Source organism: Trachurus trachurus, assembly GCF_905171665.1.
Source record: "Trachurus trachurus genome assembly, chromosome: 13".
Classification (NCBI taxonomy): domain Eukaryota; kingdom Metazoa; phylum Chordata; class Actinopteri; order Carangiformes; family Carangidae; genus Trachurus; species Trachurus trachurus.
The window spans coordinates 13,280,371-13,391,886 of record NC_139892.1 but is presented as its reverse complement, the minus strand read 5'-3'; the positions used below and the strand labels follow the sequence as shown (position 1 = coordinate 13,391,886).

Here is a 111,516-nt window from a genome sequence, read left to right as displayed (position 1 = left end):
TTGCGCTTAGAGTGGGCCACAAACAAAAATCTTGTTTAGGGGGCCACCAAAATCCTAGGGCCGGCCCTGCCAGCGGTGGTGATGTCACATGTTGTTTCTGCTCTGCGTCAGGTTTCAGGCTCGGAGAGAAATCAGGGAACACCAGGAGGAGGTGGAGAAGCTCCAGAGACTCCTGACGTCTTCTCGCTGCAGCAACAACAGAGCTGTGAGGAAAACACACTGTTTCTACTCACACACACACACAGGGTTTTTATACTGTGTTTGAATGAAGCCACTGTCAGACTCATCTCACCCATTATCATATTATTATTATAATAATTATCAGTATTCAGTTGATGATAAGATGGACAAGAATATGTTTTATTAAATAACAATGGAAAAATTTTAATTTATTACAAATCACAAATCACTATGTTTACTACTACTGTAATTTTTATTATTTGTTATTGAATTTAAACTTACATACATCTAATATATAGTATGGACATATATTGACTGACTTTGTGATGGATATAAATGTACGTAACATATTTGGACAATATAAGCATATATGCATAAAGTTTCATGTTGGTATAATAATAATACTAATGATGATAATGATAATGTTATCCTTTATTTTTAATAGCACCTTTTACACATTAAAATCAATCAAGTGCTTTACATTAAAGAGCACTAAAGAGAAGGAGTGAATACATACAGAAGCAATAACAGGTTGTGATAAAAAAATAATAACACAGGATAATTATAATGAGACAAGATAAAAATAAATAAATACAGGGTATAATTAATGAAAGGAGATAGAATAAAAGTCTTGAGCTGCTTTTTAAACTATCCAGAGTGGTAACTTTTCTCATTAGTCAAGATAAAACATCAACATGTGAAATTGTTCCATAATGTAATTTTTACAAACATAGTTTAGATACATGTATATTATTCTTACTTCATATGTAGCCTACTTATATATTCATACATCATATATGGAAAGTCAATACATGAACATACAGTATATAACATGTTTACATTACATGTTCCTGTGGTTTTTAGCTCATAGTCACAACAAGAAAGTTCCCACAGGACGAGTTCTGAGTTATGAGCTAATGTTGTTGAACATCAACACAAATCTATTGTTTGTACCCGTTTCATTTCAGTTGATTGTGTTTTTATTCCCAGATCAATTCCTGATTAATTAAAACACAACAACCCCGGGAAAAAAAATTAATAAAGCTGTTGTGTGTGTGGGAACTTATGGGAACACACACAATGTAAAGGCGTTGTGGCTCCAGTTGTGTGTTTGTCCAGTTATGTTGACCACATTTAGTATGATTGTGTGTGTGTGTGTGTGTGTGTGTGTGTGTGTGTGTGTGTGTGTGTGTGTGTGTGTGTGTGTGTGTGTGTGTGTGTGTGTGTGTGTGTGTGTGTGTGTGTGTGTGTGTGTGTGTGTGTGTGTGTGGTGTGACCCGTCCAGCTGGAGTCCTTGCAGCGGGCCTTGGACACGGTCACCGTTGACAACAGGAAGCTGGCCCACCGGCTGCAGCAGGCCGTCCACACCAACAGCAGCTTACACAGCAGACTGGAGCAGAGCAGAGACCGGTACCAGGCCACCATCGGCCTGAGGTGGGCCGTCTGAACACACACACACACACACACTGCAAGTGCACAGTTACAGTGTGTTTATGGACGTGTGTGTGTGTGTGTGTGTCATTGCAGAGAAAAGGAGCTGCGTGAGGCTCAGACGCAGATGAATCGACTGTGCGAGGAGCTGGGGGCTGCAAAACTGCAACATACGGACGACCATGAACGCAGCATGAAGACGCTGCTCAGAGAAATCTCCCAGGTAGTGCACTCACTTTTTTTAATTTCTTGTTTAAAGACGTTTCCACTGATTTCAGGTTGTAAATCCTGATTAAACAGCGTCTCAATGTCAAAGTCGTGAGGGAAAGACGTCCAAAAACAAGGACTAAAGTACGAGGAGCCGGAGGCTGCAGCCACGGGAAAAAAAAGCAGAGAGAGATTTAGTGAAGTGTGTAAATATGTATGGATATACATAATCCCTATTGACAATCCTTACCTCCGACTGTGCTCTTCTGCTTTGATGCAGTTGCACAAAACAGCGGCGGCTGCCAGACTCCTCATCACAAGTTGTGTTTGTTTACTGCATCTATACTTTGCTCTGAATTAATTAGCCAGTGATTCATCCATGTGAAATTAATTTAAAAGGCACACCAGCTCTCCTCTTCTCCTCTCCTCAGGTTTATCTTTATTCTTTATTTATTTTTTTTACTTTTTTTATTAATATGTTTATTTACGTAATGAATTCCCTGTTTTTCTTTTGAAGCTCAAAGTGACGGTTGAGGATTCGTCCTTCAGGTCGGAGGCCAACGGGAGGCTGCAGCAGAGGGTGTGTGATCTGGAGAGGGTGGTGTCCACACAGAGAGGCCGGAGCAGAGGGTCACAGGGGGAGGAGGAGGAGGAGGAGGAGGAGGAGGAGGAGGAGGAGGAGGAGGAGGAGGTAGCTGAGACCATGTTTACACTTGGCAAAAATGGTGATATTTCCATGAGTTTTGGTCTTTTGTTTATTTAATTTCATTTAATTTCTTTATTTATTGAATTGGGACAGTGCATATTCATCAACACTGACACATTAAGCATCAGTTTAAATGTGTCGCAGTCCCAAGGCAGGTTTCTAGAAAACATAAACACAGAACACACGCGTTCACATTACACGAGGTGGAGGTGACAGGCGACCACGCCCACTTAGGAGACAGGAAGTGAACCATTTCATATCATTGTGATCATGAGCCATCTTGTCAGAGCAGTAGATCTGTGGTTTGGATGCTGTGACAACTCATGCCATCCCAGAAGGAACAGAAAGTAACTCGTATCATTCTTCGTTGTTGTTGTTGTTGTGTTTTTTTCCATGAATCTGATTGGCTGTCGTGGCTTTATGCTTCTCGTTACACCGCCACCTACAGGTTTGCTTTGCTCGTAGCAGCTCTGTTAACGGTGTCTTTGTGCAGTTCTGTGTACTCATTTGTACTTATTTTTGAGAACATCGAGGGGGAAATCTCTGTTTTTGTAAATACTTGTCCTCATGTAGCTGTTGGAGAAGCAGGTGAATAATTACACTTCATTACTTTGTGTCGTTGTGTCACTGAAAGCTATTTACAGTAGCTCAGTAAAGAACTTTCACTTTCCACTAATAGGCATGAAGTTACAGTTTTCTCACAGTTCTGCAGGAGACTCTGACTTTTGTTTTAATTATCTTTTAATTATCCTCCAGTTCAGTTCAGAGACTGTTGATGTAACAGCTCTTTTTGTGGCATTACATTAATTTAAAACACTGAGGATTTTATTGCCCTTTAGAAAGTGTTTCTTATTAAAACACAGAGCACAGAGATGTGAGAGGAGGTTTGAGCTGCTGGGAACATCTGGGCAGATGTTGTGATTTCAGAGTGAATGAATTAAAATATGATGTACTGTCCCGTGCACAGTGTCGTAACATGTTTTTACCTTTATCGAACAAAACAATGCAGCTGTTGGGTGATTTGGATGTTGCACTTGGCTTCATTATGATCGTGTTTACATTGTGGTTTATTGTGCAGCTTTAGTTGGGACTTTATTTACAGCTACAGACTCTTAAACTTGAGATAATTTCTGGCCTTGTTTTTATTTTTCTGCACTAAGAAGATGAATGTTTCTGTCACTGTGAACAGAGGACGAAGAACAACGTGAGGATCCAGGATCAGAACAAGCTGACTGACTCCAAACAGGTGAGTTACTCAAACTTTACCTCTCATTTCCACTTATTTATTCATCTTGAATAAGTTTATGTTTATATCAACTCTGCTTTTTAGAATAGAAACCTTAAAGCCTGTTTTGCCGTCTCTATTAACAACATTTAAATCCCCCTGAGACGTTCACATGCTCCTGACTAAGACTGTTTACTTCACAGTCACTGGTTTAAAATGGTCAAATGTGGCTTTTGATGAAGGATTTTGTTACAGTCACTTAATTTAGAGACAAATGATTTCTGGATTTAAAAAAGCAGCATAAATAAGATTTCTGAAAAGTCAAGTTTTTACAACAGAGAGAAAAGATAAACTGAGGAAAAAAACTAAATATTGTTTATAAAAGAAAATGAGTCTTTGAAGAACAGAAAACAAACCTTAGTTGAAATATTAAAGCAGAAGTAAGCAATATTTTTGTGTTAATATAAGTCTTAAATAGTTATATCTTCCGACAGCAATCACTTACATAGAGTGTTTGGTCTGAAACACGGGTCTGTCAGTCACTCTGCTCTGCTGTAAGCCGAGGAGAAAACTTTTCTCGTATCCTACAAGTTTTATCCAATGAGGAGAGAGAACGGCATGAAGGGCTGTGTGTGCAGCCAAGGGATGCGCGTGAATGTGGTGACGTAGGGACGAGGACCAATAGATCCATGACGAGGGCGGGGGCTGCTAACTCCATCGGCTGACAAGACGTTATGGTGCGTTCGAGGCAACCCGTAACTCGTGTTTTTCCGACCTGTGAAGTCGTACCAGTTCGATCTGGTATGAGTTCACGGGTCGGAAGTTACGAGTGGCCGTTATAGTGACTTTCACAGGTAAAACAGGTCGGAAAAACACGAGTGGGTTGCCTGGAACGCTACAAAGTCGTAAGTTGTGACTTGAAGCTGTAATTTACGGTTTCAAAAGCCTGCCTGGAACGCAGCATTAGCCAAAACGACCGGATCGCTTACTTCTGCTTTAAGTGATGAATCTGCAGCTGGGATAAAGTCGCATCACTTGATAAGTTTATTAAAGCAGGATTTCAGTGTTTGTGGTGAGAGTATAAGTGGACTGTGTTTATATTTTTATTCTGCACCTGGTTCAGACTGTGTGACAAATGACTGACTTTGAGGAATTGGATCAGAGGAGGCTCTTATTGTGAAAAACCATACATTAAAGAGTCTGAATGAACCGAACCAGGACGAAGCTGCTTCATAAACTCATCGATTTCCAACTACTGGACAAAATAACTGCCTTTTAAAAAAGCAGAGGAACATCTGGCCAGCTGTGAACTCGTCCTGTTGATCAGTTGTTTGTGGATAAACAAGCTCTGTGTTTGTGTCTGAATAAACAACAAACAACCAGGTTCTGTGTTTCAAGGAAAAGGAAATAACGACCAGTCTCCTCAAAACATTAAAGGGATAGTTCAACATTTTGTCAAATTCTCCTATCACCATAATCCCTATAGTCATAGCAGTAGGTTCATCACCTTTAATTATCGGTGCATGTTGTTTTGAGATCGGCGGGGCAGAGACGTGAGCTGCTCAGTGAACACAATGGAGGTGAACGGTACAGGTCCCCTGTCCCTCATCAAACTCATCAAATACACAATCCAACAACTCCAAAACGCTCTGGTGGACAAGTTGTGACCTGCACATTCACCACGCTATGAGATAATAACGTATAATTATATGTAACATTACGACACATGAAGCAGATACTCAGAACTACTTTCTCTTTTGAAATCCCGCCGCCCAGCAGCCGTGTCTGGAAAGTAGTTCCGGCTGCATTTGCCTCTAAAACAACTCTGTCTCGTAATGCTACATTATTATCTCATAGCGTGGTGAATGTGCAGGTCACAACTTGTCCACCAGAGCGTTTTGGAGTTGTTGGATTGTGTATTTGATGAGTTTGATGAGGGACAGGGGACTGGTACCGGTCACCTCCACTGTGTTCACTGAGCAGCTCACGTCTTTTTGCCAAAATGTTGAACTAACCCTTTAACTAGATCATCGCTGACACTCTGTAGATTTTAACTGGTTTTAACCGGTTCCTGCTGCAGATCTCAGACCAGCGGGAGGCGGAGTGGGAGCGATGGACGTCGACCATCCAGCGCTGGGAGGCGACCAGAGACCTGGCTGAGGGACACGCGACACAGCTGGAAACACATCCACACTGATAACGACCAACACACACACACACATACACACACACCTGAGCACAGTGATCCTTTTGTATTTATTCAAACATTAAACAGTGACCAACAGAGAGGAAGAGATAGCAGCCACATGTGAACCAGCAGCTGTAGCGTCAGACATGTGTATGTGTTTCTGTGTGTGTGTGTGTGTTATCCTCCATACACAGCGATCAGTTGGCCCGGAGAGGAAACATGCACTCTCATCGAAAAACAAACTGTACAACCATAACACCTTGTTTTAGACTTCTTCACTGTACAAAGACTCGTTTTTCTTTTTCTTTTTTATATATATCAACAGATTCTTTATACAAAAGTAATTTTTTTTGTTCGTTCGTTTTGTTTGTTTGTATAGAAATGTTATGATTCTTCATTCATGTGACCGCAGTTTGCACTTTTAATCATGGCGTCGTTGGTTAGTAGTGAATGTGTGTGTGGCGTTCACGTGTCGTCAAGAAAAACACGAGAGCAGAGCTTCATCTAGTCCCAGCAGACTTTGCTACGAATCCTGAGAAGAAACATCCACCGGGGAGTCCGACACTCCTCCTCCTTTTCCTCTTCCTCCTCAGTCTTATTCTTTTTTTGTTTTGTTCTTCTTTAAAAAAAGTTGACAAATCTTAAAAACCGTACAAACACTCACAGCAACGAGAGAGAGAGACCAGTGCAGGCAAACGATACAACAGTCATGACTGACGGCCATCGCTCTCTGCGGCCACACGAGGGCGCCACTGTGACACAAATTAAACTCCCAATACCCAAAGTGAAAGAACACCAAGGTTTTTTTTTTTTTTTTTAGGGGGGGGGGGGGGGGGGGGGGGGGGGGGGGCAGGCACGAGGATGCTGCTGCTGCTGATCTCAGTTCAGTTCAAACTTGATCCTCCTTGATCCAGGACTGAAGTCACTTTGTTGTTGCTGCTGAAGTTTTTTCTAGTTGATGCTACACAGAGCAGAAATGAGTCGCTTGATTATAAAAAGAAAAAGAAAAAAAGAAAAACACAAACAGATAATGTGTGTGATAATATACGCTAAGATACAAAAATAGATGATCTGAAAATAAGTCTAAACATAGAAAAATATATGTTACCAAATAATATTTATGTACATGGCGGCGTGGTCGATGGTCATGTGACCCATGCTGTCGTTTGGATTATTATTATTATAATGGACGCTTGTTGTTGTAAACTGAAGACGTCGGTTGAGAAACGTTTCCACCGCCCGTGTCCGACAGGAGTCTCAACGTAGCGTCTGGTCTGATGAGAGCGTGATGTAGTACAGCGTGTGTGTGTGTGTGTGTTGTGATGGAGATGAAGGTCGTCCTAAAGGTCAGAGGTCACCACACGGAGCATTTCTCCACCGGGTTCATGGGCGTTCCCCTCGGACAGTGGAACACGCGGGCGAACTCGTCGAACTGGGAGACGCTGCCGATCACTCTGCACCGAGGAAACACACAGAGAATATACGTGATGATTCAGATGTGTGTTTAAATAAATGTAATATATATATTGTTGATATTGATTGATTGATTGATTGATTGGTTATTGGTTGGTTCCCTGTACCTGTAGTGCTCTGGAGCGTGTTTGTCCGTCAGCAGCTGCAGGTAGATGGACTGAGATCTTCTCTTCATGCACCAGTTCTGCTCAGACACAACAAATACACAACATAAACACAACGTAAACACAGGAAACGCTGAGTCATCTCATTACTAAACAGCAACTTTTACTTTTATACAAAACACTTTGACATCAGTTTAACTTTAACTTCTTCATTTTATGACGTTACTGTTGAAAACTGAACGTCCGTTTGACAAAACAAGACATTTGTCTCTATTATTGTTCTACTATTACTATTACTATACTGCTACTACTTCTATTATTACTATTTCTCTTACTTCTACTATTACTACATCTATAACTACTCTTACTTCTATTTCTATTACAACTACTACTACTTCTACTTCCATTACTTCTACTACTACTACTTTTGCTACTATTACTACTACTATAACTACTTTTACTATCACTCTTACCACTACTTATACTATTACTATGACTTCTACAGTACTTCTACTATTACTGCTACTACTACTATTGCTATTACTTTTACAACTACCATTACTTCTACTACTACTTTTACAACAACTACTACTATTAGTTACTATTAAACTACTACTATACTACTGTTACTATTACTTCCAGCCCACTACTTCTACTATTACTATAACTACAGCTATTACTGCTACTACTATTACTATTATTACTCCTACTATAACAATGACTACAACTGTTTCATTTATAAAGCACTAAAAAGTTACATAAAGCATTAAAAACTCTGTTGGCCATTTCCTTAACAGTTGTTGAGAAAACCCTGAGAGGATAAATAATCAATAATTATAATAATCCGCAGCTGCAGCTCTTAAGTTGTTTCTAGTTGGATAATTATTATTTCTGTGACAATAGACGTTAATGTTGGAGCCACAGTTGCATTAAAACACAGTGAGTTTCTCCACTGCTGCTCATTTAGAGTCAACCACCAGGAAACGTTTCAATATGAGTCGATGAATCATTTTGTTTATTAGTGTCAACAGTGTTATTAGAGTTAAAGTCGGCTGCTCTGGTGGTAACCCTGGGAAACAGGCAACAGCTTCTGTTACTGATCCAGGAGAAATAACAAGTCAAGAGTTGGCGTTTGTTGGAGCTTCCTCCATCATCAGACCGTCCACAGGGAGACGTCAGGGACAACAGAGCCGGGTCCGACCATCATCCTCTCCATCAACCGAAAACCTGTCTAAGCTTCACTCTTGTTTTACCTCCGTGTCCGTCACTCTCCATCTTCACCTTCACTTCCACCAACATCCACCTGAACTACGTGTAGAAACCTGCAGAGACCTTCTTCTCTATCTATCTTCTATTCTGTTCTTCCTTTACAGCAGCAACAGAGTCAAAGTGAAGCTCACAGGAACAAACCTGAACACTCAAGCTTTTATTATCCTACGGATCAAATCTACATCAACATTTACTCTATGTTAAAAAACAACAGTCTATGTCAGTGTTTTTAAACCTTGGGGTCAGGACCCGATGTGGGGTCGTCTAGTCTAGACGAGTAATTAATTAAAAAAAATACTGATACTGATTTAAACTAACTATTATTATTTTTTGTCTTAAACAACTGTATTCTATACTTTCACTTTCTCAAATATAAATCGAGTTCAAATAAAATGCAACATATAAAAATATCTGAGCTGGCGCATTTTGATCGACGGCAGATCAGATATCAAATTTCTTCTATCAAAATGGGATCACGAGCCAAAAAAGGTTGGGAACCACTGGTCTACTGTCACTTCAATTTGAATACTTCCATGAGTACACTGTCATGTAGTATAGTAAGTACACTTATTTCTGTAGTGAGCACATTTTTGGACCGCTAATTGTCGCCTGTCAACACGTCTACCGGGTTGTTTTGTTTGTAATACAACTAGTAACAATGAACGCCTTATTTGTACTTTTATCTGCTTGTGTGGACTGTGAGGTGGAGATTATGCTGCTGCTGCTCTGCTGCCTCTTACGGGTGGAAAACATTTGCCTACCAGTATGTAGTTGATTTACATATATAATATTCTGCTACGTAGCCAAGACAGCGATCATTGAGTGTGGGAAGTTTGCATCGTTCCACACTCCACTTTTTGACCGTTATGAGTGCTACTGTACTTACAGTAGCCTACACTGTATTTTGACATACTTGTCAGTGTGAACGCACTTACATAAGAAAAATAGTGTAAGTATGGGAGTGTTTGACTTGAGACAGCAGCGTTTTGTGTCTGCTGGGTTTTATATGTGAACACAAAGGTGTCTGAATGTTTTCAGCTTTTTTCCTCACAGTCACTGTGGTGGTTTCACAGACGTCCACCTGCTGCACTTCCTGCAGAAACCTGCAGAGACCTCCTTCTCTATCTATCTTCTGTTCTTCCTTTACAGCAGCAGCAGAGTCAACGTGAAGCTTACAGGAACAAACCTGAACATGTTGATGATGGTTTTATCATCCAATGTATCAACATTTACCTCACAGTGAAACGTTAAAAAACAACAGTCTATACTGTCACTTTGTGTCTGCACAAAGGTGTTTGGATGTTTCCAGTGTTTTTTCCCCACAGTCACTGTGGTAGACATCCTCCTATCTATCTTCTGTTCTTCCTTTACAGCAGCATCAGAGTCAAAGTGAAGCTTATAGGGAACAAACCTGAACACTGAAGTGTCTATCATCCTACATATCATATCTACATCAACATTTACCTCACAATGTAACGTTAAAAAACTATCTATTGTCACTTTGTGTCTGCTGCCTGCTGGGTTTTATATGTAAAACACAAAGGTGTTTTGAACGTCTTCAACGTGGAGACACGAGCTGTGATAAACCAACGTGAACTCATGTATGTGATTCTCAGATCAGCTCCCTGTGACAAAAGTTTTTTTTTTTTTTTTCTTAAAAGAACAGGATGTAAAAAAAAAAAACATTAAAAAGGTCTGTCTGGATTTCACCACTGTTACATTAAGCCATGAATTTCAATGACACCGTTGAATTTCAATGATGAGTGGTAATAGTTAGAAGGAGAAGTAGCAGGGGTGGTCTGGTGCTTAGAGACGCTGCACTGTCATCAACGCTCCCTCCAGCGGCTGCTGCATCCATCAGCCGCCGATGATGCTGCTGGGATTATATATAACTCCTACCTGCTCTCTGCGACTGAGAGCGCTCAAATGACTCGACATATGATAAATATAATGACAAGACAGCGAATCAATCAATCACTCAGGAGCAGGAAGAGGAGGAGGAGGAGGAGGAGGAGGTGTCTGTACCTGTGCAAAGGCGATGAAGAGCAGCTGTTCGTGGGTGTACTTGAGCCCAGGCAGCGGCTGCTCCGGACCGTTTTCCCTCACCCACTTCTGATAGGCCTGGACACACACACACACACACACACACACACACACACACACACACACACACACACACACACACACACACACACACACACACACACACACACAGACACACACATGTTTGAACTAACTACCATCCATTGTGACTGCTGCATTTTGATGCTATCACTTATTTAAAAGCATTCATCTATTCCCTTTGTACTTTTGTCTCCCCAGCTCCTTTCTTCAACAAACACAAGTCGACCACTGACGATCAATATGCAACTGAATTATGCAGCAGCCCAGATGTTCTGCTGTCCAGACACACTCAAACAGAGAGAGGGGGAGGATGAGGAGGAGGGGGGAGCTCAGTTAAATGTTTATCTTTTATCTTTTGTACCTCTCACACAGATCACAACACGGAGGATAATATTTAGGTTGTGTGAAGCTGCACAGCCACAGTGCTTAGTGTTTTTAAACAATGGCGTTACTCACATAGTAGGACAGCTTCAGTCCTCCCATGTCCGCTATGTTCTCCCCCAGCGTCAGTCGACCGTTCACCTAAACACACAGACAGAAAAACCTTCAGAGACTCTGTTGGAAGGCAGGTGGTCTACTTTAGCTTAGCATAACAGACAGAAAACAGAGCAGTCCTCTGAATCCTCCTCCACATCTGACCATTTAAGTACAAAGAACATTATGAATATTAGTTATAAATGACCTGCCAAGACGCCACCGGACCATAAACTCTGCTATAAATCTATCAGAAATGTTCTGTAGTGATTTATTCTTTCTTTCTTTAAAGGGATAGTTGATCACTTTGGCATATTGGCCCATTGCCATAATTCCTATAGTCATAGCAGTAGGTTTGTTACCTTTAATTGTCGGTGCAAGATATTTTTAGAACGGCGGAGCAGAGCCGCGAGCTGCTGAGAACTACGCTACAGAGGCTCATGGGATTTCTTGGTTTCCCTCATCAAACTCAAATTCAACGATCAACAACAAATTCTAAATAGTCTTTAAAGGAATAGTTCAACATTTTGGCAAATTGGCCCATTCCCATAATCCCTGTAGTCATAGCGGTAGCAGCAGTTTCTTAGTTTCCCTCATCAAACTCATCAAACACACAATCCAACAACTTCAAAACACTCTGGTGGACAAGTTGTGACCTGCACATTCACCACGCTATGAAATAATAACAGAACGTTACCAGACAGAGTTGTTTTAGAGGTAAATTCATGCAAAACCGCGGATGCACGTTCCTGTCGGGGGCAGTTTTTCAGCAAACAGTCTCTGCATTTACCTCTAAAACAACTCGTTCTGTTATTATCTCATAGCGTGGTGAATGTGCAGGTCACAACTTGTCCACCAGAGCGTTTTGGAGTTGTTGGATTGTGTATTTGATGGGTTTGATGAGGGAAACCAAGAAATCCCATGAGCCTCCGTAGCGTAGCTCTGAGCAGCTCACGGCTCTGCTCTGCCGTTCTAAAAATAGCTTGCACCATCAATTAAAGGTAACACTGCTATGGCAATGGGCCAATTTGCCAAAATGTTGAACTATCCCTTTAAGACAGCTTAGCCTTTTTTTGTAGGCTGTTGTTTAACAAAACCAACGAAATAAAATAACATGCTACAATGTGATCTCTATTGGTTGGTGAATCCTGTTACCTTTGGGCAAAGCTGAGCAATTTAAGATGAGCTAATTAGCTACAGGCTGTAGCTTCGTATTTCACAGACATAACTCATATGGCAATGGGCCAAAATGTTGAACTATCCCTTTAAGGCTGAAGATTAAAAACACTGAAGCTGCAGCGACTGAGATATTTTGACTTTCATGCATCCTGCTGCATTTCTCATGCAACAATACAACAATTTGTGAACTATATTCTGTATTCAAATTCAAATGCATTTGAGAAAGTGTATGTAAATTTGTAATCTGTATGTGATGCTATCGTACGGATTATGTGTGTGTGTGTGTGTGTGTGTGTGTGTGTGTGTGTGTGTGTGTGTGTGTGTGTGTGTGTGTGTGTGTGTGTGCAAACCCACTCTCTGGTTATAAACAGTGAAGTTATCGTAGAGGTTGACGATACACTCGGCTTTCTTTTGAAACTTCCTGTAGGACTCCTCCGTCCACCACTGTTTGAGGTTGCCGTGGCGGTCGTACTGGCCCCCTATGGACATGAACCATTGCATCACTAAGATGAGGAGCAAAAGGGGGCAGCGGTGTTAGCATGGAGACTACACAACCTGCAACTTCTCTTCACAGTCCAAAGAGCTGCCCAGAACGTCGCCTTTATTTAATCTGTGCGAAAAAAAAAGTTTGGAAATCCAGATTTGATCTTGGCCTCGTGAGCCAATCAATCAACATTTTTTTTTTTTAAACTTAATTTGTATAATTAGAATAAACGGCTGGTGCACAAACCAACCAGTCACGTACAAAGTTACTTCAGTTGGTGACTGGCAGGTATTTCACACTTTGGTTTTAAATGCCATTGGTGCAGATTAAAGAGCAGCACTTTTGACTGGAAATGAAAAGTTAGAGATTGTGGCTTCCTACAAATGTCATAAAATTACACAAATCATCAGGGAGCCCCTGCTCTTTCTGTGAAATAGGATGGTTTAAAGCAATTACAGGGGGGTGCACAACTCAAAATGAATGGTGAAAGCTGAATATGCAGCCTGTGTTAGTTAGTTGTGATGCATACGATGGACAAATAGTGGTAAAGGATGAGTGGTGGTCATCCTTCTCTTACCCCAGTCATCATATCCATGTGTGAGCTCGTGGCCGATGATGGCTCCGATTCCTCCGTAGTTCAGAGACCTGGAAAACAAGAAGGAGGAAAAATGGGCTGACATTTTCCTGGTATCTGCAGTACAGGAGTTTTAAAACATTGACGTTGATTAGTTAACTCAAAACAGAACTGTGACATTTGGGAAGAAGACAGCTAATTCATCTAATTCATTATGAAAAGCTGAATTCATATGCGACAAAACGACACCCTGCATCAATTTAACACTCAGGAATTTTGTTGCTGCGGATTTATAGAGAGGCAAAGTCCCTTCAACTGGACCCCCATGGGACCTTTTGGAGCGTGAAAAATGAATGGACAGAAAATAGTTAATTTCTGATCCTCCAGTCGTTATGCCTTGGATTACACAAATGTTGTTTATAGGCTTAAAAGGATAGTTCAACGTTTTGGCAAATTGGGCCATTGCCATATAGTCATAGCAGTAGGTTCGTTACCTTTAATTGTTGGTGCAAGATATTTTTAGAACGGCGGAGCAGAGCCGTGAGCTGCTCAGAGCTACACTACGGAGGCTCATGGGTTTTCTTGGTTTCCCTCATCAAAGTCATCAAAGACACAATCCAACAACTCCAAAACGCTCTGGTGGACAAGTTGTGACCTGCACATTCACCACACTATGAGATAATAATGGAGACGGAGTTGTTTTAGAAGTTGATGCAGAGACTGCTTGCTGAAAAACTGTCCCTGAAGGCGATGTGCAGCGGTTTTGCATGAATTTACCTCTAAAACAACTCTGTCTGGTAATGTTCTGTTATTATCTCATAGCGTGGTGAATGTGCAGGTCACAACTTGTCCACCAGAGCGTTTTGGAGTTGTTGGATTGTGTATTTGATGACTTTGATGAGGGAAACCAAGAAATCCCATGAGCCTCCGTCCTCACGGCTCTGCTCCACCGTTCTAAAAACAGCTTGCACCGACTATTAAAGGTAACGAACCTACTGCTATGACTATAGAGATTGTGGCAATGGGCCCATTTGCCAAAATGTTGAACTATCCCTTTAAGCTGAGGTAATTAGCTGCAGGCTGTAGCTTCATATTTCACAAACATAACTCATTAAGAACGTGCTAAAAAAAATAATTTGCCCAAAAACATCAAATTACGCCTCAGTTTTCTCAAGCATGTGGTAAACAGCTCTGCGTTCATTATTTAAGTCGCGTGTTTAGAGGTTTTTTAAGTTGTAATCTCTCCAAAAAGAAAGTAAATATATTACAGATGTGTGACTTCAGCCCTCCTTTCCTGACTGATACAGCTGCTGTATCTCGTCACATTACTTTCCTCCTCTCTCTTGTTGTATATTGTCCTGGTGTCCTCATTGCTAATGCTGCTCAGCGAATCCTGATAAAACACAAGTGGCACTTGGGATCTAATTTCAGATCTGTGCAAGTTCAGATTGGTATCGAATAAAAAAAAAAAAGCGAAGCTGTGCGATACCTCGTTCGTTTTCTCGTTCACACTGATGAAAAAACATCAGATATCGCTACAACATGCATGTATCCACCTCCATAATCCCCCTCCACACACACACTTCCTACAATAAAAAGAGAAAAGACAGCGTGTCGTCGCTCCTATCCACCTCTCCTTGACCGACGCTGTCTTTGGTGCACATGCAGATATAGAGAGCGATGCGAGGGCATGCAGGCTCGGGGCTGTTCACATGGCTACGTCTGAAAATGACTTTCTGACAGCTAGTCGATACGCTGCTTCACACTGGGCCCGACTCCCTCGCTAAACTAACTGGCTGATTGAAGCTTCATTATACTCAACGTGATAGTGGAGGTGTGTGTGTGTGTGTGTGTGTGTGTGTAGGAGAGAGAGAGAGCGAGGGGCAGCAGGAGAGTGGGGGTTTATGGGAGGTTAGGGCTACTGCAGTAATAACTTCAAGGGGACAGGTACACACACACACTTCCTTTAATCCAATGCAATCGTTAATTATTATAGATTAACATGCATGGCAGCAGCAAGTACTGTAGTGTAGTGGCAGTGGTGGTGATCACCTCTAATGAAGACACAGAAGTGGTGGCTAATGTTGAATACACAAGCTGCTAAAGTCTAATTAACGCATATTTGTGAGGAGGTGTGAGTGTGTGTGTGTGTGCTGAGGGGAGTTGTGTATGAATGCAGCAGGTGCAGCCTGTTGGACTGTATTGTGAGTATTGATCTGAGATAATACTCAGTAGAGTTGCTCCTCAGCGAACAGCAGCTTAACAAAGACTGTGTTGACTTGTTTACCTCCATATTTCTCTCTTCCGCTCCGTTTTCTTTCCACAAACTTACTCACGACAGGTTTTCCATTGTGGTTAATAATTATTTTTCTTTATTCTAAAAGTTTTTCTATTTTACTTTTGCATAATTCAGATGTTTAAATGTTGTCTTCTAATCTGAAACAGCCTGAGCTCTGATGCGTTACCTTGTGTATCGGTATACGTTTTGATCTATTACCTTTCTGCATCAAGTCTCAGGTGGATTTTTTTGACTGAATAAAGAGAGCGGATCTATAAATGTATGGACGGACTATGATGATAAACAGCCTGGAGTGATATGAATTATGCACAGCAGCTGTTAAAAACATAAATTCAAAGTCGGTTTTCTAATTAATGGGCTAAAAAACTGCACTGAAGTGAGACAATGCGTGAAGTGGTAATTACACGATTATGGTTCATTTCTTTTCCCTTGCGTATTCTCCTGAGTGAGGAGCTTTGAAGTTGAGACAACACAACACAACACGTCTCCTGCCGCGACGTACGATGAGATTTTATTCTCCTTAAACCGCTGAAATGTTGAGAAGTAACGGGATGAAGAGTCGTGTGACAGCAGCAGGAGTCAGAGGAGATGTCAACTCAACAGACTGACGAACACGAGCCGCTATAATCTGTTTAACGTTAATTTAATGTTCAATTTGTAAGAAAAATGTATGAATATGTTTTTAAATCGACCTTTTACTAATCAATCACACTCAGTTTTCTCCATTTTAGCATCATGGTTTATCATTTGTTTACCTACTTAATGTTTTAATATAACGTTACAGTGTTGATTTGTCTACAAAAGGCTTGAGACCTCAGTGTTTTAAGATGTCAGTCTTAATTTAAATTTGTTTTAATCTAATTGATTATATTATATTATTATTTTTCATACTATTTATTCTGTTTTTTGTTTTTATTTGAAAGAAGCCACACCAAATTTCATTGTACAGTGTGCTTAGTGATGTAAAAGTAAAGTTCAAAGTTCGACTTCTGGTCATTTTATAACTATATAAATATATAATCTGTGTTTTTAGATTGTTTTGAAACGTTTTCTTATTGCGATTTTACTTCTACTTTTATGTTTCTGTTATTTCTGTAAAGTATATTGAACGAGGTCTGTGTACCCATTGTGTGCAAATCTGCTGCACAAAGCAGTTCAGGAGTGGTTCTATATCTATCTATATCTATATCTATATCTATATAAAGATATAAAGATGTCTTTTTGTGTCTGATCAGTGATGTGTGTAAACAATGAGCGCTGATATTTCACACCAGTTTATTCTGTTGTTGTTTTCATTGCTTCTTTCAACACAACATTTTGCTTTTCTGAAGTTTTGCCTGTTTTGAAAAACAAAAACGTTTATTTTGATAAACACATTATTATTATTATTTTGATATTTGTATCAAAGCTGTTTACTTCTTTTCTCCTGCTCAGCTCAGAAATTTTAAATACTTTTTGATTATATTGATTATTTTCAGTTCACTGGCTGAATGTTAATTAAAACATTTTTTTTCCACAGAGGAAAATCTGTGAGTGACTTTATTAGGTTCACATATACAAACTAATGTTCCTTACAAAGTCTCTAATGATCTGTTTGTGTTCAAACTTCCTGAGGTTAATTCAACCTGATGGTTTTTACTGCATTATATCTGAATGTGTTTCTAATGGGGTGAAACATGAGAAAGTTACAGGCCAAAATGACAGATGGATATCAAACTGTGACATACCAAAATACTTGTGGGTGTGTTCACAAAAGTACTATCGTTAGGTAGAGTTTCACTTGACCATTGTTGGAAACTCTCCTGGACGACAGTCGTTATGGTCCTACTTTGGTAAACGCCCCCTTAGAGGTTAAATACTTGGGTCTTTCTCCACTATTTTGTCAGACTAGTGAGGACTAGTCAGGCCAATGCGTTATGAACTGATGAAGCCCCTTGGATTCCTAGACAAATACAAGTGCAGTTGCCTCTGATTTAATTTGTTGCCCAGAGATAACGATGACCTGGATGAATGAGAATTTCCACAGACAGACCTCCAACATCCACTCATTCATCCTTGAATCTGAGGGAATGACTGAAAACATGATGTGAACCTGAGGCCTCGTCTGCACGAACACGGGTATTTTTAAAACCAAAGTTTTGTTAAATAAGATTCCACGTCCACACGGGTGATGTAATAAAAATACTCCGTACACACACAACCGTAAACTCCGCTACCAAGTGATGTAATGTAGCTACATGTAATACATATGCCACAGCAATAGGTGGCGATGTAAGGTAAAATGAGATGTAGTATTCATCAGCATGAGGGTGAGTCACTAATGACGGAATTTCATTTCTTGGTGAACTATTCCTTTAAAGGCCTCATGCTGTGCACTTTTATCTGGGTTTATTTACCTGCTGATATCTCTAACAAGATGTATCATTAGTTTTGAGTACCTGTGATCTGCTTAATAGCCTATCGTTTATACTGCCCCTTTCTGTTGCCTCTTTCTGGAGCTCTAGCAGGCACAGGTCATTTGGCCAATCAGAAGAGAGAATGAGAACCTCTCCTCTGATTGGCTCACTGTTTTTGAGTGGCATGTGGTCGGGCCAATCACAGGCAAGTAACTGAAACCTAAGCTGCATTCATAAAAATTGGGGAAAAAAAAAACAACTGGTCACGGTGGGCGGAGTTACCTTGTGTGTGACATCACAGAAAGGAGGAAGTGCTATCTGCTCGTCTTAAAGAGACAGTTCCTACAAATGGGCGGTGTGCATTTCTCCGTTTATGACCAGTTTGATGCATGGGGCAGTATATACGTGGCCCAGAAACCTCCCTAAGCACGAAAAAATAACTAAAAATCAAAATGTTCATGCCATGGGGCCTTTAAATCTGACCAGACTGGTCTCGTGGGTGTTGAAGCCTGGACTCGACGCATCTCACTAGCATTAATTCAATCACTCTGTATTGTTGTAAAACGGCTGTAAAACGGGTTCATGTAAACGCCAGATAGGATTAGATCATATCACATGTAAACAGTTAAAACCTGAAAGACTCATTGGGAATTAATTCACTCAGAAAGAGGAAGAAGTCTCCATGTGAACCCACCTATAGAGAAGATGTATTTTTTAAGATCCTCTCCTCTGCCATAAATAAAAAAGAGTAAACATCAGCAGAAACTTTACCACTGGCGATGAATGAACTGTGTGTGAAAAAGACACAACTGGAAGATAAAGTATTTATATTTATATTCAGATTTCATATAAATATTTCAAGTTCTTTTGTCTTATTTTCAGATCAACAGACGCTGCAGGCGGGCAGAGACAGGGCGGCGGCCATCTTTGTTTCACGCATCATCAGACGAGTCGATGGAGTGAAATTTCGGGCGGCGACCTCTCAATGACACCTGCTCCATTAGCAGGACCTTGTTGGGTAATTGAGCTCTTGGTGGGTAGTTAAATTGGTTTAATCAGGTGTGTGGGGACCTGAGGGGAGCCGGGGCCTTGTCGGGCCGACGCCGCCTTTAATGACTTTTGTTTCAGTCGCCGTGGAGACGTCGTTACCTCCAGACACACACACACACACACACAGAGCGAAGATACTTACTGTGGAAACTCAGGGTTGTAGAGAGTGGGCTGAAGGATGCCGGCGGGAAAAACTGGAAGAGAGACACAGAAACAACATGAGGGGATACTCTCTCTCTCTCTCTCTCTCTCTCTCGAATGAATCACAGTCTTTTTTATGTAAAATAAAAACTGTACATCCAGAAGATGATACATCAGTCAAGGCCTCGTTTAACCCTGACAAACCTGTGACGGTATCTAGTTTATTAAAATAATTATGAAGTGTTTTAAAAATAAACTGGAACTGAATCTGATCTGTTTTTATATTCTGTGTTTTTTTTTGTTTAGTTTATTTCAGCTATCAAGCTTCCCTGTCATTATAATCTATTGAATAAGTTAATTTATAAGTTTATTTAGCTGGATTTATTCTAATATATCATCACTAATCTTTGTCTTTCTAATTTAAAGGCATTTACATACTGTATATGGATTTATTCTAATATATTATCACTAAACTTTATATAGGCATATACATATATAAAGACATATACAAACACATATATGAAGACAAACTGAAGGTAACAAATAAAACTAAGTTGGTAAATACCCAAATAAATAATAATAAACACCTTGTGGTTGTCAAACACCCTCATTCCTGTACATATTGAAAATAATTTCTTTGTACTTCTTTGTTAACTGGATTATGTTACACAAAAGCTCCTTCTTGTTGTGCGTATATTCTGGATTTTGTTATAGTTAAGTTATAACCCCCTCCCCTTTCAATTAATAATTCTTGGATATTTCCAGGCATACAGTTCATACAGTTGTATAGCCTACAGTTTTCTTACTGAGCTTTTATTTCTATCTTTAATGCTCCTTGTATTTCTGTTCAGCACATTGAACTACCTCTGTGTATGAGATAAATACATCTTCCCAAAATGTGAAAAAAATGAAATAGATAAATAAATAACTAAAACTCAGACTATCATCTGGTGTTTGCTCCTGACAGGATGTCAGCACACTCAGAAAATCTCAGCACAAATATTTGACTCAGACTCTGATCAGAGCTGTTGAGTTGTTGTTTGTTATTTTTTTATAGTGAGAGTTAGAAAACATGTTGAACACAGAGAGAAACTGAGGCTGTGGCTTAAATATAACAAGTAGTCAAACTAACAAACAGAACAAGTTCAAGTTCTCGACTTTCCTAAGATGAACTGTGCTACAAGGAATTCTGGGTAAATTAAAGACTTGGGGAAAAAAAAAAAAACTAAGTCCAACTTCTCGGCTCCATTCAGGAAAAAAATATGTTGAATATTTGTCTTCAACTGTTTCAAGCAAACTCAACAGAGAGTGAACAAAATAAAAAATAAAATCTGATTTCCAACAAATAAAAAAACAAACCATCGCTCCACAAAATCTCTCGCTCTCTCCATAACAACATTAGCCACAAACTGTGAGCCGTGTTTTCCTGTTTTATGTTCTTGTCGGACCCATTGTTACCACAGCAACACTGGTTTTAAGTGTACGTCGGTGACTCAGGTGTTTGAATGACAATGACAATACGTCTTTATGATCTGATGTCCGTTAGAAAAAGCTTTAAACTGAACCGACACCACCACCTCAGTCCTCTGACCCCGTGTGAACGTCTCTGTTATTGAACCAGACGAAGTTTCAGGCCTGAGGCTTCGTTCAGGATCGTCCGCTGTCAGACGCTGTTATCTGGGACACGCCCCACTGAGCCGCTCTCATTACTGAAGAGGCCTGAAGGTCTGAACTTCATCTGTCTGAGTAACGACAGGGAAATACACATGGACTCAGAGCAGGCGACACTTTACTGTCTGTATCAGTGATCAATATCACTGATTGGCTGCTCACAACAACCCTGGATCTGCAGTCGATCAGTGCTGATGAAGCAGCAGAGTCTGATTGTTCTTTATATAGCTACTCTCAAACAGCCTGAATTTGGAAACTGACCCTTAGAGGGATAGTTCAACATTTTGGCAAATTGGCCCATTGCCATAATCCCTATAGTCATAGCAGTAGGTGCAAGATATTTTTAGAGCGGCGGAGCAGAGCCGTGAGCTGCTCAGAGCTACACTGTGGAGGCTCATGGGATTTCTTGGTTTCCCACAACAAACTCAAAACGCTCTGGTGGACAAGTTGTGACCTGCGCATTCACCACGCTATAAGCTAATAACAGAACGTTACGAGACGGAGTTGTTTTAGAGGTAAATTCAGAGACTGCTTGCTGGAAAACTGCCCTCGACAGGAACGTGCATCAGCGGTTTTGCATAAATTTGCCTCTAAAACAACTCTGTCTGGTAACGTTCTGTTATTATCTCATAGCGTGGTGAATGTGCAGGTCACAACTTGTCCACCAGAGCGTTTTTTAGTTGTTGGATTGCGTATATGATGAGTTTGATGAGGGAAACCAAGAAATCCCATCAGCCTATGTGGCGTAGCTTTGAGCAGCTTGCGCTTCTGCTCCGCCTTTCTAAAAATAGCTTGCACCGACAATTAAAGGTAACAAACCTACTCCTAACACTATAGGGATTATGGAAATGGGCCAATTTGCCAAAATGTTGAACTATCCCTTTAAAACCAGCCGCCAGGACTTCCTGTGACTTTGTGATGTCACAACAAAGCAGTCACCAAGCCCCGCCCACCTGGACCCACCATCCATCCAACACATTGCAGGGTTTGGTTTCTCTGAGTGTCTTCAAGGTGAAGTTCAAGTTTCTTTTTTAAACTTAAATTTTATTTGTTATTTATTTTATCATAAATATTTGATCTCATCATGAAAAAACCTTGACTTTAAGTTCTGAAGTGAGTTCAGTGAAGTGGAAAAGTAAAAAAGTCTGTTAATTTCCACCTCTAAACTATTTTTCAATGCTGCACATTGTTTCCATTTAAATATCTTTGAGTCTCTGTTTCTGTGATTTAAACACATATTTACCAGGTTAAATACTTTTTATTTGTCCAATATTTTTGCTTTATGACCAAATAACTTGAAAAGTTAATGATGCTCCCACAAGTCTCAGCTTTACTCGGCTTATAATCAGCAAATGTTTGTATTTATCACAATAAACTAAGACGGCTCACAGTTTAAACGCCCTCTGATAATCAATAGCACATTTGTGATGTAATTGTCAGTCACACAGATGCAAACATAGTGAGTCTCCACACCAGATAGTTGGACCAGTCCCAGCCTGGTCAGCTGCGTACATGAACTGATGAAGCCTCTTGGATGAGAGGTGAAACGTCTTCCTAGACAAATAACTAAGTCCAGTTGCTTTCGATTTAACCTCCTTTGAATAGGTGTTTATAATTTTCATATATGTGCACAAATCTAAAAAAAAATAACTCACAGATGAAACCAACTGATAATTGTGAACATGTTTCACTGTAGAAATGTGAAGATTTTACATTTTCTGACTTATGACGGGAGAAAAAATTCAGTCTGGGAGCTGTAAGTTGTAATTAAACTTCTGTCCTCGTCTCTTTTTCTTCAAAACCAAACCTGAATCTCTATGTGAAATACAGGAGATGGGGTCGCAGCTTAATGTTAATTTGATTAAAAAGAGAGAGAGAGAAAAAAGGAGAGTAAAGAAATGGAAAAACGAGGTGAGAGCTGAAACGGCCGGAGCCGAGACAGAGAAATGATGAGTGTGGATGGTTTTGATGCGAGGGGAACTGATGACTGTGTTTGTCCGACTCCCTCCGTCCTCCAGCAGCAGTTCACAAACACACCATCGATTTTTTCAGTGAGAGATTTAATCCAGCGGCCGAGAGGAGGAGGAGGAGGAGGAAGGAGGAGGAGGAGGAGGAGGAGGAGGAGGAGGAGGAGGATGAGGAGGCGACATTGCAGGACTGGATTTGTTAAAACTCAGGAAGGTGTTACAGCTTGTTTTTCCTCCGAGGGCGTTTGTTCGGCGTGCGAGCAGCAGAAAGTCAGTGATCAGAGGAAATATGAGATGAGGAAGTGGACGAAGCTGCTGCTGCATTTGGCTTGGACTCTCTGCATCTATCTGTGTGTGTGTGTTGGTGTGTGTGTGTGTGTGTGTGTGTGTGTGTGTGTGTGTGTGTGTGTGTGTGTGTGTGTGTGTGTGTGTGTGTGTGTGTGTGTGTGTGTGTGTGTGTGTGTGTGTGTGTGTGTGTGTGTGTGTGTGTGTGTGGACAGAAACATCAGTATGTTAAACACAAACTCACACTCACTCACTCACCCATCTGGTTCTTGTTGGGGAGGTAGTAGGCATTCAGGGCCTGAGGGGGGAGGAGCCACCTGAGGAGAGAGACGATGTGTTAAAGACGAGATCACAATAGTAGGATAGAGCACGCACACCCAAAGTGTTGCAGGTGCAGGACCAACAAACAAACAAACAGACTTTTAGAAAAAGGGTGAAGTCCGCAGACTGTTGTAGCTCCTCGGGGCCTCAGTGCCTCTACATGCACAACTTCTATATCAATTTAATCTGATTATATTTTTATACTTGATGGATCCAATGTATTCAATCGATCAACAACAAATTCTAAATAGTCTTTAAAGGAATAGTTCAACATTTTGGCAAATTGGCCCATTCCCATAATCCCTGTATAGTCATAGCAGTAGCAGCAGTTTCTTAGTTTCCCTCATCAAACTCAATACACAATCCAACAACTTCAAAACACTCTGGTGGACAAGTTGTGACCTGCACATTCACCACGCTATGAGATAATAACAGAACGTTACCAGACAGAGTTGTTTTAGAGGTAAATTCATGCAAAACCGCGGATGCACGTTCCTGTCGGGGGCAGTTTTTCAGCAAACAGTCTCTGCATTTACCTCTAAAACAACTCGTTCTGTTATTATCTCATAGCGTGGTGAATGTGCAGGTCACAACTTGTCCACCAGAGCGTTTTGGAGTTGTTGGATTGTGTCTGTGATGAGTTTGATGAGGGAAACCAAGAAATCCCATTAGCCTCAGTAGCGTAGCTCTGAGCAGCTCACGGCTCTGCTCTGCTGTTCTAAAAATAGCTTGCACAGGCAATTACAGTAAAGGTAACGAACCTACTGCTATGACTATAGGGATTATGGCAATGGGCCAATTTGACAAAATGTTGAACTATCCCTTTAAATACTCATCTTGGGAACATTTCTTGAACACTTGTTGTTTATCTGTTTTCATGTGTTTGATATTTTTCTATCAACCTGCCCAGTTCCTCAGTTCCCTAACCTTTTTATTGGCTTTAATTGGGAAGTGGCACCAATGACTTAAATGAACAAGGTGTCTCCTTTGTCCTTTATCCTGACGAAGATCTTTGTGATCGAAACGTTGATCTTATAGCCGACAATAAACATTTGAGGAGCTACAACTCTCTCTCTCTCTCTCTCTCTAACCCTCCGTCCCGCTGAGAAGCGAGGCGTGTGTGTGGTCCCACGGCCGACAAACTTCCTCTCTGCACATGAAACCGCCGACAGTTCCTTTATGATAATCCACTTAAAGCCAGAATAATCGATCGGCACAACCCAAATGACTAACTCTGAGAGATGGAGGGGGAGGAGGAAGAAGAAGAAGAAGAGGAAGAAGAAGAAGAAGAGGAGCAGCAGTGGTGATCCTGTGTTTCTTTATTTCCCTGAGTGAGCGATGAGAGGTTCACGTTTTTTAAAAGCGATAAAAAGGGAGGAGTGTGTGATTTAACTCTTGGGGGCTTTGAGTGTGGGCTAATGATACAGTTGTTCTGAGCACCGAGGAATACTAATGTGACTGTAATGTGTTGTCAGAGCAGAGAGACGCTCCTCTCTCCTCTCTCCTCTCTCCACCAGCCCCCTCCCATCCCCCCATCCTCTCTCTCTCTCTCTCTGCTGTTTTAGAAAAATGAAGCTTGTGTCCCACAGCACTTTTCCTTTCCACCGCCTGGCTGCTGCAGATAAGTAAATCAAATGGATTCTCTGCAGCCGCGAGTGTCGATCCGATATCTGTTGCTTTTAATTTAGAGGCGCGTCAACAAATATGTCAAACTATAAAAGGCGGATTCACGGGGGACACATGTTAGGCATGTTGAACGTATTAGTGGGACATGAAGCTGCACCGGCTCAGATACATTAACCCCACGATAATCGCTTTGTGTCGACGGCGAGAGTGTGAGTGTGAGTGTGTGTGTGTGTGAGACTCACGCCGTCTTGTCCACCTCCTCATGGATCTTCTGGACGGACAGCTTGATGTTGAACTTGATGCTGTTGATGATGTTCTTGAAGTAGGTCTTCTCGTCCACGTCAAACTGTAAAAAAAAAACACACCGCACACTCAGATATGAGGTCAGAGCGAGGACGATTAGTTTAAGGAAATGTGAGGAGTAGATGCTGATGATGATGAGTGTGACAGCTCTTTGATGTCTGAAAGCTAAATATGAAACCATCTTCTATGATGAGCACCCGGTTCATTTCTAGTGTCTAGGATAAAGAGCAGGGGAAAAAAAACATCTAAAGCTCATTAATTAGCAACTCATATCTCAATTATTAAAGGTCCCATTTAGTATAAAGTGATGTTTCCATGTGTGGTGTGATTATAAAGCAGCTCTAGGTTCTATATTAATACTGTGAAAGTATCAAAGTCTCAGTTCAGAGAGAAATGCACACAGCCTGTATTCAGAAACTGAGCCTTAAAACCAGCCGTCAGGACTTCCTGTCACTTTGTGATGTCACAACTAAACAGTCACCCAAAGCCCCGCCCCCTCACCACCTGGACCCACCATCCATCCAACACTTTACAGGATTTGGTTTCTCTGATCCATCCATCCATCCATCCATCCATCCATCCATCCATCCATCCATCCATCCATCCATCCATCCATCCATCCATCCATCTATCTATCTATCTATCTATCCATCCTCTCTGCTACTGCATTCACATTAAAATGCACTGCAGTGGTTTATTTATTCTACACAAACTGAACCGATTTGTGTTTTTTGCTCCACAGAGAAATTTTAATGTAAGTTTCTTTTGAAACGTCTCCATCCGTTAAACTGACAGCAGACACATAATCTCTCTGCTGTTTGGTTTCTTTGTGTGTGTGTGTGTGTGTGGTTGTTTGGTTGTTTGGTCTCACAGGACCAGATGTGCTGCTGTCAGTGTGAGACAAAAATACACAACAACAACACTGACACCACAGACGACTCGAGCTCTGATAGTGAGGCAGCAGAGAGAGAGAGGGGGAGCTCAGTCACTGACTCCCGTCTGAGTCCTTTAGTAAACCATTGGTTCTGTCCGGGGACGCCCAGGGGTCCTTGAGAGGGTTCAAGGGGGTCCGCAACTTTTTCTAGAAATTGTACCACTATTTCTAGAATTCTTTAAACTTTTTTTTTTTTTTTTTTTTTTGGGAATTTAGGAATTTATGAAAAAAAAAAGGGAGAAATCTTACCACTTTCTTGTAGATTTTTTTTTCAAACTTTTTTTTTTTTTAGGAGAATTTTTACAACCCTTTCTTTTTTCAAACTTGTAAATGTTTTTGGAGATTTTTCTAGAAACATTTTTGGAGAAATTGTATCACTTTTTCCAGAAATGTATCTACAATATTTCCAAAAATTCACACCATTGGCCCTAATGTGAACATACATTGACTAAAAAAGTAATCTTCTTCAGTTTCAGATCAAATATTTCTGTATTTCTGGTGTTTGTTGCTGCAAAATGTTGCCCAATGGGGGTCTGTGGCCTAATTTGTGTCAATTTATGGGTCCTTTGAGAAAAGTTTGAGAACCACTGCTTTAAACCACCAGGAGGAAAACCAGTAACACCAGTAACACCTCACTCATTAATGTTGCTTTTAAAGACACCATTTGGTAAATGTGCTGATTCACTTTCTTAGATGTACCGTAAATTCTTGAATAAAAGCCGGTCTCAATTAGAGGCTGGGTCTGTTTCTATTTACGGTGTAAGTTCTTGCTCACCTCTGCTTGACAAAGGTCTGAGGACCGAAACGTTGTGCTTTTTTTTCCCATATTAAAGTTTTTTGCAAGTCAAAGGACAGTGTGCGGGCAACTCTTTTCAATCAGTAACAACAGAACGATTTGAAAGGATTTTCCATCTTTACTGAGCATCAGATTTGTGCAAAATTAAATAAAAGCCTGTCTCTAATATGAGCAGGGTCAGCGTCAGTTGAAGTAGGCTAAATAAAAGCATGGCTGCTATTGGAAAATTTACGGTATGTAAATATAAAGCTGCTGCCTGCAGACACTCACATCAACATTTCCCTGTTAAAAGGGTTTCCATGGAGTTTTTCCTCAGTCGATGTGAGGGTCTAAGGACAGAGGATGTTGTTATGATGCCATGTAAAGCCCTTTGAGACAAACTTGCCTTGCCTTGCCATCAGCAGCTCAGTGATGAAGTAATAATGACATGACGTGTTAATGAGTGAACTTCTGAGTCGAGGAAAGGAAAGTCTTTATGCTAAGCTAAGCCAAACTCTACTGGTCTCAGCTTAATATTGATCTGATATTGATCTTCTCAACTTCTCCCACAAATATTAATGAGCAGATAGTTCCCCAAAATGTTGCACCTCTCCATAACATGAACACTTTGATTTACACATAATACACAGGTTCATTAAACCTGCGTTCACTCTAATGTCCAACTCTGCGCAATATGATTTCAATATGATTTCAACATGAAAATAAACACGAAACATAAATGTAAAAATGCTTCAGTTGCAACTTTAAGTCGAGGTTATACTACAAAATAAAAGCCAGAACTATAAAATTGTATTTTAACATCAAATTAAAAGTAATTTCATAAAGTTTTGTGACTTTATCATTGTGTAATTTCTGGTTTTGAAAATAAATAACAGTTAATCACCATTATTATTGTTGTATTATGGGATAAATTCTTGATCCGAGCTGATGGAGCTTCTACGTATTTACTCCATACGGCGCCTTGGAGTTAGGAGTCAGTCAATAAATCAGGTTTTTATTTGTTAATCATATGATCAGTGTGGACGATGTTAATCTGCAGAGTAACAGACTGAAGCTGTAAAACAAACGAAGCAGTAAACCTTTCCAATCAGTCAGAGACACCGAAGTGAAGCAGCCACCACCACCAACCACCACCTCAGACTCCTCTGCACCTCCGTCAGTTTACACTTCACAGGTTTATTTTTTTTACACTTTTCATTCTCTTCCTGCTGCATTTAAAGCAGAAACTCATCCCAGCTGTCCCCAGATGTGACGTATATACCCACCTCTGTTTATGCAGCCGTCCCCACAGCTTCTCTCCATCAACACTCTGCTGATTGCATATTTCTTGACAGCCTAGCTGCCACATTTTAAACACACTCTCTCCCCGGTCACATCTTCAGACTTAACAGTATATTATTTATTTCAACAGTCTCATCAGTGTGTGTTGGGTTCGTTCACTCCCTGTGCATGATGTCGTTTCTTTTTATTTTATTCTCCAGCTGAACACAATCACCCAGACTGCACTGTAATACCTGATGGAAAGTAATTCTACAGACAGAAGGAGGGAGGGAAGGAGGGATGCTGGGAAATAGGATGGGTGTATATGATGTGTGGGTGGTGGTGCATGGTGAGGATGACTGGACGGAGCGCAGCGCGGATAGGAAGCTCATGACTCACCCCGTATTCTTGATCTATGAGCTCAGGTTTGAGCAGGAAGTCTGGGTATCCTGTCATCACCATCATGTGCTTCAGCTGCAAGGAAGAGGAAGAGGAAGAGGATGAGGATGATGAAGAGAAGGAGAAAGTGGAGGAGAAACAACTGGTCCAACATCACTCCACATCCACTTTCTCTATAACTAATAAACACTCATACTCGCTCTGGCTTTCTGGAGCCGTGACACACACACACGCACACGCACACACACACACACACACACACACACACACACACACACACACACACACACACACACACACACGCACATGCATCAACTAATCAAGCAAACCCAAAGTAATAGGATTACAGGGAAGCTCTTTATATTCAGCATGGCCTTCTAACAGGATTATAACTTCAGATTGTAAAAGTATTAGAGGGGATATCTTTCAGTGCAGACCCTAAATCAGCACCACAGAGAGATCCGGATTAGGCGATCCTCACTTCTCAATGTCAAGCCCTTCATGTTTCCTATCACACACTTCATCCATCTAAAGGAGCAATCAATCAATCAATCAAACTCAGCATAGAAAAGGAAAAAAAAGGGAATAATTACATCCTTTTCTACGGAAGCGCATTGCATTCACTTGATAAAATAAAATTTAGACACCTTATCTCGTAATTACGAGATCTTTTCTCGTAATTACGAGAAAAGATCTCGTAATTACGAGATAAAGAAAAAGGAAATGTCTATTCGCTCTTGTTGTCTTAATAGATGAATACTACGGTGGTGCAGTGGTTAGAGCAGTTGCTACTTGTACAGGAGACCGAGGATCGAATCCTAGGTGAAACACATCGTTCTCGTTTTGTATATTAGGCCACTGTAGCCTACATTATTAGACAGCGGGGGACACACCGGCCCACGTTAACCGATTGTGCCGTTCATACACACCAAAGACCCCGGTGCCTGGCCGCCGCCGCTGCTCTAGTGGCGGCCGGGCACCGGGGTCTGTGGAGCGGGTTCATGAAGCCTGGTTGTCCCGACATGACTCAACTCACAACACTGTCACGTTATGTTGTGTGTCTTGTAGCCGAAAAGTAGGCTACAACACACACAACATAACGCCGCAGTGTTGTGAGTGAGTCATGTCGGGACAACCAGGCTTCATGAACCTGCTTCACAGACCCCGGTGCCCGGCCGCCGCCGCTGCTGCTGCTGCTGCTGCTCCGGAGGGGAAGGCGAAGCTCACTGCCAAGATCACCGCCGGAGCAGCGGCGGCGGCCGGGCTCACACCCGGGGAAGGCGATCCTGGCAGTGAGGGTGTGTGAGCCCGGCACCGCCGCCGCTGGGGGCGGCCAGGCGGGGGAAGCGATCAGTGAGCTTCGCCTTCCCCACCCAGGGAAGGCCATCCTGGCAGTTAAGAGGAGAAACTTTCTGCTTCTAAGTTGTTGTAAAGTTTAGGAGCAGCGGAGCGGCTCGCGGCTGCAGCTCAGTTCACTGAATCACACACTGAGAATGGAGTTTGTTTTCTTCCGGTAGACGTAAACACGTAACACGTGTACCCCCTGTCCAATCAGAACGCTTCCCGACCCCCAGACGTTAAGCAGAATTAAATAAAGGCGATTTAATGTGTTTTCCATGTTAACCCCAATTCTGAATTATTATTTCCGTGTAAACTCGAAGGAGAATATTTTAATTCCAAACTATTTAATTCAGAATAATTAATTCCGAATTAAAAAACATCGTGTAAATGATTAGCCCCACCACGGGATTCGATCCTCAATCTCCCGCGTGAAAGGTAACCGCTCTATCCACTGTACTACCATGGACCACTGATTCTAATTGAGACAAGAGCGGAGTTATAGACATTCCTTTTTCTCTATCTCATAATTACGAGATCAGGATCTCATAATTACGAGAAAAGATCTCGTAATTACGACATCAGGATCTCGTAATTACGAGAAAATATCTCGTAATTACGAGATAAGGTGTCTAAATTTTATTTTATCAAGTGAATGCAATGCGCTTCCGTACTTTTCTTATACTAATGGGATGTGGATGTGTGAGTTAAGATTCTGGACCTTTGCTCTGGCTGCGTCCTTCGTGGCCTCGTCCATCCAGTCCAGTTCCTGCAGACGAAGTTTCAGGGAGTTTTTTATGTCCTCGACCAGCTCCTGTACCTGCAGGAGACACATCAGAGGGGAGCAGGGGTTAAAAACAATGAAAACAGACAGTTTGGGGCATTTAAAGCCCCGGTACGGAGCTCTCAACTGGATACGCAAAAGTCTCTGGTTTCTGCTGATGTGTCTCTGTTACCTACAACAGCAAATGAGCCCATCAGTGTGAAGATGCGCTATTTCTAAGTAGTCTAATTCTACACCTCTGGAAGGCATGGTCAGGTCGGACCATGACGAAACGATACGAATAGATACATTACCTCATCCACATGCACGCTGCAGATAGCTGCTAAAAAATAAATACATTTCAAAGCAAGTCCCGTCTTCTTTCCGATGTTTCCAAAACAAATCTACACGCGCTGGCCAGACTAACGTCTGCACGACAGTGGGAAATGCAGTCTTCATTCCGGCAAAATACCACCACTTTCGTTTCCGCTTTTCCAACACTAAATGAAAAGTCTGTACAGGGGCTTTAACATGAGAAATTTTACATTTTTTTAATGTGTGTTTCTTCCTTGTTGATTTATTTATTTATCGCTTTAATGTTTTTTTATGCTCTAAATTGTTTTTAATTGTCTTTAATGTTTTTATCCTTTGAGGAGTTCTGTCTGAATTTAACTATATATCAATATAATGACAATAATAAGCTAGCACTACTTCTACCAACTGTTTTTAAACGGGCGGGGCTTATGGTGCGTTCCAGGCAAACCGTAACTTGTGTTTTTCCAACCCGTGAACTCGTACCAGTTCGATCTGGTATGAGTTCACGGAAGTTACGGGTTTGCAACACGAGTTACAGGTTGCCTGGAATGATATAAAGTCGTAAGTCGTGACTTGAAGTCGTGACTTGAACACAGCATTAGTTTTAAAGGTGTGATGTCACAGACTTCCATGACCCAATCAGGATTCAGCAACATTTGAATTAGGCGCGTTTCCACTACAGGAGTTCCTGGTAAAGGGAGGGGGCAGGAACTTTTACAGGAACCGTCCTCTCATCTGCATGTCTCGCCGGCCTCTTGCGGCGACGTGCAACAGTTTCAATCATCGTGCAATTGTTGTGCAGCAACAGTCGACACGCACCAACGGCCCCCGGCCCCCGTAATGAAGGATCTACTGGGTGGATCCTTTGTTGTCCCCCCAAGATTCATTGCAGGGCAGTAATAAAAGTAAACAAAACCAACAGAAAGCTTAAATATCCCACTTTTAAATCTATGTTTGGAGTTTAAGCTCAGTTCAACAGTAAAACAAAAAAAAACTCTAACTCTAAAAATCTAACTGTATAGATAAATACTGAAGAGCAGAGTTAAAGTGCCTTAAAGCAGATATCAGCTTCACGGCCGTTTCGGCTAATGCTGCGTTCAAGGCAGGCTTTTGAAACCGTAAGTTACAGCTTCAAGTCACAACTACGACTTGGTAGCGTTCCAGGTAACCCGTAGCTCGTGTTTTTACCATCCTGTTGTCTGTGAAAGTTCCCTATAACGGCCACTCGTAACTTCCGACCCGTGAACTCGTACCAGATCGAACTGGTATGACTTCACAGGAAGGAAAAACACAAAGTACGAGTTTCTTTGAACGCACCATGAGTTAGCAGCCCCCGCCCTTGTCAGGCATCAATTGGTCCTCGTGCTACGTCACCACATTCACGCGCATCCCTTGGCTGCACACACAGCCCTTCATGCCGTTCTCTCTCCTCATTGGATAACACTTGTACCCCAGAAGAAATGTTTTCTCCTCGGGTTACAGCAGAGCAGAGTGACGGAGAGACTCGTGTTCCGGTCGAAACACTCTATGTAAGTGATTGCTGACGGAAAATATGACTAATTAGGACTTATATTAACAAAAACATTTCACTGATATCTCCTTTAATAATTAACTAATGATTCATATTTCTGTTACACTGCTGCAACGGTTCATCTGGTTGACGATGTTTTTACCACTGATTACCCAGCATGCACCTGACCCTCACCACTGTTTCCAGCTGTAGGACGCAGCAGCAGCAGCAGCAGCAGCAGCAGCAGCACATGTGTCTGAGCCGTTTCCAGCTGCAGAAGAACTGACTGTGACTGTGGTTCTTCTCCGTCTGTTTCTGCACCAAAGCTGCAGACGTGTGCGTGCAGCGCGATAACAGCCACATGATTAACTCTGCACGGTCGTCATAAAGAGAGCGAGTGTGGAGCCAAACCACCATCAATTAAACCCCGAGCGTTCAAATTGTCTTTTGTCCATCTTTTTTTCCCCCTTCATATTCCAGAGAAACTCCTCAGAGCTCCATAAAAATAAAAACTGCTTCTAGTCGTCTTCACCTGTAATTAAAGGGACACGATGAGTCCGTCTGATGATGCTGTAGGAAAATTCAATGCAGCTGGATCAGAGACATCGCTACACAAATCCAGATGTTTCTCATAAGAGACACCAGGACTTCATGTCCCTCTACGATATCTGGTTTTAGCACCATAACACAGTTCATCCTCTCTTTCTCTCACTCTCTCCGTCTCCTCTGTCTCACGTCCTCGGCTCTGAAGCTCATTAGCTCGTGCTCACGCTGAGGCGAACGTCAGTCAAGGCTGCGCACACACACACACACTTCAGCTCCGGCCTCAGGTGTCTGGTTCCTCCGCTGATGATAACAAGGTCTCCAGCCTGAGTGGACAGACCGACGGACGGACAACTAACTGGTCCAGACCGGAGTCTACTACGAGTCATGCGAGGTGGACATGGACGATACTAAGAGACGAATCCCTCTGTATTCACCAGAAAAGCTCCATTAGCTGGAAAACGTCCCCCCGTCAGTTTCTTTAACAGAACATTAGAGGCTTAAATTTCAATTAAAGTTCAGTCCAGAGAGAAAGCGAGCTGCGTCCAGAGCTGATCCAGTTTTATCAGACCCGTTTTATGACTTTCAGCCCTGAGCTTTGACAGAGATTTGAAAGTCGGCAGGAGAAGAAGAAAGAGAGATAAAGAGGAAGAAGACGGAGGTGAAGAGGAGATGATGGAGGGCTTAGAGAAAGAAGTCTGAGGTGACAGAGGTTAGAAATCCCATCGGGAACCAGATCCCCATGTCCTGCAGTGGACATGACAGCGGGTGGGAATAAGTATGGAGGGAGGATTAGGGTGAAAGAAGAGGAGGCCAGGTGGTGAAAAGGTGGAGGATTAGAAATGAGCGACCTGGGCGGAGGGTAAAATAGAAGCATGAGAGAGTGAGAGCGAGCAGAGAGACCACTCTGACGTTTCCAGATCGAAGAAGAAGAAGAAGAAGAAGAAGTCACAGTCCTGAGAAACGTTTGTTTTCCACGTTACTGTTAAATATTAAAGATGGTTTTCCACTTGAATATTGTGTAGATTCATCTCAGGTGGTTGAAAACACGATGCTCTTAAAATTTTAGTCCGAGTGGTGTCGGGAACATGTTCGTTAAATAAGTGATGATTCAGTAAAAACCCGACACACACAAAGGTTCAGTCTGAAACTCGTTAAATCTCACGTGTCTGAGGTTTTAAAGCACGTTACGACCTCCATGATGTTGAGCTCCCCAAGAAGCCTCAGTCTGTTTGATTTGGGTTTTGTTTTGTTTTTTGGGGGGAATATTTGTTTTTACTTTTTCATTTTTTCATTTTTGTTCATTTTTTCGAGCTGATTTGAGTTGTTTTCATATGAGAGTTATTCCATGTTTTCAACTCTGTCTCCACGTATCTATCACAGGTCAATAGTAGGAAGATATAAGAAGAACGATGACGTTATCGCAGGTTCACGCCACAAACTACAAAGATTTAATCATTAAGCAGGAGGTACAGTGGGTCCTCCAGTCCACAGTGACCCAAAAATTGTATGTTAATGCTAGAAAAACAGTGCAATTTGTGGGTTAAAGCAGTGTGTGAATGGCTGAATGTGACCATTACTGTAAAGTCCTTTGAGTGATTGTTAAGATCAGAAAAGCTTGATATAAATGTGGGTCATTAAAATTCATAGTTCTTGATGTTAAAATACAAAAACAACCAGTAAACTTCCGGTTTTGCACGAACTAACAAGAGACGAAATGGTCTTTTACTTTCTTACATCAACTCATTGGTATCTTTTAACGCAAGCTCGTATCAAACATGTTTTAAAGGACTGGATTACACTGCAGATTCCAGCTGTTTTTACTGAACTTGGAAAATCCCGTTTTTCACTCTGTGCACCTTCAACTTGAAACAATACGCAAAACGTCCTTTTTATCTTTAGGGCAATTTAAATCCTTAATTTGATTTTATTTTAACACAAGCTGCTTCTGTTTTATTTGATCCATCTTCCAGATTGTCAGTTTATTTTTAATGTGATCTTCTGTTATTTGTGTTGATTGTGTATTTTGAATGCACTTCTTTGTCTCGACTACTGTATATTGTAAATGAGGTTGCTACAGTACCTCAATATATTTCCGAGTCTAAATAAAGGTTATAATAAAGACTAGAAAAGCACTGTACAAGTGCTGTACAAACAGGAAATGATGCGCTCACTGGTCAATCAAATGGAACAAAGCATCGACCAAAACTGTGCCCTTCCAGGGTTGATATTTAATCCTTTGTTTCTCTAGACTGATTTCTAATTAATAACAGTTAAGATTAAATCATTGAATGAATATGGACAAAATGTTATCACAACCCATTCATCTGTCCACACACACACACACACACACATACAGTACACACACATACACACCCACCTTGGCCTTGCTCTGCGAGGAGAAGTGCTGCTGGACGAACAGGGCTCCCAGGGCCATGCCAAAGTGTTTGTTGGCCTGCGTGAGGCAGAGCCGGCCGAGCTCCAGCTGCTGCTCGGTGCCGTCGATCTCCCTGGAGAACTCGTGGATGGTGCTGCGGAAGGCGGTGGACAGGTGTTCGCTCAGCGCCGCCACGATGCGCCACAGCATGTAGTTGTGGAGGACCCTGGGCCACAGAGAGAGGAGAGGAGAGGAAAAGAGAGGAGAGTCAGGGTCAGTTACAGCATCACTGATCCGCTGTGGATTCAAGGCCTGTTTGAGAAAAAAGAAGCTTCAGAGGCAGTGAACGCACCACAGTGATCACTCTCTGTTCTCTTCACTTAATTAGCCGAGCCGTCTGATAAGTGCTCTAACAGCTCCCCACAGAAAACCGCTCTCTCCGATGATTCATTAAACAATAATTATTATAAATATATTCATACAGCACCTTTAAGAGCAGGGCTTACAAAGCGGTTTCACAATCAGAGCAGGAAAAAGGCAGGAGGCTAAATAAAATATCAAAACAGGCAATAAAGCATCGTAAAAAAACAAAGCTGCACGCTGAGGTCGAAGCAGGAAATAAGGAAAATAAACAAGGTAAAGATAAAGAGGAACGACACACAATGTACTTCAATATAAATAAGGACAATTACAGAGTAGAGGACGATAGAGAGATGAATAAAGGGGCTGTTTGTAAGTTTTAGTTTGAAAAAAAGCTTCAGACATCTTTATTGTGTTTATAAGAGAAGAGGTTATTTGTCTTCTGGACAAACTGGAAGCTGCAGTGACTCGCTATCAGAAAATGATGCTAGGTGGTTCCGGTGATAAAGACGAGAGATCACACAGGGGAGTAAAGAAAAGAGGTTTGATACTGGACTGTAACAATATAAAATATATTAATTTTTAATTTTAATTTTTGATAACCCTTTGATTTACAGGACACGAATTACATGATAATGTCAGGAAATGTCCTAAATGTGTCAAGAAATAGCCTAAAAATATTGGTCAATTTCTATGCAATTAATCATTATTTTTTGGCTATATTTCCAGTCATTACTATGAAATGGACCGTTATTTATTTCTAGGCACATTATGACGTAATTACTTGTTATTTCTTTCTGTACATTTTCATGTAATTAATTAGCGTAAATTACTGTAAAGGGCTACCAATTTTTTTTTTTTTTTTTTTCAAAAAAATGTTTCTGAAGTGATTAAATACATGGCAGAGCTGTATGCTATTAAGCTACTAGGACATGTCAGAGGTATTCTCAGACACATTTCTTTGTGTAAAACCAAAAAACATGAAAAATCCTTTTCTTAAGTTACTTCATTTCTGAAAATCATTTTTTTTAGATATAGGCTACAACAAAATCAAGCTGCACAATGTGGAAAAAAACTGGCTTCCATGTATAACAGAATAGAAGTTTTCTTTCTCTTAACCAACTCAAACACAATCAAACTCCTAAAATTATGTCCTAAATAGTCTAAAAATAACTTTGTGAACTTGTTTAAGGCTTCAACCTGTTCCCTCAATCAAACAATCAATCCAACATGGCAGACTAGTCGTCGTAGTCGTAGCTATAGCCGCTAATGCTAACGCTAGCCTTGCAGCAATAGCAAAACTTTCAAACTGCTCTTTTAAAAGATGAGAAACATCTTCTGCTATGAAATGAGTTTGACAAAACTTAAAACACAGTGTAACAACAGCACAACCAGAGAGAAAAGTCACAAATTAGCTTCTTTAGCCACGCCATGCTAATGATCATACCAGGCCAAATACAGCTACAGCTACAGCGGAAGAAAAGGGTGTGTTTTATTCCCTCTGAATTCACCTGTCAGGTGAAAAGACTTGAAGTTTCACTTTTTAATAGTCATACAGTGTCGCTGTAATGTGACAACACCGACGCCGCCGACACCACAGCTACAGCAGCAGCATCTTCTTCTTCTTCTTCACGTCTTTGTAGCAGTGACATCTGCTGAGTGGAGCTGTTATCTTCCTCCATCTGGACTTTCTAAACTTTCTGGGTTTTTTTTTTTTTTTTTTCTCCATTTGCCCTCTGAGCCGCTCAACAGTCAGAAAAGTTGGGGAGTTAAAAAAAAAAACCCCAAACAAAACAAAAGCGAGACAGTGATAGAGAGCGAGTCGCGAGGAGTCAACAGGGTCCAACGGTTAAAGGACGCCCGCCACCCGCTACTACCCGCTACCCATCCAGAGTGAGTCACAGCAGAGAGGGGTGAGGGAGATGTCGAGCGGGAGGCGAGAAAATGGATCGTTCCTTTAAGTATTCAAGCTGTGTCTTCTCCCCCCCAGACGATGGAGGGCACACATCTAATCTGCCCTGCAGGGACAAATGCCCCCTCCTCGCCTCCCTCCCCCGTCACTCGCCTCCTGCTGCGAAGCTCCATGCGAACCTCGAGGCAAGTTGTTGTTGTTGTTGTTGTTGCTGTTTCCTCCAGTTTTCCCCCCCCCCCTTCCCTTCTTCCTTCCTTAAATTTTTCTCCATATGCATGACAGATATTAAATCAAGAGCGCCTTGGCAACAGCACCCCGAGGTCCCGCCAACAAAGCACTTGTGAAGTGAATTTAATTGACGGGAAAAGAGGAAAAAAGGCGGGAGGAGGAGGAGGAGGAGGTGGTGGAGGTGGGGTAAATGAATGAACGCGACACTCTGCGATGTCCTTGATCATCAGCGCCATCAGTTAATCAACACGTGTTACAGGTGTGGCGGTGGCGGCAGCGGTGGTGCTTGATTAGCCGCCACTGGTGTCACTTTGTCGTCACCTGTTTGTTGCAGATGATTTGTTTGCCCCAAAATAGTGTGTCGACATGTACATGTAGAGAGTCATCTATATGTTAATATGTAAATACTGCAGCGTTTCTCCGGCGACGTGTGGGAGCGATGGCGAGATGAGCAACGTTTGACTCCAGGCGTCTTTGGAGAAAAGTAATGACAGTAATCTCTTGGAGTAAAGGAGGATAATCCACAATGAAAAAAAAGAAAAACGAACTCACAATGCTAATTAAATTTGCAGTCGTGGTTTGCCTGAGACAGAGTGTGTTGTTTTTTTTTTTAGTTTGCGACTGAAGTTGACTACAGCGGAGGATTAGACCGGAGCGTCCTCAGCAGAAAACAGGACAAACATTACTCATTTTCAAACACTTCAAACCTCCGTGTGTCTGAGCGCCGCTGACAGCAAACCTCTTATGTTCTTATGTAAATGAAGACTGATAAAAGGCGAATTGTGGCGCGATGCCGTTAGATCCAAAACAAATCATTCTGTAACCAGTCATCAAATTATTGTTATATTGATTTAGAGCCGCTGCCGTGGCTGGAGGCCACTCTGCTGAGGACAGGAGGAGAAGTGACAGGATGGAGCTGATAAGATGATAATGAGGCTGTGCTGGGTATCAGTAGTAATGTACAATGTACTGTAACTTTACTTTTAGGTAATTAGTAAAGTAGTTTTAACATGAAGGAGCTTGAGCCAAAAGCTGCAGTTCCTCTTCTGACCACTAGAGTGAGTCTCCAACAGTGAGTCAATCCCCATAGACTCCCATGTTAACTCACCTCTTTACATATTGAGGGCTTAAAATATGTATAATTGAGGCCGTGGCCACTTTCAAGGTGAACTAAAAAAAATAAACGGTCGAGCAGTGCAGTGGTAATGTCCATAATATCTCTGACTGTTTATTTGTGTAAAGAAATCATCACAACAAGGAACAAGTGTTTGTTTCTGTGGCGGGGAGAGCAGGCGCTCTGCGATTGGATAGTAATGTCTTTCCAGGACGTTTCAGAGTTCGGCTATCTGAGGTGAGTGACTACATGCAAAAACACAAAGTTTATACTGTTTATACTCCGTATAACTGTACACTATATGAGTTCATTGGTGTCTCGTAAGGATTCCAGCCATGTACCAGAGATATCTGATTGTTTGTTGAGTGTTTGTTGTGGTTGAAAGAATTGCCCCCATGGGTTAGCGTTGTGGCTATCGCTAGCGCCGTCTAGCCATGGTGTAACTCCGGTTTGCCTGCATCAATTTTAGTCGCATTTTTTTACTCCCCCCAACACTGGGTGACCATCAGATTAACGATTTAGGGGTCAAAAATGGCGGGAATTCTCCTTTAAGTCCCAGGTACCCAAACACATAGATGAGTTCCTCTGTATTAGGCTACCATTGTTCCTAAGTGTTGGACCGACTGGTGTGATCCTCTAAACAAACCTCAAACGCTAAAAAAGGCAACAAACTTTTCCTCTAAACTTAACAAACAAGGTGATTAAAACAAATTCTCTCCAACACACACACACACACACACACACACACACACACACACACACACACACACACACACACACACACACACACACACACACACACACACACACACACACACACACACACACACACACACACACACACACACACACACCATCATTTCATCTCTGGCTCTCCTGGGTAAATAAAAAAAACCTTCCTCCCTACAAATGAGGTCAAATTACCGAGCTCTCCCTTCATGCACATCATGTGTCAGCGCGAGCTTCACACGGAGAGACGGAGTCGCTGCTGAATGAAAGCAGAGAGTCAGTCAGTCAGTCCGCTGGTCGGCTGGTTGAGAGCAGATCAGGTGGAGTTAGACCTTAATCACTGGAGGACTCAGTGAAGGCTCATTAGCTGAAGGGTTTTTACTGTAATGGAGCTAGTTAGAGAGACGAGGGTCGGATTTTCTAACTTACATCATAAAAAAAACAAAAAAAACTCCTCCAAACACCAGAGACAGAAAAATCGCAGAGCTTTATTGACGCTGGAGACTTTTCTCACCGTGGCATGACTGTGTATATTTTCAGCTCAGGAGGCCCCCCCGCTGGGAATCAAACCTTGACTGCTACAAAATAAAAAAAAATAAAAAAAAAGCTACAGATCCATGAAATCCACCGTTTTGGCGAGTTGCTTTATGTGAAAAACGCTTCACATCCGCCACCGGGGAGTGTAGCTATATATTACTTTAAAGTGGTGGACGCAGCAGGAGGTCGAGTCTCTGCAGCGTCTCTCTGGATTTACTCACCAAATATATTGTATGTTTAAACACACCTAAATAAACACACGTGAAATGATAAGACTCACTTGCCAGCCTTCAAACACACACACACATGTATACACACCCTCGAGAGTGACGGATGAACAGAGGGAGCAGATGGAGGGAGAGAGAGAGAGAGAAGGGGGGGAGACGCTGGTGCTTTCCCCTTCATTGGAGGCCTGCTCATCTGGCTAATGGGATTGGCTGCAGTCACCGCAGTGCATGGGGACCGCACACACACACACACACACACACACACACACACACACACACACACACACACACACACACACACACTGGGAGACAGAGAAGTAAAAGAAAAGAAAGATGGATGGAGAATGAGGAGATGAAGGTGCGACTTCTCTTGTCAGTCGTCGTGTATGATGGGAAAGCCATCAGCATGAGCGTCGGAGGAGAGAACAACAAGAGAGAGGGACTGGGTCAATATAGATGCCTATAAAAGACGGAGAGTGTGTGTTGTTGATGATGGAGGGATTGAGAAATGGACAGAAAGAAAATGGGACGGCGACGGATTGATGGAGTCGTCAATAGCAGCGTTAAAGCGCCGAGAATGGAGAGGGAGGAGAGGAGAGGAAGTGAAGCGTGGAGGGAGAAATGATGGGTGGTAAAAGGAAAGGATTAGGATGGATGGATGGATGGAAGAAAACACCAGGAGGTTTTATAGGAACGAAGGTAAAAGACAAACAAGGAGAAAAAAAAGGAGAAATAAGAAAGTAAGAGAAAGTATGAGAAAGGAAAATGTAAGGAGGCCCGGAAGGACAAAAAACTGTGGCATGGGAAAAGATTGAAGGATGGAAATGATAAAAGACGAGCAGAGGAGACGGGAAAGTAAAGAAACACAAGTCAAAAGAGGGGAAAGCTGGGAATAAAAAAAAAAGAGTGAAATGGAGGGAAGGGTTGATCAATCACCTGAAACGCACAACTGAATGACAGTGTGTGTGTGTGTGTGTGTGTGTGTGTGTGTGTGTGTGTGTGTGTGTGTGTGTGTGTGTGTGTGTGTGTGTGACACCTCTTCACCTCTCAAACTGCAGCTTCACTTTGTTTCCTGCAGTTTAACAACAGTCCAAACTTTTCCTCCCTGTTTTTCTGCATTTGCTCAACGTCAGTCTGTCAACTGTGATACAGCTTCAGGTCTGACTCGCACACTGCAGCTGTGTGTGTGTGTGTGTGTGTGTGTGTGTTCAGCCGAGTACAAAAGAACACAATAGAGTTTTCTGTGGTCCATTAGTGGCCTGCAGAGGAACAAACCCACCTTCCCATCTGCTCTACTGGACAATGATGCGACAGGTCGACACCTCCGCTACGACCCCTGACTCCTAATGCACAACACTGTACAATGGGTCTGTGTGTGTCTGTGTGTGTGTGTGTGCGTGAGCTTCATGTCAACCTTTACATGTATTTTTTTTTTAAATCAAACTTTTGTTCTGATGCTGCAAGAAACTTTCTGTGTATTTCACAAGTGACTGATGTGCATTTAAGGGATAGTTCAATTTATTTCATTTAGGCAAATTGGGCCATTGCCATAATCCCTATAGTCATAGCAGTAGGTTCGTTGCCTTTAATTGTTGGTGCAAGCTATTTTTAGAACGGCAGAGCAGAGCCACAAGCTGCTCAGAGCTACGCTACGGAGGCTAAGGAGATTTCTTGGTTCATCAAACTCATCAAATACACAATCCAACAACTCCAAAACGCTCTGGTGGACAAGTTGTGACCTGCATATTCACCACGCAAAGAGATAATAACAGAAAGTTACGAGACAGAGTTGTTTTCGAGGTAAATACAGAGACTGCTTGCTGAAAAACTGCCCCTGAAGCGGTTTTGCATGAATTTCCCTCCTTTCCCCTGTTATTATTAGTTGCCATTGGCTCTGGTTCTGTCAGTCCAAACTTAAATATCTTCCATGTACTGCTGTGTTATTTTCTACAGACATTCATGGTCCCCACTCCCCAGTGGAAGGACCCTGATTAATGTGTTGACCTCTGACCTCTCATCTGTGAGCTCCCTGTCAGTTTCTGTGAGTCATTCAGCAAAAACCTCATCATATTTATGTCTCTACCTCTGCAGATGTTCACGGTCCCCAGAGGCTGAAACCTCATGACTTTGTTGAACCACAGACTTTGAAGTGTGTGTTTTTAAGCTGCTGCTCGTGTTAACCCTCTTTTGGGAGACACTGTAAAAACTTTATTATCTAAAACCTCAGTTTATGACCAAAAACCTGTAAAACTAACGAGGTTCCCATCAGTCACAGCTGTATTTTGGATTTTTTTTCTCCCCTTGCCAGCATTCTGACGTGCTAATCTAAGATGGAGAACATGGTAAATACAACAGGCTACCCTATAATCTTTTTGTTATTTTGTTAATATTATCATTGTTAATATTGTTATATTGAACAATAATTTAGAGCCGCAACGAAAAATAATCAATTATTAAATGAATTGTCAACTATTTTGATAATAAAATAATCGGTTTGGGTAGTTTTTTAAGAAAAAAAAAATCCAAATTATCTTATTTCAGCTTCTTAAATGTGAATATTATTTCTAGTTTCCTTGTTCCTTTATGATAATAAACTGAGTATCTCTGTGGTTTGTGGACAAAACAAGACATTTGAGGACATAATCTTGTGGTTTGGGAAACACCAATTGATATTTTTTTAAACATTTTTTAATGTGTGGACGACGACGGGCTCTAAAACCGAACTGCTGCTCCAAGTGTGTTAACATTTAGCTCAACCCAACACTGGGAACTCTGTATCACTTGGTTGATGTTTATGCTGTTTATGCTGCAATCAAGTCAATCATAAAATCAATTACTAGGAACAGAAAACACATCACTTTCACATAATTACCCTACAGGAAAAACAGAAGAAGAAGGAAGAGGAGGAGGAGGGTCTTTTGTTTTTTTGTTTGTTTGTATATTTTTTTTGCAGTGTCAGGTTCAAAGTCCTGGTGTTTTCTCTGTGTGAATGGCTTCAGTGCTTCAGTTTCCTGGTGTCTGTATTTATTTATGTGTGTGTGTGTGTGTGTGTATAATGTGCTGTTTTCTTGCGACTGGTTAATAACTGGCAGCGGAGGAGAAGGACTCCTTGATGTGAGGAACTGGGGCATTTTCAACCAAGTGCTCATAAGCTATGCTAATGAGTTACACCTCTCAGAAAATGGAAAACGCTCTGTTCCTCCATTTGTATGTGAGTGTGTGTGTTAATGTGTGTGTGTGTGTGTGTGTGTGTGTGTGTGTGTGTGTGTGTGTGTGTGTGTGTTTTAATGTGTGTGTGTGTGTGTGTGTTTAATGCCAACCTTTGTTTAAAGCCTGATAATAAACTAGGAGGATGGAGACAGACTGGAGGTGGAGAAAGAGTAAAAAGAAAAGAAAAATAGAAAGAACTAGAAAAAGCATTTCCAAAAATGGAAATGGTGTGAATGCTGAAAGCAATTGCTGAACCATGCTGAATTAGCAGAATAAATTGACAAAGACATGCAGAATGGCATACAAGAAACATGTCCAAGGAAGGAATCGAACCCACAACCTTCTGCACATCAGCCCACTGATCTAACCACTTCACCATAGTTACATTCAATGAGAGAAGAATAAAAGAAATCCCTGTATAAGAGGCTCACTGACTTCTGAAGAGAGGTTGAGACTTGAGATTGAGATTTTTCAATGAAGCTTAAAAAAAAGAAATTAAAGAGTATAAATGTGCCATTAGTTTGTCTACAGATCAGAAATTGAATGAAGTCTCTAGCAGAAAGTACAACATGAATGAGGCAGGAATCGAACCCATGACCTCATGATCAATAAACCTTTACTCTGCCACTTCGCCACAGAGAGCACACACATAAGCATGTTGTCATTGATTCTAATGTGATGATGTGCTGCAAACTGTGGCACTAGGAATGAATGAGTCTCTTAACGAACACCTGTAACCAATTGAGGGTGGGGGAGGGGAGCAGAACTCAACATAACATAACAAGAGTGCACCCCTTGAATTGGCAAGCAGCCACCTTAACCACTGGACTACAGACAGAGTTGTGGAGAAGAGAGGTTGAGACTTTGATGAATGTGAGATTTTTCAATGATGCTTAAAAAAAGTAGAAAATAGTATAAATGAGCCACAACAAGTAAGTAGAGGACTTTTTGTGACTTGTGACTATTTTTTGATGAAATCAAACAAAGTATAATGCCCATTCCAGCGAATTAAAAAGTTGAGCTCCTGCTACTCTGCTGTGAAAAAAAATGCATTGGGCTGAATGGCAGTGGATGAGCCACTGGAGCGGGTCTAGCTGCACAATTAGGCTCATAGAGACAATTCTGTAAGTCTGTCTGCTGTTTTGAACACATCAAATGAGACACGACAAGTCACAAACCAGTGAGGAAATCATGTGTCTAGAGTTTAATTTGTGGCCGTGCTGGCAATTTATCCAGAAAAAATCCTGAATGTTTTTTCGATCCCTCTCACTCTAACGATGATGTCACTCACTCTGACCCAACCCCATACACACTCATTGAAAAGTGTGAAATTTGTCAGAAATCCTCATGTGCTTTTAAAGGATTTATCTCAAAAACGGTACAAGCTATGAAAAAGTTGTACATACAGGATGAATACATTAGAAGTTTGTCTACAGCTCAGAATTTGAATGAAGTCTCTAGCTGAAAGTATGTGGACGCTTTAAAGGCTGAAAGAAGTAAGAAGATTTGAAGAGTTTCAAGACTGTTCCAATGCATTCTCTATGGGGAAAAAAAAAATCAGAAATAGTTGAATATTGCAAAAAGTATGAATAGTTGAAAAGAGAAAAGTAATAGCACACCTGTCCCGAAAAGGCTGAACATTTTGATGTGAGAATTGTTGAAATAGCACAAAGTATGAAGGACTAGTTAAGTGCCAAAAGTATAAAGAAAATGGCCGAACAGAAGAACAATAGTGACAACAGAGAGGAGGTGAGATAGAGAGGGAGGGAGGATGACAGGAGGCAGAGGAGTGATAGAAGCAGAGATGGATGGGAAAACAGAGGGAGAGGGGCCAGATGGAGGGAGAGAAAGGAGGGCAGGGAGGTGTTGAGAGATCGAGGCAGAATCAGGCGAAGGAGAGGGGGATCACACAAAGTTGAAGAGGAGAGAGAGAGAGATCAAGAGACAGATGGAGAGAAAACACGAGAGGAGGGTGAATGAGAGGAGAAAGACACTGACTCAGAGAGAGGAGGATTCTGTCGATGTACGGAAGAAAAAAGCTGCTTTTTCCCACTAAAACTCAGGCCCCGTCCAGACGAATTCGTTTTTTTCGAATCCGGATAAATACTTTATCGGATTGGCCTCGCGTCCACACGGATGCGGCGTTTTCAGGGGGTGAAAACGGTATTTTTTGAAAACGGGTCCCAGAGTGGGAAAATTTGAAAACGCCGCCCCAGCGCATCCGTCTGGACGGCCAATACGGACTTTTTCAGAAACGATGATGTCATGCCCCCCGCCGCTCTACCTGTAACCTGACACACACACACACACACACACACACACACACACCGCTGCAGCAGCTGCTGCACACTGACAGTCTATGCACGTAACAACAACAACGGCCGACTAACGTCGCGTCGCTCAGATGCTGCGGCTGAATCGCGCCTGTTTAATCATCACTGATCGTAATATTTACTCTGACACGACTCCCTGTCAACATTTAATCCCATGTTTGAGTTTGAATACAGCGGGGAACTTCTTCTTCTATTGAATTACAGCGGGGACCCCGTCTTCTTCAGCTGTCTTAAGTGTTTATGTGTGGCAGGCAGCGCTGCAGCGACACACACACTCCACACACACGCCTGCAGTATGTAGGTACTACAGCGTTTTGGGTCGTTTTCACTGGATCAGTGTGGACGCAGATATTTTTGAAAACGATGCCGTGTTTACGGAGATTTTTTTCAAAACGATTAAGAAAAAGATCGGATTCAGTGAAGCCGCGTTTTCGTGTGGATGGGGCCTCAGTCACAGTAGCAAAAAAAGGTAGAAACTGTTTTCACTCCGGGGTCAAACGACTCTGCAGCAGCCGCAGCTGTTTATCGGCTCTGACTGACACTGATAGTGATTCTGCTGGTAAAACAGACCAGGCTGCGCTGCATTCAAAGATGGAAAAAAAAAGAAAAGATGCAGCCCTGCAATAAGTTTAAAAAACACACGACCACTGATCACAGACTGAGGCAACAACAGAGTCGTTTCAGGTTCAGGCTTCGGACTTGGACAGACCATGTTACACACTTAGGGAGGGGTGGCATCTCTGTATGCAGTATAACACTCTTTTATATAGGCTATCAGTGTTGGGCACGTTACTTTTAAAAAGTAATTATAGTTACCTGTTAGTGTCCCCAAAAAGTATTGCATTACTTCTTTATAAAATGCTCAAATATGTCAAATTACTTGGACTCGCCTCGCCCCCCTAACCTCCCGTTTATCTGGTACTAACCAACTCACTCAGTATTCCTCCGCACAGGCAGACTCCGCGATGCGCTGTATCACTCCTCCTCTTCCACAAACTGCTGATCCAAACATCTGATAGACGGAGTGATACAGCGCATCGTGGAGCCTACCTGTACGGGTTTTTGATGGACTGAAAGAAAATGGGTAGCCTATATAACGTACACTGGAATGAATGTATTATTTTGTATTATTAAAGAGGAACTATGTAGCCTAAGTCCAATCGCTTTGCCGTTGTTTTGCTAACCTTCCTCTCGGCCATGTGCAATGTTTTAAATAGGTAGAGGTCATATATTTTTCTCATGGCACAATTCAATCGGATCAAGAAATAAAATTTGGAGTCCCGTTCACTTACATAAGCGAGCGTTACTTCCTGCTTGTGCTTAGGCTCTCTATAGTGCTCACATTGACTCTGGACCCACGTGATCACTATAAACGGTTTCTTCCACTGTACTAAAATCAAGAACTGTAATGTCAAAAGATGGAACAATTTGTCCTCCTACTGAGTTAAAAGTCGGATTTATCATCATAATTGACTGACTTCATTCTGATTGTTGTTATTTCTAGTCCTGACCTTCCCCCCCTGTTATTTGCTGGTCCTGTTTAAAAACCCATTACTTTGACTTCCTGCTGTTTGTCATGAGGATGGCAGCGTCTCACATGTGCTCAGGCTGCACATTTAAATGTTTGTGTCGCTTTTACTTTTCCACCACTTTGGTAGTTTGGAATGATAGCAGGTGAAGTGAAGCAGGTAAAATACTGAGATAAGATAAACACTGCATCACCCTGCAGACGTACACATAAAGCCACGACCTGCATTTGATTTCACAACTAAGTGAAAGTAAGTCCCTCCGCACTCGTATCAACCTAGAAACTGCAGCTGAGTGAGTACAACAAGTGATAAAAGGCGGAGAAGACAGGATGTCAGATAGACACAGGTGGAGGGAACAAAAGACAGGCGGAGGGGATGATTGAAGCCTGGTGTAGTCTATTACTGAAGCCATCAGGGAGGATGGATGGACGGACAACTCAAAGAGAAGATTGGTAAACAACAAGAAGAAGAGACGGAGCATCAAAACCCTCGGCTCCTGAACCCGGCTGCTGACGGATCGGGCCGAGGCGAAGGGAAACTGATACTTTTTTTTTTTTTTTTACAAAGGAGGATTATGAATCCCCCTTAATGATATGACCCTGACTCAGTGTGTGCGCACGCCGGAGCGTCGTGATTAAAAAATACATTTCACAAAGGGAGAGCAGCAGGAGACCAGATAAAAGAGATCAGGAACAGTCTGTCATCCACAAAAAATAAAAAAAAAGAAAGAAGAAGAGGAAGAAGAAGAGGAAACGAGCGCCAAAAAAAAAAAACTGATAGCAGAAATCAGATAGAGGAGACGTGTTTACACTGATGGGAGCCGAGCTAAATCACTGCAAAGAGATCGTATCTGCTGTTGTGGCTGATGAAAGTAAGTTATATAGAAAAGTAAAGACGGCAGACACAAGAATAAGAAGTGAGGAGAAACATTTATTTATTTACTGTATAATATATGTCCTCCTCGTGTGACTTCTTTGTTGTTTATCTTTAATCTACCTGCTCTTGTTCTAGTTTCGGATTATATTCACCTGTGTTCGCCTTTTTGTAGTTCAGATTTTATTATTTATTGACACTTTATCTGGTTTATTCATGTGATTTATTTATGTTTTCCTTTTTCCTTCTGTTGATATCTGTAGCTGTAGTTGTAGTCAGTGGGAAAGTCTGCATGTTTGTGTGTGTGTGTGTGTGTGTGTGTCGTTAGATTGTCTAATTAGTTACTATTATTTATGTGTTTGTTTGTTTTGATCCTGTCGGCTGTTGTTTAATGTTTGATTTGTGTTTGAGGACCTCCTGGAAAACAAGAGGGGCGTATATCCCCTAATTGAACTTTCTAATAGATGAATGAATAAATTATTAAAGCAGCTTCTTTGTGGTGGACAAAGTGAAGGTAAAAAGGAAAAAAAATGTGAATCTCTGAACTATTTCCCGTTTTTCTAAAGTCAGTCAGTCTAAACAGGTCTTATGTTGTGGCTTCTTTTGCAACAGCTACATCCATCCATCCTTCCATCCATCCATCCATGGTTGCTATAGCTACAGTACGTGTTGTAATGTGCATGAAAAATAATGTACATTCTGCAAAATCTGAGACGAGAGGAAGTGATGAAATGACAGAGACTGAATGTTGCTGTGATGTCACAAAGAGACAGAGAGAGACAGAGATGCGCGAGATGTTTGTTCGTCGTTATAAACCATTGGATGTCTGATGTAAACACAGAGGAACATCTCGCGCATCTCACACAGCCACTGGGAGCTACTGCTACACCAAGGCTAAAAACAGAGATCAATTCATTTTTTCCGAACAACTTTTCCATGTGGCGGCTTCAAGACACTAGGGTCAGTACAGACGAGCAGTATGGAGGTATCTGGATGTTTCATAGTGTGTGTTTTGGACGATTCAAAAGTGAACTCTATCCGCCGCCATTATGTGAAAATCCGTTGCCAGCCGGACCCCCCCTGAAACTCCTAAAGCGTTTTGATGACTCTGAAAGTTCTCCAAACCCTTCCTTGGCATGACGGTGAGTAGATGATTGGTGGATTATCGATTTTGGGTGAAGTATCCCTTTAAGAAATCAAGTGTGTTTCACAGGCTTCAGAAAGCATCAAAACACATAGGCTATATTTAAACAAAGTTATATACATATAAAAAAACGGTCGGTCAGACCATCTAGCATTAATAATTTCTGTCAGGTTCGGGCCGTGAAATTGCGGACCTGAGTTGGACCGAAGTTCTGGGCCTGTGCAGGGCTCTAAAACAGACACACACACACACACACACACACACACACACACACACACACACACACACACACACACACACACACACACACACACACACACACACAGTCTGAGACATGACAGACGGGTCAGTAATCCAGCTGTCAGTCAGTCGTCCATGAGTTCTCAGAGCTGTTGTGTATTTGTTAGAGCACAGTGACTATTGGAGAGCTGTCAGCGGCTGTAACACACATCCTGACGCGCAGCCGCCTCAGAGGCCTCGTCTGGAGTCTGTCGGAGGAGGAGAGGGTGTGTGTGTGTCCGTCCGTCCGTCCGTGTGTGTCTGTCTGAGTTTGCAGGTGGTAGAAAGGTGCGGGTGCAGATCAATAATAATCAGCTGCGGTAGAAGTGGAAGTTCACCCAACAGTGACTCACCTCACACACACACACACACAAATGTGCACATAAATACATGCATAGCAAAACTCAAAACCCGATCCATACACCTTGTGACACTTTGTTGTAGCCAAAATTACTGTGGCAGCCCTAAACCAAAGACAACGCACACACACACAGACACACAGATACACACAGACACACACAGACACACACACAAACACACACAGACACACAAACACGCACACCACAAAACAACCTCAAACAAAAGCGCTTACTCACACACAAAAAGTACAGACTCAAAAATGCATGCATCTAATTTCATCGATTTTTCCACGCACCTCAGCGCCCTCGTCGTCCCCCCCCCTCCTCACCCACAACCCTCACCCCTCCTCAAAGAGTCGCCGATACACACACACACACACACACACACACACACACACACACACACACACACACACACACACACACACACACACACACACACACACACACACACACACACACACACACACACACACACACACACACACTCTCTCTCTCTCTCTCTTTTTATTCTACCTCTTCGACGTGGTCTTGATGATGTCAGAGACTTTCTGTATGTAGTCGGTGGCGAGCACCACGATCTCCTCGTCCTCTGAGAAGTTGTCGTGGAAGATTCGGTCCAACAGACGTTTCCAGTGAAGCTGAGGAGAGAAATAGAGTCACAGGGTTTATTTAAAACACTCCTCTGATTTATTATTATCTTAGTTTTTTTCTTTTTTGTGTTTGTGTTAAAGTCTGTATTTTCTTATTCTTCTGTGTTTTATTTAAAGTGTTGATTCATAAGGAGATACATTTGTGGTTTTAAAAACCCCAAAACCACCTCAGTGTAGTTTTCCATCTCCTCTCTCAGCTTCTCTTTAGAGCTCTAGAATCAACAGGTCGGTGTTAGCCAATCAGAAGAGAGGAGGCTCTGAGCCTCTCTTCTGATTGGCTGACTGTTTTCTGAAGCAATTCAATAAAAGCAGAGCAGATTTCAGAATAAAACACTCAGAGAAACCAAATCCTGCAAAGTGTTGGATGGATGGTGGGTCCAGGTGGTGAGGGGGCGGAGCTTAGTGATTGCTTTTGCTGTGATCACAAAGTGACAGGAAGTCCTGACGGCTGGTTTTAAGGCTCAGTTTCTGAATACAGTTTCTGAGTGCATTTCTCTGTGGACTGAGGCTTTGATACTTTCACAGTTTTAATATAGAACCTAGAGCTGCTTTATAATCACAATACACATGGACATCTACCTTTATACTGTATGGAGCTTTAATACAAACATCTACCTTTATACTGTATGGAGCTTTAATACAAACATCTACCTTTATACTGTATGGAGCTTTAATACAAACATCTACCTTTATACTGTATGGAGCTTTAACACAAACATCTACCTTTATACTGTATGGAGCTTTAATACAAACATCTACCTTTATACTGTATGGAGCTTTAACACTAACATCTACCGTTATACTGTATGGAGCTTTAATACAAACATCTACCTTTATACTGTATGGAGCTTTAACACAAACATCTACCTTTATACTGTATGGAGCTTTAACACAAACATCTACCTTTATACTGTATGGAGCTTTAATACAAACATCTACCTTTATACTGTATGGAGCTTACTGTCATGGTTTTGGTTTGATTTGGATTTTGTGTTGGCCTGTGCTTGTGTTTCTCTTTTTTTTCCTTCCCTCCGTTTAGGTGTGTGGTGACAGGGGGCGGAGCTGACCCACTTCCAGGTTGCACACCTGCAGCCAATTCCACCTTCATCAAGCTCCTCAAAAGCTCCTTCGCCAGTGCACCCAGCTGCCAGATTATTCCGTTCCATGCGGTAGTCACCACTCATTCAGTAAGTCTTGCCTGTCCTGCCAGCACCTTTTAGTAATTCCTCCGTTTTTGTTTCCCTGTTTTCAGACAGCCACGTTTTGGAGTCCACCGTGCCTTGGGTCAGCTCGTCCCCTGCCGCCACCACCTTTTCAGTTCTCGCCCCTCAGTTGGTGGTTGTTTTTCGTTTGTACTTTTGGACTTACCATTTTTTGTTAAAAAACTCTTTTCATTACTTGCACCCCCGAGTCCGGCTCCACACTCTGGTCCAAAACCCTCCCACCTGACAGAATAATCTGGCCAAGATGGACCAAGAGGAGTCGGATCGCTTCAACAAGGCGATAACAGCTCAGGGTGTTTTGCTCGGACAGCACGAGTCGGCGTTTGCTCACATAATTGAGACTCTACAACAATTAACCACGAACGTGGCGGAGATCGGCGGACGTTTGGACAACGTGGCAGCACAAGTCTCGTACCTCGCTGGAGCTGCCCATGGACTGGGTTCGCCATCTGATGCGCCAGCTGCGACCGGCACCAGGGCCGCATCTCCCAGGTCCGTGGCCACCCTGCCTCCTCAGCCTCGAGAGCCTTACATCCCCATCCCCAACAGGTACACAGGAGATTTAGGGACATGTGCTACTTTTTTGCACCAGTGTAATTTAGTGTTCAGCCAACAGCCTAGTACCTATGCTACAGATCGGTCCCGGGTCGCATTTATAATGAGTCTGTGTTCTGATAAAGCAGCCGCATGGACCCTAGCTATGTCAGAGAACAACCCTTTCTTGTGCTCAGACTTTGAAAGTTTTACAGAAGAGATGCGGAGAGTGTTTGACCACCCAGAGAGAGGCCATGGAGACCTATATTCATGACTCTCTGGCAGCAGGTCTCATCCGGCCCTCGTCTTCTCCAGTCGGTGCAGGGTTCTTTTTTGTGGCAAAGAAGGATGGGTCACTTCGACCCTGCATCGACTACAGAGGTTTGAATGACATAACTGTCAAAAACAAGTACCCATTGCCTCTGATTGACTCTGCTTTCTCTCCCCTGCGTGATGCCGTCCTGTTCATGAAACTGGACCTCCGGAATGCCTACCACCTGGTAAGGATTAAAGCGGCGTTCACACCGAACGCGATAGACGCGAATATAATCGCGCCAGACGCTTCATTTGCGCCGCTTGGTCATTTTGGATCATTCGCGTCCATCGCGTCATTCGCGCTAGACGCTCCGCCCGTTAATTAGATAACCGGTGATCTCAACCTGCTCTCTTTCCACGTCGATCGTGGCTGATATCACCACCGTTGCTGCACTGTAGCCTACAGAAACACTGGAAAACCGCGTGTGTGTGTGTGTGTGTGTGTGTGTGTGTGTGTCCGTACAGAGAAGTGACGTCGTCGGCTTGAACTCGGCGCTGATTGGATGTCACGGCGCGATGCCGCCTGAAAAGTTCAATATTTTCAACTTTTGATTCGCGCCGCTCCAGACGCTTCATTCGCGCCGCGTCTCATCGCACCAGACGCTCCATTCGCGCCGCCTCCGCCTGCATCGCGTGTCATCGCGCCATTTACATTGATTTTCAATGTAGAGTTGCCGCTCCATTCGCGTCTATCGCGTTCGGTGTGAACGCCGCTTAAGAAGGGAGATGAATGGAAGACTGCCTTTAATACTCATTTAGGACACTTTGAGTACCAGGTAATGCCATTCGGCTTAACGAATGCGCCAGCAGTTTTTCAAGCTCTCATGAACGATGTTCTTCGGGATATGCTTGATAAATTTGTTTTTGTTTACATTGATGACATTTTGATTTTCTCCCAGAGTGAGCAGGAGCATGTCAGTCATGTCCGGGCAGTTCTCCAAAGACTTTTAGAAAACAAACTGTTTGTGAAAGCTGAAAAATGCCAGTTTCATGCTCCCTCTGTTGGGTTTCTGGGGTATGTGGTTGGGCAGGGCCAGTTGGAACCCGATCCGACCAAGATTCAGGCTGTTTTGGACTGGCCAACTCCAGAGACCCGAAAACAGCTCCAAAGGTTTTTGGGTTTTGCAAATTTTTACAGGAGGTTCATCAGGAACTACAGTAGGATTGCAATACCATTAACTCAACTCACCTCTGTTAAGCGTCCCTTTTTGTGGACTCCTAGTGCTCAGGAGGCATTTGATGTTTTAAAGACTATGTTCTCCACTGCTCCTGTGCTCATTCATCCAGACCCAGATTTGCAGTTTATCGTGGAAGCTGATGCCTCCGACACAGGAGTTGGTGCCATTCTCTCCCAACGTTCTCCTGAGGATCAGAAGCTCCACCCCTGTGCATTCTTCTCACGTCGTCTGACACCTGCAGAGAAGAATTATGATGTGGGGAACAGGGAGCTTCTTGCAGTTGTGCTGGCCCTGCAGGAGTGGAGACATTGGTTGGAAGGTGCAGTACATCCTTTTATAGTTTGGACTGACCATAAAAACTTGGCTTATCTTCATTCTGCACGTAGACTCAATAGTCGTCAGGCCCGGTGGGCTCTGTTCCTGGGAAGGTTCCACTTCACCCTCACCTACCGCCCTGGGTCTCGAAATGCAAAGCCTGATGCCCTGTCACGCCAGTTTGCACCAGTGGTTGAAGAGACTCCGGCTGAGAGGATCCTTCCACCCACCTGTGTGGTTGGAGCAGCCAGGTGGGAGATCGAGAGGGTGGTCCAGGAGGCCCACCAAGATCATCCACCACCTGAAGCCTGTCCACCAGATCGCCTTTTTGTTCCCTCCTCCCTGAGGTCTCCTGTGCTCCAATGGGGACACGCCTCCAAGGTGGCGTGTCATCCTGGATATCACCGGACGCTTTCCCTCCTTCAACAGCGCTTCTGGTGGCCGTCCATGAGCACTGACACCAGGGAGTTTGTTGCCGCCTGCTCTGTCTGTGCCCGAAGCAAATCCTCCAACCGAGCTCCAGCTGGCCTCCTGCGTCCCTTACCTGTCCCTCAACGACCCTGGTCTCACATTGCTGTGGACTTTGTCACGGGGTTACCACCATCAGAGGGTAATACGGTAATTTTAACCATTGTTGATCGTTTCTCCAAGGCAGTCCATTTTGTTCCTCTGAAGCAGCTCCCCTCAGCATTGGATACAGCTGACCTGCTGGTGATTCACGTTTTCCGCCTCCATGGGATCCCCTCAGACATCGTTTCAGACCGGGGCCCCCAGTTCACCTCCCGGGTGTGGAGGGCTTTCTGCCAGGCGCTGGGGGCCTCTGTCAGCCTCTCCTCTGGGTATCACCCCCAGACCAACGGCCAGACAGAGCGCGCCAATCAGGATTTGGAGGCATCCCTGAGGTGTGTTGCAGCTCAACGCCCAGCCTCCTGGTCCACCCATCTGACATGGGTGGAATATGCCCATAACACCCTGGTCCATTCTGCCACAGGTATGTCACCGTTCATGGTTTCCCTGGGTTTCCAACCCCCTCTTTTCCCTAGTCAGGAGACTGAGATCGCTGTGCCATCGGTCCAGGCCCATCTTCGACGTGCCCGTCGGGTCTGGCAGGAGGCCCGGGCTGCCATCATACGGACCACGGAACGTAATCGCCGCATCGCCGACCGCCATAGGACTCCAGCCCCAGAGTATCAAGTGGGTCAACAGGTATGGCTGTCAGCCAGAGATTTACCGCTGCAAGTGGAGTCCAAGAAACTCGCTCCCAGGTACATTGGTCCATATCCTATTGACAAGATCATTAACCCCTCTGTGGTCAAACTTAAGTTGCCTCCTGCTCTCAAGATCCATCCTGCCTTCCATGTCTCTCTCCTGAAGCCCGTTGCTCTGAGTCCACTTAGCCCTCCGGCCGACCCCCCCCCCCTCCCGCCCGTATCATTGATGGGCACCCTGCACACACGGTCCGCCGGTTGCTGGACGTCCGTCGCCGGGGCCGTGGTTTCCAGTATCTCGTGGACTGGGAGGGGTACGGTCCTGAGGACCGGTCATGGGTGAGCAGGGCTCTTATTTTGGACAAGACTCTCCTTCGGGACTTTTATCGACGTTACCCTGGGAAACCAGGTGGGCCGCCAGGTGGCGTCCGTTGAGGGGGGGGTACTGTCATGGTTTTGGTTTGATTTGGATTTTGTGTTGGCCTGTGCTTGTGTTTCTCTTTTTTTTCCTTCCCTCCGTTTAGGTGTGTGGTGACAGGGGGCGGAGCTGACCCACTTCCAGGTTGCACACCTGCAGCCAATTCCACCTTCATCAAGCTCCTCAAAAGCTCCTTCGCCAGTGCACCCAGCTGCCAGATTATTCCGTTCCATGCGGTAGTCACCACTCATTCAGTAAGTCTTGCCTGTCCTGCCAGCACCTTTTAGTAATTCCTCCGTTTTTGTTTCCCTGTTTTCAGACAGCCACGTTTTGGAGTCCACCGTGCCTTGGGTCAGCTCGTCCCCTGCCGCCACCACCTTTTCAGTTCTCGCCCCTCAGTTGGTGGTTGTTTTTCGTTTGTACTTTTGGACTTACCATTTTTTGTTAATAAACTCTTTTCATTACTTGCACCCCCGAGTCCGGCTCCACACTCTGGTCCAAAACCCTCCCACCTGACACTTTAATACAAACATCTACCTTTATACTGTATGGAGCTTTAACACTAACATCTACCTTTATACTGTATGGAGCTTTAATACAAACATCTACCTTTATACTGTATGGAGCTTTAATACAAACATCTACCTTTGAATAAATAAATACAGAGTGATCATCAGTGATCAAACTGTTCAACGAAACATCTTATATCATGATATCTTTAATCTCTTGACCTGAATCCTTCAGACTGCACCTGCTTCTTCACACCCCAGAGTTCAGTAATGACCCATTAACGTTCAACCTCTAATCACCACTGAGATCATTCAGCTCACTTACCACAGGCTGTGATTTTTTTTTTAAATTTTTTATTGTGAATGAAAGTATTCTTGTTATAATATAATTTTTAGAGTCACTGTGGATGTAGGACCTTAGGAAACTACAGGATTCAATGTTAAAGAGCCACTTCATTAATTATCTAATAACACCTCAGCCTCTTAGTCTGACACTTTAAATCTACTGTGATGTGTAATGATGCTGATGATGGAGGCAGCTCAGTCTGTGACCTGGTCTGTCATCAAACAGGCTCAGAGGTTGCTGCTGGCAACAGGCCTGCAGCTGGAAAAACAGCAGGACGAGCCAAAAGACAAAACAAAAAAACAAAGTTCCTGGGAATAAAGAATATAAATACTTCAGAATAAAACAACAACTACAAACACACAGGGAAGTGTTGAGAGTGAAGGAGAGGAGGTGAACATGTTGTCAGCAGCTCAGGTTCACTGACGACACCGTGGTGTGTTTAAAGGTTGTTACGTCCTGTTTGATGAATATCTATGGATTTGTTTATCTTTATTAGACCTTAAAGGCATAAATTATGCTTTTAAAACTTTGATTTTGCCTACAAACTCAGAAATGTAACATATGACATCTACACATACACGATATCACTTAAAATACACTATATAGTTATCACATACATCCTCTAGATAAATGTTATGTAAAATTAGTGCATGTAGATATACATTAAAATGTCTGTATGACTGATTTTCATACATTGTCACCACATATGCTTAAGATATATACTCAATTATATATGTAAGACTATTAAAACAACATATATATGAAATTATGTCTATCTAAAAAAGTTATTCTCATTAATTTCTGTTTACTTTGATCATTTTTATGTCTATCTTTCCACTGTTAAAGTGGTATAACAATATTACTATATTAAATCTAAATATATTGAGATTTATGTAGTTATGTATGAAGAAATCTCTGCAGTTTGAAGTATTTATCTTAAATGTGCACACTTTTCTAACATGTAAATTCAACATATCTACGTTTCCACATGTTTGAGGTCGTCAGAGAGTTGGACGTGTTAATTAAAGAGGTGGAGACTCTGGTTTCACCTGTGCAGGTGTAAAAACATTAAACATCTCTCTTTAGTCGACAAACTGAGGAGATCTGAACAAACTGCCTCTGATCATTCACGTTCACATTTTCTGCTTTTGCTTTCACTTCAGGGAAACCGTGTTTTCTTTTTTGTTTTTCAGTTAATTGCACCCTGGTGTCTTTTTAACTGATGATTTTTTTTTCTTCCGCTGAGTTCAGACTGAGTGACACAGCTCCAGGGTTTTACATGAATTCAGATCAGACGTTAAAAAAACAAACAAACAAATGAGACAGAAACACTGAAGCTGTTATTTTCTCTCTCTCTCTCTCTCTCTCTCTCTCTTTTCGCAGCTTTGGTTGAATCTAATCTGCTTCTTTCCACGTTTCTGCGTTTCCTCGTCAGAGCCGCTCACGTCTCTTTCATTCACACTCAGCCTCACACACGCACACACACACACATACACACTCTCTCTCTTCTTCTTCTTCTGTGTCGTTTCTTCTTTTTGGCTGAGGAGCTAAAAATCAGACTCTTATCATTCTGTCAGTACGTCTCCTCCTCCCTCCCTCCCTCCCTCCCTCCTCGGCCATGAAACATCTTGAGGACTCTCTGTTGATGTTCCCGCTGCTTCACAGAGGAGCCTCCACCTTCTCGTCTCACCCACCATGTGTCTCCTCCCTCCCTCCCTCCCTCCCTCCCTCCCTCCCGCAGGCCTCACAGCTTTTGTGAGTCACTTGCTTCTGTTCAAAATTCACGTGCGGACGTGTATCTATAACTCATGCATATATACCGAGTGTGTGTGTGTGAGTGTGTGGGTGTGTGTGTGTCTATCACTCACACTGGGAGCGATGCGCTGCAGCTGCCTCAGGGTGATACGGTTATACATGGTGCTGATGTCCTTTCTCTGGTCATCATATTCTGACACAGTGATCTGGAGAGAGAGAGAGGAAACAATTAAACTTCATACAGTACACTTCACACACACACACACACACACACACACACACACACACACACACACACACACACACACACACACACACACACACACACACACACACACACACACACACACACACACACACACACACACACACACACACACACACACACACACAAACACACACACATACAGTATGCACATACTGTATGCATGAACACACAAACACACGGGAGCAATCAGCTCACATTGGCCAGACGGGTCTCCAGCTGTATAATCTCCTTGGACTTCTGCGTGGCGTTGTGAGCTCCCAGCATGCTCAGCAGGCGCTCCATCAGGGCCTTGTACGCCACCAGGATCTGCGGAGCACAAGTGACATCAGCGCTAATAGACGAGGAGGAGGAGGAGGAGGAGGAGGAGGAGGCAGCAGCAGCGGCGACATCATCAGTAATGGTCGGTGACGGGGAGGTGACATGTGGCAAAGTGGACGGGATAACAAGAGCACAGCAGGTGACAGAGGGAAAAACAGGTGGATTGATGAAGATGAGAGGAAGATGAGATTCAGCAGGACAGATGGAGGGAGAGAGGGAGAGAGGGAGGAGGAGGAGAGGAGGAGGAAGAGAGGAGGAAGAGAGGAGGAGGAGGGAGCCTGAAGGAGGTCAAGTGGTGATGAGAAGGAGGGATCCCCCACCAAGGGAAAGGTTATGAATTAACAGACACAATATAAAAGTGCAAAGTCTCACAGCAACGGAGAAGAAAGTGTGAGCGACATGAGGTCCAAACTGACACTGGAGGTTGTTTTAATGTTCGATTTAGACGCTGAAGAGTGATCGAATCAGCTGTTAATGCCCAGGTCTGAACGGGATCTTAGGTTTTAACATGAAATATGAAACATGTTGATTTTATCTGGCTTCATGTGAATCTGTCTCAGTGATAATTCACCAATCATCTACTCACGGCCATGCCAACTTTCAGAGTCATCATAACGCTTTAGGAGTTCCAGGGGGGTCCGGCTGGCAACAGGTTTTCATATAATAGCGGCAGATAGAGTTCACTTTTGAATCGTCCAAAACACACACTATGAAACATCCAGATACCTCCATACTGCTCGTCTGTACTGACCCAAGTGTCCTGAAGCGGCAACATGGAAAAGTTGTTAAGAAAAAACTAATTTGATCTGATTTTAGCCTTGTCGTAGCAGTAGCTCCCAGTGGCTGCATTGATGTTTGTGCTTTTATGATGGAAACACAGAAGAACATCTCGCAGCAAATCTCACGCAGCCACTGGGAGCTTCTGCTACAACAAGGCTAAAAACAGAGATCAAATTTTTATTTTTTATATTTCCCGAACAACTTCTTCATGTGGCGGCTTCAGGACACTTGGGTCAGTACAGACGAGCAGTATGGAGGTATCTGGATGTTTCATAGTGTGTGTTTTGGACGATTCAGAAGTGGCCACTATATGAAAACTTGTTGCCAACCGGACCCCCCTGGAACTCCTAAAGCGTTTTGATGACTCCAACAAAGTTCTCCAAACCCTTCCTTGGCATGACGGTGAGTAGAAAATTGGTGAATTATCGATTTTGGGTGAAGTATCCCTTTAAAAGGTTCAAACTCACACACAGTTCGTTCTACAGCGATTTAAAGACGCTCAAACCGAAGCTGAGACCTGGTCCTGCAATAAAGTGTCTGTTATTTTATTTCAAACTAAAAGAGATGAAGCTCAGCGGCTGAAAAAATGTAAAAACAAGAACAACAAAAAAACACTGATCAGAAGGTGGAGAAATGAGAGGAAGAAGAAGAAAGAGGTCGGAGGGGGCAGGTTTACCTTCACACTGTCCTCATCCTGTCCAAGATAGAGGCTCCTCTCAGGTAGTGTGAGCCCCTCCTGATCAATCTACACACAAACACACACACACGGTGTCAGAAGCTCATATGGTAATTTTTTGCCACATAAACACATATGTGACATGTGTTGTTAAGCCTGCGACAGATGCAAAATGTCAGCGCTGACAGCTGTGACACATGAGCTAAACATATAAATTATTCATATAACATTAAATTAAATGTGTGTCGGAGTCGAGCTCCATCTTTCATTCATCAAATCTCAGACACTGAACGAATATTATTCAGCTCTGTGTTTTACTGAAAACATGATAAGAAACTTCTCTCAGAGAAGGTTTGTTCAGACTGAATGTAAAAGTCATAGGTCATAGGTTTATATCTGTTATAAGTTGAAATAAAGCTCCATATTTGCTTCTTCTCCTGTGTTTTATACTGTATGGAGCTTTAACACAAACATCTACCTTTATTTTGAAGGAGCTTTAATACAAACATCTACCTTTATTTTGGAGGAGTTTTAATACAAACATCTACCTTTATTCTGAAGGAGCTTTAATACAAACATCTACCTTTATTCTGAAGGAGCTTTAACACAAACATCTACCTTTATTTTGGAGGAGTTTTAATGCAAACATCTACCTTTATTTTGAAGGAGTTTCAATGCAAACATCTACCTTTATTCTGAAAGAGCTTTAATACAAACATCTACTTTTATTTTGAAGGAGTTTTAATACAAACATCTACCTTTATACCGTATGGAGCTTTAATACAAATGTCTACCTCTATTCTGAAGGAGCTTTAATATAATTGTCTACCTTTATTTTGAAGGAGTTTTAATACAAACATCTACCTTTATTTTGAAGGAGCTTTAATACAAACATCTACATTTATTTTGAAGGAGTTTTAATACAAACATCTACCTTTATTTTGAAGGAGTTTTAATACAAACATCTACCTTATTTTAGAGGAGTTTTAATACAAACATCTACCTTTATTCTGAAGGAACTTTAACACAAACATCTACCTTTATTTAGAAGGAACTTTAATACAAAATCTACCTTTATTTTGGAGGAGCTTTAATACAAACGTCTACCTTTATTTTGGAGGAGTCTTAATACAAACATCTACCTTTATTCTGAAGGAGCTTTAGCACAAACATCTACCTTTATTCTGAAGGAGCTTTAATACAAACATCTACCTTTATTCTGAAGGAGCTTTAGCACAAACATCTACCTTTATTCTGAAGGAGCTTTAATACAAACATCTACCTTTATTCTGAAGGACTTCCTTTGGCAGTTAATAAAAGTCCTAAATTAACTTCCTGTTCTCACCCTGATGGCGTTCCTCGAGGAGTTCTTGTCGTCCACGTTGACGGTGAGGGAGAAGAAGACGGCGGTGCTGTACACCCCCTGGGTCCGGTACAGCAGCTCGTTGAAGTCCGGCCTCTGCGGAGCGTCCTCCCTCTCCCAGCCGGCGGCCCCGGGCGGCGCTCCCACCAGGTCCCAGCCGCCGCAGCTGTCGATCACCTCCGTCATGGGCGCCGAGCCGAGCCGGTCGATGTCCTGGATGTTGACGCAGGATCGGTAAAACTCCTTGACCTTGCGCTCGGCGGAGTCGGGCTCGCGCCGGCGTATGGGCTCCAGCAGGAGGCGCTGCAGCTTCTCCTCGTTGTGCTCCCCGATGGCGGTGATGATGCCGTAGCTGAGCTTGTCCTCGGGGATGCTGTGGCGCCGCATCCAACCGCCGCACGCAAAGGAGTAGAAGTCCTGGCAGGGCTGGATGGTCGGGTCGATGTTGGCCTGGACGAAGCGAGCCGCGCGCACCAGCGAGCGGCGGCGTTGGCAGTCGTGCCGGCACTGTGGGTCGTGCTGGTCCTCGAAGTCAAAGAGATCTTTATTATTATCCCCTGGGGGCAATTTGTTTTGCAGTAAGAGTAATAAGTACCAAAGAAATCTAATACTCAAGTAAAGTACATATCCAGAGGATTTGTACTTTACTTGAGTATTAGATTTCTTTGGTACTTATTGCTCTTACTTGAATACATTTCCAAGACAAATATTTTTACTTTTACTCAAGTTAATTTCTAGGAAGGCTGAAAAGTACTTGTTACTTTCAGGTCTGCTCTTTTTTTTTCTAAAATACTATTGGACACAAGCTGTGTTTGTCAAAGAAGGAAACCCTAACCCCTAAAAGCAGCACATCAGTGCAGCTGGTTTCAAAGAGTTAATTCTCAGAAACAAGAGTTAAAAGGTCCTTAAATTCATTTAGAAAAAAATATAGTAATTCATTGATGTGAAAAACAAGAAATTTACTCTTACTCTTACTTTTACTTAAAGTAAATTTAAAAGCATGTACTTTTGGATACTTAAGTACCTTTAAACGCAAGTACTTTTTTACTCTTACTCGAGTAACATGTCGACTGAGCTACTTTTACTTGTAATGGAGTAAATTTTTACCAGTAGTATTTGTACTCTTAATCAAGTACTGGGGTCGAGTACTCTGTCCATCTCTGCAGGCAGGTACAACAATCACTTCATAAAATCATTCAGGAGTCCAGTGGCAACAGGAACAAATTAGTTTTTTTAGCCTATTTGTCCTACACCTTGGGACAACATATCTTCTGCCAGAGGGGAGCAGAGTGAACTCCTTGAAGAGTGGGTGGCTCTGGTCACCCAGTACAGCACGCACTTTCTTCAAGGTCCTAATGTTGTACAGTTCATTAAGGTGGTGTAGGTAGACTCAAACCTGCAATCTTGCTGCAATTTTTTGTGAGCCCTTGCAGTCGATTTTTAATCTTGATGCTGATTTAGCCGTACCAGCAAATAAAAGCGAATGTGAGCACAGACTCGATAAAACAAGAATAAAACATTTGCATTAAAGTATTGTCCACATTAAAATTACGAAGTTTACGATAAAAATACATACGCTGATGTACTTCCTTGCACACTGCGTCCACTTGAGGCTCAAAAGTAAGCTTGTTGTCAACCAGAATGCCCAGATATTTGTACTGGTTGACAACTTCCACTACCTGGTTATTCAAAACCACAGGTGGGGTGACTACTAGGGGTGGGAGAAAAAATCGATTCACATAAATATCGCGATATCTTTTTTGACGATTTTTAAATCGATTTTTTTTTTTCAAAAATCGAATTTTTTTTTTTGTGCAATGTGCATTTGTTAGCCTTTTTTACATACAGAGAGTACAGGTTTTGAAAAGGGTTATAAGGGTATAAAGTTCACTTTATAATGAAGTATGTTAATTTATAGGCTCCTACAGTATTTGTGTGCAGATCAATCTTAAAAATGCAGACTAAAAATCGAGAGAATCTGCAATATCGTAGAATCGCAATTTAAATCGAATCGCCATCCAAAAAATCGTACAAGAATCGAATCGGGAGAAAAGCATATCGTCCCAGCCCTAGTGACTACAGGATTCTTCCCAAAATCTATAGTCATTTCTTTGGTCTTAGCCACATTGATAGTTAAAAACGAGGACTCATACCTCCGCGTCCAGCGAGATGAACTTGAGCGCCAGCATGCTGCCGAGGATCACGCACATGCCGGCGGCGAACACCAGCGCCGACAGGAGGCAGATCTCCCTGCGGCTCCAGCGGGGGAGTCCTCCTCCGCCGCCGCTGCCGGAGCCGCTTGGGTCTTTGTTGCGGCCGTTGGACCAGGCGCCGCCCCGGCCGCGGCTCACGTGGCGGTCCAAGCTGCCGCCCAGGTGGAGGGTCATGCCGTTGCTGAGGATGTCGCTGCTGTAGCGGCCGCCGTACTTCACTGCCTGGAACTCGTCGTAGTGGGCGGTCAGCGAGTAGGTCTTCTCCATGGCAGAGTGGAGAGAGTTTGTGGGTGGGTGAGGGGTTCGAACAGGTGGACGTCGGTCGGTGTGTCTGTCTGCGCTCAGAGTTCGGTCATTACGGAGACAGACGTCAGGACTCGGCACAGAGGAGTCACGGTCCCGTCAGCCTCTTTAGGCAAAATCCACCTCCTTTTTCTTTTTTTTAATTCCTTTGAAATCAGAAGTCGGCGGAGCGAGCGACTCCCATTGTAGACGAGGAATCTCAGGGGTCCTGCTCTCTCTCGCTCATCCTTTCCTTTCCCATTTGCTCTCCCCCTCCTCCCTCTCTCCAACCAGTTACAGGTCACCTGTCGATAAAAATAGAAATGAGACAGCGAAGACACGACAGGGAAAGACAGAGAGAAATTGAATCGGCAACAGCATGAGAATGACAAAACCCAGCGTCTGCTTTGGCACACTGTCCCACTTTGTTTCTGTGCTGTTGTTGTTTGTTTTGTCTTCTGAAGCTGCAGAATTGATCGGCGATAGTCATCCCTCAGGGGGGACGAGGCCCCCGGGTGACGCACGGCTCCTGATCGATCAGCGGAGGAAGACGGGAGGAGAAAGAGCTGAGCATCAGCTGGACACGGAGAGGAGTGGCAATCACCATAACTTAGCCCGTGTCACTGCAAATTGATGTAAAACTTTTTATTATTATGGAGGGACAGGAAGGATTTATGTCCTCTCTCACACACACACACACACACACACACACACACACACACACTAGAGCACCAGCTGATCCTCTGTGGAGATTTTAGAGGAATAACAAGTTATCACATTACAAGCAGCTGCCAAAACATAAGAACGAAGGGAGTGAAGTAAGGAAGGAAGGAAGGAAAGACAAAGGGAAAGATGGGAGGAAAGAAGGAATGGGAAAAAGGAAGGAAGAAGTAAGGATGAGGGGAAGGAAGGGAGGAAGGGAGGGAAAAAGGATTGTGGAAAGAAGGAAGGGAAAGGGAAGGTAAGAAAGATGGAGGAAGGGAACAGATTTGTTCAAGGAAGGAAGATGGGAAGGAAAGAAAGATGGAGGGATAGGGAACAGATCAAGTCAATTTGATCAAAAGAGGAAGGAAGAAGAAGTAAGGATGAAGGGAAGGAAGGAAGAAAGGGAGGGAAAGGGAATGTGGAAAGAAGGAAGGGAAAAAAGAAAGGAAAGAAAGATGGAGAGAGGGAACAGATTTGTTCAAGGAAGAAAGAAGGAGGGAAGGAAGGAAGTAAGGGAAAAGGGATTGTGGAAAGAAGGAAGAGAAAAGGGAAGGAAAGAAAGATGGAGGGATAGGGAACAGATCCGGTCAATTGGATCAAAAGAGGAAGGAAGAAGAAGTAAGGACGAAGGGAAGGAAGGAAGGAAAGAAGGAAGGGAGGGAAAACGGATTGTGGAAAGAAGGAAGGGAGAAAGGGAGAAAGGAAGGAAAGAAGTGACTAATGTTCCATCAGAGCAGAAACGCTGGTCGTCTTCCTTCCTCTCACATTAACACAACTTCAGGCTCCTCTCCATCGTTAGCATCGTTAGCGCCACACACTGATGACATCATCCACACACACACACACACACACACACACACACACACACACACACACACACACACACACACACACACACACACACACACACACACACACACACACACACACACACACACACACACACACACTTTCACATCCACATTCTTCTTGCTGCAAATGTGCAACACTAAAGGTCTTTGTGTGACCGATGTTGTTCTGGTCTGCCCTGAGCGGGTTTCAAACCGGGGTCTCCCGCACCGCGACAATGCTAACCGTTTCACCAAGAGGTCAATGGCCTCTTGGCGAGTAAGTTAGCACGTCTTTCATGGCTGAGTGAGTTTAACTTCAGTACCGCTAACCGCCACACGCCGTCACTTCTCCCTACTGGTGACTATACCCGCGGACCTCCGTAACACGTGCACACCGAGTCTTTTTTTTAATTTCTGTTCCAAACTTCGGAAAGGGAGACCAAAGTGTTAAAGCAGTGAGGACGAATTTGTGGTCCTCTCACTGATCGAAAAATAAAAAGAGAAAAAAAACAACAAAATAATGTGTCCATCCCATCCTGAGAGGACGTCAAGAGCGAGGAGACCTCAAGATCACGTCAACAGTTTATTTTTGGATGTCAGGTAGTTTGTTAGCTCTCCTGGAGCCACACGTTAAAAAGAAGCAACCAACTTCCATGATCCTGAACAGCGGCTGGCGCGCACACACACTTTTTACGGGTGTGAAAAACGCAGAAAATCGAACCTGTTCCTAAATTTTGGATGGATGAAAGAGTCAGATGATCGACACAACATGAGGTCGAAATTATTTTTAAACGTGCGGCAATTTCGGACGGAAAAAACTTTTAACTGAGTCAAACTTATGAATTTGCATCAACGCGTTGTTCACTAGTTTTTACTGATAAAGTGAGCACTACGCCGGGATTCCACTGGATGCGGAACGATTCCGAAACGGGTCCGCTACGGAACGGCTGCGTACTCCGACCATGACTCCGACTCCGTCAACTCACACCGGTTCCGTCCGTGATGTTGATTGTTGCGGCTCCGCCGCACAGCGAGAACACGTGATCTCGCGATAAAGCAGGTTGTAGTTTCCATAAAGTGAACCACAAAATCAAAAACAATTAATTTAATCCAGAGGAGTAGTAGAGAAACAACTTGGTGCTGACCTGACTTGATTTTACAATCTCCTTGTCCATGGTGTAAACGGGGTGAAATGATGTCTGAAAACCTCCGAGCTGCTGACTTCAGGCTGGTCGCTGCCCATTAGCCTACAACGTTTTCAAGGTGTAAAGCAGGAAATTTGCTCCGCTGTAAACATGGTATTTTATTTAGAAAATTAACCGGGTGTTTTATTTTGTATTTTGCCCGCGATTTCCTGTCTTACACGACCTGCTCTGTGCTGCTTGATGCGCCGTGCTCCGGCGTCCGGCAAAAATAGAAGCTCTGCGTATCTTTTGCGAGGGCTGCCGGATGCCGGTGCCATTCCGGATCCACGACGCAGCGGACCCGGAGTCGGTGGACGCTCACACGGTGATTATAATTAATACGTAACGGCTCCGCCGCCGTACCGGAGCGGATCTGCAGCCGTTCCGCATCCAGTGGAATTTAGGCGTAAGACTCTACAACATTAACACACACAGATGAAAACACAGTGTTTTCTGTTTGTCTACATGCAGCAGCAGCAGCAGCATCACCGGCCGTTGGACACTGACTGATAAATTGTTTTCTGGATGCTGCTGAGTTTCAACGTCCTTCTCCCTCTCTGTATACTATGTGTGTGTTTGTTTGTTAGTGTGTGTGTGTGTGTGTGTGTGTGTTTTCCGTGCCTAGCCACAGTGAACTTGCTAAAAGCTGTGAAGGCGATCTGTGAAAATTGATCTGCTATCTCCTCTTGGAATAGCAACCCTCAGCACTGATGTCTTTAACAAGCTCTCTGCAGCCTTATGGGAGCGCAGATAAGAAGAAGGAAAAGGAGAAGAAGAAGAATAAAAGAAAGGAAGACACAGAATGAAAGGACGAAAAGAAGAAGTTGGGGTTTTCACAGGTGAGCAGAGATGAAGAGGAGGAGTATTATGGAATAATCCAGAAGTGCATGATTAATGGTTCGGTGCAACGCGGCCAGGCAGGAAGTAAAGGCTGAATTAAACTTTCCACAGAGCGGTGACATAAATTTTGTCATGTGGTCATGTCTGCTGCACAAAATTAATGATGCCGTGGTGTGTGTGTGTGTGTGTGTAGTGTAGTATAGTGTGTAGTGTTGTGAGCTGCAGAGCTGCTCCCTCTTGTTAAAACACATTTTTTAATCTCTAAGTGTTTCAGTTGTCAGGATCCTGTAGGATTCAATGTTTAGTAAAAACTCGGGATGTCTGAGTTCTGCTGCTGCTCCAGCGCCTCCTACTGGTCGATCCCTAAACGCACACTATACACTATATAAAGAGCTTGTCTAGTCTTTGGGTGTATTCAGACATGTGGCTCGTTTGCTTTGTTCCGATTCAGTGGCTAAAACAACAATTGTTGCATTTTTTCTTTTGGGTCATTTGTGTTCACACAGTAACAGTCTCAATCTGTCCAAAGTTGTAAACAAATGCCATGTGCGAACCAACTGTTCTCTCATTGGTCAGAAACAGTCCTACAGGCTACAGTCCTCAACGCAGGCGTCCCCTGTTCGAATCCCGCGCTGGGCAGACCTTTCCTGCATGTCATTCCCCCACTCTCTGCCTCCCCCTTTCCTGTCTATATCACTATGTGCTATCAAATAGAGGTGAAAAAAAGCCCAAAAATATACTTAAAACAAAAAAACAACTCTGTCTCATAACGTCCTGTTATTATCTCATAGCGTGGTGAATGTGCAGGTCACAACTTGACCACCAGAGCGTTTTGGAGTTGTTGGATTGTGTATTTGATGAGTTTGATGAGGGAAACCAAGAAATCCCATTAGCCTCCGTAGCGTAGCTCAGGGCCGCTCGCGGCTCTGCTCCGCCGTTCTAAAAATAGCTTGCACCGACAATTAAAGGTAACGAACCTACTGCTATGACTATAGAGATTATGGCAATGGGCCAATTTGCCAAAAATGTTGAACTGTCCCTTCAGTATAGTCACTTAAGTCACTTCAGTTTTAAGCCTGGGAGAAGACGGGAAGAAACTGATCATCACACTGCGGAGTGTGTGTCTCTACACTGTCCACATGCTAACAGCTCAGTTAGCAGTTGACAACGAGTGAAGGGAGGTAAGGGGGGAGGAAAGAGGGGGGAGGGAGGTTTTGCAGAGTGTGAGAAAACGGGTGAAAGTCAAGGATAGAGCGTCTCTGTGCTGTGTCATTATCAATTCAACATATCATCCATCAATCGTCCGCCTGCTTTACACGCAGACACACACACACACACACACAGCATCATGATAATAATAATAGCCTAATAATAATGTGATTATGTTAAATTACAACTCAAAATACATGAATTCTCTCTCCACAACTTCTCTCCTCTCCAACATGCACTCATGTGTCAGAAATCCTTAGGTATTATAATAAATTATGACATGCATGTACACACACACACTCACACACATACAGACACAGACACACACACAGACACGCACACACACTTAGTGGACACCCAGCGCATGGCTAATGGATTGGATCTTGTGGGTACCATCACATAGAGAGGCATGCATGATGAATGGCTATTTACCGAACATGACAGGGCCTAATATCTGAGAGTTATACTAATACTGCTGCGCACACACACACACACAAACACACACACTCTATCTAATATAAACACACACGCACGCTCTCTCTCTCTCTCTCTCTCTCTCTCTCTCTCTCTCTCTCCAACATAAACACACATATTCACACAGAGCACATACATACATGGACACTGGACTTAAACCACAAACACACCTGCTGCTGATGCGTAACGCTCTGTTTGTGGAGCATTTCCCACAATGCACCTGTACCAGGAGCTTCACCACCGAGTCCTGTTGAAACCCAAAACGAGCCACAGCATCTTTAATGGGGAACTTCCCTCAAGTGAAGGCAGCAGCCCCCTGGTGGCCTGTGACGGTACTGCAGCTCATTTATAACCAGTAGATCCAAAGTTTTTTAGAGTTCAATTTTGTAACAGAGTTTAAAATTAATCATAAATATGTAAAAGGCACTTATTTATATTAAAAAAGTAATGAGAACTGATAAAACAGGGAGATTAAAATCTTATATATCTCCTCTTGTCTTGATGTCTGATTTGTCTTTTTTCTTTTTGTCCAATGTGAAGTTCAGTTTGGTTTTTTATGTTGAATTTGAATTTAATGTCATTTATGAACCCTGGGAAAACAACCAGGATAGAGGCTTAACCAAATTTGCATACAGACTGTCACTATTATGGGTCAATATGAATGAATTATGATGGACATGTCTGGACTGAGCACAGATCAGTCCACAGATATTATTTTATTTCATGTTATTAACCGTCTCAGCCTTTCGAACCTGTTGTCGAGTTCTCTGGGGCAGTTCCTCGGAGCCTTTTTGTTGTTTTGAGGACGTAAATGTAAAAAATTTACAGTCACTTTCCTGCTCTGTCACTTTTACACTGTTCCATTTCAGCACAAGTTATTTCCTCTCCTTCACAGAAGAGTCGCTGATTCACGGATTCTCTCCACTCCACCTCGAAAAATACAATGATAAAAAAAAAAATCTGTGATCTGTGCCCCTGAACTGTGAGCCGATGCCACTTCCTCTGCTCTGTTACCAGCCGACTGGTGATGATGGTTAAAGGCCGGAGCGGCAGAGCCAAAAGAGAAGAGTCAGTGATGCAGATGTTGACGTATCGACAACCAGACGTCTAAAACTTGTTGCCTCAGAGAGACGCAGGTCAAAGATCAGAGGTCTGAGCTGAGACAAACTGCTCATCACGCTCTGCTGGTCGCCTCCTGCGCCTCTCTCTCTAACCTCTAACGATAAATCCTCAGTGGCGATCGATAGGTGATCAATAAGAGGAGGCTCTTATTGATCACATGGTGAGGTTCACATCGCTGCTCCGGTGGAATTCAGCGTGTCCTGTAGTTGTTTCCTGCTCCTCACACGTCTGGATTCTTCCTCTGGCAATAGTACTAATGCGATAGCTACTTTCCATAAAAAAGAGCTTGGAAATTAAAGGGATAGTTCAACATTTTGGTAAATTCACCCATTGCCATAAAGCCTATAGTTTTATCAGTAGGTTCATTACCTTTAATTGCTGGTGCAAGCTGTTTTTAGATCGGCAGGGCAGAGACGCAAGCCGCACAACACTTTCACATTTCCCTCATAAAACTCATCAAATACACAATCCACTCCAACTCCAAAACGCTCTGGTGGACAAGTTGTGACCTGCACATTCACCACGCTATGAGACAATCATATAGCATTATGTAACATTACGACACATGATGCAAATACTCAGAACTACTTTCTCTTTTGAAATCCCTCCGCCCAGCAGCCATGTCTGGAAACTCCCATTAGCCTCCGTAGCGTAGCTCTGAGCAGCTCGCGGCTCTGCTCCGCCATTCTAAAAATAGCTTGCACTGACAATTAAAGGTAACGAACCTACTGCTATGACTATAGGGATTATGGCAATGGGCCAATTTGCCAAAATGCTGAACTATCCCTTTAAGAAAGTATGAATTATTTTTGTGAATTCTAATTGAAATGTACAATCTATGTGCTTTCGCTTTGTTTGCTGATTATGTTTTCTGGCTGACAGTGTGAAGCTGTGTCTTGTAAGCCGTTATACACATCAATACATAAAATTCAATATTCAATACAAGAGGTTTGTTTGTGTCCTGCAGCCGATCGATTGATCGAAAACAAATGAACAAATATTTAAAGACACAGTTGATCGATTGGAGGTCGATCGGAGCTTAGACGAGCTTCATCAACACATCATCATCATCGTCGTCACAGTGAAACCTCACACTGCTCCCCTCGGCCCTTAGGAAACAGCAGATGTGTTGCAGGTTGCGGAGCGGAGTCACCTGAGGTCGCAACGAGCGCCAGAGGCCGCGTTACAGAGGCCGTAAAAAAAAAAAAGGGAAATCTGTTCTCACTCACTCTGTCTTATTTACTGTCGGATCAATACGGCAACAAAAAGAGGGGAGGGGGGGGGGGGGGGGGGGGGGGGGGGGGACTGCTGCTCTGTAACCAAACACGTGATGTGTTAAAATATAAAACAACAAAACAAAACAACAACAACCCACAATGCACCTCTGCTGCAGCTTTAAGAGCAGCTCGGCCCCTCGTCGTCGGCACACGGTTCAACTCCGACTCAGAACTCTCTGCAGTTTGTCATGATGTTTGGTGGCACCCATGAATCACAGCTTAACAGGAGTGTGTGTGCATGTGTGTGTGTGTCAAGAAAACACACACACACACACACACACACACACACACACACACACACACACACACACACACACACACACACACACACACACACACACACACACACACTTTTTGCCTTTATCTCCTCTCGGCCGAGTTACGTCACCTGAAAGCTCCTCTATAAATGGGTTTATTATCCCCTAATCAAAGTGGTCACAGATCCTGCCCCCCAAAAGCTCCACGGTGCCTCGGAGGGTGGAGGAGAAGAAGAAGAAGGGAGGGGAGGGAGTCACACACCCCTCACCTCTCCACCCCTCCCTCTCTCCTCCTCACCCCTCCAGCCTTATCGCCGGTCGCCAGAGGCTGCAGCAGAGCGCTACGCTGCGTTTGTATGGGAGCTCCAGATTTGGACACAGAGCTCAGGCTCAAGGGTTCTGTATAGAGAAACCAGGAGACTCTTCTTAGACTTGAACCGGAGCAGGACACACACACACACACACACACACACACACACACCCTCCCTCCCTCTATCGTTTGTGCTGCTATTAAAAACCATTCATGTGTTCTGGGTTTGTATTAAAACGTCCCACATGAGTCAAATATTAAGAGAGAGAGCGTCACACTGGGCCCATTATTTTTTATGTTATTATTAAAACAGAAGAGTTCGTCTGAAGAACAATTAGCCTGAAGAACCCTTGAAACACTGACTCCATCTCACACACACACACACACACACACACACACACACACACACACACACACACACACACACACACACACACACACACACACACACACACACACACACACACACACACACACACACACTGTAACTCTATTAACCCTAATGACTCCCAGATGTCGCCCTGGACAGAGAAATGTCCCAAACTACACTGTAAAATTCAGGATTTTTACCTGTTTATATGAATAAAACTGCTCTTTTATCGAACATGTATTCCACTTTGTTGTATTTCCAAGACTTGGCAGAGGAATTCTTTAACATTTATATGAATTTCATGCTTTACATCAGATGAAATGTTATTTTTCTTAAAGGTCTTGGTTCATGTTCTGTGTCAATTTCAGCAGCAGCAGCAGCTTCTGTGGGTTTTAATTCCCTACAGAGGGAAGAGGAACAGAGGAGCGAGGCTGTGGACTGATGGATGAGGAGGCAGGGTGGAGGTTAGAGCTGATAGAGAGAGAGAGAGAGAGAGAGAGAGAGAGAGAGAGAGAGAGAGAGAGACTGTAAATTAAAACTTTTGGGTGTTGCAGAGCTGCTGCTGCGACGGCACAAACACCCGCTAACTCCACTTTTACGCATAATATTAACGCTCAGCTCTGTGTTCAGTTTCCACACAGCACACACGTGTATTTCTATCTTTCCATTTCCATTAAAAAAAACAAAAAACAACCTTTAAGACAAATTAACAGAAGCAGCACCTTATTGCCACCGACCTGCCAAACTTCCAGAGCCGCCTGCATGCGCTTGGACACCGGACACTGAAACACTAATGAACCAACCAAGTGCGTAAAAACCGAGCGGACACCGTCAGCGACGCGACTCCCCGGGTGAAGCTGAGGATGTTTCCTCCTCTTCTTCCTCCTCCTCCCTTTTCCATAATATTATTTAAAAAAATAACATGATGGGATGTTGGTGTCCTGGAGCTGAGAGCCCCTCGAGTCTCGGATCAGAGCGGCTGCTGCTGACGGAGCCTCCGGCTTCAGCCCCGAGGAGCGAGGGCGGAAAACTTGGAGCAGAAAGAGGCGCTTACCTGTGGAGAGTGAATCCCTGTCAATCCTCCCGCCGGGGATGGAAACCTCACTTTGCTCCGCGTGTGTGTGTGTGTGTGTAACTGTATATATATATGTATGTATGTATGTGTGTGGGTGGGCGTGCGCGCGCGCGCGTGTGTGTGTGTATATGTGTGTTTGATCCTCTCCGCTGAAGGTCCGACTAGATTATCCGGTGCCCCTCCGGAGATCAGCGCACACGGGGATCCGCACCGCGCTCTGCCGCCGCTGCAGCTCACAGCCTCCGATGTATGGAGGAGAGAGAGAGAGGGAGGGAGAGGGAGGGAGGGGAAAGGAGAGAGAGGGAGGAGAGGGAGAAGCAGAGAGAGAGAGAAAGGGGGGTCCTTCATTAACAAGGTAAAGCGCGCACACACACACGCACACACTTAAACAAACGTTAAGCCTCACATCCTCCAGCTCTGCTTTTCTTTTATATATTTTCTTTCATTTTCATTCTACTTCTACTTCTAATTGGTATTTGTGTTGAGTGATTATGAAGCCAAACGCTCATTCATACTGTGTGTATATATATTTCTTATAGAAATACTTTTAAGTGTAAAACGTTTGGACTTAATATAAGCAGCCGAGTTAATGAGTTATTTTTTTGTTTTATTCTAGAGGAGCAGAATATTGAGAGGAACATTTATGCTGGGAGGAAAAAAAAACATCAACTGCTGACTCATGCACATCCTTCACAGTGGTGGTAAAGATCACATCCCATATTAACCCACACACAAGAGCACATGGTGTCCACCAAGCAGCACCAACTCTGTCCCTGTTCCTCTGATTGATATTTTTGATATTACACAGCTGCTGCAGCTTTTCACAGTTCAGTGTGTATTTGAATAAATGCTGAGCTCTAAATATGCTGCTCAACAATCGGAGAACATTCGTCGTCTGAAAGTCACACAAACCAAACTCATCCAACCCAAAAAGGTCAACTAATATTATTATTATTATTATGCAAATCAGCTGAGTAACTAACTGGACATTTCATTACCTCAATTGTTCATAGAGAGGAGGTAAAGAGCTGAGACATTATTATTTCTGACCTTTTGTTTGTCGACTTATTGATGGGAAAAGAAAGCTGCCGGAAAAAAAGGTGCCAATTTAAGAAAAATTGCACTTGATTGCCGAGGAAATACGTTTTAAGTTTTAATAAAAGCCGAGCACAGCGGGCGATGTGTTTCAGGTCAGGGTTCGGGAAGATAATGATCCTTAAAGAAGCTGAGGAGTTTATTTATTTATTTATTTTGTTATTAGTGTTAGTTTGGAGATCAGCAGGTTAGAAAATACAGATAGGAGAGGCTGGTAACATTTTAGAGAGGATTATGGGTAAAGTGAGGTCAGGTGAGTGGGGAGACTGCGGGCAACAGGTGAGTGATGACAAAGAGACTCACATGGTGTTTTCATGGTGAACGAAAAAGTTGAATTTGGTGATGGTTTTTCAACATCTTTGATCAAACTCTTTATATTATAAATGTGAAAAAATGAAAATGATCACCTGCCTCTACGGAGACTTTTTAGCATCTTCTAGTTCTTTTGGCTCTTTTAGCTAATTGTTTTGGTTTTTATGACTCTTCAGAATAATAAAGCTCCCCCGAAACACTCCTCATATCAAGTGCTGCATGTACAGAAACCGTGTTAAAGCAACACCATGTAGTTTTTCGACCTTAAAATAATGTTTCTAAACTAATTTAAGTGGTAGAAAAATCTGTCAAAAGTCTGCAACTGCACTTTGTAACTTTCCTGGGCGGGTAGGAACACAGCGCCACCGTGGTCCTGGTACACCGCAGTGCTAGAGCTCCAGAGACCGCTGGCCAACGTCAACGGCAACGTTACTGGCAACGCTAAGCTACAGGTAGGCCAGCAACGACAACAACAACGGCACCGTCACCGATGACAGTAACGGTACCAGCAAGGGCAACGCCAGTACCAGTACCAGTGGTACCGTACCGGCAACGGCAACAAATTCACGTCGACTACCGTGCTTCTCCGGGAAGGACACAGGTAGCAGACAGTTGTCCAACCAGAGCATCAGTACCAGGTAACATCGGCCCCTTTTCCGCCGAGCTGGTTCGGAGCCAGTGCCTGCTTAGCACCGGTTCTTTGCTTTTCCACCGCCTAAAGGCCTTTGCACACTGAGTCCGTTTTTTTCGTCCGAATTTGCCGCACGTCAAAAAATAAATTCGACCTCATGTTGTGTCAATTATGTTTACACACCGAGTCCGAAATTTTCGTCCGTCATAAAAGTTTTCGGAACAGGTTCGATTTAATGCGTTTTTCGCATCCGTGAAAAGTCTTTTGACCAATCACATCAGCGTTTAGAGGCTGGAGAGGGAGGGGGAGAGGGGGGGGGTCACCGCTGAGTGTGTGTCTGTGACTGTCTGTGTCTGTGTGTGTGTGTGTGCCAGCCGCTGTTCAGGATCATGGAAACTGGTCGTCTTCTGTTTAATGTGTGAGCTAATAATCAATATCTATCAAACTGGACCGACATCCTGAAATAAACAGTTGAAGTGATCATGATGGTTCTGCTGCTCATTTACAAACATCAGATCCCCTCGCTACTGCGTCCTCTCAGGATGGACACAATATTTGAATGTTTCTCTTTCATTTCTCAACAAGTGAGAGAACCACAAAGTGCATCACTGCGTGACGATTTTTGTCTCCCTCTCCGAAATTTGGAACACAAAATAAAAACGCATGTGAATAAAACGCAACTGACTCAGTGTGCAAGGAGCCTGCACGTTACGTTTTTTGTCGGATGACGGATACGAAAAACGCATGCGAAAAAAACGGACTCAGTCCCTGAAGCCCCGACATGAGAAATTGTTCCGCCGGTCAGTGCAAATCACAGGAAGAGCAGTGAACTAAGACACTGGGAGCTTCCGCTACAAACAAGCTTAAAATATAGACTTATTTAATTTTTTTCAGAACAATTTCTCATGTCGGGGCTTCAATACAAGAGGGACATTACAGACGAGCACTATGGAGGTATTTGGATGTTTTTTGGTGTGTCTTTTTGGACCAAGAAAGTTGGTATCCATTGACAACCATATGGACAAATAGGCTACTGCTGCACGGACCCCCCGTAACTCAGAGAAGGCACGGAGGACTCTGAAAATTCTCACAGCTCTTAGTTGACATGAGGGTGAGTAGATAATGAGTGAAATTTGAATTTTGGGTGAACTATCCCTTTAAGTTTGCATGTCTGCTGCGTAATCAATAACAACAGCAGCTAACGCTCACATATCGCCGTCAAAACGTAGTTGCCGATTACGACGAAGACGGCTTCCTTTTTACTTTTCTTTTTTCCGCCGGGTTTAAGCAGAATTATCGCTAGTTAGACTGGGTTTTAATTTTCAGGTCTGTTTCTAACTGTAGCAGGCAGCAAAGACAGGAGCAGCTCCTGTCTGGGGAGTGAGGCTCTGTCTTAGCTCGTTATCAGTGGAAAAGCAAACTGGTTCTTTGGAGCTGAACCAGTTAAGCACCAAACCAGCACTGGAACCAGCTTGGTGGAAAAGGGGTAATAGTGTTGCTTTAAAGGGGGAACTTGGCCTGTAGCAGCAAATAAACATTTATCTTTCCAACAAGAAACTGGTAGCGACTAGCGGCTAGCGGCTTGCCAGTTAGCATAGTGGAGTTTGAGCCGTTTCCTACGGTGGCCCAGAGGAGTCAACATACTTCAACAAACGTAAAGACACAAACGTGTCATAAATTCTGAAAACATCTTCATCAATTGTGTGCTTCAAAAACTCACAACATACTGTTAGCTTAGCATCAGTCTATAGCTGGGCTGTGTTGTGAGTGTGTTGTTTATTTGATTAAGCTTTTTTCTGAATTTATTGAAGTGTTTGTTTGGGTCTGTTTGTGCACTGAGCCCTCAGGGCCACTGTAGTTTCCTGTTTAGAGACTTTTGCAGGAAATCTTAATTAATCCACTGATAAAACTTTTGTGAGATTAGATAATTGTTAAGTGAATAAACTGGAGGTTCTCCATCAGTTTATAACCTAATTTAATTCACCTAATTGCACCTTTACCAACTTTCTAAGGCGGACAGTGTTTACACTAACTTAGTATAAACCATCACACATTCATAATCAGAGTGAGTTTAGTTGCTTTAATTTCCTTCATGATGAGTTCTGACCTTTACCTCGACTCTAAGTGACTGTGTGTTGTGTTTGACTTCCTCTTATTGGCGATCTCTGGAGCTCATTGGCCTTTTTTTTTTCTTTTTCTTTTGCTCGGGGCGGTTTTTATCCCACTTTCCCGGGCTCGTTTCACTAACAGGTAACAACAGCGAGGGGAAACGAGGCGGACCAGGTACACCGACCTATAATCCGGCTCAGTGAAGCAGTGGATTTAGGTTCAGCTGTCGAGCCCGCACAGGAGCAGGACACTTTGCTAAAAAAAAAAAAATTATGCCACAACGCTGGCGGCCTACAGACCCAGAATTATAACGAGCGCCCCAGCAGAGCAGAGAGCACCGAGGGTTGGAGGGGTGAGGTGGTGGCACGGGTCGGGGGGGCGGATGAGGATGAGCAGATGAGCTGGAATCAATGTCGGAGTTTGACAAAGAGGAGGGGAGGGAGGGAGGGTGCATGCATGAGTGGCATCCCGGTCCCTCAGCACTTTGATTCAGCCTCATTTTTTATTAGGGTGTTATTTACACACCTGCTGCCACGGGGCGAAGCGAGGAAACACACACTTTATCTCACACACAATAAAAACAGCAGCACAGAAATCAAACGCACACATCTGTGCTACTACATAAAGCCCCCGAAACACTTCCTCTTGACAATAATCGAAAAAGTCCACATGAGCCGGAGACTTCACGTCTATTTTTGAGCGTCTAAAAATATCCTCCTCTGTCCTGGTTCACTCGATTCATCGGGGTCCCTGATGAGGCAGACGCCTTCCCTCACAAAGGAAGTGAAACTGCCGCCGCCACATCGCCATCGCTGCTGCACACCCAAAATATATGCAGCAGGGAAAGTGAGTTGATTTCACGGGGGAGCACATTAACCGACCACGACCAGCCGGGTGTATACGCTGCTCCCCCCCAAGGGCAGGTGTAATGGAATTAGCGCGTTAGCCTCCAGGTAGCTCTCAGGTGTTCAGCCACACTGAAGATGGATGGAGGACGCTCACCCTAAAAGGTGCAACAACTTAGATAAGAGGAGAAGGAGGGGTGGTGGCGGCGGTGGTGGTGGGGGGATGTTTTTTCTCCCGTCTGCTCAGCACCTGAGCCTGACCCCACCCCATGTGTCCACCCCCCTCCATCTTCCACTCAGACAGACTAATGGGGAGCCAGGAGCACCATTTATATTCCTCGCCCCCCCAGCGGCACCCTGCCTCGGCTATCTGATAGGCCGACTCTACCCCCTGGAGGGCCTGAATGGTGTGTGTGTGTGTCTGTGTTCTGCTCTTACAAGAAGCAGGTTTTGTATGAGGAGGAGCTGGTTCATGATAAAAGCTTCAATATGTCGCATCAATTCATCACTGTAATACCAGTTTAATGGGACCCACTTTACAATAAAACTACCCTCTATAAATGGTTTATAATTAGGTTATTAGTTTAGCTGCTAATGCTTTATACATCATAAATAAACACTGGTAAACAAGTTATAGTTTTCATACACGGATGCAGACTCACTGTTTGGCAAGAACAAGTAAATTTTTGAAAATGATTAGAGATGCATTAATGATACTAAAATAAGTCTTAAACCATCATCATTTATTAATGGGTTATTATATGGCTCCTTTTGCCAGATGTAAACAAATAATAACTCATTATAAACCCTTTCACAGATTGTAAATATCAGAGTGGGCGGGACTTAGCTGGAGGCAAAACGTCTGAAATGCGGTAGCTTGTAAACGCTGGTTAGTTAGCATGTTTTAACAGACTGTTTTTTCAAGAATGGACGAGGAAAAGGCATATTATAGTGAATATGTTAGTATGCCCACCCTCCGAGACCTTGAGTGTTATTTTAAAAAGTTGACCGTAAATTCTCAAAAAAAAGCTGAGTCTCAAACAGACGCCGGCCGGGTCTATTTCTATTTTCTGCTAGTTCTTGTACCAAACCTCTAAAAGCCCACAATCGCCTGTTGGAGCAGTTTCTAAGCTGCTACAGTTCTCAAAGACCCCAACCTGGTCAGATCCGCAGGTGTTGAAGCCTGGTGTCACGTCACAAGCATTTATTCTAGACCGGACCGCGGCAAAAAAAAAGAAAAAGAAGCCCGTTACGTCCGGTCGTGTTGTTCGGTCCGCCTGTTCAGAACTCGGACTGACACAAGGAAAGAGCTGGGGGCTATACAGTCTGTGGGTGGAGTAGCCTACACGTTTATTTACAAGAAGTTTAATCGGTGCTTGTAAATGAATGCCACTCTGGATCCGACTCTTTCCTTCTATTCTTACTCTTTTAAACAGAACCTATTATATATTTTCCATGTTTGCTGAGCATAACATTTGTTCAAAATTAATTTAAAACCTGTCCCGTAGCTACACAGTAGACGCCCATCTAAACAGATGCTGGGTCAGTTGTTTTAACGAGCAGTAAGTTACAAGGTGTGTAGCCCGTGTTGCTGTAACTTACTGCGGGGAGTCTGTGTGCTATAACGAGCAGTGCGGTAAGTCGCGAGTGTTATAGTCCATGAACCGTGGTCCTTGACCAGCAGCATGTGCTGTGTTGCGAGTGTTACTGTTACTGTGTGTGATGTGCATTACCGGTACCATGGAGAGCTACAGGGGTAGCGGTGGGGAGGAGAGGGGCGGGTTACACGCAAGGGGGCAGTTGTCGGTCTGAGAAGTGAAGCTCGCTTCCTCTGGGGGCTGGTGTCAGAAAGCAGCATTCTCCATAGACCCCATGTTAAAATCACCGACTTTACATCCTCAATAAACATGATCAAAGCCTGGTGTCAGCTGGTGTATTTGGACTGGCTGGGTTTAGGGGGCGGTGCCTCGTGCTGCCAGGTGTTGAGCTCCAGGACCAATGGAGGCAGTAGTGGTGCAACAGTTGAGCCGTGATCTATTCAGATCGCTCTCCATGGATTGGCACACAAGCAAGTCGATGGAAAAAATAAAAGTTGTTTGTGTAGTGTGGGAATACATAGGCGCACCAGCCCCAGCCGAATGAACTGGCAATTAAAAAAACTCTGCTCGTATCTTTGAAGCTGCAGCTCTACGTCACGCACAACAACAAAATTCTTTGTTTTACAAACACGTGTACAACTATGGCAGCAAATAACCACCATATACAACACATTTACACATTCAGAGCATTTGTGCGCATTTTGTGGGACGTGTGCTTGCAGCACTGCGGAAACCCAGACTTTACCCAGCAACAACATACTATTTTCCGATTGGCTGATAGGTCACTAATTCAAGACAGCTAAACAGAGCAACCTGCCTTTGCATCATCCATTCATAGATGTCCGTCAAGATTTATCACTTCTCAGACTGAGAAATGTCATGTGTGGCGTGTCAGTATGTGAACTGATTGAAATGTGTGTTGAGAGCCCTGTTAAATACCATTTTGCCGTGTATCATCGAGTTAGCTGACTAATTCAGCTATTTTCAGGCAGCTCAGTTAGCTAGCTACAAATGATAAATTTACTGGAACATAAAAGATTTTTACTTCCAGATTTAAATCTCTCTTGTCTCAACAAAATATCAATATATATTTGAAAAACATATTTTTGATGCTACGTGGTCAGAATGGAGGCACAAATACCCCCAAACACAAACATCACATCATGAGTGCATCTTGTTTTGGTAAGAAAAAGACAAAAAGTGAAAACTGATTCAAGCATTTGATAAGAAAAAACAATGTTATTGTTGATGCGTCAGTTTTGCAACGTGTTACCACATTTCCAGCAAAGCTAATGAAAATCCCCATGTTGCACACTAGAATTGAAAGCTTGTTGGTTTTTATTTCAAAGACATTATTGCTAAACAAAATTCTGTCTTCAACTTTGTTAACTTTTATTCACATAGGAACTGAAAACTGGAGTGACACATTATCCTATGAGGCCTTTGTGCTCTCCAGAGGATGAATCTTTATATTCTTGGTGAACCTTTACTGTCTCAACACTGTGAAAATGAACTCTGATCAGAAATACTGAGAACAGATTGCAGATTAATTACTTTGATTGCATTCCTGCTCCCCAGAGGATGAACCTGTACCGTTTTGAACAGTCCATATGGTTCCCTCCACAGCCGCCAGGCCAAAATATCAGCTTATCACACAACACATCACATCTAATAGGCGTATTACCATGAGATCTGCCCCCAAGGGGATTTTAATGAGCAGTAAATAAGTTCTAAAGTACCCATGTGTCAGCATATTCATATGCAATATCACTGAAATGTAATGGGACTGTAAATATCTGCATGTGTGGGCAGCCAGGTCTCCTTCAGTTCACAGAATTTAAAATGCAGTTTTGAGAGAGTACGTCATCATCTAATACTGGCAGTGAATTCATTCTTAGTTGTGTAATTATAGATTAAATTAAGCTTTTTGTGCTGAAAGTTTTGCACATTTTTAAATGTAGTAAAATTTACTTTCAGGTTTAATTAGACTGAAGCTGAATTGAGACTCATCTAAATATCCATGCGCACGTCTGTGTTTGTGTGTGTGCCAGTGCATCGAGCCAGACGTCTGAGACGTCTCTGTGACTGATAAAAACTGAAATGAACCATAATGAAGATGGACAAGAACTTGGCTCTCGCTTCGTCCTCATCCTCTCCCTCTGCTTTCTTCTTCCTGTTCTCTTTTTACTCTTCCTCCTCCTCTCATTTGAGTCCAGGCTTCAGCTTCTGTAGCTGCACAGTGACAATTTCCCCAGTCAGTCGCAGGAAAACCAAATTTCTGGTGGATGTTGATTCATGTATTCGAGCAGACAGAGGTGTCTTGCACTTCATCATGCCAAAAACACAAACTAAATCAGTGGTCTCCAACTTTTTTCAGCCAAACGTCCAGCAGCTCTTTCTGAGCAAAAGACAAGATCCACTTGAATGACATGAAGTTCATCCAGCTTTCAAATAGATCAGCCCAGAATGTACGGTAACTAGAGCCTGTTTTTAGAAGTTCACAATATATCACGCTTTCAATTCAAACTAAACACTGAATTTCATTCCAACAAAAAGTTAAAGTAGTGGCCTATTTTATTTTGTTATGGGGAAACTAGTTTGTTCATATTGAACAAATAAATCTTCACTTTTGCTGTGAGAAAATCAGATTAAGAACAATTGTTAACTGTTGTTTATTCACTGAAGCTTGTAAAGTTGAAACTCGGCACCAAGGTAAAAAGAAATTCCTCCTCCTGTTTTGGGTGAAAATTGGACATTTTTGTCGCCCGTTGTGTGGCCTCCTCCATAATGTTCAGGTAAAAACTATACCAGGCTGTGCTTGTTTATTTATTTTGGAGTATTGATTTATTTTTCTATTGTTGCTTCGTCATTTGCCCATGGAGTGGATGACTAAAAACAAAAACAGCGCCACTCCTATACTGTGGTGGTTGTTGGAACTGCACTTTGAACGACAGAAATAAAGCCTCGCCCCTTTTATATGTTTTTCTCTGGAACGTCTTGAAGAACTACGAGCGGATCGTGAGGTTTTTACCCCTAAAACATTGAAATAACTTTTGCAAACGTTTGCAAACTCCAGAACTTATTTGCAAAAATCCACATTGATCCCCTCAAGGAACTCCTTGGAAATCCTTGAACCGGGCAGCGAGCGGTTTAAAAGCTGCTGCCACAAACAACCTGCAAAACAAAAACCTCAAATAACATCTCCCATGAGTCACAGCTGCAAATGTTCAATACTAGCTTAATTAAGTATTTTATTTATTTATTTAGTTATTTTTTACTTCTGAGAGACTCTTGTGAACCCTTCTGAAAAACGCTGTGGACCACTATTGCAAATGCTTACAAATACACAACTACAGGTGAACACACATACACACACATGTGCATGGACGTGCAATTAAACTTCGACAATAATGAAGGAACTGATGAAAAGCTCAAAAAACTGCTGTACAAGAATTTCTCTCTGTGGGATGGAGGACTTTCTGTTGCGCTCACAGACCGAGGCCTTTATACAAAAACAAATAATAACGTCCCTCTGCTCTGCGTGGCCCCTCCTCCGTCCCCGTTCTCTCCATCCTTTTTACTTCTTTAGTCTCAAGTGTCAGAAACCCCATTACAGTAATTAAGTCAGGGGATCCTCAAAGAGCTCTCCTTCAAACAGCCGAGGAGGGAGGGAGGGAGGCATGGAGAGGGAGAGATATGGTGGGAAGGAAAGAGATGGATGGATGGAAAGAGCTCAGTGGCTTCAGAGAGAGATGAGGGAGGGAAGGAAGGAAGGAGAGAGCGAGGAAGAAGAAGAAGAAGAAGAACATACAACATTTTACAACATACACACGTCGATGTTTTGATTTTGCTAAATCAGCAGCTTGTTACCTTGGAGATGAGACTGTAATTACTGTTAACGAATGACAACAGCAACATATTGAAGATGACTGACAGTTTCACACCTGCCTCTACACTCTTCACCTCGTTCTTCATCACTCTGTTGTGCTGACTGAAGCCGCCCGCCACGGCCTCGACTGTTTACTGGTAATTATACAACAAAGGGATCATAATTAATGTGATAATGATACTTTAATGTTTTACAAAGTGTCGAAGGAGAGCTAACAGGAGGACGGAGCTTTGTGGAGGAAGTTAATGAGCGACAGGACAGAAACCTTGTGCATGGACGAACTGGTCTGTGCTCATGTACATGGGATTTTAATATGACTGACTTATTAACAAAGCTTCTCATCATCTACATGTTGTTCTGTTTCGGTGGATGTAGGACAGTTTTCTTGTCCTGCATTGTGTCATTTTCATTCAATAAAAGTTGACGGAAAAAGGCTTCATCTTAAAGGGAGAGTTTTGGCAAATTGGCCAATTGCCATAATCCCTATAGTCATAGCAGTAGGTTCGTTACCTTTAATTGTCGGTGCAAGCTATTTTTAGAACGGCGGAGCAGAGCCATGAGCTGCTCAGAGCTACGCTACGGAGGCTAATGAGATTTCTTGGTTTCCCTCATCAAACTTATCAAATACACAATCCAACAACTCCAAAATGCTCTGGTGGACAAGTTGTGACCGGCACATTCACCACGCTATGAGATAATAACGGACCTCTAAAACAACTCGACAAACAACCATCTCGAGTTTTGGGATTGTGTATGTGATGAGTTTGATGAGGGAAACCAAGAAATCCCATTAGCCTCCGTAGCGTAGCTCTGAGCAGCTCACGGCTCTGCTCCGCCATTCTAAAAACAGCTTGCACCGACAATTAAAGGTAACGAACCTACTGCTATGACTATAGGGATTATGTCAATGGGCCAATTTGCCAAAATGTTGAACTATCCCTTTAACATCCATGTTGTTTTCAAGCTCCTGCTCTGCTGCTAAAATTCAGATTTTTATAAACAAAACGTCAAATGTCTGCAGTCAAAGACAAGGACTGTGCTAAGAAGTCAGACTATATCATTAAAATGTCTAGTCTGGCAACGACCGGTAGACCTCGGCTCAATCCAGGGGGCGGGATGAAGGCTGTCTTTCAAACTGCTTCTGCACCAATAGGGTAGCGCTACGACTAATCAGAACAAAGGGCAGGATGACGTTAGCCTGACAAGCCAATTAAAATGTATGTCGTCATGGGGTTAAGCCACCCAACGACTCTCTAAACAGATAGAGCGCTGTGATGAACACAAACGGTGTTCGAGACTCAAAAAGTTCCTATGTCTCGTTTGACCCACCTACGGAGCAAATATATTTGCTGCCGCTAGGGTACGTCTAGATTTCTAGGCTATCAGTCACAGTGATTATAGGGTTAAATGCTCTTTACCAAACAGTAAAGACGATAAAAGAGGAAAATATGTGGAAAACATTTCATTTTCTGATTTTAAACGATCAGTATCAGGTAATTTTTATGAGTTTTGGTGACAAAAACAACCAAAATTTTGGCCTAAAATCCAACACGACTCAACAGGACGACCCCTGCTGTGACTTCCGACCAATCAATCACAATACAACATGAAATGTACATATAGATATAGAGGCTATAGTCCTCACTGCAGCGGTCCCAGTTTGATTCCAACGATGGCCCTTTGCTACAGTACATGTTGTTCCCCTCTCTCTGTCTCCCCATTTTCCTGTCTCTCTACAGCTGTCCTGTCGATTAAAGGCATTAAAGCCCTAAAAAAAAAAAAAAAAAACATTGGAAATATTGTATATTTACCTGCACCTCTCAGAATTAACATGTTGCTCTTTTTTCTTCTCTGTGCAGACGCATGTTGTTATGTTATGATAAATGTGTTTATATTGCAGCAGTACAAGTCATCAAACTCACCTCACATGACACAATCCTGCTCCATGTGACAAGGCAAAGAACTTTCTTGATAGTTTTTTTATTGCTCAGTCTTCAGTCATTGTCCTCCGACGATGAGGAGGTGGAGAAAGAGTCACGCAGTGAAAAGTAAAGTTTATCCCGGTGGAAGCTTTCCCAATTCGATTTTACGGGGCAAAAAAGATGACAAGAAGATTGGGCAAACGTTCAAGTCGGCTTTTATAATCACTCATATAGGTGAGGTTACTGGGCTCTGACGATAAGTAACGAGCAAATTGGCCCCAGGGAGGAGGAAGGAGAAGTGATAGCATGTTGGAGGAGATTTCATTTTCAAGTCACAGTGTGTAGCTACAGTACATGTCAGAGTCTGGTGATTATTTGACAGTGCCAACGTTTGTTTTTTAATTTCAGAAGAAAAAGGGAAAGAAGGATTGGAGCTGAAGGTGGAAGAGGTGGAAGAGGAGGAGGAGGAAACAGCGGGAAAAACCTGAACTCTGAGGGGAAAAAACGTGTGAACATGAGGGAGGGATGGGAAAAGGACAGGTGTCAGGGCTCCATGATAAAAGGCCGGCAGCAGAGGAGTTATAGACACCGAGGGGCGGGAGGGCGGAGGGACGCAGAGACAGAGAGGGCTGGAGCTCCGGTGCCAGAAGCTTAAAGCCGACGTCCTGCATTGATATTCTGAGCTCATAGTTTGCTAAAAACCTCCTCCTCCTCCTCCTCCTCATCTTTTTCTCCAGAAGGTGATGTCATCCCTATATGGATCCTTTGGTCAGATGCCACCATCACTTAAATCTCTGTCACTGTCACCATCTGCACTCACACACACTCGCACACACAGACACACACATTCACTTAGCCCCACAGCGACCTACATCTTAATGCACATTTGCTGCAAAGGACAAAAATATATCTGCATCATTAGACGGGTGGAGCCAGCGGAGAAGAGGAGGAAGAAGAAGAAGAGTGGAGCGGTTGGTCCAGACGAAGCTGCAAGAAGCTTTACAGCTGGTTTAGGTCGGCTAACTATGGTGTGTGTGTGTGTGTGTGTCTATGTATGTGTGTGTGTGTGAGGGGGGGCGCTCCATTTTAATACTTCTGAGTGGTTCTATAGTGACGAGTGTCCACGTGAGGGAGGGTGGAGTCGTAAATCAGCTCAAATCATGATGAATTCAGGGTTGGGAGGGGAAGGCGGTGTTTGTATTTGTGTGTGTGAGAGTGTGTGTGTGTATAAGTGTTTGTGTGTATAAGTGTGTGTGTGTGTGTGTGTTGTGTGTTTTCTGCATTTGAAACAAAGATGGACAGCGGCCAGAGGCGTCCGACGTCGAGATTTGATTTTAATTACCGAGTCGACCACCGAGCGAAGACTAGGATTTAATGTAATAACAGATTTTAATGTAATAACAGAAATTCCATCAGTTTCCATGCAGAGGGAGGGTGTGTGTGTGTGTGTGTGTGTGTGTGTGTGTGTGTGTGTGTGTGTGTGTGTGTGATGGGTGAGGAAGGAAGTGGCCGCGGCGCTCTGCTTCCCTATTGGCTGTCGATTGATTAAAGAGGTCATCTGAAAGTCAGTCTTCTTTTCTCTGCTGCCCAAGTGTGACCCAACCCCCCTCCCCTTCCTCACCCCTCCTCACCCCCCACCTCCACCCTCACCCCCCCCTCCTCACCCTCCTCTCCTCTTCCTCTTGTCCAGGATTACAACACAAGGCAATTAAAGCCAACCTGCCAGCGAGCGAGCCCGGCGTTCCGGCCTCGTAATTTTTAACTCGCCGTAATTAAATGTGTTACAGCGACAGCAGCGAGAGGGAGGTAAGGATGGGTAGGTGTCGGGTGATGAGGTGTGGGGTGATTGATTGATGGACAGAGGGGGGGGTGAGGGGGTGAAGGGTGGGGGTTGGAGGGTAGCGAGGGTGTGTGCGTGCGTGACAAGAGGGAGGGCAAAAGTCAGAGCCTTGAGTTTGATTGGAAAAAGAACTCAGAGGAATGAAAATGGGGCAATGGTGATATACGGTATGTGTGTGTGTGTGTGTGTGTGTGTGTGTGTGTGTGTGTGTGTGTGTGTGTGTGTGTGTGTGTGTGTGTGTGTGTGTGTGTGTGTGTGCGTGTGTGCATGTAGGTGTGTGTGTGTGTGCGTGTTCGTTTGTGTGTGTGTGTGTGTGCGAGGAAGTGGGTGTCAAACATGTCGACAGGGTCCCCGGGGAAACATTAACGAGATGACCAGGTTGAACTAATTGTGTCTGTTGTGTTCTCTCATCCAATCAATCAATTACTACAGATAGTGTACTGGAGGGCAGCGTGTGTGTGTGTGTGTGTGTGTGTTTATGGGATGTTTTCCCCCTAACAACACGCCCCCTCCTGACGCTGCCTCCTGGAAGGTAACAGAGTGTTTTTACTGAAGATATTGAAGACGGAGGTGAAGTCCTGGAAACAAACTCTCTAAATCGGCTACTATACCAACTTTTCTGTTTGTTGCCTAGCAACCAACGCCACTTTCATCCTCATCTCATCCGAGCTATTTTTTGTAACCCATTAGATTTCTAATTGAAACGCACAGAACACTTTACCTCCCTCTTCCTCTCCCCCCAAAAAAACAACAACAGCCAGCGATGAGGAGCATGTGGCCGGGTCGTCATCGCCACAGCTGGTCGATGTTGCTACGGTAACTGCAGCATCAGGCCCAGAGGGGGAGCGGGTGGAGGAGAGGGGGGGGGGGCAGCCTGTATCTAGTGACTGACAAGACGTTTGGTCATCAAACCACAAATCATAGTTTAAGTCTGAATGAATCAGTGTCAAAACAACAGAAAGTCTTTGATGTTGGAGCTGTTTACTTGTTGTTTGTTGACTTTGTTATTGTTTATTTATTTGTTTTGGGTTTGATTGACTTTAATTCATTTGTTTCATTTTTGGGAATATTTTCTTTTTTGATGTTTGTCAGTGTCTTATATTTTTTGCTTCTCTACCAAAGTTAGTTTGCGTAACAGTTTTCTCTGTTATGCTTGTTGTTATTGACGACTTGCACAATGTAGTGCGACGTGCTTCCGCTTTACAAAGTTACGGTCCATTTTGCCGTTAGCCGCTCAGTTAACGTAGCCTACTGGCTAAATGAAAAAAAGCACAGTCATGTTTATGAAGAGGGCAACCAGCTCTACGGAGTTTGTAAGGACTTTGATTTTGTTCAGTCCCTCTTTGTGCTTCATGTCTTAGTTCTACTCCGTGAGTTTTCACTCATTTTCAGCTGATGCTCAGTGGCAGGTTAAAGCAGAAGTAAGCGATATTTTTGTGTTAATATAAGTCTTAAATAGTTATATCTTCCGACAGTAATCACTTACATAGAGTGTTTGGACCGAAACACGGGTCTGTCAGTCACTCTGCTCTGCTCTGAGCCGAGGAGAAAACTTTTCTCGTATCCTACAAGTTTTATCCAATGAGGAGAGAGAATGGCATGAAGGGCTGTGTGTGCAGCCAAGGGACGCCGTGAATGTGGTGACGTAGGGACGAGGACCAATAGATCCATGACGAGGGCGGGGGCTGCTAACTCCATCGGCTGACAAGAAGTTATGGTGCGTTCAAGGCAACTCGTAACTCATTCACACTCAGAGTTCATGGGTCGGAAAAACACGAGTGGCCGTTATAGTGACTTTCACAGGTAAAACAGGTCGCAAAAACACGAGTGGGTTGCCTGGAACGCTACAAAATCTTAAGTCGTGACTTGAAGCTGTAACTTACAGTTTCAAAAGCCTGCCTGGAACGCAGCATAAGCCAAAACGACCGGATCGCTTACTTCTGCTTTAAGCCAACGCTACGAACTATAGTAGATTGATGATTAAAAATGATTAAAAAAAATTCGGAACACTAGGCTATAGGCCTACAGTACAAAACTGAACCGACTATAACAATATATACAGTACATAAATAATGAAAGTGTTGTATGTAATTTTATTTAGCCTCTAATTTTCCATTTAGCCAGTAGCCTACGCTAAGTTAGCCGAGCGGCTAACGGCAAGATGCAATCAATGATTAAATTATCAAAAATGCATTTGTTTAACCATACATGGCAGCAGGAAGTATGATTTACTCTGTTCCTTTTGTTTTCCCTGCTTTTTTGTTTTTTAGATGAATAAATAAAGAAAACACGCCGGTGTTGTCTGGACATTGAATTCTTTGCCCTGTGTAAACCACAATTCCCATGGTGCATCAGTGGCTTTTTTAATTTGCTGAACTTTAAAGTTTGTGTTTGAGGACAAATAACAACAACAAACAAGTTTGCTAAGTGGTGGGAGAATGAAAACTGGGACACGTCGACCTTCACATCACATCATGCAGCTGATTCCAGATGTTGCTGCTCAAAACCAGACTCACCTCGATCGTCACCTTTGACTTCAACCTGTCACTTTCAGTGTGATGCTGATGGATCAAATATAAAAGGGTTTTCATGTCCAATATGACAAATCAAAAATATATTTAAAGCAGAAGTAAGCGATCCGGCCGTTTTGGCTAATGCTGCGTTCCAGGCACGCTTTTGAAACCATAAATTACGACTTTGTAGCGTTCCAGGCAACCCACTCGTGTTTTTCCGACCTGCTTTACCTGTGAAAGTCACTATAACGGCCACACGTAACTTCCGACCCGTGAACTCGCACCAGATCGAACTGGTATGACTTCACAGGTCAGAAAAACACGAGTTACGAGTTGCCTTGAACGCACCATAACTTCTTGTCAGCCGACGGAGTTAGCAGCCCCCGCCCTCGTCATGGATCTATTGGTCCTCGTCCCTACGTCGCCACATTCACGGCGTCCCTTGGCTGCACACACAGCCCTGCATGCCGTTCTCTCTCCTCATTGGATAAAACTTGTAGGATACGAGAAAAGTTTTCTCCTCGGCTCAGAGCAGAGCAGAGTGACTGACAGACCCGTGTTTCGGTCCAAACACTCTATGTAAGTGATTGCTGTCGGAAGATATAACTATTTAAGACTTATATTAACACAAATATATCACTTACTTCTGCTTTAAATTTGCTTGGTCATATACATGAAAAACAAATAAAATGTTGGAATAACGTGCAACAGAATGTGTAAAGACCAAACTTTTATAACTCAGCCAATAACAAACGGTTATTTCGACGCTTTTTCTTCTTGGAAAATGCTCAGATGTTGTTGCTTCTTCATTTGTTTAAGCCTTTTAAAAGACTCTTTATTTCCCAGGAGCTGTGACCTCTGCAGGGCTCAACAGACGTTACAGAAGACACAACGTTACAGAACTGAGGTCAGAGCTGGATCCCCCTTCCTTTGTTTACTGACTTCACTTTTCTCTCCACATTGATTTGAACTCCGTTTAACAAAACGTCTCAGTTTCTCCCAGAGTCGACAGGTGAAATAAACAAGCGGCTGCACTTAGTGAAACTCAGCGAGGGCGTGATGTCACGACTTTCACTCTATAACTCGACCGACTGAAAACAAAACAACAATCACATCACGGCTGCAGCTGAAGCAAAGGAAGAATCACCTCTCGAGCAATTTCACTGTCAGCAGATGAATCTCGCCTCGTCATCTGGATCTGAAGCCGCCGTCTGAAACCTCGCTCTTCACGACGCTCAGAGAAAATCAAATGTTTAAAATCGTCGTATCAAGTGTGTGCGTCTCGGCTCAGGCGTAGAAACGTTCCCTCTCCAGCCTCCATCACCTGAGCTGCAGCAAACAGGAAGCAGGAGAGGAGAAAATTTAAGAAATAATTGAGTTTATTCATATTTTTACTACATATATTGGCAACACTTTGTAATAAGTACACAATATTAATCCTTGGTTAAGCATTAAATACTGAATTCATCATTTATAACACCTGAATACTCATTTTTCATTTTTACACAGAAATGTTTTACTCATCATTAATAAGCACTAACTGTATTTATAAACTACATACTAGTCAGTATTCATTCGTTATAAATGAAGAATTCAGTATTTATTCATGCTTAACTAATGGTTAATAGTGTGTACTTATTATAAAGTGTTACCCAAGTATTAAACAATCAGAGGAGCTAAAAGCGCTGACCCTACCACAACACATGCACACACACCCACACACTACAGGACCCCTGGGACTTTTACACGGCTCGACTGTTACCCCTATTTCAGTGCGAGTTTTTAATGTATGAGATGTGATGGGAGTGATGAGTGGAAATGAGAGGATTGTTGAGCTGCTGTGCTTCACACATTTCCATTAGGACAATAAAGGTTTTTTGTTTTTTTTAAGTTTTTTAGTTTATATAGATATGTTGTAATTATAATTCCTGTTTTCTATCCTGTGATTAATAGAGAAATTGGATCCAGTGCTGCAGGAATCCCCATCAAAAAATCATCAGCATTTCACAAAAGTTACTGAGAATAAATTCAAAAATAAAACTGGAAATAATAAACATAAACTCAAATTTATTTGATTTTTAGTTATTTAAAGGGATACTTTACCCAAAATTGATAATCCACCAATAGAGTTGATAGAGTTCACTTTTGAATCGTCCAAAATACACACTATGAAACATCCAGATACCTCCATACTGCTCGTCTGTACTGACCCAAGTGTCCTGAAGCCGCCACATGAAAAAGTTGTTCGGGAAAAATTGATTTGATCTCTGTTTTTAGCCTTCTTGTAGTAGTAGCTCCCATATTTGCTGCGAGATGTTCATTCGTCGTTGTAAAGCATTGGATGTATGATGTAAACACGGAAGAACATCTCGCAGCAAATCTTGCGGAGTCATCAAAACGCTTTTGGAGTTTTGGAACTCCAAAAGCGTTTTGATGACTCCGAAAGTTCTGCAAACCCTTCCTTGGCATGACGGTGAGTAGAAAATTGGTGAATTATCGATTTTGGGTGAAGTGTCCCTTTAAAGGTTGAGTTCATGATGGGATATAAATCTGGTTCCAGTCATAGTCACCCTGTGTTTGTCTGCCAGCTCGTTATAGTCAGATTAATAGATAAAATAATAAACAGTATAAACAGAGGTGATTGGATCCTGATCAGCTGTTGATCAGATCGATCTTCAGGACGTAGATGTAGAACGGAGTGAAGCCACGTAAAACTACGACTATACATTACTTTCATTACAGGCGTGAACGACTGTAAGGCCTTAATATCTCATTTTAATGTCCTTGCGGGCTTTATGGCTATTTTTCAGGAGAGAATGACACACACACACACACACAGAGGCAGTATAATGGAGGAGAAAATCATAAGGGAGGAGTTAACAGGTCCGACCTCCTCCTGTATTCTCCTCCCTTCAGCCTGTCTGTCCTCATTCCTCTTCCCTCTAATTCTCCTCTCTCTCTCTCTCCATCCTCCTGAGCAGCTATTCCTGATTTCTTTTTTTTAATAGTATTATCAGGTCCAATAAAAGAGCGTGAAATGAAAACATAATTGGGTTTTAATTTGTCTGCCGAGCTCCAGCCACCCGCTGACAAAAGCCCGACCAGATCGCAGCTTACCGCCTCATTAAGAGGCCGGAGACGAGGACGAGGTAGAAAAAGAAGAAAGAAAGAAAAAAAGTGCTGGAAAAAGGGGAGGGAATTTCTGTCCCTCTGAAAACATGTGTGTGCACCTTTGTGTGTGCGTGTGTGTGAATCAGTAGTGCGTGTGTTTATTTACACGTGTGTTGGTTGTGTTTGCAGTGAAGGCCGCTCAGCTGCAGGACGAGGTGCTTACAGCCTATAAACAAGTGCTCAAGTGGGGAAGCTCAAGTGCCCTTAAGTAGCTCCTTATCACCTCCTCTAGTGCATGTGTGTGTGTCTACATGTGCATGTGTGTGTGTGTGTGTGTGTTTGCTCTCCCAGGCTCACGGCTGTGTGAGCCCTGAGCTTCTTAAAGAGCCCGGTGGGACCAGAGCGAGGGCTTAACCCTCCTCCTGCTGCTGCTGCTGCTCCTGCACCACAGCCACATCTGTACCGAGCTGAGGGAGGACGAGGATGTGTGTGTGTGTGTGTGTGTGTGTGTGTGTCTTTTTTCGAGCTCATCCTCTGTGACAGACATGATTCTCGGCCATTTGACACGTTTTGCTCGTTCCGCGGTGGAGGCGACGTGAACTCGTTTCCACTCGTCATGAACTGATTTATCTATTTTTTTCCTTCGTTGTCACCGTCACGGCAGCAAACAGGAAGTCCTGCAGGTCACAACAGTGTTTATTTAGACCCGACTCTGAAGAATACCCATAATGCAACACTGGCACTGTGACTCTCAAGCGTCTTCATGTTTATGTCGATGTCTGAAAGGTGAAAATTACAGGATCAGTGACGTGACCTGAGATTTATTCAATTTATAAACTGTTTAAAATCATTAAATGTGTGTGTGAACTCGACCACACCTGTTCTCTCTTTGATTTTTCTAAAACCTTCATGTGTTTTTTTTTTTTTACTTTTTGTCTCATATTTTAAGTGTCAAAATACAAAGAGTTAGCATTAAAGCAGAAGTAAGCGATCTGGTCGTTTTGGCTAATGCTGCGTTCCAGGCAGGCTTTTGAAACCGTAAGTTACAGCTTCAAGTCACGACTTACGACTTTGTAGCGTTCCGGGCAACCCACTCGTGTTTTTCCGACCTGTTTTACCTGTGAAAGTCACTATAACGGCCACTCGTAACTTCCGACCCGTGAACTCGTGCCAGATCGAACTGGTACGACTTCACAGGTCGGAAAAACACGAGTTACGGGCTGCCTTGAACGCACCATAACGTCTTGTCAGCCAATGGAGTTAGCAGCCCCCGCCCTCGTCATGGATCTATTGGTCCTCGTCCCTACATCACCACATTCACGGCGTCCCTTGGCTGCACACACAGCCCTGCATGCCGTTCTCTCTCCTCATTGGATAAAAATTGTAGGATACAAGAAAAGTTTTCTCCTCGGCTCAGAGCAGAGCAGAGTGACTGACAGACCCGTGTTTCAGTCCAAACACTCTATGTAAGTGATTGCTGTCGGAAGATATAACTATTTAAGACTTATATTAACACAAATATATCGCTTACTTCTGCTTTAATAACAAATACAAGTAACTAAAATAACGTCAAAACATCAACTTCTGTTGTTGGATACTAATGACTGATCCAGACCGAATCATGAATCATGAATGCTTGATCATGAATCAATCTTTTGAACATTTTTATCTGTTTTATGGGAATAATATCTTTGTTCGGTGTATGGACAATGAAATTTGTTTCTAAAAACTTTGTTAGTAAAAATAAATATTTCTAAGATATAATTTCATAATTATGGTTGCATAATATAACATTTCTTAAGAACAAACCCTTTTATCTTGATAATTTAGATTTTTGCAATAAATATTCTAGTTTTAGAGTCATTTAAAATCTGCTTGTTAAAAATCACTCACCCTCAATCAGTGAGGTTTTATAAACTCCTCTCATGTGACTTCACTTCTCTTTTCTTTCCTGGAAAATATGACATTTATGATCATTAAACTGTTTGTCTTGTTTTGTTTTGTTAAGACCTTTAAAAAAAAAATCATTTTCTTACTCTCTCTGTCTTTTTAAAGGACACAACAGTAGAAGACAGCAAAATAATCCTTCCTTCTGCTTTTATTTACGTCTCTCATCCCAGACAGTTTAAACACAGATGGAACTAATGAACTAATTACTAATAAACTTCAACTCTTCGTTGGGGTGTTTGGGTCAGCCTCCACACTCAGTGGAAGAATAAACTAAACAGGAGTCGTCCTCCTGTTGTGATCTGCACCGACTCACACAGCAGATCACTGCTTTTTAACTGCAGGTGATGCTAAACTAAATTAATTAAACTTAATTAACACGGCTCTGTTGTTTGTTTGAAGCAGTTTCAACATGACACAACAACAGCAACAACAACATCATCCTCGAAGCCACGTGTCATTTTTTTTTTCAATTCAAACCTCAGAAAAAAACAATCTTGTTGACACATAAAAGCATCTCAGTGTTACAGTTATGAATCAGGCTCCTGTAGTTTTTTTTTTGTTGTATTTCCCATGACTGTGATGGAGGGAGGAGGAGGAGGAGGAGGAGGAGGAGGAGGAGGAGGACGGAGCGAAGCTGGTCAAACAACAAACAGAAAAAAAGAGAGATAATGCATTTGTAAAAACCCTAAAGACTCTTTATCTCAAAAAACAGATTTCCCACCCCCCTCCGTCCAAAACAAAACAAAAATCACTTCCACTGGTTTTGCAGCAGCACGACTAAACTGTGGACGTTGCTGTGTCCATGGCAACGTACCTGGGCGGGTCAGGCCCCAACTCAGTGACGTGTGAGGCTTCCAGCTCCACACGGTGTAATGAACAGACTGTATATGAACCGAGGCCGGGGGCCGGGGGGCCACGCAGCTCCACAGATAAGAGAAATAAAAACGCTGATACAAGTGTTCAACAGAGCCGAAGGGGGCCGACGTGCTGCTGAGGAGGCAGCGACAAGAAAGAGACGCAAATGATCCCGAGCGGCGACGTTTCGGCTTCACTTTGATTTTTATTCAAGAGGTGAAAAGGAAATGGAAGAATGAGGATGTGGACGCCACCGGGAGGAAGAAGTGTCTTCTGTTCACTGAACGACAGCACAAAGTGTCAAACATGAGTCAGACGCTCATGTTCAAACCTTAAAAAAGTGAATAAAAACTTTACATTCTGGATAAAAAAAATACATGAAATTCACTCTTGGTAAATATTTGCAGATGTTTCTGCATTATGTTCATGAAATGTTGTTTTGTGTTATATAACAAATTCAGAGAATATTAGTGGAGGACTATTAAATGCTGTTGACTGAAAGGTGTTCTTTGTATCATCTGGATTTACATCAATAAATATAAAGTACAAGTTTGAGACAGAAAAAAGAAAAAGAAAACAACATTTTTGTATATCTCAAAATATTAGGACATATACTGGCATGGGTGGATGGAAAAATGTTTGGATGGATGAATGGATAAATGGAAAAATGTTTGGATGGATGGATGGAAAGATGTTTGGATGGATGAATGGATGGATGGATAGATGGAAAAAATGTTTGGATGGATGGATGGATGGATGGATGGATGGAAAGATGTTTGGATGGATGAATGGATGGATGGATAGATGAAAAGATGTTTGGATGGAGGGATGGGAAAATGTTTGGATGGATGGATGGATGGATAGAACACCAACACCAAACTCGGTTGGTTTTGGTTTCACTGCTGCAGACAAAGTTTTGAAAGTTCAGAAGTTGCATGAATGAAACTATGAATTTAACCTCTAAGTGTTTCTTAGTTGCTTGTTGCTCCATATCATCTTTATTTGTTACGTTATTTTCACAGGAGTGTTATGAGTACAGGGTCGGAGTGGAACCATTTCAAATCCATCAAAGTTGTTTCAAAGTTTTTAATTTCAACAAATTCCATTTGTGCTTCGTCTTTGGTTTGCAGTCCACCAACTGCTGGTAAAACTGGTAGACAGTGCTAACTTTTTCAACCCTGCCTCTAAAAACGGAAACAAGAATAGTTAGGAACTGGAACGTGAACGCAGAATCAGGAATCAAATAAAATTCAAACAATTCACAACCCTATACATAACCCTATACTACTAGTTATGAGACTGATATGATCTTGTACATGGTTGAGGTATCGGTTAAAAATGAGCTGCAAATTCAAAATTCATTGACCTGAACGACCGATTGTGACCACGTCCAGTTAGGGTTAGGGTCCCTGTCTGTGTGGTATCTTCTACGTAGAGGATCTTTGAGCAGGAGCCACCAGGAAATTAGCTGAAATAAGCAAGAATACACAATGGACATAACACGTCAGTCTGCATATCTGCTGTCCATCATACTGTAAATGAGCTTTTAACGTTTGTATGTTCAGATTGGAAGCTGCTTCCCTCTCACAGAGCAGTAATTTACCGAACGCACTCTGAGCAGCTGCTGTTTTCTCCCACTGGTTCACAGTGGAGGAGTTAATTTCCCAGGTTAAGTGTTTCCTGGAATAATTTTTCATTTTCAACTCCCACTAGTTTCTTTCAGTTACATTATAAAGAATCAAGAGGCAGTTGACAACATTTACTGACTGTTGTGGTCGAGGCTAAAATTCACCCTCAGGCCAATTATGGAACAATAAAACAACAAAACAGTGGTCACAAAGGTTTTGAAATGGGCCGACGAGGAATTTGCAGTAGGTATAGTAGAATTTTGGCAAAAAGATGTAATTATAAAAAAAATATGAAGTTATAAATTATGTATTTAAATGTTTTAAAAGCTACTCACTGAGATAAGACAGTGATTAATTAAAAGGAAAGAGCCAAGAGACATATAGTGAACGGACTAGTGAGCTCTCCACCGTCAAACAGGAAAGTTTTCCGGTTGAGACTTTATTTTTAAATTTTTTAGTGAGTCATGGGATGGAAAGGTTGGTAACCACTTCACTGAAAACTGAAAAACATAATTGGGAAGTCTGAAACATGCTTCCTCTTATGGACCTTGGAAATAAAATCTATCATTAATGATTTAAAAAACGATGAAGACAACAAATACAAAAGCAAACCACAACCAATTCAAACTACTGCTCATGTTCAGATACTTTAGGTTCCATTTCTAATGGAAATGGAAATATCAATATTACGACCACATCAGACCAGTCAACATCAGACTAGACCGGACCAGACCTGACCAGACCAAACCAGATCAGACCAGAACAGACTAAACCAAACCAAATGAAACCAAACCAGACCGGACCAGACCAGACCAAACCAGATCAGACCAGAACAGACTAAACCAAACAAAACCAAACCAAATGAAACCAAACTAGACCGGACCAGACCAGACCAGACCGGACCAGACCAAAGCAAACCAGATAATATCAGACCAGTCCAAACCAAACCAAACCAAAACAAACCAGACCAGACCAGATCACACCAGATCACACCAGACCAGATCAGATCAGTCCAAAGCAGATCAGACTGACAAGACCAGACCAGACCAGACCAGACCAAACCAAACCAAACCATATCAGACCAGTCCAAACCAAACCAAACCATATCAGACCAGTCCAAACCAAACCAGACCAGATCAGATCAGTCCAAAGCAGATCAGACTGACAAGACCAGACCAGACCAGACCAAACCAAACCAAACCAAACCAAACCATATCAGACCAGTCCAAACCAAACCAGACCAGATCAGATTAGTCCAAAGCAGATCAGACTGCAAGTTGGTGAAAACTTATAAACATGACAAACACCTGCACTGCAAAAACTCACAACCCAACAGAAGTGATTCCAGAGGACACAAAATGGTGACAGACCTGGCTAATGGCTAGTGCTAAGCTAACATTACATATTTGCTATAATATGTGAATATAATGTGATATTGACGCCATAATAAACCAAACAAACCCCACTAACAGGTAGATGTCTCCCCAATTCCTAGAGTCAAGAAGCATTGAGTTAAAAGCTAAAGCACCCCACCTTGGTCCGTCAATTTATTGTGCCAGTGGAAACACTTCTAGTGTATTTGACTTTTTACAGTGCATGTGTTGACCAATTGATGTTGTTTTCTCAATTTGTGGCATGTTTCCTTGTTTTTCTTCCAGTGCGTTGGGCTCTTAGGATCACCGTAGTAACAGACCAGTCTGCACAGTAAGTGATGGCGTCTGTTTTCATAAGTAAACAAAACATAAATCCACCTTAAGCAGCAGCAGCTCTGTGAGAAAACCCTCAGTAGAGACACAATGAGGAGATGTGGACTGAACCCGGCAGCCAACGTGCACTGGAGGAATAATTACAGCCCCCTCCGGTAGGTCTCCCAGCATGCATTTGGCACGTGCGTGTAGTTCAATAATCACCATTTAATGCAGCTTCAGATGCTGCGAATTAGCAGCAATAAAAGAACTTTAGAAGAACCACAGTGATTTTTACCATTGAAGCTTTTGCCAGTTTGTTTTATTGGAACAAATTAAAAAGCTCCTGGAAATCATGGCAGCAGTTTACTGGGAACCAACTAAACCACACACACACACACACACACACACACACACTGCTCTCCATGTATTCATTATCATTATTAAGTCTGTCCGTGTTACACAGATAGTCCCATTCACCCTGATCCTACTGACATTATATTCCATCCCTTTACACATTACCATTCGCTCCGGGGGGAATGTGATAGCCTCACTGCATTTCACACACACACACACACACACACACACACACACACACACACACACACACACACACACACACACACACACACACACACACACACACACACACACACACACACACACACACACACACACACTTAGACTTGACCGTCCCTCTTGCCGAGTGAAAAACCAACATGAAATGAAAAGGAAAACAATCCCTCACTCACTTCTAATCTTTTTAATCTACACTTTGTCCAATCTCTTTCTTCACCCCGCCCTCCCTCTCCTCCTCTCTCACTCTCCTTCCATCCTTCTGTTTAACAACTCTTTACCCATCCTCCACCTTTAATCAAATCTGCCTCTCTCTTTCTTTTCTTTCAACCCCTCTCCTCCTTCGTTGGGGAGGTGTAGTTCAGGGCTGTAACCTCCTCACCCTCCTCTCACCTCCTCACACCCCCCCTCCTCCTCCCCCTCTCTCCCTCCATCCCGATCCATCTCTTCTGAAAAACATAAATACCAGTTTCCTATTACATCAGTCTGATGAAGGCAGCAGCTGAGGCAAGATTACATTACTGATGAGAACAATACTTACTGTGTGTGTGTATGTGCATGTGTAAGTGTAAGAATGTGAGTGTGTGTGTGTGTGTGTGTGTGAGTGAGAGAGAGAGAAAGAGAGAGAGAGAGAGAGAGAGAGAGAGAGAGAGAGAGAGAGAGAGAGAGAGAGAGAGAGAGAGAGAGAGAGAGAGCGTGCATGTGTCAGTCAATCAGTCAATCAATCAAATTCTATTTGCTTTAGCTCCCTTTAGAGAGGAGCATGTATGTAGATATGCATGTGTGTGTGTGTGTGTGTGTGTGTGTGTTCAGTTTCTGCTTTTATGATGTGAAATCAGAGGAAACAAGAAAAAAGTCTCATCTGCTGTAAAAAAAAAAGAAAAAAAAAGAGAGAGAGCGAGTGTGGGTCTGTGCGTGCATGTGTGTGCGCGCTGTAAATCAGATTGATTGCAGCTATAATTAAATTGTATGTGCTCCCAGAGATCATGTCTCCCTCGCTCGCTCTGCCCCTCCACCCCCTCTCTCTCTCCCCCTCTCCCTCTCTCTCTCTTTACTGTAAGCAGATGATGTTTTGTTGCTAGTGAGTCACACAAGTGCAGATTTCCTCTCACACACACACTGCCGTAACTCACTTACTCACAACTAAATTACACAGTTTTAATTGAAAAAAATGGAGTTCAGGAAAAAAAGTCAATAACATAAAAAATTTAGTTGAACATTATATTATATTAATTAAAAAAAACATTTATAGAGAAAACAATCTTTCATACTTTTAGCATTTATTAACCGTTTATTGGTTTTTCTAACAACTGTGTGAGATTCACTTCGTTCCAGGACAAAACATCCTGGGAATCAGTTGAAGAATAAAAGGTTTTAACATTTTCTGACCTCTTAAAAAGAGGCTGAATGACTTTAAAGAGCTGTGGGAAAGTTTCTGCAGTTACAGATTTATATAATTTCATGTCATGTTCACCAAGATGAAGATGAAGATGTTTCCCAGTTTAACATGATGTGACTCTGTGGCTCCTCTTCCCAAGGTTTATTCTTTATTTTTGGGGTTTTCATTGGATTTGACGATTTGCGTATAATCTTTATTTTTATCCTTTGGACAACATTTTCATAGTTTTTAAATTCAGTCCTCAAACAACAGTCTGATGTTCCCAGGTCACTCACACATGCAGTTTGAGTAGAGTATAAAATTAATTTATTATGTGCAGCTCCTATTTCAGAGCATTTGAGCTTTGTTTATAAGTATTCACATAGTATTTTATATGTGAAGGAAAAAATAATTAGAATAATCTCACTACAGAACCAACTGAGCTGTGGTTTAAAATAAACATTAATTTAAAAAATGGGGTTAATTCAGCAATGTCATTTTCTACGTCATGACTTCAACATGTTTACATATTCCAACATGATGATGTCATAATGAATAATTTGTGAAATAATGTTAAATATCTGAACTCAGTGTGTGTGAAGAAGTAAACTGGCGCTAAAACGGAGGAAGATGATGTTGATATCGATGGAAACATTTCTGTAGTAATTTATAGTTTGAGTAAGGAATGTAAACATTCGAGAAATTGATATCAATCGGATGTGAAATTAGGACCGCCCACAAGTGCAGCATGAGTCATCAAGCGTCGATTTGAAACATCGATTTTAAGTATATTTCATTTCTGACATTTCAGTATATATATACATCAAAAGAAAACTAAGAATAGTTGTCCAAGAGCCAAGGATCACTGACAGAGAGCTTTAGAGAGACCTGCAATTAGCAGGTACAGTTATATAAAAAACAACAATGAGTAATGCATTTAACTGGTCTCTATGCATTGCTCACCATGCAAATCTATTGAGGCATTCAATACTAATTTTCCCTGCTGTATATGTATTAAAGATTTTGATTTAATAAAAATGTTCACATGATATTTTTTTCATTTGGTTTAATATTGAGAGATAAATGAACAATTTAAGTGAATAGGATTAAAACGGAAAATACACTTTATATACCACCTTTACTGTAATATTTATATTATTTTATTACAGTGCAATATCTTATTCTGTTTGTTCAAGATTTTATTCTGCACCTTAACTTGATGTAGGCCTATATTTGTGTTGTGTCAGGATGTATGTGATGCACTTACAGTATAAAGAGATTGCATTGTATTCTGTGTGCAATGATTAAAGTATTCTATTCTATTCTATTTCTACGGTCAGCAGCAACTTAACCCTCTCATTGAGCGCAGCCTCACAGACGAGTGGGAGATAAGAGTCGTGAGCAGATGGGCCTCCACTCTCGGCTCTGTTGTAATTCCTCGGTTAAAGAGGGAGGGATCGGCTGCGTGATCACAGTTGGCACCTGAAGTTGGCATTTGTGGAGAGTGACACTGTGATGTGAATTTTATTATTCTCCGTAATGAGCTGACAGTTATTGCATTGTTGTGCCTTAATTATGTTGGATTGGAATTGCCTTTTCGAAAATGAGGAAGCTGCCGTCAAGACTCGTATTCAATTTTCTCACCTCTCTAATTCCCCGTCACCTGCCATAACACCTCCCCCCTCCCCCTCCTCCGACACAAGTGTGGGAGGGGACTCGCTCGCTGTGTTCACCACTAAGTGCACGCATGAACACCCAGGATGTATAATGTGCCTATGGGATGTTTAGATGATTTCTCTCACTCTGTGGTCCCTTAATGAAAACATCGGAGTCATTAGAGACAAACTGAGAGAAAGAGAAAGAGCAGCAGTTTGACACAAAGACCTTTAACTAAACATTTAACATTTAACTTCAACACATTTACACGTCTGAAAATGACTACAGCTACTGTGAGTTGTGTACGTACAAGGGATGGTGGAAAAATGTATATTTCGTGTGACAATATTGTATCAATACCCAGTATCAATCTTTAATGATGTAAATTGTAAATACAAATTCAAATACAAATTCAAAGGGATAGTTCAACACTTTGGCAAAGTGGCCAATTGCCATAATCCCTATAGTTTTAGCAGTAGGTTCGTTACCTTTAATTGTCGGTGCAAGCTACTTTCACTGTGAAATACTTGACAAATATAAAATGCTTATCTTTGATAATTTAATGTCCGTTTAGTGTACAAAATAATCCATAATGTTGCTCCTCCCCCATTGACAACCTTTGTTAAACTCCGTTCTGAGCACTCCATCAGAGCCTCAAGATCTGTCTCAAGTGGAGATTGTAATATTCCTAAGCGTAGCTCTGCCTTTGCTCAGTCTGCTTTTTCTTTTAAATCTGTCAAATCATGGAACAATCTCCCAACTAATCTGAAACTCTGTACAGACTTCAACGTTTTTTTCCCAGGAAGTCAAAAAGTGGATCCTAAGAAACCAGTCATGTCAGCATTCATCTTAAGCCTAAATTATGTTTAACTTTGGCCAAGTATTAAGTATTTTAATAACTGTATGTTTCTATTTCCTTCTGATATGAAACTGTTTTGAGTGTTTGTGATGTGTGAGCGGGTGTATATACGCACTTATAAAAATGCACAATCCAACAACTCCAAAATGCTCTGGTGGACAAGTTGTGACCTGCACATTCACCACGCTATGAGATAATAACAGAACGTTATGAGACAGAGTTGTTTTAGAGGTAAATTAATGCAAAATCGCTGATGCACATTCACATCGGGGGCAGTTTTTCGGCAAACAGTCTCTGCATTTACCTCTAAAACAACTCTGTCAATGGCAATGGGCCAATTGTCCAAAATGTTGAACTATCCCTTTAAGTTTAAACACAAAAATACAAATTTTACTTTTTAGATCTTTTATGATGTAAATGTAAATGTAAATGTAACTAAGAGTTTAAATTTTTATTGCTAAAATTTTAGACATCTTTTTATGATTGTGGTGGTCGGTCTGTTTGATTGACAATTCCTCTTTGCAAGAATAAAAAAGGATTTACGTGAGATGAACAGACTGAGATTTGTATCCTATTACCTGCAGATATTTTCCTTCCAGAACATAATTCACAGTTAAAATGTAATAAATCACAATGCATGTTATTACAATACTCAGGATATTGCAAAACTTTAAAAATCGTGGCAACATTGTATCATGACTTAAGTATTGTGATGGTTTCATGGGGACTCCAACCTGTGATACCTGAACCATCTTGGTGAGAATCTGACTGATGATGATAGCTGGAAGGTGTTTACTTACACAATCTACACATTTTTTCTCCACCTAATTCACAATCTTAATATTCACTGAGGTACATTCAAATCAGCAATGTAATCACTTCTGTCTGGCTCAAGTTCTCACTTCCTGTGCCAAGAAACCGTCCAGCTCATGGTAAACAACATTTTTCTGCCACTGAACGCAGCTTTGATTTTTTTCCCCCAATCTGTAAACAAATGAGTGCTCAGGTTTAAAGTGAGGAGATAAAAATATTAGTTCCCTTAAAACCTGCTAAACTTAAGGAAACTAAACACCTACAAGTGTTTACAGGTGTTTTTATGGGTTGGCCACAACTGGGAAGCGAGGACGTTTATATAAAAGGTCTTTGTGGCTCTAGACGGAGCTGGATGAAGTCTGATAAATGATTCAGAGTGAAGTCACAGAAAGTAAAAGTTTGAAAATGAAAAGAAACTGGAGGTGCGGAGTTAGAAAAAAGAAAGATTTAAAGACTTCTCATCCCTGTTGTGGCGTCCAGTGAGACGCTACGTTAGCTTTTCTGAACATAAGAGAATCTTTGTCTGATCTGGCGGTTATATTTGCATTGTGGGTATTTCTGGAAAATGGATTTTCACAAGGAAGAAGAGGGAATAGAAAAGATGAAGTCTGGTTCGGCTGTATTGATTTTAATCCTATCCTTTAAACCAAAAAACAAATCTGTCTATCGTGACTGGTGATATTACGGAAGTGTAACGCAAACACCAGTTCAGTACTACGGGTTTCCCCTGGTCTCATTTTTATGGTGCTACTTTAACAACAATTTCTTTACAAACTTTAAGCAAAGTTCTGAAGAGTTTAGGGTGTTTTTAACAAGCTCTCATGTGGTCTGATCACATCTCAAGGGAACTACTGCAACAAAGGATAACTGGAAAACACAAAGTGGTGGAGGACGTTTTGGTGAACACAAAAGTCCAAATACAAAACCAAGTGACGGACAAAACAGACTAAACTCAGGGACCAAGTAAACATCAGGTAACCTCGACAGACAAACTGACAATCGCATATGAGAGAAGAAAGGGTAAGCTAGAAATGGTGGGAAAGCAAAGACAAGGAGAAGGAGTTATTTCAAAATAAACAAAAGTCCAAACATTAAATCCTGGCAGTGGAGGTCAAGACGGTATTGGCACGACTTTAAAAGTCTTGTTGATGACATTTCCCTCTGCTCACTCTCATTGGCTTTTGTGGGTGTTTTTTGTCGGATGCAGTCCAATCAGGGAGGCTTCAATTTGATTAGAAACAATAAAATAACCGTACTACCACAACACGCTTAAAGGGATAGTTCAACATTTTGGCAAATTGGCCCATTGCCATAGTCAAAGCAGTAGGTTTGTTACCTTTAATTGTCAGTGCAAGCTATTTTTAGAACGGCAAAGCACTATGAGATAATAACAGAACGTTATAAGACAGAGTTGTTTTAGAGTATCTGCATTTGTAATGAAAACAACTCTGTCTCGTGACGTTCTGTTATTATCTCATAGCGTGGTGAATGTGCAGGTCATAACTTGTCCACCAGAGCGTTTTGGAGTTGTTGGATTGTGAATTTGATGAGTTTGATGAGAGAAACCAAGAAATCCCATTAGCCTCTGTAGTGTACCTCTGAGCAGCTCGTGGCTCTGCTCCGCCGTTCTAAAAATAGCTTGCACCGACAATTAAAGGTAACGAACCTTCTGCTATGACTATAGGGATTATGGCAATGGGCCAATTTGTCCAAATATTGAACTATCCCTTTAACGATTATTCAAACAAAATGATTTGCAACAAGCGACTGATTGTTGGGTGGGGCAAATTGGGCCCAAAATCATCCAGTGTGTAGCCGACTTTAGAAACCTGCTGCAACCCTACAGGTATTAAACTGAGTTGGGGTAAAAGTTATTTCCTGATCAACCAACAGTCCTGTAAATGTGTGCAAACATAATCACAGGGTATGTGTAAAACCTATACCTGTGCCATTTCTCATTTGTACAAACTTGTGTTGCTTCCCTGAGTGTTTTCCGCTGCTCTGAACTCCTGTGTGTCTGTTTGTGTCATTTGTATCAGTTCAATCCAATCAAACGATGAAAAGGCAATCAAAGCCGCGGGGGGGCTGCAGCGTTTCCTCCCGCTGGGTTTAGTCAGTGTCTGTGGCTTCACACTGAGCGTCAGTAGGTGGGATTGTGTAGCACCCACGAACTGTCAAAATCTCCCTCACTGACTTTAATTAATCCCCAAATATCGATGATTAATAACTCGGCTCCCCTGATGGTTTTCAATTGTCTGATGATTCGCTGGTCGTTAACTCAGATCAGGTGTCGTCTCAATGTTTTTGGGTGGAGAAAATGGAGAAAAAGAAACACGTTTAAACGAGGAGTCTGAGTGTTTCGCTACCTGCTAGTTTGGAGGCGACACAGAGAATTAACTGTCCACTGCTGCTGCTGCATGCAAACGCATCCAGATTCGGCGCTCTGCAGGCAAGCACAGCCAGAGTGAAACGCCACAGGCATCACACACTGGCACACACACCTACACACTCAGATGCCTGGCCTGTCCACCACTACCACACACACACACACACACACACACACACATACATACACACACACTTATACACACTAAGGTACAAACGCCAGTGGCGAAAAATCCAAACAAGATTAGGCCCCCTGATGATGACACCTGTCAATACAGTTTTTGCCTGAAGGATGCAGTTGATGTTGCACGGTTACTCATTACATACACACTGAAACACACACACATACACTGTCTCCTCCACTTTCACAGTGGAAAATATATTTTTTCTGTTTCCATCTGGTCCAGTTGAATGTTGAACACTGAACCGTCCAGCCTCATGAACAGAACCTCACTCTCTGTTTACTGTGTCGCCTCACTTTCATTAGTCTCTAACTCGGCCTATTTTTGGATTTGATTACAGCGGTTAACAAGACTGATGCAGGGATGTGCAGCTTCATCTTCAATCTCTGGCTGGAGAAAAAAAAAACTTTCTTATAGAAGTTGTTTGTTACGTATTCAGAGATAAATCAATAATCAGCAAAGCCCCCCCCCCCAAGCCTGGGATATTACAATATTGAAATACTGAAGTAAACTTAATACTGCAAGGAAGTCGAGGCAGGAGTCAATTTAAAATGTCTTCAAGGTCTCTAGTTGTCCTCATGTTATGTTGTGAGGAATGATGCAGTTTTATTTTTCCTTCTGCTACTGGTCCAGAATCGGAATCAGATACTTTATTGATCCCCCATAGAGGATATAATCAATAAAAGATAAAGATATATATAAAGATAAGAAACTGAGATAAATATACTTATGGAAAATATTAGGGCTGACCCAAAAAATTTGAAGCTTCGAAGCTTTGTTCGTTGCCATGGTAATCGATCATGAAGTCCTAGAAAATATGTTCACACTGAAGTAAACAGCCAGTTTCCCAGAATGCATTTCATGTGAACTGTGAACTGTTTTAACATTTTTTTCAGGTGAGAATTTAACCCTGTTGCAGTTTTTAGTTTGTTATAGAAGTAATTGCTGTTTGTTAATCTGCTTGGTGCGATTTATGCTGCAATACTTCATGGGACAGTTTAAAGGAAACATAATATGCCGCCTTTCCACAAATTAAAATAGTTCCCAGGTGTCTTGAAGACATATCTGCGACATGCTTCGGTCAAAATACCCCAAGGATCAAACATCACAGCTCTTTTCATCCTCTCAAAACAGCCCTGTTCAGAACGGTTGGTTTTAGTGCCTGTCCCTTTAAATGCAAATGAACCACCGCTTGCCGCGGCCCTTCTACTGGTCCCATGTAGAGCACTGGAAAAGAGAGTAACGACACCACCATTGACTCCCGTGGTAAGGGTTTTGCGCCCCTAGTGGCAGGATATGGGTATTGCAAAAGCGCCCAGAAAACCCATTCACTCCAATGTATATGTGTTGCCCACTTGCTTGTAAATTGATGAAAACGGCCGTGTTTTTGTTTTTAGGTGTCTTGGTCATGTCAAATTATACTTATTATATATATAATTTGTTTATTACAAAATGTAGATTGAAACATTAATGTAGACAACTGTTTTTTGTGTGTGTTTTTTGTACTAGCCTATGTGTTAATATTCATCTGTAAAGGATCCACGATGATGCTATTAACGTGGGTGATCTATAAATGTCCTTAAATTATTGAAAATACCACACTTGCTCATTCACCAACAATGCAGAGATGTCAGTTCTTGGGCGCTTTTGCAATACCCATATTCCTCCATCAGGAGGCGCTTCCATTACTCTCTTTTCCAGTGCTCTAGTCCCAGGTAGGGGTGGTATTATGCAAATTTGAATCCTAGTTACATCACTGGAAGACAACTGAGGGAACAGCTTGTAAAACCACATGGATTTTAACCTAGGGAGCCTGCACATTACAGATTTTTTTAGGTCAGTTTTCACATTTTGGGAGCTGGAAGGCAAGACAAACCCCCAAATATATGTTAAAGTACCTTCAAAAAGTGATATTTCCATAATATGTCCCCTTTAAAATGTCCAGTAATCTCACTCATAAATTTTGCTAATCTAGTTGAATCTGAACAATATAAACTATTTAAATCAATACACAAAGATAATTGAGTCAGTGCACTCACATTGTCTTGGTTCAAGCAAATGTTTCGAGGGAAAAAGAGAGTCAAAGGTCAAGGGCTTATACAACCTCGAGTTTTGTGACTTTAACATCTGGATATTTCTTTGCGTCCACGAAATCCACACCTTTAGTATGAGCAGCGTGTTTGTATTGGTCCGGGAACGCAGCCTCTCTTTCTCTGACGGCGTGTAAGGAAAATAAAAGTCCTGCGGTCGTGTTGACGACGTTCTGAGCCGAGGCCTAATTAGCAGAAATAAATAACACCTGTGTGTGTTTGTTTTTCATTGTCATTTTATAATTAGTCTGCTGGTTCAAAAGTAAACTTAATTGTTTGCTGGTGTTTTTGTAGGCGCCACGTGAACTCTTACTGCCTGCACCGACCTCATGAAGAGGGAATTAACATAACGGGCTATTTAATCCCGGCGCATGAATAGACTCTCGTTCTGTATCATTTTTCCTGTTTTTCTCCCGTGTCCATGTCTTCAATTTCCTCCATCTCACTATTGAATGTTCCCTCTGGGGAAAATCAAACCGCTAGCCCCCGCCCCACCTCCTCCTCCTCCTCCTGTGATGAGAATGGACAGCCCCGATCCAGTTGCTGTGGACTGGGAGGGGTGGCGGACAGTGTGTGTGTGTGTGTGTGTGGATGGCTGCTGGCAGTGAGAGCCATGCTGGGATTGCCCTCTGCTGCAGCCGCTAAACATTCAGCTGCCTTCCCATCAGCCCCCTCTGTTATTACCACGGACCAGCGGATCCACCGACTCACTCAACAGCTGCCCACCATATACAGATGAATGTGTGAGTGTGTATTTGTGTATGTGTTTTTTTTCTTTTACAGTGAAAGACTACCAGTGGTGTGAGAGCACTCACATTTGAGAGTGAAATGATACAAGTGT

General features: G+C 42.6%; 1 protein-coding gene across 1 annotated transcript; it reads right to left on the bottom strand.

Annotated features, from left to right (window-relative positions):
• Positions 1–7,291: 7,291 nt before the first annotated feature.
• On the bottom strand, positions 7,292–65,085 carry ecel1 (endothelin converting enzyme-like 1; the record flags this gene model as incomplete). The annotated part of the gene is made up of 18 exons (XM_083985817.1): positions 7,292–7,391; positions 7,518–7,594; positions 10,809–10,904; positions 11,364–11,429; positions 12,915–13,063; positions 13,622–13,689; positions 19,506–19,557; positions 23,686–23,744; positions 25,617–25,720; positions 29,067–29,141; positions 31,126–31,224; positions 35,916–36,138; positions 51,263–51,387; positions 59,314–59,406; positions 59,664–59,774; positions 61,243–61,311; positions 62,588–63,124; positions 64,759–65,085. 18 exons carry the CDS (start codon positions 65,083–65,085, stop codon positions 7,292–7,294), a joined length of 2,430 nt encoding a protein of 809 aa, XP_083841943.1.
• Positions 65,086–111,516: the final 46,431 nt, after the last annotated feature.